At 41.7% G+C, this 138,775-nt stretch overlaps 2 protein-coding genes and 1 long non-coding RNA gene across 8 annotated transcripts; 2 read left to right on the top strand and 1 right to left on the bottom strand.

Annotated features, from left to right (window-relative positions):
• Window positions 1-1,772: 1,772 nt before the first annotated feature.
• Window positions 1,773-4,502, bottom strand: LOC148124895 (uncharacterized). Its single transcript, XR_015744760.1, has 3 exons — window positions 4,356-4,502; window positions 4,143-4,267; window positions 1,773-3,512 (listed from the first exon to the last, which is right to left on the bottom strand). It is a non-coding gene; the product is annotated as an uncharacterized LOC148124895 (long non-coding RNA).
• A 313-nt stretch (window positions 4,503-4,815) lies between these two features.
• SRRM1 (serine and arginine repetitive matrix 1) lies at window positions 4,816-22,314 on the top strand. 5 transcript variants are annotated; one of them, XM_026702597.2, is made up of 18 exons: window positions 4,816-4,880; window positions 7,822-7,911; window positions 8,755-8,877; window positions 10,993-11,163; window positions 11,297-11,409; window positions 12,010-12,210; window positions 12,433-12,639; window positions 13,000-13,119; window positions 14,308-14,579; window positions 14,943-15,023; window positions 15,334-15,420; window positions 16,235-16,379; window positions 16,942-16,983; window positions 18,472-18,576; window positions 19,019-19,477; window positions 20,053-20,248; window positions 20,634-20,816; window positions 21,173-22,314. In XM_026702597.2, exons 1-18 carry the CDS (start codon window positions 4,860-4,862, stop codon window positions 21,176-21,178), a joined length of 2,622 nt encoding a protein of 873 aa, XP_026558382.1. In that variant the 5' UTR covers window positions 4,816-4,859; the 3' UTR covers window positions 21,179-22,314. The 5 variants fall into 5 exon arrangements, with proteins under 5 accessions (XP_026558382.1, XP_026558380.1, XP_087795765.1 ...); XM_026702595.2 differs by having other exon boundaries at window positions 21,203-22,314; XM_087939639.1 differs by lacking the exon at window positions 16,942-16,983.
• Window positions 22,315-29,610: 7,296 nt separating this feature from the next.
• On the top strand, window positions 29,611-85,726 carry CLIC4 (CLIC family member 4). 2 transcript variants are annotated; one of them, XM_026702607.2, is made up of 6 exons: window positions 29,611-29,868; window positions 57,106-57,215; window positions 72,003-72,128; window positions 75,378-75,484; window positions 79,746-79,927; window positions 80,600-85,726. In XM_026702607.2, exons 1-6 carry the CDS (start codon window positions 29,791-29,793, stop codon window positions 80,759-80,761), a joined length of 765 nt encoding a protein of 254 aa, XP_026558392.1. In that variant the 5' UTR covers window positions 29,611-29,790; the 3' UTR covers window positions 80,762-85,726. The 2 variants fall into 2 exon arrangements, with proteins under 2 accessions (XP_026558392.1, XP_026558394.1); XM_026702609.2 differs by lacking the exon at window positions 29,611-29,868 and adding an exon at window positions 50,639-50,658.
• Window positions 85,727-138,775: the final 53,049 nt, after the last annotated feature.

The raw sequence follows: 138,775 nt of genomic DNA on the forward strand, positions 1-138,775 counted from the left end.
CAATTGTAAATATACCTTGGGTGGCCAGAGACTTCCTGATCCCAAAGGTTTTTACCAGCGAGGTGGAAGGAATGACAGAAGGGTAGCTCCCTTCCCCTTTTTATTTTTTATATTTCCCGCTTATTTGTTGGGTAGAGATTCCCTAGATTCTTCCACTGGGGTATGCTGAAGAAATAGGAAGACTTCTGATTTTGGGGGATCAAATTCTTGCTTTAATATATAATGTGATTGGTTTCATTTCCTTCTTTCTAAGAACCTGCCAGGAGAATAACTCAAAAGAAACTGGTTATCCCCTTAGTTAAAAAATATCTCCAAAGTTGCATTGTCAAAACAGAGAATGGAACAGGGAGAACCACTCCAGTCTTTCCGTTTTGTTTTCTCTAACAGAATCTGAAAAATCATTCTGCCAAACAAACCTAACCTTCTTGTTGAGGTTTTTTTGTAGAGGATCTTGGTTTCCAAAATGAATTAATCCAGCAAAAAGCGTTTTGCAGTTTTGCCATGTTTGTGTTCGGCTTTTGCAGGATTTTGCATGTCTTATGCACAGATCTTTGTTGGGTTCAATCATCATTTCAATTGGGAAGCTGTAGATATTTTAATCTAAGAATGCAAGAGTCTTGTTACATTGCCAAATTTAGCCATCAACAGGCATATAGAAATTAACTCTATTAATTTAGTCATCAGCAGGCATATAGAAATTAACTCTATTTATGAAGTATCCAGAAGCAACAAAGACCCCAAATCTTTTAACCAACATCCTGATGAGCAAAAACCACCACTGATTACCACAACCTCCAGACAGTATCCCCAATCCACATATTCTCTCCAAACCTACACAATGCTAGTAGAACAAGCTCCATTCATCTACCCACACACCCATCCATCCCAATCTAGCCAGCCAACAAACCATGTAAGAGTACTGAGATTTTATCTAGTTTGGGAATGAATTGTTTGCAAAAAATGTTTGTGGGGAACACCAAGAATTCCATAAGTCAACTCTCAGTTGCATATGTAGTCCACTGTTGTAACTCCATTTGAGTTTGTATCTGTGAGAGTCTGTGCACAGGGCTGTATGCATTCAAGGCACTAAGCAGTTTTTCAGCTGAACACCTAAGTATTTTGCTCCCTCTAGTGTTAATTTACAAATTTAATTCTGTACAGCTACTATTTTATCGTAGACTCATTCCCACATCCTGCTGGTTACTGCACACAGGCACTTCAACTTTTTTTGATGTGTTTTTTTGATGTGATGGGTGTTTCTCCATCTCATCTTCAATTATCAGGGGCGTGCATAAGTGCACCATGGTGCCTACCATCCCTGTCTTATTGTCCCCATTTATTTGTACCTATTTCCTGTATTCTTACTCATGTTTATACTTATACCTGTTATCTTTTTCAGAGAAAAAAACAAGAAAAGTCCAGTTGCCTTTTGGAAAAACACCTTTGGTACACGCCCACTGCCATATACACAAATGGAAAAAGAAAGAACATAGAATATAGAGAATAATAGGGTTGGGGAAGGGACCTTGGAAGGCTGTATTGACTTTCCCCCCCAAAATGCTTCCTTTTTTCGAGTGTGGCTTTTGAGCTCTACCACATCCACTCATTAAGAGCCCTCTTGTTTACACGGTGCAGCATACCAGATCAATGGCTGTTTTGTTTTAATCTATTTGACCCATAAGTTCCACCTTCATTTTATTGAAAAGGTCTCTAATGATGCAAGAGTGAGATATTAAGCACCCAGGAAAAGAACACTGATGTTTGATTATCTTGTAGGTTAGTAAATTATACTATTTATTTATCATGAAATTTAATTGCCGCACATCCCTTGTCCGATGACTGGGTGGCTTACAGCATAAAAACATTAATACCGTAATCTTCAGCCATTTAGTTGTGTCCGACCCTTGGCCACTCTATGAATCAGTACTCTCCATGCCCCTCTGTCTCACACTGCCTCCTTCATATCGGCCGTAGTCATCTCAGTGTCATCTTTTACAGTGTCCAGCAGACGGGTGTTAGGGGCTGCCCTTCTCTTTTTTTCTCCCGATCTCTCCCAGCATGACTGACCCATGAGCCAGCTCTCGTGATATGACCAAAGTATGAACAGCCTCTTCTTAGTGATATTGGCTACAAGTGACATTGTTGGCGAGATTCGGTCTAAGGACTTCTTTGTTATTTTTGCAGTCCATGGATGCATAATAGTCGCCTCCAAAGTCAACCACCCTTCTCCTGCCTTTTTCAAAGTCAATTTTTGCAGCCATATTAACTAGCAACTGGAAAAATCACTGCATTGACTAATATGTAGTCAGTTGTGAGGCTGATATCTTTACTCTTCCAAGTGTTATTCATGCCAGTTCTTCCAAGTGCTATATTCCTTCTGATCTCAGGGCTGCAAGTCACTACTTTGATCGATTTTAGAATCTAGGAAGATTAACTCCTTTACTGTTTGATGGTCTCATTGTCAATCTGCCTTCTAACCTTGTGTCCTCTGCATTATCTTTGTTTTCTTGATGTTGTTAAGGTGCTAGTCTAACTTTTTTCATTTTCATCTTTGACTCTCAGGACTAACTATTCCAGATCTTCTTTGCTTTCCGCAAGAAATGTTGGAGCATATAGGAGGCTGTTGATATTTCTACCACGGATTTTAACCGCAATGGTAAATTCTTTCAAATGTGCATTTCTTGCAGCTATTTCGATGTACACATTGAATAATATCACAGCCCATAAAATAATTAACAAAAGTGGGCAAAGGAGGAATGGTGGAGGGGAAGTGGGACTAGTTTTTAATTAGACAGCCACCTCTAGCGTGAAGTTTCCCCAGTGATGCCAATGCAAAGCTCAGGTTATTTCGGTCATCAGGACCACTAGATGCAGGCTGGGGAATTCTGGGGATTTCAGTCTTGAAGTTGCTAAGTTTTGAGAAACAGTGCCTTCTTAGAGCAAAGGGATAAATTCAAGAGCCAGGATTACTAATCACAATTCATAGTGTAGGAAGTTACTACTACTACCCCAGTCCTAGAAAAATGAAATACCCTAGGAAATATTAAAAAGGCAGAATATTTCCCCTAAAAAGGGTAGAAACTCAGAAGCAGAAACTCAACCCCCGCCCCTTTGCTAATGGGCTAGGCCAGCCTATTTTACGTAACAAAGATCTCCAGGTAGAGCTATAATAGGAATTGCCCAAAGCCCTTCCATTACATCATCATCCAACAAGGCTCAACCAAGCCTGGGACTCTACAGAGTTGCCCCTGCATAGCCCCATGGGAGTCTGACCACCAATCAGAATACAAGCTCAAATTCAAATCCCAACAGAGGGTATAAAACCCAGACACACTCAGCATCTCACCCCTTCCTTCTTTTCCTTCATCTTGAAGCATGTGATTGTCCTTTTCACTTTGGAGCTCCAAGCCATGATGTGGTCCCGTCTACCTGTAGAAAGTTAGCACCCACCCCTCTCCTAGAAGAATTGAAATATTCTAGGAAATATCAAAAATGCAGAATAGTATATTTCCCTAGATGAAGAAAAGGAGAAAAATGTTTTTCAGGGACAATGAGCAGCTTCCTGCAGCTCCCTGCCCACCCCCCTTCAGCTCCAGGGTGATGGGATTAAGACATGGCCCTCAGGAAATGATAGGATTATCCATCTCACCACAGGGCACCTGGAAAGATTACACCACCCAGCAGGGTTCAACCAAATTTAGCACACATACAACCTACAAAGCTAGCTATGACCCAATCAGGATACTCTTCCTGTACCCCAGGAAGTTCAAAGCTTAGAAAGGGCGTAAAACCCAGGCACTTTCAGCACCTCAGCCTTCTTTCTTTGGAGCTCCAAAGCCATCTTGTCCTGTCCACCATTAAACCATCTTTCCAAACAGCCTCTATGTTTCCAGTGTCTTTTTCCCCACTTGGAACTGAACATAGAAGGATATTATTCTTCGGACATTTGGTTTGCTTGTTTCATTCTGAGAGCTGAATTGCACCTCTGCAGGATGATAAGGACAGATAGTCCTTGCCTTAGGACAACTGCACCCAAAATTTGTTGTTAAGTGAGACATTTGAATTTTGCCCCATTTTAAGACAGTTCTTGCCACAGCTGTTAAACACTTGCCAATGATAAGTTGGTAAACTCTTAAATGAACCTTGGCTTCCTTGCTTGTCAGAAGGGTTGCAAAAGGAGGTCACACTGCAACCGTCATAAATATGAGTCAGTCGCAAAGCCTCTGAGTTTTGATCACCCGATCCTGGGTATGCTGCAAACTCTTAACTGTGAAAAATTGGACAAAAGTCATATTTTTCAGTGCGGTCGTAATTTTCAACGGTCACTAAACGAACTGTTGTAAGTCGATAACTACCTGTCCTCCAAAGCCCATTCCGTAAAGTCTCCTTGTTCAATAGCGCCCGGTCGTTACGGGTAGTCATAGCAACAAGCTACCTTCTGCCCAGCTTCTCACAGCAACCGCGGGCGGTGACGCAATCCCGAGCGAAAGGCTCTTTGGGCTACCCCCCACTGATGCTCGATTGGCTGAGCCACCTGATCCATCCTCCCCCCGCCTTTGCAGGATTGGTCGGGAAACGAAGCACGCGAGCCACCGTTGGCCGGATTTTTCTTCTCTCGTTTTTCCCTCTCGCCTCTTTCGCTTTCTCTTCAGGCCCCGCCTCAATTATTACTGCGCGTCACGCAGCCCCCCACACCGCGCCTGCGCTTCCCGCGCGAAAGGGTCGGCCCCCTTTAAAGCCGAGAGGAGGGAGAAAAGCCGGAGCGTCTGCCGTTTGAGCGCCTGCGCGCGCCTGCCCTTACCGCGGTGCAAGCCGGGATACGGAGCCGCGCTCTGCAAGGCCAGGCTGGAGGAATCAAGATGGATGCAGGCTTTTTTCGCGTAAGTACTGAGGAGGGATGAGGCCGGCTGGGACAGGTGCGACGGGGAAGATAAGGCGGAGAGCAGAAGGCGCTCCAAGCGATCCAAAGCGAGGCCTCAGCCGCCTCAAGGTTGCCGGCGTAGCTGTGTCGCTGCTCTCCTTCCCACCCCCGCGATCCTGCCAGGAGCCGAGAAAAGAAAATGGCGGCGGAGGCGGCGACTCTCTTCAGCGCGCGGTAGAAACTGAGGAGAAAGGATTGGGTTCTCCTCCCGCACGCTTAATGCCGTCCCCTTTTCTTCCGGCCTCTTTCCTCTTTCGGCACGAGTTATTTTGAGGCCTAAACGGAGGGGCTTGTCGGGCTTTCTTCCCTCCGCCAGCGCCAGCCTTCCTCAACCTGGCGCCCTTCTGCCGGGACGGACTACAGTGTCCATTACTCCTGGCCAGGAAACGCATTGGATTGAGTTTCTCTTACTTTAGTGCCTTTCTTTTTTTAACCCCCGCCATGCATCCACCTTTCCGAATTACGTACTTAACGTTGCAATTTATTGTTACAAAACCAGTGCCGTTATTTTATGATTTGAGTGGGAAATTTGGCATGCTCGATAAATCCAGAGTATGCCTTTTTGTATAAAACTATTCTGACTGACTCCAAAGCCAATAATTGGGGAGGGGTTGTGGGGGGAGATTCTAATTTATTTGGTGGAGAAAATTGTGTTACAAAATCTGCAAATTTTCTAATTCGAAGGATTCGAAAACAAGTCAGGTTAAAGTCAGCTTGTTTACAGTGAAAACTTAAAATATAGCTAGTTCTCTTTTGTAAGTACTGCAAGCACTTTTGTAAGTGCTACTAACATTGTTGGGGAAAAGAAATGGTAACTTCCTTCAGGATCCCAAATTTTACAGCCCTGAAATCAAAGTGAGAGATAGAAAATCAGTGTATCAGTTCATTGAAAATCCTCTAAACAAAAAGTGAAAACTTGGCAATGAAAGTCCTCTAAACAGAATGAAAACATTGGGCTTGATCAACTTTTCTGTGACAAGATGTACTCAAAAAGCTTAGAATGTTTCTGTTTGCTGGTGTAAACCCACTTACTAAACAAATAAAGCTGTACTGCAACAGTTAATATTACTGAATTTGGATTGATAACATCTAGTTTGTGAGTAATCTTTTTGGCCACAGACATATACTCAAATTAATCCTACCTCTTGGTTGGCTTTGTAGGCATATTGTTAGGAAGCATGCCTATACAGATTGCCTTAGCACTGTGAGAAAAATGGTTGTGAGTAAATGATAGTTTGGGGTGTTGCTAGTTTATGACTGTGAAACTGGCCCTAAAGTGCCCTGCTGCTTGCTTTCTAGAAGGGTAAACTCACAGACAAAAATAATCCCCAAATGCTGAGATTATAACGTGTCTTTTACAGGCATTGATACTTTGTGGTTGATCCCGTGGCATGCATGCTAAAAGTCAGCAGCTTTTCTTCCATGTATACTGGGGTTGGATATCAAGCAGGCCACTGGTCAGATTTGACCACAGTGGGTTATATAACTATACCTCATGTTATGTAAGTGGCAGTTGGCCTGTGGAACGGCAGGAGTATTGACCCTTAGCACTGCTGGAATCCCTTCATGCTGGACTGCACATTTCCTGCCGTACAAGTCTGCCCAAACCATATTGATGCTTTCATTTTCAAGCAAAATAATTTTAGGAGAAAAAATGAATTAAACATGCCATTTAAACCTAAAAATGTTTGGTTAAATAAATAAAATTTTAAGCAAGGACAGTAACAACTAAAAATAGAATCTGAACTCTGAAATTCATTCTATGAAAAAACAAATGTATTACTTACGTTAACTCACCTAAACTTTATCTAAGGAATAAATTTGTTTCTACAATGCATATTTCCTAATTATTTCATATGCATAAATGTTATTTTTCATAGTTGCAAATTTTTGAAAGTAAATCTCAGTTTAACAGAAAATTGAACCTCTAATTCTTTTTAAGTATTGTTTCTCCCATTTTAACAACATGTAACTCTTCAGTGGAATTGTTTTTGTCTTCATATTTTAATATTTTGCTATTTTGGAGCACCAGTTTGATGTGATTAAAGCATCAGGCTGGAAACCAGGAAACTCTGAATTCTAGTCCTGCCTGAGGCATGAACCACCTAGGTGAATCCCTATCAGTCACTCACTATCAGCCTAGGAAGGAGGCAGTGGCAAATCACCTCCAAAATCTTGCCATGAAAATTGGCTTGAAGGCACCACAAAAAAAAAAACACAATTGTACTTTTAGTGTTTTGATTGTTGAATACAATAAATAAATTAAGGTAATGAAACTACAAGTGAACAATCAATTCATTGTGTGTGTTTGTAGTTTTTTTACTTATTTGTAAGATATATTAATTCAAAATTGTTTGATTTCTGGGAGTTTGTATGATCTGATTTTCTTAAGATATAGTTTATAGTTGACAAGCCAGAAGGTTTATGCAAAGGGTTTTGGGAAACATTAGTGGAGTTGAGAAGATGAGTTTGTCTTGAAAGAATGGTTGTAGAGTAGTCCTCCATCTAGGACCACAATGGAGGTCAAAGTTTCTGTTGCTAAGCAAGACTATTGTTAAGTGAATTATGTTCTATTTTATGACCTTTTTGCCATTGTCAAACGAATCACTGCAGATAAGTGAATCATGCAGTTGTTAAGGTGAATCTGGCTTTCCCTATTGAGATTGCTTGTTGTAAGCCAGCTGGGAAGGTTGCAAATAGTGATCATATCACCCTGAACAGCGCAATTGTCATAAATACGTGTCAGTTGTCAAGCACCTGAATTTTAATTACTTGACCATAGGGGTGCTGTAACAGTTTTAATATAAAAAATGGTCATGTCACATTTTTCAGTGCCCTTATAACTTTGAACGATCACTAAGTTGAGGACTATCTGTAATTGAATTATTTTATTCTTACAGGGTACAAGTGCAGAACAGGATAACCGCTTCAGCAACAAACAGAAGAAGCTGCTAAAGCAACTGAAATTTGCAGAATGCCTTGAAAAGAAAGTATGTTTGTGTTACATTAATGAATTTATTTTATTTTTAATAGACATTTAACTTTAAGAAGAGCCTACAGCTGCTGATGTTCAAGACAGATTTGATTTGGAATTTTGAGAGTCACAATGTAACAGGAAAACTACATACAGAAGACAGGGTTCAAGTTGCAGTGTATACATCCATTTCCTTTGGAACAGTTTTCTATTTTGAAGCTACTCTAATCCAAATTCCCTATAACAAAGCAAATTGATGTTGCTCAGAGACATGTAACTACCAAGAAGCTAAGTATAGAGCAGAAGGGAAGTCCCCTTCCAAACAAAATAGCCTTTTCTCATATGAACTAGGAATGATCAAAGAATTTTTTTAAAAAAATGGAAAGAAAGGAATTGCATTACAATTATATCCATGGGCAGCGTGTAGATTCTCTATACAGAAAGTTGCAGTTAATCTTTGGGGGAATTGCTTCTGTTTAGGAAAATTATAATGATCACTACATATAGTTAGATGACATTAAAAGATAAGTTTTAATAAAATAGCTTCCAGTAATTGGTAAGAAAGCTACTAAGAAGGATCACAAACCCCATTGATTTGTCCATATACACTGTACATATCTATATCTGTGTATTGTTGCAGAGCAATATATTAACATAGTATGTACTGTGTATCAGTAAAAGCCTCCTTAATACCTTCCAAAACTTCAACATGAGTGAGAATTAATGGAGGTGAATATATCTGGACAACATGACAATGGAACCTGCGCTGCTTGTTGCTATATTGTAGGATGGCAAGATTTTACAGTAGTAAGTACAGTATCAAGCAAGGTTTATCTTAAAATTCTTTCTCATTTTATAGGTTGACATGAGCAAGGTAAACCTGGAAGTAATCAAGCCATGGATAACAAAGAGAGTAACAGAAATCCTTGGATTTGAAGATGATGTAGTAATTGAATTTATATTCAATCAGTTGGAAGTGAAGGTAATAATTTTGCTGTGGTTGTTTTTCCGTATACGTAATTGTATTGCATAATTATTCTGTGTAAACTGAAATTTTTCTGTCAAAAAACCAGTTGAAATTAGGAGGGATTTTGTTGCAATGCATATTGTGAATAATTCACTTTGTAAAACGTTAAGGTTTACAGTTTTAGTGAAGGTGCATAGTATGCAAACTGCTCAGGTGAAAAATCAGACTTACTGTGTTGATTTTGCTGTTACATGTTAAGCTACTTTGACAGCAATTTTCTAATGATGATGTGATTTATGATTTAAAAGGCCTGAACCAAAATGGAAGTTATTCCTTGCGTCTGAAGTATAGCACCATCACCTTATTAGGTCACAGCAGAGTGAGTGTCCAATGTCGCTCTGACCAACTCCCTTGATGATGCAGTGTGTGTTTGGAGGTGAGTTGTGTAAAGTGGCCGAACCAAAGACAGAGAAAGCATCCAACAGAAAGAAATTGGGCAAAGCTTTACACTGCTCTTTAAATTGTTTTGAATTAAATCACATTAATTATAAAGAATGAAGTGCAGTTCTAAATTGGTAAGAGACGTTCAGTGGAGACCTACTCTGTTTAGAACTATGTTCAGCTGGGATGGCGGGCTTTATATATGATTATAAAAGTACACTTTAGTTTAATTTAGAAAGCTTAAAGGTTCAAGCTGTTTTTCACTGAAATCAGTGGCATGGCGCCCCTCTGATATCAGCTAATTAATAGTGAGACATACTATACAGCATGAACTGCGTAAATGAACTTGCGTTCATGATAAACAGTCTTCTATTTTGCACAGACTGCGGCTGCATTCCAAGAGATAGTAAAAGTGTTTCTCTAAACCATTGGCAAAATGTTCTTGTTCTAATATTCTCTATGCTCAATCTTTCTTCCAAAGAATTCATCTTTGATTTGACTGAACAGTTGAAATTTCAACTGAGAAAGGTATTGATGTTTTCTTTAAAAAAAGACATGCTGTAATTTGAAAGTAGGTTTTTTTTTTAATGTCCATATTTGTAATCCCTTACTGTATTTTAATAGAAATTCTGTTGGGGGAGCAGGTTTAGGGGAATCAGATGAAGTATGATATTGTGGTAGGAAGTAGTTTACTAATATGTATTAATAAAATAAAACCTTAATGTGCAGTTTTAATTCCCCTTCATAGAAAGCATGATTTGAAGTTTAGAACTTAAAAAAAAAACATTTTTTTTCTTTCTGTGGTTGTGTACTCATTATTGCTTGTTCGTCTTTTGCAATTTAGATAAATGGTATAACATTAAACTCAAGGTGATTGAGTTGCAGTAGGGAGTCGGAAGCAAGCCAAGGGAACATCTTTCTCTACAGGGGACTTGGCGATTCCAAACCCCCCCAAAGTTCCAAGAAGAAAAAGAAGACACCTGGAATCTGTACTTGCTTTGTGCTGTTGAGCTATGCTTGTTACATGGACCCTGTTGCTTTGACCAGCAACTTTAGAACTAAATTGCCCACCTGTACTGTGAACCACACTTGACCTCTTAATCCTTTGTGGTCATCACATAATTGTCGTTAAGAAAATGATGGCAGCTTTCATTCCATTAAATAGTTAGTGGAGGTTTAGTTTAGTTTACTGATGGAAGTAAGAAAATGCATGCATAAATTCTTTTTCAGTTTTCTTAGCAGGATTTCAGTGATATTGTAGATGACTCTGTAATGTTAAGTGTACAGCTTCTGTCCATTGTACAGATAACTTAAAAGGATTTTTCAAGGAGCGGTACCAAAGAATGCTGGGGGAAAATGTTTAGAAAGATAATTAGAAGAATACACCATCTATTATGATGCTGCTATGGCAAATTCATGACCCTCTGTTTCAGTGGCTGTACAGGTCATACCTTATGAAATCCACAAAGGATTAACAGGCCACTCTGAATGTAATGGTAAGGCAAGAGAATGTTGGTTATTTGTTAGGGCAGTTACTGAACAACTTTTAAGCAAAGTTTTGTTTAAAAAAAACTAATAAAATGAGTAATATCTTGTCCATGGTAGAAGATTAAATCAAAATAAAGAATAACTTGCTTGGGTTTGGTTTTTCAAATAACCTGTATTTCTTCCTGTCATATCTCTTTACAGAATCCTGATTCCAAAATGATGCAAATCAACTTGACTGGATTTTTGAATGGGAAAAATGCAAGAGAATTCATGGGGGAACTATGGCCACTGCTGTTAAGTGCTCAAGAAAACATTGCTGGTATTCCATCTGCTTTTCTGGAGCTGAAGAAAGAAGAAATAAAACAAAGACAGGTGGGATTATGTTAAGGGTGGGTTTTACATAAAATAAAAATATTCCTGGCACTATCAGTAATGTAAGTAGAGTAGGATTCAGCTTTTTGGGCGGGCTTTTTAATTAAGAGAATGTTGGGATTTGCTGTTTCAGATTGAACAGGAAAAGTTGGCTTCAATGAAGAAACAAGATGAAGACAAGGATAAACGAGACAAAGAAGATAAAGAGAACAGAGAAAAGCGGGACCGCTCTCGGAGCCCCAGAAGGTGATACTTATTTGCATGTTGACACTGAGCATGTCTTGAAGACAGTGGTAGAGCAATGCATGAAGACTTCTTTTAAATGAATATGCCATCTTAATGCTTGCTGTCTAAATTTTGTGGTTGAAGTGCATTTTTGCCTTTGCTTTGCTTGTTGCAGTTATTTAGCTGAAAACATGAAAGAACCAAGGGTTTGCCCATATATATTGCATCCAGCCACCCAGTTCCTTTAGGCTAACTAGGCATATTGAACACAAATGTACAAACTTCTGTACTGGAACTTCTGATAAAGCAGGGCTCCAGTTCTCTGATGGACTTTCAAGGGCCTTCAGCCCAAGTACTTTCAGGCTTCCCCAGATACAGTGCTCCGCACAGACAGATAGGAAGGAAAGGGCCTGCCTACATGACATCAGCCCATCACATTTTCAGTCCTTACAGTTACAAACTAAATGTCTCCAGAAAGTTACTGAATGCAGTAATTTTACAGTCAGCAGTCAAAATAGAAAGTTAGGGATGTCCGTGTGATAAAGGTTCTTAATCAAAATGCACGTTGGGTTGAGCATATTTTTTTTAGATCTATCCTAAACTAAATTTACATTTGTCTAGACGCAAATCAAGATCTCCTTCCCCTAGAAGACGCTCATCTCCTGTTAGGAAAGAGAGGAAACATAGCCATTCTCGATCACCCCACCACACAGCCAAAAGTCGCAGTGTTACACCTCTGCCAGTAAAGAAAGAAGAGACACCAGAACCAGAACCTTCCATGAAAGTAAAAGAAACATTGATCCAGGAGGCCACATCTACCAGGTAACACCATCGATGATTAATTCTTTTCCTCCTGGTTTTGTAATGATGATGTTAAATCAATGAAATTAGACGTTTATGTGCACTGTTTATTTAGTTATTTTTATCCTTAGGGCTTCTGAAATACTAGTCGCTAAAGATCCTGTTGTATAACATAGTGGGTCCTAAAATAGCGACACAATGTCAGCCTTGCACTAATATAGTCTTTGTAATTTATTTTAACAGTGATATCTTGAAAATCCCTAAAATTGAGCCTATGCCGGATACTAAGGAAATATCTCCAGAAAGAGTTTCCAAAAAGGAAAAGGAAAGGGAAAAAGAAAAGGAGAAGGCTCGTCCAAGATCTCCATCTCGATCTAGATCAAGATCAAAGTCTCGATCACGTTCCCCATCTCATTCAAGACCAAGAAGACGTCATAGATCACGATCCAGGTTAGCTAGTTCAAATTCTTTCTGAAAATAGCTCACCTTATATCTTAACCTTATTAACCATTGTTAATAATGACGGCATAATATTAAATATATGAAGCCTCAATGCTTCCATTTATCCATTATTCTCAAATGATCCTCTCTTGGTTTTTTTAGAATCTATCTTCATACTTATACTAGCCTTGCCTTTCTTGATACATATTATAAAGCAGTTCTCTTTCTATGCTACACGAAGTAAACATCTAGAGTAATTTGTAGCTTTGGCATGTAGGTAGGTGCTATTGTTTTTTTTTCGCTTAGAAACTTTGTAAACATTCAGTTACATAAAATCAGTATCTGATTTTTTATCCTTTGTACAATTAGGTCTTATTCACCAAGGAGGCGGCCTAGCCCAAGAAGGCGCCCATCTCCTCGGAGAAGAACCCCACCGAGACGTATTCCACCTCCACCCAGGCATAGAAGAAGTAGATCTCCTGTGAGGCGGTAAGAATTTTGAAGTTTGCAGGCAACAATCACACTGAAACTTTTGGGACTGTCCTATCCTGGTTCCCTCTGAATCTTTGTTAGATCTTAGCTGCAGTTCTAGCAATTGTACTTCAGAGTACACTCCAAGTAGGAGGCTATGTTACATTTTTGTTGCTTCTTATGCTACCCACAGCTCTCTGGGTTTCATGGAGAAGATAATAGAAAATATTTTTCAGGCTGGCTTGAAAAGATGAGTTTAATTATGCTTAAAATCCTGATAGGAATAGGTCTGCTTTGCAACACAATTCTGTCAGGAAAACAAGGCTATGAAATTTTATTCTTTTTATTTATTATTTAACTTTTATGTCACCTATATTGAAAAATTGTCATCTTACAAATTAAGACCTTGTTTTTCTTCATTGTTTGCGTTTTAGACTGACATACCAGTTTAGTTGGAAATATATTTGTGGCTATGCTTTTGGCAGGAGGGCTTTCAAGGAAGAACACGAGGATTGTTTGCAATGTTGTTTAAAATTCCTTCTCTGACTTTTTTATTGGCCCATTTTCTACTCTTGCTGATACTGACATTTGTAAAGCTGAGATAGACAAAACAGACATTTGTAAAGCTGAGATAGACAAAACAGTAGTTGAATTTGCTTAGTAGAATTATAAGAAGTACAGTTTCATAGTCATATGACCTTTTAATGAGTATTGCTCAAGGGAGGACACCCCAACCCCCACCCCCACCCCCCGGTTGTTGGGAATTCTACAATCAAAGGTGGGTCATCAACAAGATGAGAGCAACAGAACTGACCACAATTGTGGTCAGAATTCTGTAGGCCCTCCTTTAAACGTAATGAATTCAGCTTAGTTGCTGACTCTGTATGTGTTTGCCTGGATGTTTTATGTTTGGAAAAGGTCAGCTATTTTTCAATTCTCTTATTTTGAGTGATTTTGACCAAGAATAAAAACATTGTGTAATATGTTGACTATTCAGACTACCCAGGTCTTAATACAGAAACTTTAACCATTACTAAATGGTATTTAACCTATAAGGTGATGCAATAGTTCTGCATAATGTAGAAAATGAACATTCTGTTATTGGAAATATCGTATTAGGAGTTAGTAAAATCTTTGTGAAACTGCAAGGCAGATCATTCTTCAGACTAAGTTTAGAGCATATTTAATATCAATTTAATGTTTTAGGAGGAGGAGATCATCAGCATCATTATCAGGAAGTAGTTCATCCTCATCATCTTCACGTTCTCGATCACCACCAAAGAAACCGCCTAAGAGAGTTGTCTCTAGTCCTCCTCGGAAAACAAGAAGGCTTTCTCCTTCTACAAGCCCCCCAAGGCGAAGACACCGACCCTCCCCACCTCCCAGTCCTCCCCCCAAACCCCGCAGGTCACCAACACCACAGCAGTCTAGTCGTACAAGAAAAGCCCGTAGTTCTGTTTCTCCCAATAGGACGTCAGGTAAATGGAAATATTTTTGAAAATATTCCAAGCTATTCTGATAATGTTTTTAGCCTCAAATGCTTCTGTATTAAAGTGCTTAACTAGCTATTACTTAACTTTGAAAGAAAACTGCAATATTTCCAGTAAGATCTGCTTTCCAGGCTGCAACTTACTGTGTGAATTGACCAGGAAATTAGTCCGTTTCTGCATTTTAGCTACTTGACTTGTGTGTGTCACATTTTTCTTAATTTGATGAAATATGTAGACTTTCTCTTAAATATTGACAATTTTTAATAAGGTGACTTGCATAAGAATCATAAGTACTTTCACATGATTATGATATAAATGAGTTTTAAATGTTGTTTACTTTTTTCTTCTCAGCACCTAAGCATAAAAGTATTGAAAAGAGAGAATCTCCCTCACCTGCACCAAAAACAAGAAAAGTTGAACTGTCAGAATCAGGTAGGTTTCTGAATTGTCCTGTATTTTCCAATGACTGTGATAATGAAAAGAGTTAACTGGAATTCAATCAGTTAGATCCTAATACCCATTGTAGGTACAGTTTAATTAAAATCAAAGGACAAACAACTCAACAATAACAAAAGTTGCAATTGGATCTCAGTCATCATTTGATTTGCATAGCCAAAAAGCCCAAAGGAACTAAAACTTATTTTTACATGTATACAAAGGAAGATCATAGTCGGTATATATTAGTACTTTATTAAAGTACTTGATTAATATGAACTATAATTTTTTCCTGCCTAATATTTAGAAGAAGACAAAGGTGGTAAAATGGCAGCTGCAGACTCTGTGCAGCAAAGACGACAGTACAGAAGGCAGAACCAGCAGTCTTCATCTGGTATGGTATTTTATCTTTTGTATGTATACTTGAAATAAGTTTATTGTTTACTGCGGTTTTCTTCTCAGGTATAAACTGTAATTTGACATAGACTAGGAATTTTTGTGTCCTGATGCAATGAGACGCTCTTAGATATGAGTAAAAGTTTGCTTTTAGAGATAAGAGACAGGAAAAAATGGAGGAGAAATGCAGCAAAACTTTGTTTGTTGCTCATGAATCCCATATATATATGAATATATTAAAGCGCTTTGTAAAAATTACAATATCTGATTTTCTTGTATACTGGAGAATAAATGTTTTATTTGATGCCTGTCTATGTTGTTTTCTGCCTAAGAGGACATTGTGTTCTTGCTTGTCATTGCTGAGTGTTTGGTTCTTTGAAGAAGCAAAGACTGAAAGTTCCTATTGAAAATTATGTAAATATATAGTTGTGATCCTCTTCTCTCCCACTATAACTAAAGTTCTGTATAACAAAGAACTTTTAACAATCCTGAAAATATTGTTAGGAGTAGTTTCTCAACATTAAGTCTAATTTACAACTCTAGGGTAGACCAAGATTAAGCTTTAAATGAGCAAAAGCATTCCATTTTGCTTTTAAAATGGTTTATCAAAGTGTCTTGTATTTTTCAATACTTCACTAAATTTCTATATGATTTGAACTGCTTAGTTTGGATCCTGTGGGGCAACTGAATAAATAAATGAATAAACGTGCTTCCTTCCTTTTCTGTTTCTACTCTGTAGGACAAAATACACTGAATATTCTGCACTGCACAATTATATCACATTTTAATAACAATTATTTATTGTGGTTTAGATTCTGGTTCATCATCATCTTCTGAAGAGGAACGACCGAAAAAGTCAAATGTGAAAAATGGTGAAGTGGGTAGACGACGACGGCACTCGCATTCTCGCAGCCCATCTCCTTCTCCACGAAAGTGGCAGAAAGAATCTTCTCCTCGGTAACTTCCTGTTGTGTGTTCAGGCTGATCTTTTTTTGTTACTAATGGTTTCTTGACCGTCTGATAAAAAGCTACTGGAATTTCTGAATAGATATCATTGAACATAATTCAGGTCCTGACCCATTCTGAAAGCATGTGGCTAGATTTATTCCTCACTCGCAATCCATGACTTCTCTATTCATGGCTAGTTTTTTTTAAAAAAATAAGCCTGTCTTGATATATCATATTAAGCCATAAAACCATGGTTTATAAACCTTAATGGCTGAGTTCACACCCTAATGAACCATTGCATGAATACAGTATGAACCCAGCTATCATGTCCAGTTTTTGCTTTCATTTTAGCTATGACAATTTTGCAGCTGTTCCAGTCTTTTGGTTTCATCCATTATAATATAGTTTTCATCTCAACCTAAAGGGTAGCTATTTACTGATGAGTAAGGGATTTGTTGTGTGCAGATACGAGCCATTATGCACTGCAGTACAACATACATTGAAATTTGATCAGTTTTTGCCTGCTAATTGATCCTCACAAATGAATTTTTCCTCCCTCCACTGCTGTCAGGATGCAGATGGGAAAGAGGTGGCAGTCACCAATTGTTAAAAGGTTGGTCAGCAGGTTATTCTGTTCGGAGTTAAACTTCAATGTGTTTTGAGAATGGAGCATTTACTGCTGATTTAATCACAACTGCATGTTTCCCCCTTCTAGAAAATACAGTAAAATAAGTAAATCACATAAATGGTGGCATAAAGGTGGCAGTTTTCTATTGCTTCTATAATTTATTAGTTCACTAGGCAGAAGTTTAAAAGTATAATTTTTAAAATAATTTTTAAAAACAAAAATGTGGAAGACAGTTCAGCATTAACAAATGCTGTAGTGAACTATAGTGAGGATCAAAGGATTTATTTATTTTATATTCCACTTTTTTTAATAAAAAAAGCAAAATGAAATTGGCACAGATCAATGACTATAAATTGGTCCTTGGTCATATCCATCTTCTTTCTAAAGACAAAAAATCAAGATATTTTAATGAGAGGTGATATGTATTGAGGTAGAAATGAGTTAAAGAATATTGGATGTATTTGGTTAAAATCTTCATAGTTGTATCGGTTACCCGGATATTTTCTCTTATTGCTCGGTGTCTCTGGAAGAGCTGTTTCGTAGCAGATTTTAGTTCTGCCAGGAATGAAATGTTTAAAGTGGACAGCTGCCGCTTCTGTACACGTCCCAGTAGTATTCTGATGGACCTCATCAGTGCGAGTAGATCAGTTGCCAGTACAGGTAGTTCTTGCTGAACAATGGACTTGGCAATTCCATCGTTAAGTGATGCTCTTGTAAAGTCAGGGATGCTCTTGTAAAGTCAGGGTCACGTTAGCACACCAACCTACGCTAGCAGCTGCCATCGTTAGGTGAATTCTACATGGCTACAGTATCCCATGTTCATTTGATCACTTTTTGCATCCTCTTGCCAGCTTTCCCATTGACTTTGTCAGAAGCTGGCAGTGAAGTTGCAAATGATGATCCATGTAACCATGGGATAGGATTGCAAGCTGGATGCCAAGCATCCAAATCACAATCGTGACTTTAGGGATGTGTGACAAGTCCCCCTCATTCAGTGCTACTGTAACCTTGAATTGTTGCTGAATGAGTGGTCGTTCAAAGAGAACTTCCTGTACTATTAGAACATCGATCAAGGATAGCACAAAATGAATTACGTTCAAATCTCAATCAATTGTAGGTTGTCTATTTTGAAAGAAAGGCCTTGTGCAATAGAAGACATTCTATACCACCTAAATTGCCAAATATATGTCTCCAAGTTGTACACTACTTGCCTACTCAGGCAATCATGCATGAGATAATTTTGCTTTAACCACCCAGGGTACGGTTTTCCTATCATAAAGCCAGGCACTTTGTAAAGTAGATAACAACTGGTGGTTTCCAGATGTCTTTGACTGCAGCTGTGACTCCTGACCAGTGACTGGTGGATTGGGACTTGTGGAACTGTAGTCCTTAAAGCACTGCTTGATACTACTATAACAGTAGCCTCTTAAGCACCCCTTGCTCTTTCAAACTTATTGTCCTCTTTCCTTACAGTAGGAGGAGGCGAAGTCCCTCCCCCCCACCACCCAGAAGACGACGGTCTCCTTCTCCTGCCCCCCCTCCAAGACGTCGCAGGTCACCGTCACCCCCACGACGAAGGTAATGTTGCATGTTTGTAGAAAAATGCTGGTCTCTGAGATGGAAGTCGCGATGTCCAGCTCCATAGCATGCATTGTAGCATTTTCTTTTTGGGAATATTCAATTAGTGGGAAACATTTTATAATGCTAATAATCCCTTCAGGATGACTTACAGAAATATTTTTAAATGCATACAAAAATCTAAAAGCAGAAAAACCTTCACTTTTATAATACAAGATTTAAAAGTGTAGGAACATTTAGAAATTATTTTAGTGAACAGGTTTTAACAGGTGATTCTCAATATGTTTTTGCTGTGATACCTAAGTGCAATTGCAATTAAGGGAAAATGTACCTTCTCTATTTCACTGTATTTTTTGTTCCTTCATTTTGCAATTTGCCTAGGTAACAACCCTTGTAATTTGGCGATTTGATCAATATGTTTATGTGCCTTCTTACTTCTTAGGTCTCCTTCACCACTCCCTCGCCGGCATTCGCCTACACCCAGAAGATACTCTCCTCCCATTCAGAGGAGGTATTCTCCTTCTCCTCCTCCAAAGAGGCGAACAGCATCACCTCCTCCCAAAAGAAGGGCTTCTCCTTCTCCGCAGCCTAAGCTCAGAGTCTCTCGGTCTCCACCACCAAAACAAAGAAGCTCTCCGCCCGCAAAAAGACGTTCGCCATCTACATCTTCCAAGCACAGGAAAAGCTCCCCTCCTAGCAGGTCCAACCGGGAACCCCGCTCTCCACTGCAGAACAAGCGGCATTCGCCTTCCCCACAGCCTAGGCCTTCACGGACCTCTGCCAGCCCCCCATTGTTGCGTAGGGGTCCTTCTTCATCACCTCAGCGAAGGCAGTCTCCATCTCCAACCTCTAGGCCCATCCGAAGAGTCTCAAGGACTCCAGAGCCCAAGAAGTCAAAGAAGTAAGTGAAACACATGGAACAGTTTTAGATTTGTGTTTTTCAAACTTCACCTTTGAGATGCAGCTGGGGAACTTTGTGAACTTGTCCACACATCTTAAAGTTTCCAACATGGATGAAAAACATGGATCTAGATTGTTGGGCTACAGCTGTAAGAGCTGTGGTGGCTCGGTAGTTAGGATGTAGTATTGCAGGCTAACTCTGCATTCCCACTGCCAGGAGTTTGATTCTGACCAGTTCAAGGTTGGCCCAGCTTTCCATCCTTCCGAGGTTGGTAAAATGAGGACCCAAATTTTGGGGGGCAATAGGATGACTCTGTAAACCACTTAGGGCTGTAAAGCACGATGAAGTGGTATGTGAGTCTTAAGTGCTATTGCTGTAATTGCTCTGAGTAGGAACTCTGTTTCCTCAATCAAGATGTGTGGTATTCTAGTATCATAGGTACTTTGAGTAAAAATAAAGTTTTTTTCCACTTGGAATCAATAGGTACTATAAAATTCACAGCTGATTTGAATTTTCAACATTGATTTTGCTGCCTTTTCTAAAAAGTATAATATGTTGTGCCTCTTCTTTCTAAGGGCTTCTCCACCAAGTCCCCATTCTGCAAGAAGGGGTTCTTCATCTAGGTCAGCTTCAGCATCCCCTGAACCACCCCCTAAGAAGCATCCAGCACCTCCTTCTCCTGCTCGATCAGCATCCCCTTCTGCTCACTGGTCACCAGTAGCACCTGCAAAGAAGGCTAAAAGTCCGACTCCAAGCCCATCACCAGTACGAGTGAGTATCTTCTACTGTAAATTTGTGAGGGTTCATTTGATCGACTCTCTTTTTAACTGGTTGGAACAATGGCTTAGATCACACATCACTTGCAAGCCGTAATGCAAGGTTGGTTGAGTGCTGTTCATGGAATGTGCAAACCTATTCCAACGGCTGTATGACTAGCAGTTAAGTGCATAGATATATCCACTGGTGTGACAGACCAAATTCTGTGGACATTGATGAGGAAAGATCTGTAACTGGACCCCTTATGTGCATTTGATGGACAAACTTATTTTCAGGGTGAAAATCAAAGAGATGTCTGTCACAATTCTTACTTGTAATATATGAGGTGGAGATGTGATTTTTAGAATGTATTGTTTAAAATGATGGCTTAATCTTCCAGAATTCTGATCAGGAAGGAGGTGGTAAAAAGAAGAAGAAAAAGAAGGATAAGAAGCATAAAAAGGATAAGAAGCACAAGAAACACAAAAAGCATAAGAAAGAAAAGGCTGCTGTAGCTGCTGCAATGGCTGCTTGTACAGCATCTGCAGAGGAAGATCAAGAAAAAAATGTAGAACCCAAAAAGGTGAATATTTAGCCTCTGTTTAAATAAACTTGAGTGCTTTTCTTCATCTTTAAGATTGAATATCGATATGGCTAAATATTTTAAGAATTCAGGGATTATATTAAAATCTATTACGATAGTGCTCTTGCGGAGTTTTTTCTAGGAACATAGTTTGTGTTTGGTTTTAGAATCTATATAATTTGGGTGTTGATAGGTGACTTAACCTTAAAACCAATGTGCAAATGAGATTATGTACTTCTCTAGTGTATTTGATGTTGAAATCACTAGCAAGACTCCCTGCTTTTTAGGCTGCTTGTTTCATGAAAGTTTCTACTCTCAGGCCAAATCTAACCCAGGCTCATATTCTGTAACTATAGAAGTAATTGCTGACTTTCCATTGCGTTAAGGAGACTGAGAGTGAAGCAGAAGATAACCTGGATGACTTGGAAAAACACCTGCGTGAGAAAGCTCTGAGGTCGATGAGGAAGGCGCAGGCATCTCCACCATCTTAGGATGAAGCAGCATTTGATTTCATGTAAATTTTATTTGGTTTATACTCAAGATTTCAATTTCAAATTGCTAAAATGTGTTTGAGCTTTAGACTTTAACATCGGTTGTAATAATTGCTAGGTTAAAGTTCACCATTATTATTAAAAAAAGGGCATGGATCTTCATTACAAAAAAAAAAAAAACCATTTACAGCGTACTAGTGACCTCCTTTGACATTTGACATGGTTTTGTTAGAATTTTCTTAAGCAGCAAGGATCTCTTCCCCGCAATATCCCTGTTCCTGTTAAATGGTTTTAAAAGGGCCTGGCAAACTTCAGAGTTTTTCTAAAACGGGTGGGCAACCATGGCCCTTTCACGATCTTTGGACTTCAACTCCCAGAATTCCTGAGCCAGCTAAAGTCCACAGGGCATAAAGAGCCACGGTTGCCCATGCCTGCTCTAAAAGGTCATAGTACAAATGCTCACAACATTTCTATTGTAAATTCTTGCTCCAGATCTTTTGTGGTTTGTAGGCATGAGGAAGCCACTCTTGGCAAAGAATTATGTGGGAACACTTGCCAAACAGCCAGGTTTCTCAGTGTTTCCTAATAATTTATGTTTAAAATTGGCACAACATATCTACTTTATAAACTTGCTTGGCAGAAGGCAATGGATTCATTATAATATGATAGATTTATTTGGAACACTGGATTTTTAATTCGTACCTTTTTTCTCTTATCCCCTTCACCTTTTAAAAAATACAGTTCCTGTGATCAACAGTCTCAGCCAAATTTGGCATAAATTTTTGTTTTGTGGAATGTTGTTGCCCATTCATAGTTTTCTTTCATCTTGTTGAAGTCCTTTGGAATAGTATGTAAGTTTCAGAGTTGTGGTTTCTGAAAACCTGAAGGACCTGAACTTTGGATATTGTCATGTTCATATTGGGGTTTTTATTTTGTTTCTGTTTTTTTAAACTAAAGCTATTACAAAGCTTGTGTATTAAACAAAATAAATTTCTAAATTTAAAGGATCTCAGCTTTCTGCATCAATCTTTTCCCCCTTCTCAGTTTTAAGAAAATAATATTCATTATGTAGAGCTATTGAGGGGTCCAGTCCTGTTAATTGAAGTAAATTAATTTGCATGAAGGGAACTTCAAAGAATGTCAGATAATGTTGGTGGTCCGCAGAGGAATGTCACCTCCAAAGCACCCCCAAAGCAATTAATCCAGGCTGTGCAGGAACACAAGGCTTGCGTCGCTTGCATTGCAAACAACACGAGGTAGTGAGGGGAGGAGGGAAAGGGCAGGGGGGGGGGGAACTTGCCCCACGTGCTTCGCCTGGCCACTGGGCTGCTTCTTTTCACTTCTGCTTTTGGCTGCACAAAAGGAAAGCAGCAAAAGTCTTTCTTTTCCCCAAACTCTGCCAGAAATGAGTCTTTGGGACCCTGCAAGGCATCCTGCTCCAAGAGGCTGTGCCAACGTGACAAGTCTCACAAAGAGAAAGAGAGAAAGGAAGACTTCTGCTGCTTCTGCTGCTTTCCTTGCACGAAGCCAAAAGTCAGTCAGTCTGCTTCTGCCTGTCTCTCTCTCAGAACGGAGCTGGAGATGGTATCCTGTGATCCCAAATAAAGAACGGATCTGTAGGAAAATGGGGAGGGGAATTTTCCTGCAGACTTTTGGGGGGATTTTCTCAGGGTCTCTGGTCCGCGGGATTTAAAATTGAGGGTTTGGTGGTTCCTGACGTCCAAAAGGTTGGCGACCCCTGTACTAGAAGGTGGACTGGATCAAGTGAAAGCTGCATTTTCTCACTTGACTACAGATGATCCTTGACTTATGACCACAGTTGGGACAGGATTTCCATTGCTAAGCAAGGCGTTTGTTAAGTGAGTGGCGCCTGATTTTACGACCTTTATTCCCGTGGTTATTAACCGAATCATTGAAGTTGTTAAGTGGATCATATGATGAATCCAGCTTTCCACTTTTGACTGTTGGAAGTTGGCAGGGAAGGTTGGGAACGGCAGTCCCATGACTCCTGTGTGTCTCAACCTTCGTAAATACATGCCGGATTCTCAAGTGCTTGAATTTTGATCACGCGACTGGGGATGCTACAATAGTGGTAAGTGAGAAGACCCAGTTGTAAGTTACATTTTTCAGTGCTGTAACTGAGCAGTTACCTGTGTGTGTGTGTACACTTACATACAGAAACACAACATATTGCGAAATGGGAAGCATAATTGGATTGCACATAATGATACACAGGGAGGAGAAGCTAAGTCCTGATTTATGGAAGCCTGTTTATTGAATAAACCACATTATGTAACAACCAGGGAAGGAAGAGATGATCCAGTCAGAGAGAGAAAAAGCAAATGAAAAGAAGGAAGTGAAAAAGGAAGGGGGGAAAGCATAGATTTTAGCCTGCAGAGAGAAGAAGGGAAGGGAAGCCAGCAGGGAACAGGAAAAAGCAAACTTAACAAAAAAGCAGAATTTAATTCCAGATCATGGCGATCACAATGCAGACCCTGTGGGAAGAATATGCCAAGCCTGCCCTCGATATTATCTGTATTTTGGGGTGACCCGTTTTTGAATCCTTGTATTGTGTGCTCAGGCTTCGCAGGTGAAGTTGCAGCTGGAAATGGCAACTCAGTGAATGTTCAGAGGGAGGAGGTGTCCAAATTCAGATGCTGAACGGCCCCAGAAAGCATCTGTTGTGGGCTGACCTCAGGCCAGCTCACCCTTCGCTCACCCCACATGTTTGGCGCACACATAAGAACATTTCAATGGAACCCTGGTCCATTCAAGTTTGAAAAAAGATCATTGAATACAGGCGCACACAAATTTAGCTGGGAAAGTTACGTTCGCATATATAAGCCTTTGACTTACGACCACAATTGGGACCAGAATTTCTGTTGCTAAGCAAGGTGGCGATGAAGTGAGTTGCACCCAATTTTATAACCCCTTTTGCACAATTGTTAAGCAAATCATTGCAGTTAAGTGAGTCACACGGACATGAATCAGGCTTCTCCCAGGGACTGCTTGTCAGACACTGACTGGGAAGGTGGTAAATGGAGATCACATGATCATGTAACACTACAACTGTTGTCCATACATGCCAGTTGCCAAGCACCGAAATTTTTATCATGTGACTATGGGGACACTCACCGTTGTAAGTACGAGGACCAATTGCAAGTTACTTTTTTTTTTAGTGCAGTTGTCATTTCAAATGGTCACTAAATTCAAGGTTGTAAGTCAAGGACTACCTGTGCAGTCATACATATATTTGATTCTTTCAAGGTAACTCCAAATGTTCAGTCCAAGGAGCTGCTCGCAGCCATTTCAAGCATTTCTGCTATTTGAGGTGAAAAATACCTTGTTTTACTTCACAAAAATAATTTGCTTTCTCATTAAGTGATAAACCTTATCAACGTGTGTGCACACTTTAAAAAAAAGAGAGAAGCTATTGCCAATTTATCACAAAGAGCGACATGGGGTAGTCTACACAATACTTTCACTAGGTTGAAGTATAAAAAATGGGCTCTATTCCTACTCCATAAGGAGCTTCACATTTAGAGGTGTTGTGATGACCCAAAGGGGCATGGCACAAAGACAACACAAGTCACATCAGTAAGAAGAGTCCCTTTAATACCTCCAACTTTGCGCCCAATGTCCAGGTTACCTTCGGCTGGAGAAACAACTCTCAAGAACCAATCTTTAAATGGAGGAAATTCAGTCCGAAAACAAAGTACATATAAACTTTAAATAAAAACCCACACAATCCACACTGTAGCAATTAACTTGACAGGGCAGGAGAAAGAATTCCAGACTTGAAAGGCCAGCAAAACACACACAGTTAGGAAGACGCCAGGAACCCAGATAAGCTTCCAGGATACCAGAAAACTCACGATTTGCTGTGCACAACTTTCCTTTTTAAACACTGTGTTCCCAGCTGCAGCTAATGAAAGGAATCAGGGCCCTTTCCTCCTCATAACCCATGTAACTCACGTTGCTCCTTTCTCCGTTCCTCATGCCTTAGGATGAAGGGGGTGGGCCTGGGTCTTCCTCTGAATTCTCTCTGCCTTGCTCTACTTCTCCCCTGCTTTGCCCAGCTGGACTTTGCCCTTCCCCAGTTCCTTCCACAGCCAACGGGGCCACACTCCCACTCCCTGTCAGCTGCTCGGCCTCTCCCTTGGAATCAGATTTTAACAGGGGCATGACAGGTGTCTCTGAAACACTCAAGAGTCCAGCAAGATGTTGATTGTAATGGGACAACTCTTAATATGAACCATCCTGATTTGTCAGTTGCAGTTTTAATGCAAAGATTTTCCTAGCAGCTTTTTAAAGATTAACATTGGGTCTCCTTTCGGAAGCCTCCCTCAATTCTTCTATGAGTTTCAATCTCTTTAGAGAGCTAGGATGCTAGAGTTCACCTCAAACAAGGAAGAGGTGAGACAATGCCCTCTTTGTGTGTGTCTTTACACTTGCTTTGGGCACCAACGGTTGATGAGCGGATGAATGCATGTTTTAACTTTCTGAAGGTCCATGGAACATCAAAAAGTTTTAGCCTCATGTAAAATGGCAGAACAGTGTAAGCCTACTGCACATCATTGAAAACCTCTAGTAGAGGTTTCTCAACCATGGCGATTTTAAAATGGATGGACTTCAACTCCCAGAATTCCTCAGCCAACATGGCCTTCAACTCCTTTTGCATACTGGCTGGATAATTCTGGGAATTGATCTGCCCGTCTTAAAGTTGCCATGGTTGAGAACCACTGATTAATCCAACCAGTTGGTCAATGTAGGAATCTACTATTACAGTGTCTTTCTGAATAGTTCTTTCTTTTAGAGGAGGGGTGTCAAACTGGATTTCTTTGAGGGCTGGATCAGCATTGTAGTTCTCATCTGCGGGGCAGCAGCAGGGGGCTGTGGCAGGACGGGGCAGGACCGATGCCTCCTGCAGCACCCTGCTGGCCAAACCGGGGTGTGGGGGGGTCTGTGCGTATCCCCCCTGCACCTCGTTTTTTCCCTCCATGGCCTCCTGCAGCACTCTGCCAGGCGAAAACAAGCTGCGTGGCCCATTTTCCAGCTGTTTTGGGCCCATTTGTTGGCCTCTTTTGGGCCCATTTTTCAGCCTGGTTTTAGCTGGCAGAGTGCTGCAGGGTAAAAATGAGGCATGAGGCCCCTGCATGTGGCCTGTTTTAGCTGCCAGAGGCACCATGGACCTATCCCTTGATATTTTCAGGCCGGCCCTGCGGGTTGGATGAGGCCTGCAGGCCTTGAGTTTCACACACCTTGAACACTGCCGCGGCGGCATATAATGTGCCACCGCTTCCGCATTGGAGGCGCCGGCTCTGGAGCAGTGCTACAGTCAATGAGTGAACCTGCAGGGCCGGCGCCTCGAACACCCCCCTGCCACCTCTTAGCGCCCCCCCTGCCAGCCCCCTTGCCTCTTAGCGCCCCCCTACGGCATCCCACCATCCCCCAGGGGCGGTACCACCCACTTTGAGAACCACTGGGTTAGAGGGTCTAAGAGAGAGTTAAAACAATGCTGAGTTTATACTTTTCTTGATATTCTGATGAAATCTATTTCTTTATAATTTAGCCCTATTGTTTCTCATCCAGTTCGCTGGAACAATGAGCCATTCTGTCTTGTCTTGCACATGACAAGCCTTCAGCTACTTAAAAATATGTCTCCCCACAGTCTTCTCTTCTCAGGCTAAATATAGTCAGTTTTTCCATCCATGCCTTTTAAAATCTTGACATCCTTCAGTGTCTTAATGTCTTGCTTAAAAGGAAGTAATAATTTTGGGTGTGGTTGGACCAATACAGAACAGAGCAGAATAGTGATCCCTTTTGATCTGGGTTCTACACTTCTTCAGTTGATGAAGTCTAGGATCATATTTCCACATATACATGTCTTTATTAATTGTATTAATTAAATTGACCAATGTAAATGAATTAAATCAATATTGACTAATATTAATTTATTTAGTTAATATTAATTAAATTAATTATTTAGTACAAGGGTGTTCAACATTTTGGCTTGCCTGAGTTGCACTGAGTGAAGACTAATTGTCTTGGGTCACATATATTCGGTAATGTAGTTAATTTACATAAATAACAAGCTTCCTTTATTAATACTTTTCACTATAACTGTGGGTCTGCATTATGAGCTGTTCCAGGGCCATAGGGCAGCCTGTGGGTCACAGGTTGGACGTGCCTTATTTAATTATTAATTTGACTAATTAAAAATTATAATTAAAATAATTTAAAATTAAAATAAACATGTGTAGAAGGGAGACTAAATTAATTCTCTTTCCAACACCAGAACTCTTTCAATCTGCAGCACACAAACAAGTTTAAGCAAAGGCCTCAAGCAACAGATCACAGACTCATGCCTGGTTTGATTCTGGCATCGGGAAATCGGTGTCTGGGGAATTGGAAGAGGAAGTTGCTGATGTATTTGGCTAGAAATAGCAGTTAGGAATCAGTACCTTGCAGAGAGAAAAAGTAGATTAGTGGTGGAGTGCTGAGTGATTATGATGGGCTACTGTCTGGCTGAGGGCCAAATTTTTTGATGAGAGGCTCAAAATGTCACCAATTATAAGCTTATTTGGAAGTGCCTGGAAACAGTGCCTTGTGTATGTTTTTTAATACAATTTTTATTGATCATACAGGATTAAAAATGACTGAAATATTTAAAAAGTAGCAAAGGGAGAAAGGTATGAAAAGAGACAGAAAAGGTGAGAAATGTAAAAGGCAAAGAAATACACAAAAAATTGAAGGAAATATTTAAAGAAGCAACTTTTGATCTTTGCAGCAATTACAAACATGACTAATACAGTTTCTGCCCTCCCAGATTACATGGTTCCGTCCTTTCAGTGAATCCTGAAATCACTAATTCATTGTTGCCCATTTTCAGCAAATAGTCCAGAAAGCGTTTCCAGTCTGTTATAAAGGTATTTATTGTTTCTTCCCTAATCAAACATCTCAATCTAATCTTTTCAGCAAGTTTCACAGTTCTGCATGTTTACTTTGTAGGAGGAAAATGGTGTTAGTCCATGGTGGCAAAGGATCTGGAATTTGGTACATTTTCCAACTAACACATTTTAGGAAAAAATACAAAATTTGTGATGAAATGTCACATTTAATTAATTGAGCTGTAGCTGGGGAAAATGTATGCCTTTAAAAAAAAACTTTAGTCAGAAAAGGTGCTACCAGATTGCTGATTGTTTTCTTTACTAAGAATTTTGTGTGTGTGTGCACGTTGAGTCTGGTCTCTGGGTGTTATGTGAATTTTGTTGTACGTATACTGTGTATATATATGTACAATGACAATAAAGAATTCAATTCAATAAAGAATTCAACTCAATTGAATTCAAATAAGCCACTTTGACTAAAGAAAAGCACTAACACAATATGTAGCCATAAATAAAATGAGAAGTTAGCACTTTAGTAAGATCATTTATCCGTGTACCGTCTAAGCCAGTGTTTCTCAAACCTGCCAATTATCAATTTCATGTTTCAATCAAATTTATTGATTTGAATTCCCAGGATTCCCCAGAAAAGCTTCCTAAGAGTTTTTGAAATCCAGTTGTAACTGAGCAGAATTTAGCAACTTTAGTACAAATGTCCATAGATTGATCTGTTAGCAGGTAATGTGCATTTCTATGTGTCGAAGGTCCAATATTAATCTCCAAATACAGAGTAAACTTATCCCTGGATCACTAAGAAGTATATCCTATATTTCTCAAAACCTCTGTTCATATCATCAAAATTCACCAGAAAATGTTCATGCTAGATTTTAAAAGCATCTTAATTTTTTTTTAAAAATGCACTTTTTATGGTTTGCAGTGCATTTTTTAATTTAAGATGCTTTTAAAATACCTGACACTGAATAAAGCTGAAGGGTTTAACAGTATCAAACAATCGAAACTCGCCAGGGACTAGCCTCTTGCTCAGACTATACTTCCTCCGCATCACTTAGCCAGCCAAAATCGAGAGACTTGTCTTAGGATCAGCCAATCCGAGCCGCCGCTCCTCTTCTCCTTCATCTGGATGAAGGAGGAAACCCAAAGAGGCGGGAATCGACACCTCAAACCACGCCCCTTCCCTCCTCCAAAACCCCGCCCATTTCAGACCGCGCCCTCTTGCATCGAGAGCGTGAGGTTCCTTTCCTCTCAGCGGAGCCCGCCTGGTTGGTACTGTCGAGCCGCTTAAACCCCGCCCCTCCACGGTGGGCTCTGCTTTGGGCGGCATCTCTCCACTTTTTTTTTTTTTTTGAAACTCTCGCCGTTCCCTCCGAAATCCCGCCCCTTTCTTGGGGGCCACGCCCCTTCGCTATAAATAGTCGGGCGTCTTGAAAGCGTCCCATCAGTCGCACTTGAGGGGTTGGTGAGAGAGTACAGGCGGCTCTGGTTTCCTTCCCCCGCCTGTCATCCCGAGTGACCCGCACGCCCGGAGAGGGAGCCGAACCGTGCCTGTCGAGGGGCATTCCTGTGCGGGTGGTCGGCATGGCGCTCTCGGTGCCGGTCAACGGCATGAAGGAGGTGGGCGGCGGCAAGGAGCCCCTCATAGAACTCTTCGTCAAGGTAAAGAGGCTCCTCATTGAGGGCATCGGCTTGGTCCGCTGTGGTGGTGGTGGTGGTGGTGGGGAGATCGCCCTCCTGCCTCTTCCCCGCGGTGGCCGGTGGGCGCTGAAGTCCTCGGTGGGTGGGATGGACGGCCCCACCCTCGTGCCCTCCTTCCCGCCTCCGATCGCGACCCCCCCACCCGCCCCCCGATCGGGCTCGCTCCAACCCCGCCTGCCCGATCGAGCCCGCGTGGTTCAGCCTCGGAGCTTCCCGCGAAGGGCTTGCAAGAAGTGGGGGGCGCCCCTAGACGGCGCGAGGGAAGGGTCCCGCAGCGCCTCCTCCCCCCTTCCGCCCTCTGGGTCTGGGCTTTCTCCTCGCCCCCCCTCCCCCCCCCAGGGCGGTTCAGGTGGGCTCCGGTTGCTCCTGCGAAGACTGGAATGCGGGTATCGATCGGTCGGTTGATGCATCGGACGTGACCCTGGACGGCTCGGGATTAAAGCCTAAGCAAGCCAGACAAGTGAATGAAAAGCCAGACCGAGTCTCCCTTTGAAAGGGAAGCAAAAGCGCGAGGGAGGCTGGAGATCCCGGGATTTGGGTGGGCAGTGGAGTCTTCCAAGAAAGGCAGTTGGAAGGAGAAGGTGGCATCCGGAAGACCCTGTAGATTTCCTTCTGGGTCTTTTCCATTCTGGGTGGGGCTTTTCTGGTTGGGATGAAGAAGAAATCTATATAGGACAAATTGAGGCTGGGGGAGTCCAACCTGGTGGATTCCAACCTCCGGAATTCCCCAGCCAGCCATGATGAACAACCAGAGTCGGAAGGGACCTTGAAGGTCTTCTAGTCCAGGGGTGGCCAACCTTTTGGACCTCAGGGACCACCAAACGCATCATTTTAGATCCCAGGGACCACTAAGGGGTTCTGTGGGTGTGGCCTAATTTGTGGGTGTGGCTTGGTGGTCATGTGACTTGGCTGGGCACGGCTTGTATGTAAATATTATAAATATATATATAAATATTGAATTTTTTATTTAAAAAAAGAGCAACTCTTACCCAAAATCAAGCAAAGCAGGCAGGCAGATTGAGTTGCTCACAGAATCACAGATTCATTCAGAGATCTATCTGCCATTGGCTAGCTCAGTCTGTCACATAAAATTTGCTTGCAAGCAAACTCACAAAATTAACTCACAACACACCATGCATGTAGATATTGAATTTTTTATTTAAAAAAGAGCAACTTTTACCCAAAATCAGGCAAAGAAGGCAGATTGAGTTGCGCACAGAATCATTCAGTGATCTATCTATCTGCCGTTGGCTACCCGAGTCTGTCAAATTTGCTTGCCGTGAGTGTGCACTGAATTTGCTTGCAAGCAAGCCTTCAGTCCTAAGGGAGGTTCGGCTATGCTTAAAAGCAGAGCCGAAGATCTAAAGACTAGCTAGAAAGCAAGAAATCCAACCATTTCCTGCTTCCTAGATAATCTAAATCTCCCAGATGATGGTCGGAAAAAGGAAAAACAGAAATTTAGCGGACAAGTTTACCGGGTAAGGAGTGAATGAGCGGGCAGGGAGGGTTCCCGTGGGCCATGTGAGCGGCGCAGCCTTGTGTTTCTGTGCAGCCTGGATTAATTGCTTTGGGCGGGGTGCTCGGGGGGGTGAGATTTCTCTGCGGCCCACCAAAATTTTTTCGTGGCCCACCGGTTGGCAACTGCTGTTCTAGTCCAACCCCCTGCTCAAGCAGGAGACCTCATACCATTTCAGACTGGTGGCTGTCTAGTCTCCTCAGAAGCCTCCAGTGATGGAGCGCCAACAACTTCTGAAGGCAAAGCTGTTCCACTGATTGATTGTTCTCACTGTCAGGAAATTCCTTGTTCCTTCTAGGTTGGATCTCTTTGATCAGTTTCCATCTGTTGCTTCTTGTGCCTTCTGGTGCTTAAGAAAATACCCCCCTCTTCTTTGTGGCAACCCTTCAAATATTGGGACACTGCTATCATGTCTCCCCTTGGTCCCGGTTTTAAAGTTGTTAAGGTTGGACACCCCTGTTCTAAAACTTAGCTGGCCTTTTGATATCCCTGAGGCTTCCTGGAGGTTTGAGCTATAATTCTTACAGCTATGATCGAACTGACCGATACTGTATGTCTGCTGTCAAATGGAAATCCGTCTCAGTTTCTCTGCACTTTTTAAAACTTTTTATTTTTATTTTATTTCACCAGTCAATATCCCTAATCCTACATTCTGAGTGACCACAGTGATATCTCAGGAGTATTCTCAGTAGTGGTTTTGGATCCAGTGAGACACCCATGGCAGGTTGATAAAGGGGATAAAACATTTGGGGCTTAGAAAAAGGCAAAGGTGATGGGAGGTTAGACTGGGCAATATCCACTGTTCTGTAAATGGAAATTTATTGTAGTTATGAGAATTTTTCTGCTTTCTTCAGTAATCTATAAATCTTGCTTACCCATGATAGAGTTATAGCCTCTTTTCCAAGCATTTGACTTGTCTCAGTTTTGTCATTAGAAGGGAATGTGAGGGTTTTTTTAAAAAAAACACACCTCATTTCAGAGGTTTTCTTCCCAGTTACATATGCATTAAGGGGGCATTTCTATGAGGTATTTTGATTCACTGAGATTTAGCTCAAACACTTCCTATTTTATTTCCTCCCCTTGTCTCCAATTTTGGAATTATATATAAAGTGCTGATTAATATTGGCATGATTTTTGGTGACATGTAAGTTCTATGAAATATTGAACATGAAATATTTTTATGAAACGTTTATGTTCCTAGTCCTTAGGCAGAGGTTACATCAAGGAATATATAACATAGTTGTTTTGGGAATCATATTTTTTTATTGCTATAGCCTAACCTTTGCCTTGTTTGATCATAACCTATCTTTGGTTTTATATAAATTCAGCACGGCCTTCGCCTTCAGGAACAAGCTCTGTTCTCTAACGCCGTGTTAATAAAATCTTCCTCTATGCATTTTTCCATGCATCCATGGAAGAATTCTTTGCCATAGCACATGTACACACCCATTCCAGCCCCCATCTGCTCTGGTATGAGGCAGGCACAGTTAGAGCCGAAGTCTTGAATTGGAAATAAAGGGTGGGGAACTGATGGAGTCCGGATGAAGTCATGTTCCCCAGAAGTCATTATTTCATGCAGTCTATGAATAGTACATTACTCATTTGCTCTTGGAAGTAGTATCAGAAGACTTGGCTTGAGTTCCACACTTCGGTAAAAAATGGGCTTTGGGGAATTACAAGGAGCCACAATAAAAACAAATCTGTATTACGTATTTTATTAAAAGTATGTGTATATTTATGTCCTGCATGCGGTGTACATAGGCCTGAGTTCCAACCCTGGTCTCATCACTTGCTTGACCAGTTATTATGCAACTTTTTGCTGATGTGAGTTGCATGTATTAAAGATTTCTCCTTTCAAGTGAGGAAGTCACTGTTGAGTGTCTGAGAACAGCCATGTACAGGTAATCCTTGATTTGTTACCACAATTAAAGCCAAAATTTCCCATTGCTAAGCAAGGCGGTGATTAAGTGAGTTTTGCCCCATTTTACGACATTTCTTCTAGCAGAAAAATGATCTTGTTACTTTTTTCAGCACTGTTGTAACTTCGGATGATCTACATACATAGTCCTTGACTTAAAATCGTTTGTTTAATGACCATAAAGTTTAAGTGATTGCATGTTATTTATCGTCATGGATATCCAACCTTTTGGCTTGCCTGGGCAGCGTTGAGTGAAGAGGAATTGTCTTGGGCCGTGTATAAAATATATAGTTAATATACCACATAATATTAAAAGTTTACAATCTTGTGGAGCTGTATTAACTGTCCAGAGTCACGTGCAGCCCGTGGGTTGAACACACTTGTATTAAGTAATCATTTCTAAAGGCTGAAGAAAATGATATGAAGATGTTAGTATTATAAGATATTCAAACTAACATGTTTGAAGTTTTGCCACCCAACCTGGGCTATTTTGTATGGAGAATTTGATTTGGAGTCTTTGAGGAAAATGATTACCGTATTTAGCTGAAAGGCAGATTGGATAGGGAAAAATATTTTCCCTTTATTAATGTGCATCCGTCATTCATAAGATAACTTATTGCCAAGACTGGGGAAGGGGTTATTTGGGGGGAAATTTTGATTTCCATTTTGATACATATGTTCTCAGTCTTAAAAAAAAGTACCGGTAGGTGATATTGTTAAAGACATGAAGTGGTGTGATTTCAGAGTTAAAGTGAGATTATTTCTAGTGTTTTTCCCCTCCCTGTCTGCAGAACATACCTCCTCACAAGGTGATCTTTACAAACTGGCATTTGCAAAAAAACAAGTGAGGGCAAAACAAAAAAGATGGAAATTAAGTGTTAAGTACAATCATTGCAACTTTACTAATTCCCATGGAAGAAAAATATGCTGAACATGGTTGTAACTCGTCTATTCCTGCTCTAGAGGATATTTTCAAAGCAAACCTTGATGCAGGGATAAAATATAACTTGCTTGTAGTACTTTTCCTTATGGTCTGTGGTTATGAGTAACTATACACCTGTGTCTTCCCTGCCATCCAGCATGTTGATCTTCCTACTGTCTAATCTTCAGTGCAAATATTTGCTATCGTAATGCTGATCAAGCAGAACCAGCTATTATCTCATTCGCTAACAGGTTCAGTATAAATAGTTAACAAAGGAAGCTCATTTCCTGCATCTAGTAGAAGAAATGTTAAGAACATTCTATCTTAGTCTCATAGAGATTGGGGTAGAATTAATATAGCATAATTAGCATATTATTCATCATCCTTAATATGCACTGTGTATGTAAAATATCATCTGTTGCAATTATGAGGCGGTAGGTTGCCCAGAAGGCCTGATTCTTCCTAGCTGAAGAGAGATTTAAATGGGGGGGAGTGGGTTATTTGTTAGATGAACTTGAGCTCCAAAATTCATCATATTAAATTTGATAAAAATACATGTGTTGTTGTATAAAATTGCTAAGCTTTAACATTTTAAAATGTCTTACAAAGTTTGGCATATTAAAGAGAAGGAAAGATATGTCAGAGGCAAGCTTGCCTTATACTCTAATATGCATCCAAGGACATTTAGTTTTGAATTGTGAAGAACATTTGCTATTTTTGTGAGATCAAGATACAGTATACAAGCTGTAGATTACCTCAATCCATTTGGCATATTTTGGGTATGACAATGGGTTAGAATGCAGTATTGCAGGCTGACCCTGCCCACTGCCAGCAGTTTGATTCTCACCGGCTCAAGGTTGACTCAGCCTTCCATCCTGAGGTCGATAAAATGAGGATCCAGATTGTTGGAGGCAATATGCTGACTGTAAATCGCTTAGAGACAACTGTAAAGTACTGTGAAGTGGTGTATAATAAGTCTTAATGCTGTTGCTATCGTCTGGTTTGGATATAAGAAGATGGCTTTACCAACACTATTCTTTTACATAGATCTGTGAAATATTGCTTTTTGCAGTTAGAAACTGGCTACTAGTATTAGGTCTGCTGTAAATGGTCTTCTCCAAATCTTTGTTGCATGGATAATTTTTGGCCTTTTCTAGGAGACTGCATGATCAGAGAAGCATATTGTGGTACTGCTGTTTATAAAGTGTAGAAACAGTTGAATATAAGTGGTATAGTGAAACTATATAAATGCTGATATGCAAAAGAATTGAAACTGTCTTGTGCTGCCCACTTCTGGAAAACTGGCCACAAGCCAAAGCATTTGGCATTTCAAAATAACCCTGGTAATGGTGTAACTCCAGACAATACAAAAAGAGTGAAAACTTGAGACCATACATTTTTTTAAAATATGCTTGCTGTGTGTCCGCTTTTAGGTTTTTTTTTAAAAAAAAAAACCCCAAGGAACAAGCTGTATTCTGCTTCAGAAAAGTGATTCTATGAGGGTTTCTATTTAATTAAATCCAGAGTCTACTTTTTTTTTTGCTTGCCCTAAAAGCCAAGCCCATTTGTAGTTGCCAGCGTCATACTGATTCATCCTTGATTTGCATTTTGTTACAAAATGAAGAAAATAATTCTCAGAGAGAGTGCTAACAACCAGGTGATTGCAAGGAATAGAAATCCTTCCATTTTCTACCATCAGAACTCTGAAGAAGCTTCTTGGATGAGAAGTGAAATGTCTGCAAGGAAAAATAAAAAGCACTTTGGGGATAACCAGGACCTGGATGACTGAGAATAGACAAAATGAAGAGAAAGACCCTGCTTTTTTCTTGGCTTAAGAATAGGATTGCAAAGATTTCTAAGATTCATTCAATTTCGATCTGTGTTCCAAGGCACTCAAATACTGTTCCCCCAAAATGACTAATTTGGAGAGAGGGTTAATTGTGATGGGTCGGTACTATTAAATGTAACTATGGGCATGATTCTTCCTCTCCTTCTGTGGGCTTGGAAAAAGTAAATGCAGACTTGCCAACATTTATTATTTATAGTATATTAACCACTGTCTAGTGGCTAATTAGTCCAAAAGCTGGCTGTGGCTGTGGCTAATAAGTGAAAATATGTAACCCTGATATCAGAACTGAGACCTTAATGTACACAGGGGCAAATAACTTGGTAATTTGTTGACTAATTGGAAATAAATCCAGTGTACATAAGCAGCTGCTATGGAAGAAGAGACATATGAAATTGTGCTGCAACAGTAGAGCGTTGTAAGTGATAGTTTAGACATGGTGCAGTTAAGAAAGGTGCTGATCTGAACATCTATGCTTGCTGGTAAGACAACTATTTGTCTTGTTGCTAGAAAAATGTCCTTACTTGAGACTTAAGGATGGAAGAGATAAGAGAGGCAATTACTGGAGTTAGTTGAATTGGGAGGATGAAAGTAAACTCAGTTCAGAAGCCTGTTTCAAACCTTTTTATTGCAATGAATATGGCAGATAGCCTTTAGTTGCCTACAATGCATCCCTATTAACAGAAACTGACTTCTCATCGTCTTTCGGAGTCTTTGTCCAAATGAATTTGCCAAGATACCAACCTTATATCCCCCAGAAGGAAAAAAAAAAGGTAAGAACAAAGGTTGGCTAATCTTGCAATGCAGGTAATCCTCGATTTACTACAACAATTGAGCCCAAAATTTCACGTAAGTCACATAAATGGTCACTCAGGTGCATCTAAGAAGCTCACAAGGATGGGAAAAATCAGAATAACCCTCTGTTTCCTAATAGCTGGAGATTTTAAGGCGGAGTTTCTCTACCTTGGCAATTTTAAGATTTCTGCACTTCCACTCCCAGAAGTTTGCAGTTAGCATACTGGTTGGAGAATTCTGAGAATTGAAGTCCACACGTTAAAGTGATCACGGTTGAGAAACACTCTTTTAAGATATGTGGCCTTGGATTCTGGGGGCAACAGATATCCTGTCCTTGAATCTGCTTTATTTCCCTGAAAAAAATCTTCATGGTCATCTCTAGGTCTGATAGAATAGTGGAAATTTTTAGCTCTGTTGTAGTCGTAAGTTGAAGACGGCCTGTAGTGACTTTGTTGAGTCCTAAATACACTGCTCAAAAAAAATAAAGGAAACACTTAAACAATACAATGTAATTCCAAGTCAATCACACTTCTGTGAAATCAAACTGTCCACTTAGGTAGCAACACTGATTGACAATCAATTTCACATGCAGTTGTGCAAATGGGATAGACAACAGGTGGAAAGCATAGGCAGTTAGCAAGACATCCCCAATAAAGGAGTCCTGCGAAATGACCTCCAGCTGGCCACAAATGTGCTTGTGGCTGCTCAAACAGTCAGAAACAGACGCCATGAGGGTGGTATGAGGGCCCAACATCCACAGGTGGGGGTTGTGCTTACAGCCCAACACCATGCAGGACGTTTGGCATTTTCCAGAGAATACCAAGATTGGCAAATTCACCACTGGCGCCCTGTGCTCTTCACAGATGACAGCAGGTTCACACTGAGCACATGTGACAGACGTGACAGGGTCTGGAGGTGCCGTGGAGAATGTTCTGCTGCCTGCAACATCCTCCAGCATTGACCGGTTTGGCACTGGGTCAGTAATGGTGTGGGGTGTCATTTCTTTAGGGGGCCGCACAGCCCTCCATGTGCTCGCCAGAAGTAGCCTGACTGCCATTAGGTACCGAGATGAGATCCTCAGACCCCTTGTGAGACCATATGCTGGTGCAGTTGGCCCTGGGTGCCTCCTAATGCGAGACAACGCTAGACCTCATGTGGCTGGAGTGTGTCAGCAGTTCCTGCAAGATGAAGGCATTGATGCTATGGACTGACCCACCCGTTCCCCAGACCTGAATCCAATTGAGCACATCTGGGACATCATGTCTCGCTCCATGCACCAATGCCACATTGCACCACAGACTGTCCAGGAGTTGGGGGATGCTTAGTCCAGGTGTGGGAGGAAATCCCTCAGGAGACCATCCTCCACCTCATCAGGAGCATGCCCAGGCATTGTAGGGAGGTCATACAGGCACATGGAGGCCACACACACTACTGAGCCTCATTTTGACTTGTTTTAAGGACATTACATCAAAGTTGGATCAGCCTGTAGTGTTTTTTTCCACTTTAATTTTGAATGTAACTCCGAAGCCAGACCTCCGTGGGTTGCTAAATGTGATTTCCATTGATAATTTTTGTGTGATTTTGTTGTGAGCACATTCAACTATGTAATGAACAAAGTATTTAATAAGAATATTTCATTCATTCAGATCTAGGATGTCTTATTTTTGTGTTCCCTTTATTTTTTTTGAGCAGTGTGTTTTCTTGGTGTCTGCTTCATCTGTAGTTTCTCTATCGATATTAGTCATTCGCAGACGTCGCTTACTTTTTTCTCTTTGAATCTGTATCTGCTTTCTCCAACTTTGAATTTATAAAACTGATTTCTCGCTTACAGTTGTTGATGCATGTTGAACCAGCACAAAGAGAGTGCCTGGAGGCGACATCTGTGCTTTGACGATGTTCTCATTGTCTAATGTTTTGCCCTAATCTCACTCATTGAGAATATTACTAGTGGAAAGAGAAAAGTCATATCGAGTTCAGCTTTAAGCATAACAGTTCAGCTTTAATGCAGAGAGGCGTCCAACCTGAGCAACTTTTAAGACTTGTGGACCACAATTCTCAGAGTTCCCCAGCCAGCCATGGTTTGGATATCTCTGCTTCAATGTTTTCTTGGGAAAATGCACTACCTGACTCTGTTGTTACGTCCTCTAACCCCCCACTCCTTTAACGTCAAACTATCCATTATTGACTTCATCCCATTCCTAAGAGGTCCGTAAGGGGCGTGCGTAAGTGCACTATTGTGCCTACTGCCCCTGTCCTATTGTCCCCATTTATTCGTATTTGTTTCCTGTATTCTTACTCATGTTTATATTTATACCTACTGTCTTGTAAGCAATTGATAAATCAAATAAATAAATAAATAAAATAAACCGGTCTAGCTTCGGAGTTTGATTGTCAAGATCAAACTCTTGTTTTAGAACTAGGCTGCTCTCAAGGCCATCAGGTTTGAATGGAAAGGACGTTACTGCAAGCATACTTTCTCTATTTAATTTCAATTGTACTTGATTTGATTTGCATTAAAATTTATCTTTTATCCTGCCTATTTAGACCTTGAGTTTTATATATAACCTCAGCCTGCCATTCAGGGGCCAACTTCAGCCCTGGGGGAAAAAAAGTTACAAGTTCCTGATATGGAACTTAAATTGCTCTCCAATCAAGTATATCTACCCCCCCTTGCTTACCTGAAGGCCAGTGTACATCACCTTTTTTTGTCTTTGGGGTAACCTTATACCATACAGATGTACAGATGTGGTTTACTTGAGCCATGTTGCGCTTCTGAAAACGTTTGGATTGGGCTGTCAAAAATTTCACAGATTTGATTGTGCTGGGAAGACTTACAGATAGTCCTTGACTTACAACCATTAGTTTAGTGATTGATTGAGCTTACAACGGCCCTTGAAAAAAGTGACTTATGACCATTTTTAACTTACAGTCATTGTAGCAACAATGGTCGTGTGATCAAAATTCAGACACTTGGCAACTGATTCATATTTATGACAGTTACGGATTTCCGGTTTGTTCCTCATCGGAGTCGCAGCAGAATCCATGATCGTGCGCGGTTTCGCCCAAGCTCACTTGCTGGAGGGTCCCAATTGGGACCACAACCACCCTGGTGGGGTGGTGAAGAAGGGGGAAATCGCCTGGAGGGTCACAACTCCCCTCTCTGACAGGAAAATCCCTCCCAAAGGCAAGCCGCAGCGGTGGTCCTAAAATGGCCACCAGAAAGACAAAGAACACTCCGGGAAACTAAGTTTTGTGCTGGAGCAGAGAAGTAGCGAGCAGAGTGTGGACCAGGCAAAGGACATTGCTTTTGAGGTACCCCGGTATTAAAATAAAGGGCTATCTTGTAGGGAAGTGTGTGGAAGCGGTGACCAGAGAAAGTGAGAAAGAAATTGGATCTTATAAAACTTGCATTGGATTAATTTGGAGGAGAAAATTTAAAGGAAAATACTTTAACACAACAAAGTTTTAGAAATTAAACTGGATAACTATTGAATTATGGGCGCTTAAAGGGCATAATTAAATGCTGAAATTGAGTGTGTTTAAAGGAAAAGAAATAATAGCTAATGTTTAAAATTAGTGAACTTAATAAAAGTATTATATTCAGTAAAGAAAGTTAAAGGTAAAAACACTTAAGAGCGACACCTGATGGTACAGGAAAACTTCAGTATGTTTTTAAAAGTGTCTGGTCTTCTCAAGAGTTTGGATTTTGGAACTTAAAAGAAAATAAAAGAAACTTTATTATTGTTATAGAACCATCCAAACAAAGAGTCAAGAGTATGGATTGTTGAAAATAAATTCAGAAATGGTGACTCAGCATACACAAGAATAAAATAAACCAGAGGGGGAGGAGTTCTATAAAGAAGAAGCCAACATTGAAGGACAAAACAGAAAATTATTTAAGCAGGGGGGAAAAGGAATTAGAATTAAAAAGTTGTAATCTGATGGGTTGATAAAAGGGAGAATGGTTCGAAAAATGGATAAAGGGAGAGGGAAAAAGCAGAAAAAGGAAGGGCCAAAGAAAAATCAAAAGAGGGAGAGAGAAAAGTTTAATAACTGGAATGAAAAGTGGAGGGGAATAAGAATGGGAAAAAAGGGAACTAAGAGAAAGGACCAGAAAACAAAGAAAAATAGGAAACAAACAAGGATGAAAAGAAAGTACATTGTCCAAAGAGTGAGAGATAATGGGTGGAAAAAAAAGGATAAGGAAGGAGATTCCGCAAGGTAATATGTCGTGATGTATAAGAATATATTGGAAATAGTATTTTGTAATGTATAGATGATTCATAAGGTGTTTGAGAAAATATAATGCGGAATCTAAGAAAAATATATGTATTTGTGTTATATACTAGATAGGGAGATTGATATTAAGGTAGAATGAAGGTGGTTAGCAGAATTATTAACCAGAGGAGACAATTATATTTACAGATAAGGATTGATAAAATAACAAATGTGACAGAAAAAAAGTAATATGAGAAATGACAACAGAAATGAGATGAGAATTTTAGATAACATTGTAAAATAAGATATGAGAATATATTAATATAACATGAATTGGATAAGATAAGCTTAATATTTAACAATAATAAGGATAATGCAATATGAAAGTAAACAAATATAATGAACAGGTAACTATGGTCATGTTTGTATTGAGATGTAAAACCTGGAACCACACTGCTTGCCAAATGAGAATTTTTTATTTCAAAATGTAAAATAAAAGCAGGGAGAAAATTGAATAATGGAATTACTAGGTATGTTTAACTGATATGGTGGTAGGCATTTGGAGAGAGCTTTGAAAGGATGAAAATAAACATTGAAGGATTATGAATTAATGTGAAATATATGCATTGAGAGATATGATTGATATTATTAATTTTGCCTATACTAAAATGTATGATATATTGATGCCACACTATTACTGTATTGTTGTGCATATGAAGATTGAAACAAATTTTTGGAAAAAAAATATTTATGACAGTTACTGTCTCCTGGGGTCATGTGATCCCCTTTTTGTGACCTGACAAGCAAAGTCCATGGGGAAGCAATATTCATTTAACAACTGTTACTAACTTAACAACTGTTACTAACTTAACAACTGCAGTGATTCATTTAACAACTGTGGCAAGAAAGGTCATAAAATACGGCAAAACTCACTTAGCAAATGTCTTGCTTAGCAACAGAAATTTTGAGTTCAATTGTAGTTGCAAGTTGAGAGCTACTTGTAGTCACTTTTTAACTTTAAATATGGAGTACCACAAGTTAAAAGGACCTCTACCCTCTCATTATCAAACCAGGTTATATTTGTCCTTTTGCAACGATGCAACTGAATTCTTGATCTCCTAATTCTGTCAACAGCGTGGCTAAATGAAGTAATGGAAAGAAGGGGTTTCAGATATTAAGGAAAACCCATTGCTGCCTTGGAGCCGAGGGTAGCATGAAACATTTCAAAGCACTTTAAAAGTTGAACGGAGTCACTTTGCTCTTCATATATCCGCTTTAAGCATTTCTATTTTTAGTAGTGGAAGTCTAGCTGCAGTCTCTGTCATAACTAATTGTTTTTGCACTGCTTTGAAGATGGAGACAATATTTTTACAGAAAGAGTTTGTGCTACGTAGTTTGGTCAAAAGGTTTGTCCCTGGAGTGTCTTGATAATTGTATAATGTACTGAAAAGCAAAGCAAGGCACAATTAAATTGCAAAATTGTGTTAAAATGATCAGAGATTCAACCAAGGCTTTAACATCCCTTCTAATCATCACCTTAAGGATTTCACAGAAGACATTAAAGTCCAAAACATTGGTGACTTTTTAAAAATGTACTTGTTTAGCAGTGCATTTCTTCAAAAATTCAAAAGCAGTTTCCTTCTGCGGCTCTCAAATATTCAGCATTTTAGCCCAGCTATAGGAGCCCAGTAAGAGAGCCAATTTGAGGTAATGGTTAAGTTATCAGGCTAGAAACCAGGAGACCGTGAGTTCTAGTCCACAAAACCAGTTAGATGACCTTGGGCCCATCCCTGCCATTCAGCCCTAGGCAAACCATGTTTGAAAAATCTGCCACAAAAATTGTAGGGATTTGTCCAAATCGGCTACAAGAATCAGACACAATTGAGTGGAATAAAAGAAAAAAGAAAAAAATAGTACCCAATTATTCTGGAATAGAATAGAATAGAATAGAATAGAATAGAATAGAATAGAATAGAATAGAATAGAATAGAATTCTTTATTGGCCAAGAGTGATTGGACACACAAGAAATTTATCTTCAGTGCATAAGCTCTCCATGTATATAAAAGCTATAAGTGATGAATCATGATCATAGTCATCATAAAAATACATTCATCATGAAATATCTACATTATACTTGACCATGTTTACCCATGATTAATTTAAGAAATCAAATATAGTTTCATACCATGCACTAAGTCAAACACATTGGCTTGCTTGTGTAGTGATTGTCTAGTGTTACATTGCTTGATAGATCATGAACAACGCAGGCAGAGGTGCTGGATAGAGCATTTGGTGGTCCCAGTGATCCAGAGGGAAGGACTTCTAAATCTGGGGTCTCCAACCTTGGCAACTTTAAGACTTGTGGACTGCAACTCCCAGAATTCAAAGTTGCCAAGGTTGGAGACCCTTGTACTAAATCCCATTGCCTGTGGTTAGACAGTTAGAGCAAATCTGCTTAGTATCTTTACACTGTATTCCAATTAAAAAAAAACATCTTATGGTTGGTCAAGGACATATTTTCCATTGGAATAAACAGACATAAAAATAGTTACCATTGTCTGCTGTGTGCTAAATTATATTTCTCTTTTAAAATGTTTTTGTGGAACAAGAGTGGTTTTTACATGTTATGTTTTGTGCTGAATTCATGAGTTGAAAACCAATATAGCCTTTGTTTATATTTTTTTTACGGTAATTACTATTACCTTCGCTAATTTTGTTTCTGTCCCACCAGATTAGGTGACTTATCAAAAGAGATCTACCACAAAAAGGAAAAACTGTTGTAAGAGAAGGGAAAAAAAACCCATAATAAGAGCAATAGTTAAAATACTAAACGTTTTGTTACACACGGTAGTCTTTGATAAGTTCATTTTGGGAAGGAGTTATAATACTCTATGAAACAAAGGTGTGCATGGAGAATATTGGCCTCCTGCTTCCCATTATGTTACATTAGTGACAATTTGGATCAATTGAACACACGTATATGGGCCTTGATGTCTGACTACAGTTCAGAGTAGAATTTCCATTATTGAGCAAGGTCATTGTTAAAAGAGTCTTGCCTGACTGTACGACCTTATTTGTCATATCTGTTAGTGAATCATTGCCGTTGAATCACAAAGTCCTCAAGTGAATCCAGTTTTCCCCTATTGACTTTGCTTTTTGGGAGCTGGCTGGAAGACACTGCAATTGTTGTAAATATATGGTGGTTACCAAATGCCCGACTTTTGATCATGTGACCAGGGGATGTTTTCATAGTCATAAGTGTGAGGACTGATTATGTCATGCCCCGGTTGGAATCTGATTCCGAGGGAGAGGTGGAACAGCTGACAGGGAGTGGGATTGTGGCTCCGGTGGCTGTGGAGGAAACTGGGGAAGGGCACAGTCCGGCTGGGCATTCAGAGGAAGACCCAGGGCCACCTCCTCTTCATCCTAGGGCACGTAGGGAGGAACGGATAAGGGAGCAACATGGGTTATGGGGGAGAAAAAGGCCCTGAGTCCCTTCATTAGCTGCAGCTGGGAAAACAGGATAAAGAGGGTGTTTGCGCACAAAGCTTGCTGGAAGCAAAGCATGCATTATCTTTGTCAAGTCTTATCTGGGTTCTGGCGTCCTCCCAAATGTGTTTCCTTATCTTTTGAAGTCTTCAATTCCTTATCCTGCTCTGTTTCGTTAATTGCTGCAGCGTGGTTTGTGTTGGTTTTTATTTATAATTAATATGTACCTTGGGCTCAGATGGAATTTCTTCCCTTTAAAAACTGCTCTTGGGAGAGTTTTTTCTCCAGCCGATGATAACTGGACCCTGGGGGCCAAGTTGGAAGTATTAAAGGGACTTTACCTACTTTTGTGACTTTGTTTCTTTTGTGCCACGCCCCGGGTCATCACAGGTTATCAATCACATTTTTCCTATATTGCTATAACTTTGAACTGTTACAAAACAAATGGTTGTAAGGATTATCTGTAATTACAGTTGTAAGAAAATAATGATTTTTAGTGTCACTTAGTTAATGCCTTAAACATATAACATTTCTGACTCCTCCTTAGAGAAGTGAATAAAATTCACAGTTGTAAAAAAGGCTTCAGCAGCATCTAATTTCACTGCTAAAGCTTGTTTTTGTTAGCCTAAGAATAAATCAGGTTAATTACAAGATTGGTCAATGTTTCTCCCCAAAGCCATCATTTAATCCTTGCATTGTTGGCTAAACAAAGCAAGGAGCTTTTTTTTTCCTCTGAGAGGAAGTTGCTGTGGCCTGCAGTCGAATCCATATTAGGCATAAACTAAATATAGAAATATAATCCAAGAGTGAAGTCACATTTGCTGTTGCTGCTGGATGACTTTCAGATTTTCCCTCTTTTTATTCTTTTCTTTAATGGGTCCCATTTACCATTTTAAGATCCTGAATTTGTTCCATTCTTTATGGCTTAAAATAGTGTGTTTTAGGAAAACAGTTCGTCAGAAATAGAAAGCATGAATTATAAATGTCCCTTTGGTGTGCGGAGCTTTGGAGTTCTTGCCTTATGAGATGATGAACTGATTTATCAGGTTTATCCAATATGTCTTATACAGGTAGTCCTCGACTTACAACTGTTCAGAGTTACAACGGCACTGAAAAAAGTGACTTATGACCATTTCTCACAGTTATGACCTTTGTAGCTTCCCCATGATCATGTGATCAAAATTCAAATGCTTGGCAACTGGTTCATACTTATGACCATTGCTGTGTCCTGGGGTCATGAGTTCATCTTTTGCGACATGACAAGCAAATGGAGAAGCCAGATTTACTTAACAACCAGGTTGCTAACTTATCAACTGCAGTGACTCACTTAACAACTATGGCAAGTAAGGTCATGACATGGGGCAAAACAAATTGTGGTCTTAAGACAAGGATTATCTGTACTTGCCGAAAGGTTAAACATGAGTTTCACAGACTTTCTACTGTCAGTCATTTATCTTATTGCTGTAACGACATAAAGCTTGTTTTTATGATTTTCGTTTAAGCAACTGGTTATCAAGGATATTGAAATTGAAACTATTTAATCTTTTCAGCTTTACTCAAGCAAACCTAAATTTCATAAGCCATAGGAATATAGGGAAACTTCCAGGCTGTTGGCAGTCAAAAATGACAGCAGTTTTATATCTTTGCAATATATTAAGTAGCAAGAATTGTTCACATTTGGATTTTTCTGAGTAGTATACCTTACTAATCTATATATACTACAACTCTCGTGTCTGTAACATTTATCTAGGCGAAACAGTTGCATCATAAAATGAAACCTTTTTCAACCAAGATACTTCGAATGGGCTAATGCATCCAAAATCCAAGATGCATGACTTCTGTGGAATTGAAATTTGGCAAATTTTATAAAAAAATAACAGAATACAAAGTGTCATACAACATTTTCTGTAGTCAACAGCTGCTGATGTTTGATTGTGCTGTACAGTTCAACAAGGGATGCTTGCTTTCGAGGCAGATGCTTCTCTGAATATCTCCCTGAATTTTAAAGGATCTTTTCAAGTAGATTAGAAGCTCTGCCCTTATGGAAGGCTTTGAGGTAATTAAATATTTCTGGTAATTAAATATTTCTAAAACAACGATCCAATCATAAAAACATTCTAAAAGCCTTGTTGTCATTATGCCTGGAAGAATTATCCTATAGGAATACTATTTATAGTGGTCATCCATATGAATATATGTGTGTGTGTGTGTGTGTGTGTGTGTGTGTTTTCTTAAGTTTTCGCGGGTACTTACATGTATGGCATTCAGCTTTGTTCGGGTATTTTCCCACGTCATTGTAGTTGTGCTTTTAAAGTTGTAGCAGCAGAAGCCTGATGATGGCAGATGAGATTCTGCTGAAACGTTGCTACAACTTTAAAAGCACAACTACAATGACGTGGAAAAATACCCGAACAAAGATATATATATGACATTTTTTATGATAAAGCTTCATGGAAGTCCCCAAAAATGTTCAATTATTTCAGCTGGATACCATGATGCAGCTGGAACTTTTATCTAGAGGAAAGAGGAGGGAGGGAGTGATATGTACACCACCCTAAACTCTCCAATCAGAACAAGGATATCAATCAAAATATATACATTTTGCCCTAGGTTTGCTAAAACAGAAATAAATATAACATGCTGACTCAACAGATTAATGTATTTTTCTAGGGGCCCGCAGCCATATGTTTTCTCTGTGAGTTCATCCTGTTTACATTGAGATGCGAAGGGGTGAAAATCTGGCCTTCTTATGCAGTGGCAGACCTTCAACTTCACTTTGTACTCCTTTTTTTATAGAAAGACATTTTCTGACTTGACTGCTGAAAGCGATCAGCTGTAGGAGGTTAGGAAGTGGGGACTTTCAGCCGCTAGCAAGCTCTTCCTGGCCTTGTCTGGGCTCAGAAGCTAAGCAAGATCAGGTCTGGTTAGAGTCTTCAGTGGAAGATCAGGGAATACCAGGCTGCAGGCTAAACAGGTGAACCTGCTTAGAAGTTGGCAGTGATAAGCTGCTTCTCTCTGCTTCTGACAAGAAAACTGCAAGGACATTCATCCCTTCTTGTATACAAGGCCAGCTGTCTTCTTAGAAGTCGTGGTACTTTGCTTGGTGGCAGTTGGATACTTAGCTTTATCTAAACCAGCGATTCTCAACCTTTTCTTCACCATGGACCTCTTTTAAATACTTTTTGTGGTCACAGACCCCCAAAACTTAACTCAAGATTTAATCATAACATTTCTTCAAGCCTTCGTGGACCCCATGTGATGACACTGTGCCCCGCCAGAGGCCCGTGGACCACAGGTTGACACCCATCAAATAAAATCAGATGTTTATTGTCAATGCACAACATGCGTACAATGAAATTGAAAAGCCAACGATCCAGACAATGTGCTCTCCCCCAAGTGTTGTGTATCGTTTTGATTCCATGCAACAGCCTTATTCGGCCCAGTGTGGGTGTGTTATGCATCTGAGTTCCATTAAGAATTTTAAATACTTAAGTATTGAGTGATAAATAGTTTCTCCTAAATACGTTTCAGTCTTTGAATAGCTGTGGTGCTTATGAATAATGGAAGTGCCGGGATGCCAATTAATTCAGTACTTTATTCTTATTATTTTTTTATAAAGGAAGGCAACAGGCTGGGTTAGAATGGGAGAATCACCTTTTAACATCAGTTTGGAAGCTTCTGCTGCCTTTGCGATGAAGCCATATGGAACCTCAAGGTGGAAAGGGCATTTTGTGCCACTGCCAAGGCACATGCTGTACCAGCATAGAAGAACAAAGTTCTTGGACAAGAGCTGTTGAGGGCCCTTGCTAATGTGTAATATTGACTCCAAAGCAAAGCAGTTTTAAAAGTAAACTTGACAGCGGGCAAGCAGTTTTGCAGTTTTGTAATCATTTTACTTCAGCCCTGGAGAGTTTCATTGTGAGCACCAAGGGAGTCTGGCACAATTGTTGCATTGGGCCGTGATGGACTGTGCTGTCCAGCCAGTGTATGGGAATTGGATAGTTAGGTAGCAATTGTGAGCTGTTCCCTTAAGGGAATGCATCATGGTAAATGTAGTTAAGGTATCCTGGGAAATGTAGTCCATGTCACGTGACCACATCTATAATCCTAATTGGTCACTAAATTGACCCTCGATGGGTTGGGGGAGGTTTTCCTTACTCTTGGCTGAACTCATGGACTCGTGGTAACTGTTCTACTTCTTACAAGATGGGAGAAAAAGGATAGGAGATAAGCCATCTTTTTACCTACAAGACAGAAATGCAAAGGATTGGCCATTAAAGAAGAACTTCATCACAAATGTGAGTTATGAGGATACCTGATGAACCAATAAAAGTACTTTGTTATGGATGTTTTGTGGAGTTTATCTATCTGCATCTGTACAGGATACAGAATATGGACTCTGCCACAGTGGAGATTATTGCTTATTTTCCTGACGCAGGGGAGCCTTGAAGTGAATTAGGTTTAAGAGAGAATTTCCTCATGGCCACCCAATGTGGTTTTATAAATACAGGTATTCCTTCACTTAGGACTTACGTTTAGCTACTGTTCGAAGTTACGACCAGTCCTTGGAGTGCTCACTGTCCCAGCCCCGCTCCCCTGGGGGCATGTGATTGCGATCTGGGTGCTTGGCAACCGGTTCATACTAAGGATGGGTTGTTAAACTCCCTGTGATCATCATCTTTCCTGCTGGCTTCCCCAGAAAGTCAGTGGGGAAGCTGGCAGGGAAGGTCACAAGGAGCTGCTATTATTATTTTTTCCTCATGAGCCTCACTGTGCATCTCACACATGCCCACGTTCCAAAGTAATTGCTTGTCCCTCCTTAATGATCCACAGAGCTCTAATCAAAGATTTAAAAAACTGGTTAAAAGGTTATTCTACCCTCATGTCAGTGTTTCAGTTGGTTTCGCAATGAGGTATGCATAAAATGCAGCATCGTACGGGTAAGTCCTCGACTGACGACCAAAATTGAGCTCCACGTGGCCAAGTGTCTGGATTTGGATCACGTGACCCTGGGGATGCTGCAATGATTGTAAGTGTGAAAAAACAATCCTAAGTCACTTTTTTCAATGCCGTTGTAACTTTGAATGGTCAACTAAACAAACTGTGTAAGTCAAGGACCAGCTGTAGTCTAATTTGAGGGCAACCTGAGCACATTTGGCTTTCCCAAAAGCTGATGGAAGATATTAGTGGTCACAGTTTCCAAAGAACTGTAAAAATGCTTTTACAGCAGTACCTCCCAAACTGCAGACAAGTTGTTTTTTAAGGGGGAAGCAGCCTGTATAAAATAACAAAGATCCACAGTCTGGTCATTGAGATTCCACAAGAATATTTCCACCTTGTTTGGATTAAATTTGAGGTGCTTTCTTCTTCTTCTTCTTCTTCCTCCTCCTCTTCCTCCTCCTCCTCGTCCACCTTCTTCTTCCAGAGATGTGATTGGATGTGTGTGAGATCATCCTTTGCCTGATTTTTGTTTTGTTTTGTTTTGTTCCAGATCTCTTCTAGCTTTCCTCTCCCCCAGAATGCCTTTTTGCAATCTTACATTTTTAAATCTCAGTAGTTAAATTTCCCTTTTCCAAACAACTGCCTTTGTGGCATTGTGTCTGCTGGCATGCAAGCTCCATTTCTTTGGACCCTAATATGTGGTTAAACAGTATCTTGAACATTAAAGCTATTTTTCTGACTGCATTAAATATTAACTTCAACTTTGGAAGCTAAAAGGAGTGAACAATAACCCTATGGTAAATTGGATTTTCAGAAAGCTGAAACTTGGCAAGCATTTTTTTTTAAACATTCACAAATCTCCCTATGTCTGGCCAGCTGTTTCTCTCCAAGGACTGACTCACTGTTACTCCACCTTCTTCCATCCTACCGTTTTGCAACAGTTCTTTGTGATTCAGCAGCATTGACCTAATGCATCAAGGATTTTCTACTTTTGTCTTTTAAAAGATCTACTGACTCTTTCTTCGTTGGAAGAAGCAAAGGAAATGGCAGCACTTTTAAAGAACTGGCTATAGAAATAAAAAAAAATGAAAACTGGCAGAGTCAGGTTTGTTTGAATTCCAAGTCTGTAGTCTGAATTGGTGCCTATAATTATATTTCTAAAAGAATCACTGGTTTTGGATTACAATTGATTACAATAAAAGATGCTCTGATCTGATGCAATAAAATTTCACCCCATTGTCTCTTTTTCTGGCTATAGGACCCAGATTGAAAAAAAAAACCCATTAGTTTATAGAATTGGTCCTTTGCGATCAGAAAGTACGTTTGTATGTAGCTGTGGAATTATTTCTGTTAGATTCTGAGGTAGTTGATACTATCCTTAATGATGGTGTTCATTTTTATGTATGGTAAAGCAGCAAGGAAGGTAATTTAGATAAGTACTGAGGACTATTGATGATGGTATTTGGGTCTTAGTTCCTCTTTTTAGTTCCTTCAGGTGAGGAACCTAAAGGCTTAAATAGAATCTGGAGTCAATATGGATTAAGTGGGGACTAAGAATTCATAAGATATATGAGTGATGGCTTTGCTGGCAGAGAAGGAATTTTGACAATACTCTACCAATCCTACTTGGGCGGGGTGGGTGGGGGGTTGGATTAGATGACCTAGAAGGTCCCTTCCAATTCTGTTAATCTGTTAATGTGTTAGAATCAAATGGTCTGCATTGACTAACATGTTATTCAGAATATTGGTGCTCATTCTAGAACATTTTAGGCTCTTTAGAATTGAAAGTAGAAGAGGAGAGAGAAATCATCCTCCCGTTTTTACCCAATTTCTAGAATATCCTTTTAGAATCCAGTTATCTGTAAATGCAATTCTGCAGTTTTCATTGCAATGAGAGTTTGATATAAGTAAACTTCAGCCTTTGAATGTTAGCTGCCTTTAATCTTTTCAAATAGGCTGGATATCTATTTTCACATCTATTCTGATCATGGGACTATCCCAATGGCTCATAAAATGGGGCAAAACTCAATAAATGTCTTGCTTAGCAATAGAAATTTGAGACTCAGTTGTGGCTGTAAGGCAAGAACTATCTGGATTGGTTTAATATTTTGGCGTTTTAACACTGCCTGCTGTCTGCCTGTCTATCTGTCTATCTCCTGTCAGTATTATAATTTAATAACTCATCATAACAAATATTTCTGCAAAGTATGTATTTCAAAAAATGTTCTTAACTGAATCCTACTTCTGACTTAACTTGCTTTAAGGTCAAACCAGTCAGCTATAGAATGACAAGTGTTAATTAAACCTGCAAGAATCTCTCTGCTTCAGCATGGATGATACTCAGCTCTTGAGAAATACCTTCCCAGCCTCTTATCAAATGCCTTGGAACACACCCTGTTTTTATTCATGCTGAATTTAAGCACTGCATTTTTTTTTCTTTAAAAAAACACCCTTTGTTGAGCTGGATTATGCAAAAGAGAGCTTTTCAGAAGTGATTTGAGTTCTCCTATTTAATTGGCAACTGGGAATTTTCCCATATCAACATCTTAGAGTTATCATTCAATCTTGTACTTGTTTCCTAATTTTTGATGTATTTGAATCCAAATATTGCTTTTCTTTTGCAAAACTTAAGTCAATCCTCCTCTTTAAGACCTTTCAAAAACTGCCTTCAGTATTTCTCAGGCTGCCTCAACTGGTGTGGTTTGTTTAATCTGATCGAATCCCACTAAGGAAAAAGATAATTAGCTTTACAAATTGCTTCTTAAAGATGGACGCAAATAAGCCTGATATGGTGGTCACAGTTGTACTTGGCTACGTATATACAGAATTCTGTACAAATTAATTACAAACTCGAGAAGTTGCATGGCTGGGTCCTTTTTGAGCACCGAAGCCAATATTTTGTTGTCATTCTCATAGCCTCTTTTGCACAGGCTCTTAAAAGACAATTTGAAGCAAAGAATACAAATAAGGAAAAAAAAAGTTTTTCAGACAGGGTGTATAGAACTACAGTGGCTTCCTGGAGACACTATATCCGGAATTAGTTTGGGGTTGTATTTTGGATTCAGGGAATTGTTTTGGTAAAAGGGACATTTCCACTTCCTTCTGAAACATTGCCTTGTAAGTTAAATAAAAAGCAGATGCCTGCGTTGATTTATTTTTGTTCTTGAAAACTGTTTTTAGTGCAAGAATATGGAATATAAACAGTGTGGGCCAGTCCAATTACAGCTCTAGACTGTATGCTTTTTTTTCTTCTTGAAAGAATTAATCCTAGATAGTTATTACATCTCTTGAGAGCTTAAGAGTGCATGGGTATCCCACTTCATTTCATCCCCACACAAAACCCCTAGGTTGGGTTAAGAGAGATTTTGAGAGAGCCTATGCGCCGGAGGAAATTCCTTGTGTGTCCAATCACACTTGGCCAATAAAGAAAATATTCTATTTTATATTCTAATTCCACTTAGCCACCCAGTGTGCTTTTGAGTCAAGTTAGGACTAAAATTTGGGTCTCCCCGTTTTTAGCTCTTAGCCATTTGTGCCACATTTATTGCTATACTTGCCCCAATTCTATAAACCACTGTGGGAAGAAATATCCATCTGGTTCAGTTCCAAGCTGGGAGAAAGACACATGGAGGCTGATTGGAAAGATGGTTTAATGATGAAGCAGAGTTCTGGTGCAGCTGACCACACTGAGTTGAGAGTGGGGTGTGTGTTGTACCTTCTCTTGAGCTTTGCACTTGAGCTTCCTGTTCCTGTGCAAGAACATGTATTCTATTGGCTGTTGTTAGACTCCCATGGGGACATGTAGGGGTTATGTAGGGGTCATAGCTGGCTCTATAGGCAAAGTACAAATCTTAGGTGTTTATCTGATAGCAGTGTTGGTTGAAGTTTCCGAGGGTGATACAGTGAAGGAGCTTGTGTTCTGAAAGGGTGTTGAGCAATTCCTATTATGGCTTAATGGTTTTTTTTTCCTGAAGGATAATCCCACCATCTTGGAACTGACAGTCTTTTGTAGATAGGCTGGCCCAGTCTTTCTTAATGGGCACAAAATATCTGCTGCAGGCTATTAAGATGGAGTCTGCTTCCTGCCTCTAAAAAAACATGTTTCTCCATTTCTCGTTTCGGGAAATATCATATTCTGCCTTTTTTTTTTTTAATATTCCTCAAAATATTTCATTCTTCTAGGAGAAGTGGATGCTGACTTTCTACATTTCCTATGCTATCATTGTCTTCCCCTTCTGACCCTCCTCTCTACCCTGTGTGATCAGATACCAGCTGTTGCCAAGTCTTGAACTAGATCACTAAGAAAAGAAATGTCCTTGGTTGTTAATGGGCCCCGGATGACTCATTTCACCATGGAGTTTCAGCCATCCCTGCTTCTTTGAGCTTTCATATTCACCTTAATTCTCAGGGTGGGGTGGAACAGCTTACTTTCTTTCTGAAGCTGCATGGCTGAAATATTGTGCCTCCTACAAACTCCCTTTTGAGGTTCTTCTGGCCGCTTTACTTCAGACTGGAAGACAAGCAGAGGACGTGTTTTTCGATCAGTGGTGCATTGCTTCTAAACTATGTAGAAAATTTGCTACTTAATTTGTTTTTGTTTCACGCACATTTTGGATTCTTCAGAACATTTGACATCCGTAAAACATTGGTGTGAAGGGGAGAGAATCCAGCATGTAGATTTTAAAGTAGTCCATCAGAAATCACCCTGGCTAGTTCAGGAAGAGAGACTGTTGTGTGATGGGTAGATGGTACACTAATATTATCTTTCTTTTATCCCAGCCACATAAATAACAGAAGCAGTCACTAAAATATTGGCAGACTGTTGGATGGAGCTTGTGGTTTCTGAACTGGCAGACAGAACGATTGACTCTCTTATTCAAATCTCTGTGATACGTGCCAGGTCGATGCTTTCATAAAGGATTAACTCTTGGATCATTCTACCAGCAGCTGAGCTAGCATTAAAATTTGTTTATGTGGTTTAATAATTATTTAATAAACAATGTATTATTTCAGGGAAGAGAGGAGTTTACTGTAGGCTTCTGACGAGGTTACCTATAACATTTCCACTTTTTCCCCTTCCTCAGTGGTTTGTGGCTTGACTTCTTTCTTCGGCACTTCTAAACTATTGTACAGAATTTGTCAAGCAAATACATCTGGCTGCTTCGTTTTTTTTCTGAAAACTGACACTTTAGAGCAGGGCTGTCAAACTCAAGGCCCATGGACTGGATCCGGCCCGCAGGGTGCTTAGATCTGGCCTGTGGGGCCACCCTGGAAACAGTGAGGGACCAGCCCATGGTGCCTCTGCCAGCAAAAACGGAGCTCGGGAGGGCCGTGGGTGGCCCTCCTGAACTCTCTTTTCACTGGCAGAGGGTTGCAGGAGGCGTCGCAGCCGGAAACGGAGCGCAGGGGGCTGTGTTTGCAGGCAGAGTGCTCCGGTCACCACAGGCACCCCCGAAACGAGTGTAATAGAGTTGGCCACGCCCACCCTGGCCACACCGCACCCCCTGTGTTGAAACACAACCCTGATGCGGCCCTCAGTGAAATAGAGTTTGACACCCCTGCTTTAGACTTTCTGTATTTTGTACAACAAACTGCTGTGTCCCTGTAAGGAGGAGAGCTGTGCCTGAAGTGTTTGATCATTTCCTATGTGAACATTAGAATCTGGTTTACCTGATTAAAGCATTAACTGTCTCCCATTCAGGTACATAGCCATATATAATTTATTCATTCATTTGATTTGTCAATCGCTTACAAGATAACCGGTATAAGTATAAACCTAGTTTAGGTATAAGTATAAACATAGCCTGATGATGGCAGATGAGATTCTGCCGAAACGTTGCTACAACTTTAAAAGCACAACTATAATGACTTGGGAAAATACCTGAACAAAGCTGAATACCATACATGTAAGTACCCGCGAAAGCTTAAGAAACAAACATAGTTATGAATACATGAGATGGATTCGTATAAGAAAAATAAAAAGAAACAATAGGACAGGGACGGTAGGCATGATTGGTGCACTTAATGCAGGCCGTCTGTTTAAATACTCTGTTTCAGAAACATATGACTGTACCATGGGATGGTGTGACACCGCACCATGTTTGTAAACATTTTTATATGAAATTTGTGGTAGCAGTGGCTGCCTCTGTGCAACAGGGTGACGAATTTCTGAGTGCATATTTGTGGTATTTAATTGTGTAGTGAGTTGCATCAGCATAGCACACGAGCTTATCAAACTCGTGTCTCTGTACTATGTATTTAGAGCTCGTCAGGTACTGTAAAGGATTATGGAACTGGTCTTGGGGAAGGTATGAATGAACAGTTAAGGAACAACTTAAGAGAAAAGATTTATACTGTCCAGAGTAGTGTTTCTCAATCTTAGGAACTTGCCTGTACTTCAGCTCCCAGAATTCCCCAGTCAGCATGCTGGCTGGGGAATTCTGGGAATTGAAGTCCATATGTCTTAAAGTTGCTAAAGTTGATTAACGCTGGACGGAGAATGAAAGAAGAATGAGGAAATAGCCCAGTTTTGATTTCATTTGGTAAATGATGGGTGGAGAGAAACTGACAATTTTTAAAGAATCTGTTCACAACAATAAAGCAGCATTCCTGGAATCAGTTTTGAAAGTCTGGTCAGGTTACTTCTGTCTTTCCATCAAGGTGAGGTTGTGTTTCTTACATCTTCCTCAAGTTCATCTATTTATTCTTTTATGGGTCTTTAGTACAATAACTTAATTCCCATTGGTCCCAAGTTGTTATCTCTCTCAGTTTAACTTATCATGACCAAACATGATGCGTGCTATATCCGGTTCTTGATGGAAAAACTGTACATAAATCAAACTAACATTACGAATGAAGGCAAATATCCCAGGACAAGGTGTCCTCGGATAATGATGCAAGACTGAATTTGGGTCGGTCACCGGTGACCGACTCAAATTCGATCTCATAAACTAATATTGTATCATGGAGGATGTCAGGAATGAACATCAGGACCACATATTAAATTCCAATTAAAATGATTTATTACTAATCAGATTCACTGGAGAAGAAAGATTGAGTGCAATAGAAGAAAAAAGGGGACGACAGAGAATGAGGTGGCTGGATGGAGTCCCTGAAGCAGTTGATGTGAGCTTAAATGGACTCCGAGGGATGGTAGAGGACAGGAAGGCCTGGAGGAACGTTGTCCACAGTGTCGCGATGGGCTGGACAAGACTTTGCAGCTAACAACAACAACTAATCAGGCCATTGCACAAGAATCTACTAATGGTTACCACTGTCTTGGCTAAGGGTCAGGGGAATTCAAGAGGAGTTGGGCCTAGTTCATTTGTGGCTATGTAGAAGTTCTAGGCTGATTCCTGTTTTGACTCCACCCCCGTGCTCCGCCACGTCTCCTACACATGGGGCACGGTCCTTCTCTTGTGATGCTTGAGGCAAGAGTGTGAGGGCTCTGCTGTTTGTTAAGATGGCTTTCTTGTCTGACGAAGGAGGATAGTTTGACACAGCTTGTCTATTTTTTATTAATGTCTTTCCCCCCCCCCTTCTTTTTCCACAGGCTGGCAGCGATGGCGAAAGCATAGGCAATTGCCCCTTCTCTCAGAGGCTCTTCATGATACTGTGGCTCAAAGGAGTGGTATTTAGCGTCACAACAGTTGACTTGAAAAGGTAAGGAACTTGCTGTTCTGTTGTGACCTAGGCTTCTCCAAAAGTACGAAGCCAATTCCTCATCCCAATAAAACCCCTTTTATTTAGTTTACAGTGAATTCCTCTCCAGCAGAGTCTTTCACGAGATTTCACAACTACAGACCTTTATCAGGCTTGGAGAGCTGCCAGGCTGATATCTTCCAAACACCACTCTGTGGCAGACAATACATGGCAAGAAGTCAGGAACAGATCTTCACCCTCACGAATTGAACTAATTGTTTCCTGCGAAACTCCACTCCCCTTTCACTCCTCTTTTATTCCCTATGGGAGGGGCCACTCACTGTCCACCTGTGGCTTTACTCCGGAGTCGACCCTTGTTCCTTAGCTGTTCCCTTATCCTAACAGCTCTGTGCATGCGCACATTGAGAACAGGCTCCAGCTGTTCTTCTCCCTCACTGATGTCTGACTGAAGGCAGCTGATAACTGTCAGGTGGCCCTGACCCCATCTCTGTCTCCGACACAGAGCCCTCGTCCGAGCCTTCCCCAGACTCCAGGTCTGGCCCTTGTTCCTCCCCAACCTCCTCACTGTCCGAATCTGCTACCAGCTTCACTGGCCGCTGGCGGGCCACAACTTGTTCTTAGGAACCTCTTACTACACAGATAGTCCTCGATTACGATGACAATTGAGCCCAACATTTTCTGTTGCTAACAGTTGTTAAGTGAGTTTTGTCCCATTTTAAGACTTCTCTTGGCACGGTTGTCCAGTGAAGTTTAGTAACACAGTTGCTTAGTAGCACGGTTGTTGAGTGAATCTGGCTTCCCCCTCGTCAGAAGGTCGCAAAAGGAGATCACATGACCCTGGACCACTGCAACCATCGTAAATGTGAGCCAGTTGCCAAGCCTCCAAATTTTGATCGCATGATTAATGGTTGCAAGTATTAAAAACGGTCATAAGTCACTTTCTTCGGCGCCGTTGTAACTTCGAACGGTTGTAAGTCAAGGACTACCTGGATCTGGTTGCCTGGGAAAGTTTTAAGTATTTCTTTGAATTGTAAAACATGGACACATAATGGTGGGATGCTGCAAACGGTCTTCAACCGGGCCTGCTTGCAGTTTTCCTTTAGGACAGGGGTTTGCAACCTTGGCAACTTTAAGCCTGGAGGACTTCAACTCCCAGAATTCCCCAGCCAGCAAAGCTGGCTGGGGAATTCTGGGAGTTGAAGTCCTCCAAGCTTTAAAGTTGCCAAGGTTGGATTCCCCTGCTTTAGGAGACTGTGTTTGGATGGCAAACACCGGTGGATCCCACCGGAGACTTACAGGCTAGGATCATTTTAACGACACCTCAATTAACTGCTCCAGGTTAATGTCACTCTCAAACTCTACCTTAATAGTTTCTTAGCAGGGTGCAAATGGTTTCAGTAGAAACCACACTCTCATATTGTTTGCTGTGTTGCTTATTTTGAAGCTTATGGCTTGGCAAGGCTCTCATTTCCTCCCCGAGCCTCCCCGGTCTTTGCAGTGCCAAAGGAATTTGGGGAGCTTTCATCCCGATACCAGCTGCGTTCTGTTCTTCCACCGTGTCACTTTCCAAGCAGATTATCCCAAAGTCCAGCTGGTTCTTCCCTTTCTCCCTTGCTGAACTGATGCTGGGGTGTCTCTTATTCATCTCGCACGTTGAAGCATGAAAGGAGCAGATTAATAACATCGAAATACAGTGTTGGACAATTGTTCCATCAGTGGGGTCATTGCTCTCTTGACAGCAGGCATGGAATTTTCCCAGGAAGTCAAAGGCCTCTTAATTGATGGAGGCAGCCTTTCCAATTACTGCACTGCTGACTCCATGAACTTCAACCAAAAGAATAAAAAACGCCACTCTAACTAAATGGACATGAACCCAGCAAATCCGCAGTGCCGCTTCTCTCCGTTGTTCATGGGATGAGAAAAATGGTGGTCGAGATAAAGACTTTTGGGGGAGCTGTTGATGTTCATGGGAAATTATTTGAGCTGTTCTCCACTATGTGGGCTTCTCTCTTTTGGAAGTTTTGGATTGAAGTGAAATTATCTAAGCCTTTCCAGTTTTGTGACCTTGGAACAGGTCCTCCTGACTTGAAGTGCCTTTATAACTTCAAACAATCACTAAGCAAAAAGTTGTCAGTCAAGGACTACACATGTAATTTCATTTCTCCATTCCCGTCATGGGCATAGAACCTGTAGGCATGAATGCCCAGAGATCAGGTTGGTTGCTTCTAACGGTGATCTGTCATCATGGCCTCTCTTCATTCACAGCCTAAGTGATAGGAACGGTGAATAGGAAAGTGAGGTGTGTGGATATGTAACGCCAAGCCTGAGAAATTGCACTCATTTCTGAGGAAGATGGCGAATATACTTAATATTGTGGCCTATCAGTTGTGGCCAAATCAGATGAGGAGGCAATCTGAGTGCTCCAAGAGGGAAGAAGGAATGGAGCTGTCAGAGATCGACAGAGGTGGAGCCTGGGCCATCCATCAGCCCTCAGATGGAGAGTCAACAGCCCCCAGGTCTGTAGGTGGCTGATGAGGAAGAGAGGAACAGCTGGGTCCAGGGCCTGACGCGCAGATGCACAGAAGGCAGAGGAGAGGAGAGCAGTGGAAATCTATGGGCCGGTCCTTGGGACGGAAGAGCCACTGCTGCTAGTGAAGCCCCACCCTAGCTCTGGAGATGGGGGGCGGGGGGGGCGGAGATGAATAAGTGTGGCAGACAACTATTCATCTCCCTGCCAGACAGACTTTTTAGCCTGCTGTGTGTGAGAGAGAGACTTTTTGCCTGGGCTGCTGGCACTCCTAATAAAGGAAACACTTATTTAACTACAGAGGGTTTGCCGTATTTGGGAGCCTGGTCAGAATGCTTAAGTTCACATTTGTATAACATTGACAATTGTGAATTATCAGAAAAACAAAACTTTATCGCCATATGGAAAACTCAAGCTTTTGACTCGCTGTGGACTTTCTGTTCCTGGGTCTGAGTTTGTGCAATAACTGTTCCCATTTCCTTAAAAGGGAAAACTCATTTCCCCCTCTTCTGTTAGGACATAAAAACGGAGTTCTAACATAGCTGCAGTAGGTCAACAGTGCAACTTTCTCACCCTCGTCGCCGCAGACGATGGCAATAATACTAATACGCAAGTTCCTCTCTCTACATATTTGCAGACTTGGGTGAATTACTGTAGCCTATACAGGGCTCCTACCAGTTGAAAAGTTCACAGCTAAGGAATTGTGAAACTCAGAAAAAAACGCTATCCATTTACTCTTTTGCGACATCCATTTTTCCTTTGCTACTTTCTCTTTTTATATCTAATTCTGCCGCTAACAAGGGGATACTTGCAGCTCTGTTAAGAACACAAGCACAACTGCATGCAGGCTAAACGGGGACATACCAATCCTTTCCTCGTCTGCCAAGTGCTCTTTTTTTTCCTTTTCTTCTGCAACTGCTAAAGACAGAGGTTTCATTCTTTCCCATCTTCAGGAATGCAGCTTGACTCTGCATGCAGGAATTAGACGGTCTTTGTTGGACTGAGTAACGCTGCAGCATCCCAAATTCTAGTTTATTGGGGAGTATAAAACGGTTTTTGGAACTCGTTTTTTGCAGAGCCTCAGAAGGATTCTTGGCTAAAAGACGGAGGGAGGAAGCGAGCCTGCGGTTTTCAGATTTTCTTTTGAGAAGTTCTTAAAAGCTTCAAAGAATGGCTCGGTTTTTTGGGAGAGGGGTGGGAAGCTAATACTAGAGGCTGCTTTCTTCAGGAAGCTGTGCTGGATTCCGGGTTGTGTTTTAGGCTCCCTGCAGTTTATGGAGAGCAGAAATGAAGATCAGTGGGCTGAGCCATGCTTCCATCTTGGCTGTTGTTCCTGTCCTCTGGAACATTTCCCGCCCTCAACCTTCCGATCTTTTCATAAGGCCCTAAAGATCTGGATCTGCCTGTTGGCTTAGGGCCCCAATGGGGGAACAGCACAATAGAGGCGGTTGATCGAGAAAAAGCAGATCCCACCTTCCCGCCATTTCACCCCCCGTCCTTCCCCGCATGTCCTCGAATTCAATCCTTAGCTTTAATTTTATTCATGCTTTCATGTAGATTCATATTTTATGCCTCTAAGCTGCCCAGAATTAACTTATGGTAAGATGGGCAGCTGCTAAATATTATAAATAAACCTTCTTCGCTGAGTCCTATTATTTCTTTCATCAGTGGCAAACCAACTAGGTTTTTCCAGAGGATAAAATGTGTAGATGAGTATTTCTCCACCTTGGCAACTTTAAGATGGGTGGACTTCAACTTCCATAATTCCCCAGCTAGCACAGAGACACACCCAGAATGCCATCCAACCTTCCAGCCAGTTGTTTGTCTTGGCATCTGTTCATACAAACCTTTAATGGGAGAGAAAGATATACAGGTAGCCCTAAACCTATTGCCACAATCGAGTCCAAAAGTTTTATTGTTAAGTGAGCCGTTTGTTAGTTTTGTCCCGTTTTATCACCTAACTTGCCAAAGTTGTTAAGTAAATCACTGCAGTCATTAACTTAATAACACATTTATTAAGTGAATCTGGCTTCCTTGTTGATTTTGCTTGTCAGAAGGTCGCAAAAGGAGACCTTTTGCTGTGACAGTCATAAATATGAATCAGTTGCCAAAGGTCTCAATTTTGATCACGTGACTGATCACGTATTACTGTCGTAATAGTGAAAAATGGTCATAAGTCACTTTTTTCAATGCTGTTGTGACTTTGGTCACTAAATGAGCTGTTGTAAGTTGAGAACTAGCTGTAGTTAAATAGCACGTGCCTAAAATGACCCATATCTTGCGCTGTTAGTTCTTTGTCAGACTGGAAACTGGAAAATATGGTGTGTGTTTTTAATTTAGTATTTATAGCCGGGGTCGCTGCTAAAGTTATTTAGGGCCAAGCAGGCTCTGCCCCAAGCACGTCTTCCTTTGGCTATGTGTACATTTAGAGTTTTCTGAGAGCTGGGGAAAATCCCAGGAGCTTTAGTTACTTGATAGTAAGGTTGAGACGTCTGCTTTGAAAAGCAAATTTGTGTCCGGATTACTTTTGGAGAGAAGAACCAGAGGGACACTGTGGACTCCATGTTTCAAGGTCTCTTTGCTTGTTAAGAGAGTTCCATGGTTGACCACCATGATACCTACTGCCACGATACTAAAAAGATGCTGAGACTGTGTTCTCCAGCCAGTTATAGTTAATGGGAATTGGTATAGTTAGTTAGTAATTGGGAGCTGTCCCCTTAAGGGGATGCATCATGGTAAATGTAGTTAAGGTATCCTGGGAAATGTAGTTCATGTCACGTGGCCACATCTGTAATCCTGATTGGTCACTGAATTGACCCTTTGTTGGGTTGGTGGGAGGTCCCTTCATTCTCACCTGGACCTCAGTTGCACGCTGGCATCTCTACCCTTGCTCATTCGATATGGGAGGAAAGGGAGGGAAGATTACTATCGTTTTACACTATGATTTCAACTATGCAAAGAATTTGGACATTAGATGCATCTTGACATAACTATAAGTTACCTTGAGGATACCTAATATAATCCAATAAAAGAAACTTTGTATGGAAGAATTTGTAGAGTTATCTATCTGCCTTTACATTCCGCAAGCGAATCAAAGGACAGAATAGAGACCTTAGAAGGAGTGTAGAGTAGAGCAACCAAGAGGATAAGGGGTCTGGAGGCCAAACCATAGACGAACGATTTGTGGGGACTAGATATGTGTGGCCTAACAAATTAGGCTTTGGAGAGACATGATAGCAGTCTTCCAATATTGGAGGGGCTGTTACAAAGGAGAGGTGGTTGACGTGCTCTTCACAGCACCTGAAGACGGGACAGAAATAACGGGTGGAAGCTTGGGCAAGGGGTTGGAGTAGAAGACCTACAAGGCCCCTTCCAACTCTGTTTACCTGTTAAATTTGTCAGAGGGAGATCCAACCTGGAAATAAGGAGGAATTTCCTGACAGAACAATTCATCAGTGGAGCAGCAGCCTGCCTCTCCCAGTTATGGGTGCTCCATTGCTGGAGGTTTTCAAGAAGATTGGACAGCCATTTAGCCGGGATGGTATAAGGACTCCGGCCTTGGGCCAGGGGGCTGGACTAGAAGACCTCAAAGGTCCCTTCCAGCCCTAGGATTCTAAGTTGGTCTCCTTTGGTTGAATGTATTGAACCAGGCTCTTGGAATATAAATAGGATTAACAGATGCTGCATTGAGCTACTTGGAGGATATGCCAGTTCGTGTGCCTCTGCCCCCATATGCCATAAATTCTTTCCTATTTCGCACATCAAAATGTTAGGAGTTCAGAAGGCACAAGAGGATACGGAGATATTGTGCTTGTGTGATGTTTCTTGCTTTTTCTTTCAACAAGCAGCACTAGTTGAAAATAACTCTCTGCGCTGATCCACCCTCCTCCCTCGGCCACAGGCCAGTTGCAGCATGGATAGAAACTGCTTTTGGGGTTATTGAGCTCTGTGAGTTTCTGTGGTTTGCAAGTTTTTTTTTTTTAACCAATAGGGTGGTGTTGAAAAGCTCCAAACATCCTGGAAAGAAACACCCCTTTCATTTCAAGTTTGAGACTGAAGAATAGAGGGTGGTGTTTTGTTCTAAGTTTGGAGCATGTGGCACGGCCATTTCCATCGGAGACTTTTGCACACCCCTTACAAAAATGTTTTCTTTTGAAGGAAGACTTGTCCAGAAGACAGACAGAGGGGTTCAGAAATGCCGAATATTTGACCCGAGGATCAGAACTGGAGCGAGCTTCTAGTCCTTCCACATAGGAATCCACTCTGCAGAGGTGGGATTCTACTGGTTCGGCCCAGTTCTACCACACCGACAGCTCCAAAGATCAACTGAGAGGGGACCGGTTCGCTCCCACGATCTTCTGTTCTTCTGTTCGGCCTGCCTGCCCGCCTAGGCTCTAGGCTGTCCTTTACTCCCTGCTGTTTCAACCTCAGCTGCTTTGCGCAGCTCGGCTGATTGCTGCGCGCACCCTGTGTTACACACGGGGCTTGCAGGAGAAGATGATTTTCAAACACTGAGCACGCTCACCGAACTGGTTATTACACCAGTTGAATCCCACCACTGCCACTCTGTATATTTCTGCCGGTGTTTCTTATTTTAGCTGCACCTTTGAGTGGGGGTGTGTGAGTGTGTGTGTGTGGGGGTTTATAGCAATAGCACTTGGACTTATATACCGCTTTATAGTGCTTTCCAGCCCTCTCTAAGAGGTTTACAGAGTCAGCCTATGGCCCCAACAATCTGTGGTCCTCATTTTACCCACCTTGGAAGGATGGAAGGCTGAGTCAACCTGGAGCCTGGTGGGATTTGAACTGCTACGGAGAGGATTCTGTAGCACTTGCCGATGTGAGCAAGAGCCCCTTCCAGGCAGGGAAGGGTGTGCTTTTTTTCTCTTCTTTTTTTTTAAATTGCCTGGTAATTGAGTGGAGCTTAGCTGTCCAAGTCTCTGCCAAAATGACACATTAGCATCGTTAGGCAGGCTGGTACAAATGCCTTTAACTAGTTTGGGCTGGATTCCCAAGCTTAAAGATTACTTCCTGTTTTTTGGAAGGCTCTCTGATCCTTTCTTTGCACCTCTTGAGTGAGGTGGCAACTGTTATCAGCGGGTGTTCCCCCTTTTTCCTTGTACGTATTGAGGGGGTGTCCTTGCCTCGCTTGTACATAGCAATAGCACTTATATACCGCTTTGTCGTGCTCTATAGCCCTCCTCTCCAAGCCATTTGGGTAAAAGTTGGGAGTTATACATAGCCCGAACTTCTTGTATTAAGTTGGAAACCGGTGATGACTTAATACCTTGGAATCTGTAACTGGCCCGTTGGCTGTCTGGGTGAATTCAATTTTAACCCAACAAAACTAAGCCAAGGTTTAGTTGGAAAAGTGATCCTCGCTTTTCTCCTTTTTATTGCTCGATACATTTGGTTCCTTTAAAATAAGGATCTATTGGAAAAGAATCAGTGAACGAGTGCTGTATTTCCTTTAGTTCGGCCTCAATAGGTTTGATTTCTCTAGAGTAGGGAGAGGCAACCAGTGGCAATGCCCATGATGCTGGACTCCAGCTCCCAGCATCCCTCATCACGGGCTCTGCTCCCCAAGGATGCTTTCATTCAGAACAACTGGAACGTGGTTAAGTAGATTTCCGTTACTCTGGTGTAGCTTTCCCAAACTTTGGGTCTTCCATTTGAACTCAACTTCCATAATTAACTTTGCTGGCTGAGAAGTCCCAGTCTGGCATATCTGGAGAACATCAGATTTGAGAAGACACGCTAGAATTTCATTTCCTCTATTTGGACTAAGAGAAATATCTAACTAACATGAGAGCAACTAGGAAGAAGCCAGGAGAAAAAGGAAGTTTACATAGAACCCAATAACCTTTGATGTGGATAAAGGGACACTTCTAGTCACTGGATTTAATTTCCAAGGAAACTGAATTCCTTTTTCTCCCTTTAAAAAGGCAAGGGTTTTCCTGACCGGTCGTGTCTGACTCTAGGTCAGGGGTGGGGAATGATGGCCTTTTTATGATTTGTGGACTTCAACGCCCAGAATTCTGGGAGTTGAGGTTCACAAATCATAAAGGAACCATCGTTCTCCACCTCTGCTCTAGGGGTACTGCTCATCTCTGTTTCCTAGTTGCTTCCGTGGTCATATGGCTGGCATGACTATACACCAAGAGGCTCAGAACAACGTTACCTTCCCACTGATGTGATATCAGAGGTGGCATTCAGCAGGTTCTGACCAGTTCTGGAGAAACAGTAGTGGAAATTTTGAGTAGTTCGGAGAACCAGTAAATCCCACCTCTGACTGGAGATTTTAAAGTATATCCTTCCCCTGCCATGCCCATCAAGCCACGCCCAGAGAACCAGTAGTGAAAAAAAATTGAATCCCAGCACTGTGTGGTACCTATTTATCTACTCATATTTGCATGCTTTTGAACTGCTGGTTGGCAGGAGCTGGGGCAAGAACGGGAGCTCACCCCATCATGTGTTGCTCGGGGTCTCAAAATGCTAATTTTCCAGTCGGCAAGTCCAGCATCTTCTTAACTGCTAGGCCACCACACCCCCTTTTCTCCCTTTACCTGCTTTCAAAATGACTTTTTGGGGCAGCAAGTTAAGAGTTGATTTTGCCTGCTCAAAGAACATAATGCCTTGTTCGCAATCCATTTAAGTACACCTTACCATTTTGGATTAAAATTCTCCACCTCGCCACTCTCTTAAAAGGATCCTCCTTCAACCCAAGGGGGAAATCCACTCCAGGGATTTCCTGTAATTATTGTGGGTGTACACAGCAATGTTGTAATTGAAGCTTCAGCTGTTTCAGGCACGAAAGTGACTCACGCTTCTCAGCATCTTCTGGAAAAAGGACCCAATGGGACATTCAAACCACCTACAGAGCTTGCAACAGGTTTACAAAGCTGGCTATTGTGTTGGGGTTGAAAGTGGGAGCGGGATCTGGAAGCACTAAGGCAGGGAATCTTGGCTTTGGGATAAGGTGGAATATGAGTCACCTGCCTTGGATGACATACACATGAGCAGTCTTTCCACCTCTCCAGGTTGTTCACCTGGCATTCAGCATTTGCGTTTGGTGGAAATCCATGCTGTGCCTTTTCTTCAGAGTGCTTCACAATGAGATGCATTCACAATTTCAACATGACAGATATTGATATTAAAATTGGGATGTTTTAACTCAGATGGCCATTCGTCGGTGAAATTCCCAAGCTCCGGTTAGTTAGGCAATCTGATGATTTCCGGCTGTTTTTCACTCTTACTAGCCAGCCCCAGCTTGTCAGTCCTGTGGATTTTGAGAATTGTATTATTCATTCATTTATTTAAATTTGTTGGCCACCCAACTCCAGTGGATTCCGGGCATAGCCCTGAAATCCAAGTGGGGAGACGGCATCAGGTATTTTATTTTTAATGAGGCAACTTTAAATGAAAGAGGGCTGTGCAGTAGCACCTACCCATAGTATAATTTACACATAGAGTAGACTTTTCAACCTGCTGCCTTTGCATCTTTTCTTAATCTCCTGTTTGTATGGGTCTTGGGCAGAACCTGTGTGTTCCTCCTTTGCTAGTACAGAGAGTCCTTGACTTATGTCCATTGATTTAACATTTTTCAAATGTATGACGGTGCTGAGAAGAGAGACCTATGACCATCCTCACACTTAGTGATTGTTGCATGTCCCTGCGGTTACATGATCAAAATTGAGTGTACCTGGCAACCTGCATGTATTTACAGTGGTCCCCTGATCACCCTTTGAGACTTCCCTAGCTGGCTTACAAGAAGCAAAGTTAGTGGGGGAAGCCAGATTTGCTTAATGAAAAAGTTCGTAAAACCAGGTGTGACTCACCTAAACCTGACTTAGTGATGGAAGTTTCAGTCCTAATTATAGCAATACCACTTAGACTTGTATACCACTTTATAGTGCTTTTCAGCTCTCTCTAAGTGGTTTTTACAGAGTCAGCCTCTTGCTCCCAACACTTTGGATCCTCATTTTACCCACCTCGGAAGGATGGAAGGCTTAGTCAACCTTGATGTTCATAATTTGAGATTGACCTGCACACTTATTTCTTACGCCCAGCATTCTAGATACTAAATAAAACATTTGTTTATTCTTCTTCAGATGCAAGAAACTGAGTTAAGCTAGGCAGGAAAGGTTCTTTGCTCTTGTGAAATGCTGATGGTGAAAGCCTTTTTTAGAGAGTCAGGGAGGTGCTGCTGATTCGCTTCTTTGTGATTCATCGGCTGTACTTTTCAGCCTGTGAATACCAATTCTACAAAAATTCCTAGGGTATAGAAAGAGCAGACTTAGATGTCCATCGTGTGTACTGGACAGAGCAGGGTGTTACTTCTTTGTAACCCATTATCCACTTTATAACCCACTGTCTGCAGAGTTTCATGATGATTTACAATCCCTAAAATAAGGTAAATAAAACAGAATGCAATAACCTAACTCGGCACACTGACAATAGTAATAATACTTGGAATTATATACCGCTTCACAGTGCTTTACAGACCTTTCTAAGTGGTTTTCAGAGTCAGCCTATTTCCCCCAACAATCTGGCTCTTCATTTTACCAACCTCGGAAGGATGGAAGGCTGGGTCAACCTTGAGTCAGTCAGGATCGAACTCTTGACAGTGGGCAGAGTCAGCTTGCAATGCTGCATTCTAACCACTGCGCCCCCACACAGTGTTACTTAAGGGGCAAAGGGTTACAGACATGCAAATACATAGCTTGTCACTCACACAACCTGGACCTTGAGTGATAGCAGAGTCCAAGAAGAGGCTAAGTCTGGAACTTGCATTTTTAAGGGAAGTGCAGCCTCACTTGAAGTGGGGGGCATACCTGCTTCCCAGACTGGTGAGCTGCCAGTCCAGTGGCTCCACTTTGTCAGGATTTCAATTCATTTTGTTGGCCCCCATTCCACCACATGACACTGTCTAGACACTGCCTTATCTGCCTTTGCTGGTTCCTTTCATCAATGTACTGATGTCACCATCTCTACACCCTGATGGCATCACTCGGGTGTCTCTGTCTAAATGCCAAGCAACAAAGCTGGCAGGATAGGCGTGCAGTAATTCAGTTACTGAACCCGAAACCCGAAGGTAAGAGTAGAATCCCTGGAAACCTGTATTCCCTTCCCCTCCCTAGGCCAGCCCCAATGCTCACTGTGCATTTGCAATGTAGAACTGATTGGTGCAAATAAGAATGCAGTGGGTTGAAGTAGTAGCTCTATTTGCGTCTGTAGATTGGTATCTGCAGCCCACGGTAACGTTACCGGAATGAGGAGGCATGCATGGCAGAGTCACTTTGCAAATGAAGTCAGGAGTTGCCCCAAAGAAAGGGGAGTCAAGCTATTCTCCAGAGCACCTGAAGGCAGGACAAGAAACAATGGATGGAAACTAATCAAGGAGAGAAGCAATCGTAGAACTAAGGAGAAATTCCCTGACAGTGAAAACAATTAATCAGTGGAACAACTTGCCTCCAGAATTTGTGAATGCTCCAACTCTGGAAGTTTTAAAGAAGATATCGGAGAACCATTTGTCTGAAATTGTATAGGTTTTCCTGCCTAAGCAGGGGGTTGGACTAGAAGACCTCCAAGGCCCCTTCCAACTCTGCTATTCTATTCTATTCCCACTTCCATTCCACAGAACATTGACTAAAGCTACATAATCTGTCCTATTTCTTGTGGCTCAAAGTAACTTCCTCCATTTCTGCATTGGTCAAATCTGTTCTTTCTTTGCTTAGAGCAACATCTAAAAGGGTATTCGAGCACAATGTTCAAAAATCTGCACCCTTTTTTTTTTTTAAAAAAAAAATCTGCTTTCACTTCCTTACACTTAAGAGAAACCATCTTGTCCTTAGTAATGAGAGCCCATTGTTATCATTCCCATTTTTTTTTTAAAAAAAGCCACTAATGCTTCCCCCCACAATTTCCTGTAAACAGATCCATTCCCTCAAAATAGCTGGTCTGTTTGTCAGCCTCCTTCCAAGAAGTCTGACTGACAGACATGCTCTTGCAGGGTCCCAATACTCTTGACATGCTCTTCTCTGCTAAGAATCTGCGAAACGAGGAGGGTTTGAGAAGCCTGTTTTAGGCAATGTCTTGTGATAGCAGCAGTGACAGTCTCTGATATGAACTTGTGAAGCCAGCCCTGTTCCAAGGGGAAGCAGACTTGAGGACAGGCAAGCATCTGCTTGAGGGGAAATTTGCCTTTTTCCCTGCAGATCTACTGTTGTCACTTTCTGAACAAATTTATAGCCTACACATCCACCCTTGCCTTATTTGGAAATATTATTTGGAGGCAGAAAGGGCTGCACCTATCTATTGAAATGAGAGCAAATGCCAACGCATGCTATTTCCTTTCTTTGATTTTTATCAGAAAAGGTTAAGGGGTACCTCTGATTCCCAGCTTTGACGGGGTAGTGTGTGTGGCTTTTCCCCAGTTTTTTCTTTTAATACTGAATCTGTCCGGAAGTATTTCATCCCTGAGCTTTTCACTCAATGCATGCAAAACGGGTGAGGGAGGAATGGTGAACGAAGAATCCTCAATGCTCTCTAGCTCAGTGGTTGTCTTGCAGACATTTCATTACCCCAACTAGGTAACATCATCAATGCACTCATGATGTTCCCTAGTTTGTGTAATGAAAGGTCTGCAGGAAAACCACTCTGCTCAGAGTGCACCAAGGACCCCTCATTTCAACCCTGAGCTGCAAATATTCTCCTTTATCAAAACGGTGAATGTTTCTACAAGTCAAAAGGGGTCTTCATATCCCCTCGTTTGATGGAGAACTCAGTGTTACTGGAGTTGTATGTTGTGGGTGGCTGGTACAAAGGCCTGGTCAGATGGAGCTACTTCCCCAAAATGAAATAAATGTGGCATGTATACATTCAAACTAGACTGTATTGTTTCTCTATGTCAAATAATATATGTGTGCTGACCCAGGGCGTGGCACAAAGGCAACACAGTCAAATAAGCAAATAAGTCCCTTTAATACCTCCAACTTGGCCCCCAATGTCCACGTTACCTTTGGCTGGAGAAAAAACTTTCCCCAAAACAGTCTTTAAGTGGAAGAAATTCAGTCCGAAAACAAAGTACATACAAACTGTAAATAAAAATCCACACAAACCACGCTGCAGCAATGTACTTGACAGGGCAGGATAAGGAATTGCAGACTTGAAAGGCCAACAAAACACACACAGTTGGGAAGATGCCAGGAATCCAGATAAGCCTTGACAATAACAGATAACTCACAATTTGCTTCCAACAACTTTGTATGGGTAGCTTTGTATGGGTGGCTGTGGGTAGCTTCCCTTTTTAAACACTGTGTTCCCAGCTGCAGCTAATGAAGGAATCAGGGCCCTTTCCTCCCCAGTAAGCCACGCAACTGACATTGCTCCCTTCTCCGTTCCTCCCTGCGTGCCCCTAGGATGAAGAGGGGGTGGGCCTGGGTCTTCCTCTGAATTCCCTCTGCCTTGCTCTACCTCGCCCCTGCTCTGCCCAGCCAGACTTTGCCCTGAAGATATGCTGCTGGGCCGGGAATCCCTTTGCTCCTGTCCCAGTCCTCCAATGTATAATAATTCCCAGGGTCCTTGGGCATGTTATTGTCATGCCCTTGTTGGAATCTGATTCGGAGGGGGATGTCGAGCAGCTGACAGGGAGTGGGAGTGTGGCTCTGATGGCTGTGGAAGAAACTGGGGATGGGCACAGTCTGTCTGGGCATTCAGAACAAGACCCAGGGCCACCCCGTCTTCATCCTAGGGCACGCAGGGAGGAACGGATAAAGGAGCAACGTGGGTTACGAGGGAGGAAAAGGCCCTGATTCCCTTCATTAGCTGCAGCTGAGAAAACGGGATCTTAAAAGGGTGTTTGCCCACAGCACCTTGCTGGAACCAAAGCGTGAACTATTTTGGTTTGTCAAGTCTTATCTGGGTTCTGGCGTCCTCCCAACTGTGAGTGTTTCATTACCTTTTGAAGTCTTCAATTCCTTATCCTGCCCTGGCTCGTTAATTGCTGAAGCGTGGTTTGTGTTGGTTTTTCTTTATAATTTATATGTACTTTAGGTTCAGACTGAATTTCTCCAGCCGGAGATCGCTGGACATTGCGGGCCAAGTTGGAGGTATTAAAGGGACTTTACTTACTTTTGTGACTTTGTTGCTTTTGTGCCATGCCCCGGGTCAGCACAGTTATGTTGATGTCAATGCGAACTATGATTTGGGGAACTCCTTAAACTGTTTTTCATGTCAACCACGTAACCTTTCTGTCTCAGGAAGCCTGCAGATCTTCAGAACTTGGCTCCAGGGACACACCCGCCTTTCATCACCTTTAATAACGAAGTGAAAACTGACGTGAACAAGATTGAAGAGTTCCTTGAAGACGTTCTCTGCCCACCCAAGTAGGTATCACCGAGAGGGTTGGGTAGAAGGGAAGGGTGAGATTCATGCTGCTATTTTCCGTCATGCCTCTCGCTGGCTCTCAAAAATGTGGCTTAACTCACTGAATCTGTAGCTGTTTGCACTGCACCCTCCAGCATAGGTCATCTGCAATTGGTCACTTAGTGATGCTTTTGAAGTTGCGGTGAGGAAGGTGACTCACAACCGGTCTTCGCACTTACAACCATTGCAATATCCCCACAGTCACATGATCAAAATTTTGGCAAGTGGCTCATCTTTATGAAGAGGGACTTATAACCAGTCCTCCTCGTACTTAACAATCATGGCAGTAGCTCTGTTGAATTCTGCTGTATAGTGCAATATTAATGCAATATCAGGGGTTTTCAATTCAATGTACAGAATGTGAAGGATGTGTGTTCGTGTTTATTTTCATAGTCATAATGTACATTGAAGATGGTATTTAATTTCGTTGTACAAGGTGCAGTGACAAATAAGTAAACTGAACTAAACTACATATATACATAAAAGTTGGAAGGGTGCTTTTTAAAACATTTTTGTTTGCATACTTTTTACTTTTTTCCTCTTTTATCACCTATATAGTTCCCTATTTCTCTCTTTTAATCTTGTTTTTTTCTTTCGGGCCACTTGTTTTTTTGTTGTTAGTTTTTATCTTTTATCTTTGTTTTATTTTAAAAAATGAGTGAAATTACACTAAAATACGTTAAAATAAAGACAATACAGAAGATGAGAAATAAAACACATTGCAGCTGGGCACGATCCATAATTTCTCGTCCTCTGAATACTAGTGGGAAGGTGATTAGTAATATAAAGGAGAAATATCCTCTTAACTACACGTTATTGGAAACCCCCAAGCATGATAAGCATAGAAATTTTTGCGGGGTATCGACTTATCTGATAATGCTGAGCTTGTTGATCAGAAAGGTCAGCAGTTCGGTGGTTCGAATCCCTAACGCCGCATAGCAGAGTGAACTCCTGTTACTTTTCCCAGCTTCTGCCAACCTGGCAGTCCGAAAGCATGTAAAAATGCAAGTAAAAAAATAGGGACCACGTTGGTGGGAAGGTAACAGCGTTCCATGCACCTTCGGTGGTTAGTCATGCCGGCCACATGACCACGGAGACGTCTTCAGACAGTGCTGGCTCTTCGGCTTTGTAACGGAGATGAGCACCGCCAGGGATGGGATTCAAATTTTGATGGGTGTGGCCAACTCAATATCACTCACATCGAGGCACGCATCTCCTCCCCTGGCCTCTCATGACTGCGGGGATGTTGAAACAGTCGTAAGTGTGAAAAATGGTCATAAGTCACTTTTTTCAATGCCATTGTAATTTTGAATGGTCACTCCACACAAGCTAAGTACCAGCAAAGGAGCAGAAAAAAACCTCCAGAGAAATTCCTGAGAAAAGGAAGTCTAGTCCTGCCAAGAATGTAATAAGGGTTAACGGAGAGGCAGTTTCTGTAAACAACACCAGAATGTTTCCTTCCTGCCTTCCTTACAGGATTAAGCCAGTAATTTATTCTAACAACCGGTTCTCCAAACTGCTTAGAATGTTAACAACCAGTTCTAGTGAATAGGGGCCAACTGGTAGAATCCCACCCCTGAGCACCGCCCCCTAGAGCCGGAAACGACTAGCATGTATGTGCGAAGGGAACCTTTACCTTTACTTATCTATAAGTAATATAGTCATAACTTTGTTGCTTGTATCCTAATGATTTTCATTGACTGTTTCCTAGTATGATTTGATTGCTTATTGTACCCTAGGACTATCATTAAGAGTTGTACTTTATGATTCTTGACGAATGTATCTTTTCTTTTATGTACACTGAGAGCATTTGCACCAAGACAAATTCCTTGTGTGTCCAATCACACTTGGCCAATAAAAGAATTCTATTCTATTCTATAAGAGAAGAAGACACTGGAAATTTACCACTGAAAATACTGTGCCAGTGCTGTTCTCATACTGCTGGAGCCAGGGATAAAGTCAGAGCTGTTTTTAAACTTCTATTTTGCCAAGACAGTTTTTGTCTCGGCATTTTTAAAACTACTTTGGAATATGTCTGACTTTTGAGTCAAACGCTCTGTCCTACACAACGCTGCTTCCACATGATGGGGTGTGACTTTGCTCTGCTTAGATTTGAAATATTATTCTCGGTTCTGGACATCCCCACTTTGAAAGGGACATAGATACACTAGAACAGATCCAGAAAAGCGACACAAGGGATGCCGCACGCCAAGCCCATCAAATAATCGTTAAAAGATCTGAACATGGTTTTATAAAGGACCAGTTTGGTTTAGTGGTGACGGCACCAGGAGACGGTGAGTTCTGGTCCTATCTTAAGCATGAAAACTGACCGGGTGACTTTGGGCCACTTACTCTTTCTCAGCCCACTTCACCTCACCTCACCAAGTTGTTTCTGGGGGAATAGAGGAGGAGGAGGAAGGAGCAGTGGCTGTGCTTGCCACCTTGAGTTGTTTAAAAATAATAAAAGATGGGATAAAACAGGAAAAAAATAGTGCTCTAGTTGTCCGTTGCCAGAGTCTGCTTTAGGATCTATTCACTGAAATTCAAAATCCGACAAAGACCGGGCGCCTCAAATTAAAAGACAGGAGATTCAGACAATATCAGGAAGAATGTCCTGTTGGTAAGAGCTGTGGAACAAAGCAAGTGGAACAATGATTTTCAGACTAGCGTGACACCTGTGAGCTACTCTTGGGATTTACTGAGTATTTTAGGGCCTCTGGGACCCAAACGTTTGCACGATGAACCTTCTCTTCCTACCATGCTTCCATTTTAATATTGAATAAACTTTATTTCACAATCTTACTGCCTTCCACACTTTTATGAATACATGCCAGTTTATAAATGCATGCCATCATAAATACATGCCAGTTTCCAAGTATTCAAATTTTGATCCTATGACCACGGGGATGCTGCAGCAGTCGTAAGTCTGAAAAATGGTCATAAGTCACTTTTTTCAGTGCTGTTGTAACTTTGAGCAGTCACTAAATGAACTGTTGTAAGTTGAGGACTACCAGTATGCTGGATATTTCAATCCTAAGCATCATTTTATGGACTTCTTAAGTAGATATGGGATCAAAATCAAGATTCAAATGTTGGAGTGTCGCAAATCGGTGTTGAAAAGGATGTTACTTAATAATGAACGTTACAAGGAATAAATTGAGAGCCCTAATCCTGTATTCTAGCTCATGCTGTCACTTAATCTCTTTCAGGTATGTAAAGCTTTCAGCAAAACATCCAGAATCAAATACTGCTGGAATGGACATCTTTGCTAAATTTTCAGCTTTTATCAAGAATTCCAGACCTGAAGCCAATGAAGGTAGGAAATCCATGCTGGGTTTGTTCTTTCACTGTTATGTAGCACGAGTTCTATACCCATGCTTCGCTACGGAACTATGTGACCGGGCTTAGTTTGGGGGGAGGAAAATAAGGGGGGGGGGGGAAATTCTGCTTTTGCCTACTAGCATCCATCAGTATTCATCTGGCTAGCGTTCTGTCAGTGTGTGAGACAGTTGAGGGCTGTTTTAAAACTGAAAGAGTATTTCCTGTGTGAGGAAGAAGGAGACAGCAAGGAGCCTGGGTGTGGCTTAGCTCAACTGTTCTGTACTAAAGCTGCTTGTGAAACCGAAACTCCTCTCCTCGCGTTTTGCATTTAGAACAGATTTCTTTTCAGGTGGGGAGGGGGAATAGAACTCCTTAGCATCAGAGCATGTTAATAGTAATATAGGAAATACTAATGCTCTGATGGTCATTTTGAAAAATCCTTTCTTAGTCAGCCCCTAGAAGCCAAGAGGAACATATGTGCCAAAATTTCAAGTTTGTAGGCTTTACGGTTCTGGAAATTTTGTGATGATGCGTGAGTGGTATTTCACTTTTATATATATAGATTAGGGCTATTTGCTCCAATTAGTCATCGTGATGAAGGAAGCCTTTTCTCTATAAACATGCAGGTAGTCCTTGACTTACAACAGTTCATTAAGTGACCATTCACATTTACAAGGGCACTGAAAAAAGTGACATAGGCATTTTTCACACTTACAACTGTTGAAGCACACACACACACACACACACACACACACACCCCGGTCACATGATAAATTTCATTATTGTTACAGTGCCACGTGATCAACTTTTGCACTCTTCTGACAAGCAAAGTCAATGAGGAAAGCAGATTTACTTAGCAAAGAAGTTACTAACTGAACAACTGCAGTGATTCACTTAACAACCATGACAAGGGAAGTCATAAAATGGGGGCAAACCTCCTTTAACAACTGTCTCACTTAGTAGCAGAAATTTTGGGCTCAATAAGTCATACCTCAAGGATACCAGTTGTCTTAATTTTTCCCAAGAAAGTAGGCTTTTTTTAAAAAAGAGTTTTCCCCAAATGAGTGATATTCAAATATGTTAGACTTCAGTACTCCTAATCAGCACCGGGCAAGCTGCATGTTACACGGAAGCCTGTGATGAACCCCAGTGGCTTCTATGGCAGCTGTGTCAGGAGCAGAAGTGACAAATTATTTCCTCTTCTGACTCACCAGCCTGCTTACTTCACCTCAAGGCCTTCCAGGTGCACCTTTGCAACAGTGCAAGAAGAAAGCAAAGAGTAAGCAGAAACAAGCTAACCTCTACTTTAAATGGGTTTCTTCTAAAATACCAACAACAGTTAAGATGAATTTCAAGATCCTGCCTATATTTTGATGTTGCACAACTTTTTAACATAATTGCACAGTTGGAAGGGACCTTGGAGGTCTTCTAGTCCAACCCCGCCCCCAGCTCAAGGAGGAAATGCTGTACAGTTTCAGACAAATGGCTGTCCAATCTCTCCTTAAACATCTCCAGCGATGGAGCATCCTCAACTTCTGGTGGCAAGTCGTTCCACTGATTAATTCTTCTCACTGACAGGAAATTTCTCTTTAGTTCTAGGTTTCTTCTCTCCTTGATTCGTTTTTAATGAGGGCTTTTCCCCAGGCTCCGTTAGTAAATCCCCAAGAGGCAGCATTTGTGTAGTGCTGAGCAGCCCGTGGCTTGCTATTTCATCCATTCTTCCATCGGCTGTTGAGAGTTCCTTTGCTCTTTGCAGAGATCTCGGCTGACATTCATCCGGAAAAGACGCTCTGCTTCTTGGAGCTGACTTTGATGGCTCTTCTCTCGGTCTCCCTTCATGGACCAGAAATTTGCCAATTCTGTGTAAAAGCACAGGAGGAGTTTAAATATTGTTGCATACAATAAAGAGCGATTCAATTCTGGGAATTGAAGTCCACCAGGTTTAAAGTTGCCAAGGTTGGAGAGTCCTGATTTAGAGGGGAAAAATACTTTTATTTCCTAGAACCACTTTTCTATATAAGTTAAGCCTGGCATTTGTTTATGTTGATTTGTGACAAAGTATATTCTTTTCAGCAGTAGTAAGATTGTTTTTCTGACAGAATTTATTTCTTCCGCCTTAACTCTTTATTATATATAGATATTTATTATTTACATATATAAATATTGAACACAGTTGCAACCATCCTGGCATTTCCTCCACCATACATAGTAAAATAAAAATACACAAATAACAAACATATTATTTATAGATTACTAATTTTGTTTCACAGGAAACAAAAACCCTCAGCTCATACTTTTTTTCTGGGGCTTTTCTGTAGCTGCAATGAGTTGTATGGAATCGCTTGCCCTGGGCTTGGATTTGAGGAACAGAATGAGTAGAGAAACACACAAGTTCATTTCCATAATGGGAGTGAAATAGCTTCTGCAGCATCACTCGTTTCATTTGTCCAGATTGGCACAAATCTGCTTGAAGGCCAATGCAGAAATTATAAAGGGCAGTGTATTTTCTTCCCACCCCCCACACTGTGCTGTAAAACCCAAACACATTTTTTTTTCTGAATTGCCAAGAGCTGGGAAGTGAATACTTTTTCCTGCACACGGGCAAGGTCCTTTATTGAATGTCTCAGAAACCAGCATTCGTGCACAGTGTGTTGGTGGCAAATGCAACCTCTAGCCCTTGGGGAACTACTGAATTGCCATCAGTTCCTTTCGGTGTTGCCTCAAATGGATCAAGGCTACAGGAAGCAAAGCAGAATGCAAATAAGATGGGAGAGGGATTTGAGCGTAGCCGCTCTGCAGAATCACTCGTGCTTCACCTCCAGGAAAAGGAAGATGTTGCCTCACATGGCCTGTAACCGTAGGAGCCATTGTGCATCAGGATTCATTGGAATCCAGCTGTTGAGGTTATTTTCTTGGTGATATCAGGGGGTGGTAGATTAGGGGTCTGAAAGAGGGTACGATGAACGGTTATGGAAACGGGGTATGCCTAGGCAGTCTTAACAAAGAGAAGGGCAAAGGTCATATGATAGCAGTTCTTCCAGTGTTGGAGAGGCTGCCACAAAGAAGAGGGGGGTCAACCTATTCTCCAAGCACCTGAAGGCAGGACAGGAAGTAACAGATGGAAGCTGATCAAGGAGAGCTTGAGCAGGAGGTTAGACTAGATGACCTACAAGGTCCCTTCCAACTCTATTGTTCTGTAGTTAAGAAGAAATTTCCTGATAGTGAGAACAGTTAATTGGTGGAATGGCTTCCCTCCAGAAGTTGTGGGTGCTTCAACACTGGAGCTTTTTCAGAAGAGGTTGGACAACCATTTGTCTGACGTGGCATATATAGGGTCTCCTGCTTAAGCAGGGTGTTGGACGAGAAGACTTCCAAGGTCCCTTCCAACTCTGTTATACTGTATTCTGTATGTGCTGCATGCCATGCAAATAACTCTATGCAGCCTTCTTTTGGACCTCTTGTAAAAAAACTGTAGGCTCCATAGGGACCAAGGACGTACGTTCTTAAAATCAGACCAACATTTGCCCTCCAAAATAAACGAAGCTAATCAAAATAAAAAGTGAAAAACCGAAACCAAGCGTGGCAGTTGGGAATCCTTAGAGACACTTTACTTCTGAGACTGCAGGCTGACATAAATAAGCCTCCAGATCTTTCATCACTATTTGAAAGGAGAGAAGGAACTTCTGTTTTTAGCCCAGCAAGAAGAGGAGTTGGGTTGAACAAGAGCGCCCTCTGGTGGTGCTCTGCAGGAACCAGGCTAGAGCAGCGATGGAGAGTTTGGCAAAACAAAACAAAAACAAAAAATACAACAACCCACAAGTAAAGGGACTAAACAGCCTCACCTTTTATGGCCTTTCTTGCCATGGTTGTTAAGTGAAACCACTGCAGTTATTAATAATGCAATTGTAAAGTGAATCTGGCTTTCCCATTGACCAGTTGGCAGAAGGTTGCCAAGGGCGATGACCTTGCAAAGTCACAAATATGAATCCATGGTTGCCAAGAGTCTGAATTTTGAACACGTGACCATGGGCGTGCTTGCAAGAGTCGTAAGTGAAATACCGTCACAACTGTCAGTTTTTTCAGTGCTGTTGCAACTCCAAAAGGTCACTAAAGGAACTATTGTAAGTCGAGGAATAACTGTATTAGTCTGCTGCCAAGGTTGAAAAAAAAAAAAACCTGCTTTAGAGAGATGTCAGAGGGGTGCCCTAATGCTGCGCTGTTGTTTTCCCCTTCCCCCGTTGCCTTTTTCCCTGCAGCCTTGGAGCGGGGTCTTTTGAAAACTCTGCAGAAGCTGGATGAGTACTTAATTAGTCCCCTCCCTGAAGAGATTGACGAGAACAGCATGGAAGACATCCCTGCCTCTACGCGCAAATTTCTGGATGGGAATGAGATGACACTAGCGGACTGCAACTTGTTACCCAAGCTGCATATTGTCAAAGTAGGTGGAATTCGACACGAGAACTGAAGCAAGCCTACATGCAGATTTAACGCTAGAATAAATGTCTACGGAGATTCTCAATCGTCCAAGCCATGGTTGTCCCAAAAATGCTTTTCAAAAGGCAGCATTTCGCTTCTCATCCAAGACGCTCCTTCAGTTCTGAAATGAAGAAGCTTCTTGGATGAGAAAGCGAAAAGTTCTCAAAGAAAATAACCAAGAAAGTCCAGTTGCCTTTTGAAAAACAGCTTTGGGGTTTTTTTTTTTTAATGCGAGACTTCCAGCTAAAAGCATGAAACTGAAAACCAGTTTGAACCACCATCCTTTCTGAAACCCTTTGTGTTGCCGGCTAATTTAGAATTTGCAGGAAGAATACTGAATCAGGTGGAAGTTAAAAGAGGTTCCTGAAACAGATCGCCTCGTATTTATTTAAATCAGCATTTTTCAAACTTGGTTACTTTACGTTCCTGGGGAATTCTGGGAGTTGAAGTTCGCACACCTTAAAGTTGCCAAGGTGTGGCATCGGTGTGTTATTTGGAGGCTTCCTGCAGGAAATCCAGTGAATTAAATGCTGGGTCGGTGGGTCTCAGAGAAGCTCCATTCAGGCAGTTCATTCTCAGGCCTCACATTTCTCCAAAACACCCTACTGAGACCGATCTCTCTCTTTGCTCCTAGATTGTGGCCAAAAAGTATCGCAACTTTGATATTCCCAAGTCTATGACGGGCATATGGAGATACCTGAAGAACGCCTATAGCCGTGATGAATTCACCAACACTTGTCCTGGAGAGAAAGAGATTGAAATTGCCTACAGCGACGTAGCTAAAAGACTCGCTTAAAAAAAAGCAGCGTTGCACGTGTATAAGCAAAAGCTTTTGTTTAACAAGACTGCTCTTTTTTTTTGTCTTTTAAGATAGCCATTTACTTTGCATGTATCTTGCAGTTAATTCAAGTGCTACACTGGGCAGACCAGGTATTGTCATTTGTCTTTCTCTCTTTTGTGAAATGCAAATTTTATATTACACGGCTTATTTGTTTTGCCTCCTGTAAAAGAGCAGATGCCGCCATTAAGAGGGAAGTCATTGTGAATCTCCCCTTCTCTCCCCTTCCCAAACTTGAGTGGTCCAGGGTTTTCTTTCCTAGTAAGCAGGTTCTGAATCCAGGTTAATCCCAAAGCCGGTTCATATTGACAGAAGAACCTAGTAATGATCAACTTTATCCTGGCATTTCCCCAACAGAGATGTATATATAATTGAATACCATTTCCATGTTAAACCACACACATAGGCACATTCTCTTCATGGGGGAAACTGGTCCTGTCTGCCCTTTCCTAAAGTAGTATTTCATGTGCAAGGAGTTACAACTCCTTACCCATAGCTATGGTGAACCTGTCTAGAGAAGGCTCGATGCCTTTATAGTACTACCTTTATAAACCGTCCTTTGGATCTCAGATTGAACCTGGGCTTCTTAAATTGGCTTAAGGGGATGAGCTTCTTGATGGTGGCCGAAACAACCGTCTTACTGCATTTGGAAGGGAAGCTTAATTTTCTTTTTTTTTTTTTTAAGTTATACCTCTCGGTCTGCCCGCACCAAAAGCTCTGCCAAAGTTGCTTGCAGAACTCATGGGCAAGTTTTGGGAAGTCCATTTATCCATCAGTTCGACATCATTTTGGAACAAGGTCAAACACCAGGACTGATGCCTACTCTCAGATTAGTTATGGTGAGGAGGAAGAAGGTGAACGGGAAATGTATATTCACCATATTTATTCTCACACAAGTCCACTGTTTTGTTTTGATTTTGGATCAGTTGTTTCTCAAACTTGGCAACTTTTAAGTTGCGTGGAGTTCAACTCATAGCATTCTGGGAGTTGAAGTCCACCTATTTTAAAAGTCGCCAAGTTTGAGAAACCCTGCTCTGGATAGTCAGCTTAGAATCTGGTGGTCTTTTTTTAGAAGCTTGCTATCCCTATAAATAATGAGACAAATTCCTAAGCTATAATAGCAAGTGATTTCTTTTTAGGTCAGTAAGGGACTTGTCAGAATGCAGAATTTCTTAAGTAAACAGTCAAAGCTTTGCTGGCTAGAGGTACATTGGGGTGTCATAGGATGATTGATCAGAAAATTCAAGATGGAGGCCACAAGCCTGTGATTCAAACCACAGTGCATTCTGATGCAAATGAACAATTGATTGTGTGATCGTCATGTCCATCTTGACTTCCTTGAGCATCATCCCTGCTGGCCTTCGCAAAAATACAGTAACTTAATGACTGAGGTGCATCCTTTTTGCTTTTTGCTAAGGTCAAGATCTTACTAAATTCTACTGTTTTATTTTTAATTTTCAGACAAGTGTTCTTTAAAAATCAGTTTATTTGCCTTAACAAGACAACCTGCGTGGTTCCCTCACTGTAATTCTTCCTGTGAAGCAAGCCAAGTGCCTTTTCCGCTGTTTTATTAAGGTTTTATATTGGGATTTAACTGTCTCCTACCTCTGTACTTTCCCCCCCCCCCATAAGTGTTATTAAGTTTCACTATAAGATAAAAAAAATAGGAAAATCAAAAGTTAGAAAAATAAGAGAAAGGGAAGAGAGTAGCTCCTTAACTCTTTATCTGATCGATTATTTTTCATGCTGCAATCACGATATATTAAAAGGTCAGTTGTGTTTCCCCCCCACTTATAACAGCATCAAGGAACAGTGCTGTAATTCAATTTCAAAAGTTCAAAAGCCCAATAAATTTGATTTTCTTCCATTTAAAAGGCCAATGCTTGAGGCACGGAATGACTTTTCCATTTGCTTTAAATGCGATGAATAACAAGCTTCAAAACAGACTTGATTATGTGGGATTTGTTTTTTGTTTTTTTTTAAATTAGTAATTTTTACATTAATGGGTAATCCTTTTACCTTGAAATGCAAATCATTTTATTGTTTGCAAGGGAATATCTTGCATTTTTAAGCTTTTGCTGACCAGTTTGCAGAGCACACGTCTCACTGAATTTATTATGCTTTACCTTTGTGTTTCCTCAAAGATAAATCATAGGAAATATAGAAAAGCATTTTAAATTAATTTGTGTAATTTGGGGGCACATAGAAGAGAAACGGAGCAATTCTTGCGTAAGGTACTTGACAATAAGAGATTTTTTCAAATATCCACCCCCCCCCCCACATCAAATCTTATCATATCACCAAGCATTTTTATATTTTTATAAAAAGTTTTAATCACAAATAGCTTTATATACATTATATGTTTTCTATATGGCCGTGTCTCCTGACACGTCCTAAAATGTTCAGTGTTGCCAAAACCTGATTGGGGCTAAAAAGCTCCCAAAATCCCACCCCCCAAATATTTATACAACGTGGCAGAAATCCTAAAGGAAAGATGTTGCCATTTTAAAAATTTTCACTTAAATTTCAGAGACACTGGCTAATACTTCCCCACTGCCTTTGATTCAATTGATTCCCATCGTCTTCTTCACGTGCCAGAAAAAAAGATAATGAAGAGGATATAATGTGGCTTAAAGTGGCAATGATGGCAAATGCAGAAGGAATAAAACTTTCCCTGATTTATCTTCCTTGGCAAATTGAAAATTCAGTGGCATGAAAGGGTCTCTTAGACCGAATGTGTTTCAATGCCCTTGTACGCCAGAAGAGAATCTGGCTGCCCAGTGGGGGCCAGTAACCTCTTTTCCCTCCATTTTCTGCTCTTTATGAACAGGTCAGAAATGTTTTCCTCAGCCTGAAGTGAGGTATCCATGGAACCCTTTCCCAAACTGTTGGCCAGGGCTTGTTCTTGGCCTGATTTGGTAAACCAACGTAGAGCCACTCACACAAACAGTGATGTATCTGCTGTGTGTAGCTAGGTGACCCACAGATCAGGGTGCACACGTGAGGATTGGAGTGAAGGGCCACGTGGATCGAAGCATTTTTCACCCCTCTGAATAAATTGAGAGAGGCACGGGGTCGGGTGGAGTGGAAAATAGACCCGAGAAAGGAGCTCCGTTTAAATATAATAGCAGGCTTGTTTAGTTTTTCAGCTAAGCGGCCTTGTCTGAGTTGAGGTAGGAGGACCCAGGATTGACTGGGCCGCTACTCCCCAGTGATGTTGTGATGAATCTGTTAAAGATGGTTTTGTGTGAGGTGAGTTGGGAGTCCAGCATGAAAACTCTAGGACTGGAGTTCAGAGAATTGTCCAATTGCCATTAATTCTGGAATAGAGGTAGGCCTCGACTTTACGGTCACAATTGAGCACAAAATTTCTGTTGTTAAGTGAGACATTTGTTGAGCTTTGCCTCTTTTTACAACCTTCCTTGTCGCAGTTGCAAGTGAACCATTGCAGTTGATAAGTTAGCAGCCCAGTTATAAAGTAAATCTGACTTCCCCATTGATTTTGCTTGTTAGACGGTTGCAAAAGTTGATCACGTGATCTTGGGACTCAGAGACGGTCCTAAATATGAATCAATTCTCAAGCGCCTGAATTTTGATCACATGATGCTCATCGATGTAGCCGAAGAGGCACAAAGCTTTGGAAATTCTCTCTCTCTCTACACACAATCCTGTGTGCTTCCAACTCATGAAAATACAGTTTACCCAGAAGTCAAATCTAGGGGTTTGCAGCAAAGATTAGTGTGCAAGGAAAGAGGGATACCATAACTCTGCGATGGCCACATTTTTCTTGAAGGTGAACTGCACGTGTCAATAGCTGCCAAATTTCACAAGACTTTGTTGTTCCTGCCTAAAATTTGATGAGATGTTGAGCAATTCACCTTAAGACTTACAGGGTTTTGAGCAAGAAGGCCAATCTTGCAATCTGTTAGCCATTTTTAAGGTGTTCCCCCCACCCCTTTATCTCCACAACAGAATTGTCTATAGGACCCTCCTTAAAACTGTCCCTGAGCTACTAGGTGGGAGTCGTTGTCTTGAACATGACATCAATATTTTGCTGGCTGAGAAAGTATCGCTGATAAACTCAAATGTCACTAAAGTTGCGGTAAAAACTTTCAACATGTGTAATGTGTGCTTTCCAAAAAAATGTTTGTCAGTTCAGCAAATAGAATTTTATATAACAGGAACATGTTGAATTTCCTTGCCAAAGTTGTGAAGCCCGTGCAATATTTCATTTTTTTATTTAGACAGAAACCACTATGTGCTCCGAACACACCCCTTGATCTCACTGTTTCCATGATAGCTTAAATCGGAATGGAATGTGGTTTGTTTATATGTGTTCTGGTTATGTGGTAGACATTGATAAAAATGAATAGGTGGTTTGCTTGGGAAGAAATATGGAATATTGCAAACGGGTCACCCTAGGAATTGAGCTGTTGCTGTGCCTTTTTAAAAATGAATGTTTTATGCCTTGACGCTACATGTATACAGTTATATATGTACTGGGGGCCATGTAAAAGTTAAAATTAGCTTTGTACACAGATTCTGCCTTTCTCTTAAAATCTGACTTAAATTTATATATATATTTTGTTCACAGTGCTAAATCAAATGTTAATGCTGAACATTAATACCTTGTTTCTTTCAACTGTGACTAAAGGAGGAAAAGTTATCTCTTATGAAGCCAGTTTCCTAGTTAAAAAGCCAAATTTTCTATCTTCTGACTGTATCTGAAAATATTATTATCCAGTAACATTTTAAACTTCATAGAGTGGGCAAGATATTTATTTGGCTTTTGAGAAATATCTGGTAATCCGTATGACCTATTGTAAGATGCTTCTTTTCACTTTTCTGGGATATCTTTTAGAGATATACTGGCAGACTGCTGGCAGCTATTGTTTTAAAAAATAAAATATATTTTTCACTTAACGATGCCGTTGGCTGTTTTCTTCGGAGAGGCTTAGATTTGTGAGGATGAATACGGTTTCCAATATGTTGGTTTGTGTATGTACAGTAGCTAATAATCACTTGTGAAACATGGGTATTTTTCTTGTATCTGTTGGCTTAAGGCTATCTATCTGCCTGCTGGGCTAGCCTGTCCAATTTAATTGGAAAGGAAATTTTCTCGATTCCCCAATACCTGTGAAATAATTAATACTCACGAGAACTAGTTGGAAGAATGTAGACCAATGAGTTTTATAGAAATTCAGAATATAGCCACAGCCTCCCAGGAACAGACTCTTAACTGGGATCCATTGCTATGCAGGAATCCCAATTATTTAATGTGGTTTCAAATCACTTGATAATAACTTGTATGAACAGGATCATAAATCAATGGTTGTCGCTACCAGGCATTCAATGGAGCATCTATTTTTTTGAAGTGAATGTTTGAGTCAGATTACATATAAGCAACCCAGAGATACATTCTTGGGGCAAGATAATGGACCAGACAATGCAATGGATGTTAAAGATTTAAAGCTTTTGTCCTGTAGATGTCAGTCTTCACCTTCGCTGCTTCCATTAACATGGATGCTACAATTGTGAAGCGGATGCAGCTCCGTGCTAGAGTCACCTTTATTAAACCTTGGGCATCAATCACCTCATTTTTCTTAGTATTAGTATTTCGGTTATATAGTTGGTATATTTCTGGCATGTGTGTTATTTATGGTAGGGTAATCTGAGCTGATCTAGGTCGATGCTACGAGTGCCTATATAAAACTGTATGCATAAATTAAATAAGGCACAAGTCCATCCTGTTCTTAGCTGGCACAATAATCGCTGCTGCTCAAGTCAGCTTAATATTTCCCAACCCAGGAAATTTCCCAGATGTGTAGACTTCAACTCCCAGAATTCTTAGCAATAGCCTTGCTGGCTAGGTGGTGATGTTTAGGCCAACACGCTTAGGAGAGTGCCCAGGATTAGAAAAGCGGGTGTATTTAAGATTAAGCTAGATTTAGTAGTGGTCTAACTTAGCCAAAGAAGAGGTTGAATCATAGTTTGGGAATAAAACAGATCAGGATCAGTAGCAAAGAATGTTTCTGAGTGGATTGCTGAGGATATTAATCAGGGAAGCAAAAGTTGGTTTTTTTCTCCCAACTTGATGTAGCTGTCCATGTCACCATTTAAGCGATTCTGGGCAGCATATAACAAAGCTAAATAATACTATTATTATTTATGGTAGTTAGTTTATTTCACCTACTGATGACGGATAGCGTGGTGGCTGGAAACCGGCGACCCCGGGTTCAAGACCTGCCACATGGTGGGATGGGATCAGTCCCACCTCCTGCCAACCCAGCAGTTCGAAAGCATGCTTAATGCGAGTAGACAAATAGGTACCACTTCGGTTGGAATGTAACAGCGTTCTGTGACATCATGCTGGCCATATGACCACAGCAATGTCTTTGGACAGTGATGGCTCAATGGCCTTGAAATGGAGATGAGCACAGCCCCTTGTAGTTGGTAACGACTTCTTCTTGTGCCATATCTATCATTGGACGTTGGCGATCCTATTTTTATCAACAGCCGCACGAAAAAGTGCTGTTGAGTTTTGTCCAAACCAGTCCCTTAGATTTTGAAGCCCTGATCTTCTTCTTCTTCTGCCTGGACCTCCTTTGCCATCAATCTTTCCCTGGAGAATTAAGTGAAGTAGGCTGTATTTTTCAGGGTGTTGCATCACATGTCAAAAATATTCTAACTTTCGCTTTTTTATGGTTTTGATGATTTATCACCTCATTTCTTTTTAAGTCAAGCTTATATATAAGTATTTTGATTAGCGTGTAACGTCTGGGCATTTCATTTTACAAAAGGAAAAGGAAAAACAAAGCTATACTTACAGTAAACGATACTACACATAGTAATTATAAACATATTCATAATTCAATTAGCTTATGTATGACCATATTAAGTATACTAGAATACCTAATTATGAACTTATACATAACAATGACCTTTCTTCATCTAATTTCTACCTCCTATCTCTAACCATTGATAAAAACCATTTAAAAAAATCATTTCTGATTTTGTCAACCCGGCTTACATGTAACAGCCGCTTGTAAATCCACATTTCAAATGCTCCTCAAGTGGCTTTCTGTCAGAGACCAACTCTCCACTCCGTAAAGCAGGATAGAAGAGCATCTGACAAGCCTGATTTTCAATCTTAGGCTTATGTCATGCCTGCTTGAAAACCTTTTTTCATTTTGAAAAATGCTGTTCGAGCTTTCTCTGTCGTTGTCTTTCCTTCAGTGGTCATGTTCCAGCAATGACTAGGGGGTTAAAATCCACAGGGACTCCTCTAAATTCTAGGTTTTGTAAGCATTCACTTTTCATCTTTTACTTGCAGAAGACTCTGATTGAAATCTTGGCATCTTCCATCCAACCTGTTATTTATCTGCTCAGATTAATGTTTGCTCCTGGGGCCCTAACCTCATCAGCTGCCTCCTGATCCTTTTAAGAAGTTGCCTATGTTATGAATTCTCTCCCTCTGGGCTGGCCACGTGGCAAAAAATGCCATGATTTATTTATTTTATTTTTTTTATTTTTGCAGGAGAAGATATTATCATTCCTATCGTATTTATTATCAAAGGCGGATCTCTCTTTTCAAAAAGAAGCAGCAGATTTTCCCAGGCAAGAAATAATTAGGTCTCATCATATGCCTGAGTTTTAACATCAACGTGACTTTCCCTTCTACTGTTTTTTATCCCCCTGCCTGCCTGCCTGGCTTGGCTCCATTGGACTGACCCCAGAGGCAAAGGAAGGTTTTCCCTTCGATATTGATTACGCCCTGGATGGGGCTCCAAGCTTCATACAGTAGTGTGTAAAATGGAAGCGCCACTCAGATCTTGTTCAAAGGCTGCCAGTGTTTCCGAGAAACTGAAAAAAAAAAAGTACTATTACACACCCAGCAGAACAGAGACAGGAGCGCCATTCTCAAAGTTAAATGTCTAGGGAGATCCTCAACCAGCCAAGTCCTGGTTGTCCCAAAGGTGCTTTTTTCAAGAGGCAGCTGGACTTTCTGGTTTTTTCTTCGAAGGCGTTTCGCTTCTCATCCAAGAAGCTTCTTCCACTCTGACGGGATGGTCAGATTCATCTCTGACTGGATCTGTTGTGGCCCACCGGTGGCTGGCGGAGGTGACAGCAGAGTCGGACAATGAGGAGGTTGGGGAGGAAACTGGGCCAGTCCTGGAGGCTGAGGAAGGCTCGGACGAGGGCTCTGCGTCAGAGGCAGAGATGGGGCCAGGGCAGCCTGGCAGTTATCAGCTGCCTTCGGAGCAGAGGTGGCATTCAGCAGGTTCTGACCAGTTCTGGAGAACCGGTAGTGGAAATTTTGAGTAGTTCGGAGAACTGGCAAATCCCACCTCTGACTGGCCCCGCCAATCCCATCTCTTCTCTGCCTCCCATTGAGTTCCAGCTGATCGGCTGGGTCATCTTTGGTTGTCCTGCGCAGGAGAACAGAGCTGGAAAGCAGGTTAGTGGGGTGGGGGGTGGGGAATGGGGACTTTGCAGTTACTTTCCCATGGAATGGGGAGGGAATGGAGATTTTACACTATCCTTCCCCTGCCACCAAGCCATGCCCACAGAACCAGTAGTAAAAATTTTTGAATCCCACCACTGCTTCGGAGTCAGACATCAGTAAGGCGGGGGAGCATCTGGAGCCGGTTCCCAGCCCTGCACATGCGCAGAGCTGCCAAAAGAAAAGAACAATTATGAACTAAGGGTCGACGTGGGAGTAAATCCACAGGTGGACGGTGAATGGACCCTCCCGTAGGAGGTTTAAAAGACACCCCTGACACGAGTGATGTCAAGCTTGCCACACCCACCCCAATGCCCGAGGTCAAACACGACCCTGATGCGGGCCTCAGTGAAATTGAGTTTGATACCCCTGCTCTAGAGCAGTGTTTCTCAAGCGTGGCAACTTTATGCTGGTTGGGGGAATTCTGGGAGTTGAAGTCCAGCCCTCTTACATTGGGAAACACTCCTCTACAGAGTTCCAAATGGGGCTTCTTCGAGTGAATTCACAGACAACCACTTAAAATTCATACAAGGGATCAGACCTATTTTTACATTGTTTTTACATTCTCTACTCAGGCAGACTGCAGGGCTCCAGTTTCTATTCTAGAGGAATGATGCAAAACTCATTACCCTATATGGAGATACAATAGAGGCCAACTTTTGGATCAACGCACCGTGACTGGTTTCTTTTTTTTGTCCCGTTTCTCTTCTAAAATATGTATTTTTGTCCTTAGTAACCACACATTCTCAAAATCCCATCTGTGACCCATTGAATCAAAGCCTACTTGGATCTGACTGAACCTATGAAAACCATTGTTCCTTCTGGATAGTGAGAGTAATGAGGTTTATTTTCAACCTTACAGCCTGACAGAAAAGAAGATTTGTAGCTCAGGCTTGAACTGTGAGGTCCTTGGAGTTCTCTGAGTTCGGTTGTTTTATTGCAGACATTTCATTACCCAGCTAAGCAACATCGTCAGTGTTAAACCGTATCATATTTTTGCTCTGATGATTGTTTTGCCTGGCCCTGATGTAGCTTCCTTCTTGCTAAACAGCTTTACAGCTCTCTTCAACCTGACATCCCCTTGTGATACTGGGGACCAGCTCCCGTAATGGCTAATTAGGATGCAGATTCTGGAATGTGGAATTCAATGGGTTTGAATATTCGGGTGGAATTCCGGGGAGTTACAGCTCCAAAACCTGTGAAGGCAGCCAGATATGTAGAGTCTAATTATCCACAGATAGTCCTTGGCTTTTGACCACAATCGACTCCAATGTGCCTCTTCTCCTTGCAAGTCTGGCATGGCCACTCAGGCAGTGGTGAGATTCAAATTTTTTTACTACAGGTTCTGTGGGGGTGGCTTGGTGGGTGAGGCAGGGGAAGGATAGATACTGTAAATTCTCCAGTCAGAGATGGTATTTGCCAGATCTACGAACTCCTCAAAATTTCCACCACCGGTTCTCCAGAACTGGTCAGAACCTGCTGAATGCCACCTCTGCACTCAGGGACACCAAGAGATGACTTTAGCAATAGAAATAGCACTTAAACTTATATACCGCTTTGTAGTGCTTTCCAGCCCTCTCTAAGTGGTTTACAGAGTCAGCCTCTTGCCCCCAACAATCTGGCTCCTCATTTTACCCACCTGGCAAGGATGGAAGGCTGAGTCCACCTTGAGGCTGATGAGAATTGAACTGCCAAATTGCAGGCAGCTGGCAGTCAGCAGAAGAAGCTGTACCACTGCGCCACCACCTCCTATATTAAAGAGAACATTAGGAGCATTGTCAATGTCCTTCTCTCACCCATCTTGCCAGCCATTACTCCCCACCCGCCTGTCTGTGTAGTGTTCTGTGAAAATGTCAGAACATATCTCCATATTTGCCAAACATTTTGAGGGCCTCTGTTGTAGTTCTTCCATGGCCTGGGTGATGAACAGGCAATGGGTTATATTTTTATCATTTGTATCGTTCTCTTACTGGGCAAATAGCAATAGCAGCAGTACATAGACTTATATACCGCTTTACAGTGCTGTACAGCCCTCTCTAAGCGGTTTACAGAGTCAGCCTCTTGCCCCCAGCAATCTGGCTCCTCATTTTACTGACCTCGGAAGGATGGAAGGCTGAGTTTACCTTGAGCCTGGTGAGAATTGAACTGCCAAATTGCAGTCAGCAGAAGTAGCCTGCAGTACTTCACTCTAACCGCTGCACCACCGCGGCTCTTAAAGCAGACTTAAACTGCTTCTCCTGCACTCAGCACCCAGCTTTCTTGCTTCACCAAGCCTTTCCCAGTAGGGGCTCCTCAAAAGGAAACAATATGCCGTTGATGCTCCGTTTGGGCTGTTGCAGTTAAGATCTCCACTGTGGGAATATCTTTCATCCTCCTCCAGGTTACTATGACACCAGAGCACAAAGGCCTCCAGAGAGACAAGTCGAGACCAGTTGCAGGAGAGCAGGCTTGGAGGCACCAGTCAGGTGGAGTGGAAGGCAGAAATTCTCCCTTCTCCCAATGCAAGCATCTTCTCCTTTAAGGACCTAACCCCTGACTGCACACGTATATACAGTAGTCCTCGACTTACGACGACAACTGAGCTCCAAACTTCTATGGTCTTTTTAGAGTTGCCAACAGAAAGGGAGTAGGGAGCAGTGCAGCAGCTTGGAAACTGAAAGTGCATTCCATAAATAGTTTTCAAAGATAGTAACTAGGTGACTGAAATGTCTGCTGCATAAACATCTAACTGGAGAGCATAATTGATGACTCTGGGCTATGGAGGTGTCCCATTGGAGAATATGAATTACGATACACCCAGGGGGTAGGGGAAAACCAGGGTCAAGGGTGACAATGAATTATGTGTCTCAGAGTCGGCTACACCCGGGCAGTGCCAGGTATGTTAACTCCCAATAAATCCTTTTGAAGTTTTGGAAGTTTGGCTCGAGACTCATGATTGAAATAGGGGTAACTGCTGGAATCCTGACACTTACATTGCTAAGCAAGAGATTTGTTAAGTGAGTTTTGCTCCATTTTATGACCTTTTCTTGCCACAGTTGTTAAGTGAATCTTTGCAATTGTTAAGTTGGTGGCATGATTGTTGAGTGAATCAGGTTTCCCCATTGGCTTCACTTGTCAGATGGATGCAAAAGAAGGTCACGTCATCCCAGGATATGGCAACCATCATAAATACGTGTTAATTGCCCCCGTCTGAATTTTGATCATGTGGCTGTGGGGAAGCTGCAAAAATGTCATTGTAACTGTGAAAAATGAGACTCTGGAAAAAGTACAGAGAAGAGCAACCAGGATGATTAGGGGACTGGAGGCTAAAACATACGAAGAACGGTTGCAGGAACTGGGCTTGGCTAGTCTAGTAAAGAGAAGGACCAGGGGAGACATGATAGAGGTCTTCCAATATTTGAGGGGCTGCCACAGGGAGGAGGAAGGGGTCAAGCTATTTTCTAAAGCTCCTGTAGGCCAGACAAGGAACAATGGATGGAAACTGAACAAGGAGAGATTTAACCTGGAAATAAGGAGAAACTTTCTGACAGTGAGAACAATCGGAAGTTGTGGGAGCGCCATCACTTGAGACTTTCAAGAAGAGATTGGACTGCCATTTGTCAGAAATGGTGTAGGGTCTCCCACTTGGGTGGGGGGTTGGACTAGAAGACCTACAAGGTCCCTTCCAACTCTGATTATCTGTTATCTATCTGTTAAATGGTCATATGTCACTTTTTTTCAGTGAGGTGGTAACTTTGAACAGTCACTAAATGAATGGAGTCCTTGACATGTAGAGTTGTAATTGCAGGAATGTTCCAATCTCGGATGGCAAACCTCAGATAAAGAATGTTTCCAAGCAAATACAACTCAGGTAAACAAAGTCACTAATCTAAAGGAGGATTAGAGAGAGGAAGTAAACATGTGTTAGACTTTAACTAGAGATAATTAATTGTATGGATTACTATGCTAAACAGTAACGAAAGTTAAGCAGTAACCAACGTTAACCAATGATGGAGGATAATTAAAAATGTGTATAAATGCAAGACTAGACTCCAATAAAGATCATCATGATTCAGTTGTTCATGATCAAACAACTCGACTGCCTCGTCATTACAACAGACTTATGATCACAATCGGCAACAGAATTTCCAAGGCGGTTGTTAAGTGAATTGAAACTGATTTTACAATATATATTTTTTTTGGTCATGGTTGTTGAGTGAATCACTGCAGTCATTAGGGTGAACCTCGCTTCTTCAGATGACTTTGCTTGTTGGAAGTCAACTGGGAAGATCCCAAATAGCAATAATGTGATCCCCAATTGCTGCAACCATCAGAGAAATGTGGCAAGCCACCCCCCTCCCAGAAGAATGAAATATTTTAGGAAACATTAAAAAGGCAGAATATTATATTTCTCTGGACAATAAAAGAAGAAACGTGTTTGAAAGACAGAGAGCAGCTCCCTGCCCCCAGAAGATATCTGGTGCCCATTGAGAAAGACTGGGGCAGTCTATCTGCAAGTCAAAAGACCTCCAGCTCCTGGGTGGTGGGATTAAGACATGACCCTCCAGGACATAATAGGATTAACCCATCTAGCAGCAGAGCTCACCACATGGCACAACCACTGGGGACACTGCATCACTCAGCAAGCTTCAACCAAACTAGCTCAGACAAACATGAGCCCTACATGGCCCCATGGGAGTCTGACAACAACCAATAGAATACACGTGCTTGCACAGGAACAGGAAGATCAAGTTCAAAACTCAAGAGAAGGTATAAAAAACCCTCCCTCTCAACTCCACGTGGCTCTGTTTCATCATCTTTCCAATCAGCCTCCATGTTTCCAGACAGAGTCTTTCTCTCAGCTTGGAACTGAACCAGACGGACATTTCTTCCAACCGAAATATGCTGGTTGCCAAGCACCTGAACTTTGATCATACAACTGTGGGGGAACTGTAATAGGCATAAATGTGAGGATTTGGTTGTAAGTCACTTTTTTTCAGTGCCGTTGTAACTTCAGTGCGAATGGGAACTATCCTCATTGAACAGAATTTCCCAGTCATTCCATCCCTCAGTCACAACGCTCCTTGGATGAATTTTGCTCTTAGTTGAATCCCTCTACCAGGATTGTTGGGAGAGAAAATTGGAAGGTTAAAAAAAAAAAAAAAGGCAAGAGGTACGATTGAAGCTCCGCCTCTTCTGGATGCCCATCAAAATGGGCGGAGCTTCAAAGGCACGTTTCTGGCTGCTGTATTGAATTTTGTTTTTCTTTTAAACCATATCCTGTGGAGGCATGAAGAACTCTGCACATGGTACAATAAAGATGCAAGAAACCAGCAAAGGGTTTACAAGAAGGCTTGGCCACTCTTTTACCTTGTGAAAGCTCTCCGGAACAGTGTGCGCCGATCCTTAAAGTAACAGCAGCACCAAAGGGGTGAAGAAAAGCATCAAACTTCAAGCATTGTTAGAAGACTGATCAAGGCATTAAAAAAAGCATAGGAAAAGGATTTTAATGTGGGGGAGAGGGTAGCTCCTGTATCAAAGCCCAGGGACAGCGATCCCATTCGGAATGTAGTTGTGCGTATTAAATGATCCGATAGAATATCAGTCAAAGCAGGAAACAATAACAATGCAAATGCACTCCCAAATTTTTTTATTTGTTTTGCTTTTCCTTATTTATTGGTATGTTGTTATCAGCTGACCCAAAACAGCAAAGGCTCCCCCCCCCCCCAAAAAAAAACCTCACCCCAGGTGCTGTATGAAGGAAGGGGTGCAATGGGGTGGGGAGCTCAAATTAATACTCTGTCCCTATGCCACTGAGTGTTGATGCTAAGTTTTTAAGTTTCTGGGTGTTACCCTAAAAGAGGACCTGACCTGGGGTGCTCACATTGCAGTCCTGGTCAAAAGGCCCCAGCAGAGATTGTACTACCTGAGACATCTCAGGAAACAACAACTGAATGGAAAACTGCTGGTGACCTTCCGTTCTGTATCTTGTACAGATGCAGATAGATAAACTCCACAAAACATCCATAACAAAGTACTTTTATTGGCTCATCAGGTATCCTCATAACTCACATTTGTGATGAAGTTCTTCTTTAATGGCCAATCCTTTGCATATCTGTCTTGTAGGCAAAAAGATGATAAAGCTTCAACCCCATGATGATTGAAGTGGCTGCATGATATTAATCTTTCTATCCCGTAGTCGTAGAGGTAGGGGGTAGAGCTGCTACCACGAGGCTGTGTTCAGGCAACAGTGAGGAAAACCTCCCCCAACCCCTCGAGGGTCAATTTAGTGATCAATCAGGATTACAGATGTGGTCACGTGATATGGACTACATTTCCCAGGATACCTTAACTACATTTACTATGATGCATTCCCTTGAGGGGACAGCTCACAATTGCTACCTAACTATCCAATTCCCTTCTACCGCTGCACCATAGAGAGTATCTTAACTTACTGCACCCCTGTATGGTTTGCCAATTGCACTGTGGCAGATAGGAAAGCACTCCAGAGGGTTAACGTCATTGCCCAGAGGATCATGGGTTGCCCTCTCCCCTCTTTGGAAAAGCTTTATAGCTCCCGCTGCCTTAAGAAAGTTCAAAACATTCTCAGAGATCCATCTCATCCTGGGCACCCCCTTTTTTTTGAACTATTACCATCTGGCAGACGGTACAGGATAATAAAAACAAGGCTGAAAAACAGCTTCTATCCCAGGCCAGTAACTCTATTGAATTCTATTGTATAGTGCAATATTAATGCAGTATCAGGGGTTTTCAATTCAATGTATAGAATGTGAAGGATGTTTCTTTGTGTTTATTTCAGTCATAATGTACACTGAAGATGGTATTTAATTTCGTTGTATGAGGTGCAATGACAATAAAGTGAGCTAAACTAAACTAAGCGTTGCAAAACTTGAACTTGGATGAAACTTGCCCAGTGAGATCTATCCATCAGAGCCTCTGACCCAAATAATTCTTGTAGTATTTTGAGGCACACAAGCCTCAAGGGTTTAGGATTGTGTAAACCTGGGGCTGGCTGAGGTCAGCCATGAAACAAGTGTGTTTTCCCAGGAGCCACCACAAGCAGGCTGGCTAGGCCAGGTAGAAAACAAAAGAAAGAGAATGAAAGAAAGAAAGAAAGGAAGGGATGGAGGAAGGAAGGAAGGAAGGAAGGAAGGAAGGAAGGAAAGAAAGAAAGAAAGAAAGAAAGAAAGAAAGAAAGAAAGAAAGAAAGAAAGAAAGAAAGAAAGAAAGAAAGAAAGAAAGAGGGAGGGATGGAGGAAGGAAGGAAAGGAAGGAAAGAAAGGAAAGAAAGAAAGAAAGAAAGAAAGAAAGAAAGAAAGAAAGAAAGAAAGAAAGAAAGAAAGAGGGAGGGATGGAGGAAGGAAGGAAGGAAGAAAGAAAGAAAGAAAGAAAGAAAGAAAGAAAGAAAGAAAGAAAGAAAGAAAGAAAGAAAGAAAGAAAGAAAGAAAGAAAGAAAGAAAGAAAGGAAGGAAGGAAGAAAGGAAGAAAGAAAGATGTTTTTGTGCCAGCTCAGGCAAATTCCGCTCTGATTTTTCATTATGTGTGTTGATTATGAGCACAGATATCTGCAGTCAGAAAAGTCAAGATGGGGGCCACAAATACATAACTGGCCCAACCCTTGCTTTTTTATAGCACCTAAATAAAGGGCAGAGCCTGAATTACATGGTTTCAGCCATCTTGACCCTTTTCAGGTTGATCTTTTATTCTTTCCAGGAGGGGAGATTTTTATGGAGAACTTCTGCTTGACTCAAACTAATTTATTTTTTAGCTCTGTTGCTTTTTCCAATGAATTCTGCCTAAAAACACCATAGCTAAGCATTGCGATCCATTCATCCACGCAAAGCCACCAGTTCTCACCACCACCGTGCAATGAATTGACTAGAGTGAACTGGATCCACTCCGCTTGTTAAGTCACCAACTGTGGCTTGTAAGTAAGCCACGGGGCTTTGTTTCACCCAACGAGCTCCCAGCAAGTCAATGTATTAACACAGAGTAATCATAAAAATATAAAAACACAAACTAAGTAAAAAAGATTTATCCACTCCATTCTTATTTTTATTATTTTGCACTATGGATAGCTTTTTCTTTTTCTAAACTCAAGAAAGCAAAGCAGATTTAAGATTGTCCTGGCACCAAGGGCCTTGGACAAAGACCAAGGAGTTTTTTTTCCTGCTGTTTTGTTGGCTTTGTTAGAACATTCACCCTGTGCTCATTATAACTTGTGGTTTATCTCAATAAACCCATATACCTACTTACTTATTCATTACAAAACATTCAGTAGGGCACTGATTCACCACAGGACTGCTTGTCAACAAACTGCTGAAGAAGCGTGTGGCCATGGCTAGCCGGTTTCAACTAAACTGCAAAATTACATCTCTTCTGACTGATTTGTAGAGCAGCACCTGTCGAACATGACTCTCCATCTTTGCGAAGTGCACAACCACCCAAAACTTGGAGGATGAGTCTCATTTGTTGGTGGGGAGAACTAGTGGCTTGTTCTACTACCATAATGGCAGCCACAGAAAATGCCAATGGCCCACAAAACCAGAAACGGCCTGGTTTGATTTGGGTTAGGCACAATGGCCACCACAAAACAGTCTGAGTGGCAATAAACCCCAAACCAAATTATCCATTTATATCCGCCCCCCCCCCCCTTTACTAGTTCATTTGAGTTGTAGCTGACCCAGCTAAGTAGGCCGTGTGATCTGGGCAATGCCAACAGATGTTATTTTCTTCCATCCACACCCCACCCCACGCCTTTCTTCTCCTGGATATTCAACTATTCAGTTTGTTGAAGAGTTCTTGGAAATTCAAAATGCTTTCTTCATCATTTTGTAAACCTTTCATTCATTTAATTAAAGTGTAGCCTTGTTAATCTTGATTGATTATGAGCCTATATTAGCCAACTGCAGTAATTTGGTTGGGTCGAACCTCTAATTAATACGTCAATCATTCTGTACTATATTTTGTTTTGGGTTTTTTTTTGTCTGTCCAGATGAGAGGGTGGGAACTGAGATGGTATAAAGATAGATGACAGACAGACAGATGCTACAGATAAGATAGATAGATAGATAGATAGATAGATAGATAGATAGATAGATAGATAGATAGATAGATGGATAGATAGATAGATAGATGGATGATAAGAGATAGGAGAGAGAGGGAAGTAGTCCTTGACTTACGACCACAATTGAGCCAACATTTCTGTTGCTAAGTGAGTTAGTGAGCTTTGACCCATTTTGCAACTTTTCCTGCCACAATTATAAAGTGAATCACTGTAGTTGTTAAGTCAGTAACATGGTTGTAAAGTAAATCTGAAAAGAAGAACTGCTCTAGATGTGATTGACTGAGTTCTTACAATCAAGCGATGCTTGTTTCCACAGCAATATATTACTAATCAGAACCAGGCAAAATGGACCGCAGGCCCTAAGGCTGGTCTATGATAGGGATAAAGATGGATTGGATTGGATTGCAGGGCATGAACGAAAGTACAAAACAAAAGGCAGATCCACACAGACACACGTGTTCTCCAACATCTCCGCACCTTGCTGAACATCCTTTCTAAATTATTTCCTTTCTTGCTCCCAACTTATCCAATTGTAAGTGACCAGGAATGTGCCAAATGAATGCCTCCCTGTCCTAGTACTCACTTGTGTGTTTGTGTATGTGTAGGGGTGGGGTTGGGGAAGCCCAATTCTCCATTTTATTGCAACTGAACTAAGAAGGTGAAATGCTCCCCTTGGCATGCTCAGCTCACTCCACTCCCTCCTTACTGTTCTATCCCTCCCTCCCTCCCTCCCTCTCCCTCTCTCCAAGAGCAATAGACCAAGCTCAGACCAGGTAAGAATTGGCCAGGAGGACATGTGGGACCACAAAGCACAGCATCCACGCTGTTGCCAAGGAAAGGCCACAGACCAGGCAAATCAACTCAAAGCGATTCTTCTTAAGCTTTCAGATTCTTCTTAAGCTTTCAGAGGGCACCAGGTTGGGGAAAGTAGCAGAACTGAAGACAATTTGGGGTGTTTTCCTGCCAAAGGGTTCCTCATCTACTTTCATCCTCACATGTTCAGGGGTGTGGCAAGGAGATGTTGATGCCTGGGAAAGTTTGTTGCTTTCAAAAGGAGCTTTGTTGGAAAGGAGTGGGAATGATATTACTGCTCACAAACGCATTATATTCTGGTGTCTCTCTGAAGTTGTTTCACATAAAAGACTGTGTAAAAGATCTCACGGCTGGAAAACATCACTTTTTCCCACCCCTTCTTCCCAGTGTCGACTTCTCCCCATTCCAAAGTGAAAGGAAGAAAAAAAAGCAATTTGCTATTTTTTTCATAGATGGCTGGGATCCTTACAGAGTTTACATTAAACTCTGATTAGTTTTAAGTATGTTCTCTCTGCAGAGTTTCAATTGGTAAGTTGACTCTTTGTGCTAATTCCTTAGATGCAAACTCACACAGCTTGTTAAGCCAAGACCAAGCAAAGTGAAGCATGGCATAGCATGATGTGGGATCCAGAATGCTGGTTTATAAAGCAAACTATAGTTAAAACAAAGAATGGCTTACTGCAATGGGGCCTATGTGTTTCAAATATTTCTCCTACCAGTTGGAGAGCTTGCTTTGCCAGAACTGGTCCAAACCTGCTGCATACCACCTCTGGGCCTATGACAATTTTCCCCAATACACTAATATTGAAGAAAGGGTGGAACAGAATCATTAAAGAAAGGATGCAAAAGGAGGGACAGAATGAAATGTGAAATGTAAATAACAGAATGAAACTTAAAATAATATGATTATTGAATTGTTAAATTGTTCTGTGGCGAGATGGCCACAGTGAGTCACTTGTCCCATTCCAACTACAGTGTGGGGAGAGAACTGCTGTGATTTGTAAATCCTATTTTTGCCTTGGTGTGATGGATGTGGGAAGTAAGGAACGAGCCAAGCTTAAATCAAGGGATGGGTCATGGAGTGTTTTTCAAAGTTGGACACCTGAAGGTGTGTGGACTTCAATTCCCAGAATTCCCCAGCCAGCATGTAGAAAGATAATACCAACAGTAATAGGAGCCTTGGAAGCAATTCTAAAATATCTTGAGCGTTGCAGGTACTGGCAAAATCCCCATCGGTCAACTGCAAAAGGCAGTTTTACTTGGAAGAGATTGCAAACAACGATACCTTTAACACCATCTAACAACACCTGTCTACCCCAGGTTCTTTGGCAGAATTTGATAGGGGGATAAAAGTGCCAGTTCCAGTCTAAACATCTGGCTGGTTTGCAAAAATGGTTGACTTTGGAGAGGTACACATTTCAAAAGCTTCTGCTAACCCTTGAGCCCACTGATCCACGGGGAAGGAATTTTGCCCATGGTAAAAATGGACAAGGACCATCAGTCAGGAAGCAGGAAGCTTTTGATGAGACTTTGGGGATTTAGATAAGTACCCAGACTTTTCTAGATTCTCATTTTCTTACTCTTTCCTCCACTATTTAATAATCTACCAACCTTAATGTATGTATTTTAATATTTTAACTGATTTGTTCATTTTAATTTTTATCCTTCATTATTTTTTTATATATAACTCAAGTCAGCAAATATACCTAATGCTCCTTCCTCCTCCTATTTTCCTCACAACAACAATCCTACGGGGTAGTATTTTAATTAACTATTTATTCCTAACTTTAGCCATACAGAGAGAGAGAGAGATACACACAAGGATTCACACACACGCATGCACACACACACACACACACACACACAGAAATACAACAACAATTCCTTTGCAAGAATTGCAATGTGATCTTGGCATTTTTTGCTAGAAAAATCTCTCTTTTATATTGAATGGAACTTGTTTATCTTCTGTGAATTATGTCTGGATTAGAGATTTTGAGCAGGGCTGGCCATGAAAGGAACTGTGTGGCTTCTTCAATTAGCCCATTAAATAATTTGATTTTGCCTTGGAAAAGACGGAAGAGAATCCTCACGAATTCCAGCTGCCTGTAGAGGTCATCCTACACCAGCAAAGAAACCTGCAGGAGGACTTTTGTGGGTTGCAGCTGCTGAAAGGACCCGTCTTTTGAGGCTGGCAAATATGGCTGTCATACTTCCTTGGTAGAAGAGTGATTTATTCCCTGACAGCTCCTCTCTGCTTAGTCAAGAGTATCAATGTTACTGTTGGCCTTGTGGTGCAAACGGGAAAGAAATCATGACCAGATGAGCTAATCCTTATTTTATTGTAAGGTTACATTGATTAAATCAAGCAAGCAATCAATCAGAACAGAGCTGGAAGGGACCTTGGAGGTCTTCTAGTCCAACCCCCTGCTCAAGCAGGAAACCCCCTTTCAGATAAATGGTTGTCTAGTGTCTTCTTAAAGACCTCCAGTGATGGAGCCCCCACAACTTCTAGTGACAAGCTGTTCCACTGGTTAATTGTTCTCACCGTTAGGAAGTTTCTCCTTAGTTTTAGGTGACTTCTTCCATCGTTTCTTGAATTGACTTCTGGTGCTTTGGAAAATAAGTTGATCCCCCTCTTCTTTGTGTCAGCCCCTCAATAATGGAACACTGCTATCATGTCACCCCTAAATCTGAAAGTTCAATTCTCCCCACCCCGGGCACCCCCCAAATTCTTTTATAGCCTGAGAAACTAGGGAGGGTTTCTTCTGAGTTTCTTGCTTCACTTGTTGCTCATCTGCGGGCTAAGCTGCCTCTTATCTGACAGTTCCTTGAGAGAGCGTCCCTCTCTCAAGGTCTTTCCCACATACCATTACAGTTACTTAGCTTTATTTATTCAACCTGGCTTGATTCCCTCCTAAGACTTCATATATGATGCAAATACATAATCTGCTTTTATGGCCCTTCTACAAAGCATCAAATTTGAGAGTGCTAGAATAATTTCCCCTCCCTGGACACTTTCCAATGTGATGGGATCACCTCTCCCATGATTCCCAACTAGAAGATCACATCTAGAAGAGAACAAGGCTGGAAAAAGCTCAGGGTTTAGATTGGGAGCAGAGATGACTATGAAAGGAGGAACCCTAAAAGCCCATCAAGGAAGTTTTTTGAACTTGTGAATTTAAACACCGTTATTAATTTCCTTTGAGAAATCCAGGCACTCTTCTTCACCATTGGGACTATTTGTGGGTGTTGCAGCAGAAGGCAGCATTTATTTATTTGATTAACTTAGCCAATATCAATTATTTAGATCAAGGTTTCTCAACCTTGGCAATTTTAAGGGGTGGACTTCACGTCACAGTGTAATTGCATGCCAGTTCCAAATGGGTTGAGGATCCCTGCCTTATGATACCAAGATCCCTCTCAGTTACAACTGTTGATCCAGGTATTGCTAGAACAACTAGACACAAGGACAGTTTTTTCCCCCAAATGCGATCACTCTGCTAAACAACTAATTCCCACAACATTGTCAAACTATTAAGTAAGAGTGTGTTACTATTCTTCTTCTCATCCTTCCTATCACCTATCTCTTCCAACTTATAATTATAACCATGTTGCTTGTATCTTTACAATTTATATTGTTTTATTTGTTCCCTAGTATGATTTGATTGCTTATGAGTAACCTATGACTATCACTAAGTGTTGTATCTTGTGAGTCTTGATGAATGTATTTTATTTTTTTCTTATGTCCACCGAGAGCATATGCACCAAAGACAACTCTTCCAAGCTTGGTGCTATCTCCAAATTCGATAAATTCCCCTTCTATCCCCTTCTCTTAGATCATCTATGAAGATGTTGAAGAGCATTGGGCCCAAGAAAGATCTTCATGGTGCCAAGGCTGGGAACACTGAATATGACACTAAGCTTAAGGGAATTGCTAACAACTTGGAAGATAGACTCACCATTCAGATTCCATTCAGTTACATCAAATTTTTGCTCTAATGTAATAATGAGTCTTTTCTTTTTAAAACTTCTGTTTCCCGTAATGGAATCTTCCTTTACTCTATTTTTGTACAAAGTTTAGCAGCATCAAAAACTGGAATTAACCGAATTCTCACTCACATAAAATGCAACCTGGTATCAATTTGCAATTCACACTAATTTGAATATCACATGATCTTAACTCATACTGATTGTGACTTACCTGTAAATCCAGGTGGTTTATTGAACAAAGTTTTCTTAAATTCCAGTTCTCTGGAGGTGAGGCTTATGGTTAAACCACAGAGTTTTAGTCCTATGATATTGAGATGAGCCACTTGTTTTTTGGCCTATTAATGTTAATCTTTGTGTCCTGTCCGAAACTAACCTCAAACTAATGAAACTAATTACATGTGTTTTTGTGTTTCTGGGTATACACAACACAGGAAACCTGATCAGTTACAAATACAGTGGCAAATTTGCACTTGCATAGCAAATTAAATTAGGTTAGGGTTAATTTTGATCAGCTATTTTTAGTGGGGAAAAAGCTTATTACCTTGTGTGTTCTTAGTTCATTTGTTTATGAACCTAAAAAAACCCAGTTAATTCAGTTGCTCTGATTGACATGTTTGGTAAATCCAGGGTTTTTGTGTTTGTGTAGCTGTGTCTGCAGAGGTAACCTGAGTCTAGCATCAAAAAAGTCAAAATGGCAGTTACCACAATGAAATCAAAGCTCAAAAAAACTGTTGATGTGTGTCACACATTAAAAAAAAGACAAAAGCTTTAATTGGACCATTGTGTTGACAATGTTGACAAAATCCTGCAAGCCATCCTATGTGTCTGTAAATATATATAATTACATTTTCTCCTCCATTTGAATGGAGATGTCCAGAGTGTCTGGCAAGGGTCCTTAAAGAAACACCCTGCAGACTGGCAGTACTTAAGAAATATATCACAGGAAAGAAGTGGAAACAGAAAAGCAGAGGGAGCAGACAGGCTGACAAAGACTGAATTTCCCTAACTGGGATCTTCTGTTAAGGATTGCAAACCCCATCACCTCCCCTAGGTAGCCTGGTTGAAGAGAATGGGTGATGTAGTTCAGCACATTTCAAAATTTGGCAAGTTTAAGATGTGTGGACTTCAACTTGCAGAATTCCACAATCAGCCTGGGGAAGTATGGAATTTGAAGTCCACACATCTTAAACTTGCCAAATTTGAAAAACACTGATGTATTTTTTTTATACTTGGAAGGAATCTGGTGAAAGAAAACTCTTCTCTTGGATGCATTTGTTTATTTGTTAATAGCCCAGCTGTATTTTGGTTGTTGGATTGACTTGATTTGACACATTAATAACAATGGAAATGTGATGACTAAGAAATAGTTCATTCAACGGTTTACTTGTTGATCTGGTTTGACCTGGAGTGAATTCTTTTCAAGGATTGCTATTTTACCTACACCTATATAGACAATGTGATACACGGGTAGCCCTCAACTTACAATCATTTGTTTAGCAACCAAAGTTACAATGACACTGAAAGAAGCGGCTTATGATTGGTCTTTACACTTACAACTGTCATAGCATCTCCATGGTCACATGGCAAAAATTTGGACACTTGGCCACTGACATGTATTTATGATGGTTACAGTGTCTTTGCAAGCTTTCTGACAAACCAAGTTAATGGGGGAAAACTAGATTTTCACTTAAAAACCATGGCAAAAAAGATGTAAAATCAGGCGCAACTCACTTAACTTCTTTGCTCAGCAACGGAAACTCTGGTTCCGATTGTAGTCATACATTGAGGACTACTCATATTTGTGGGTAGAGCAATAGAGTTGAAACTGACATCAGCCCAACACAAGGGCTTTGGCCAGCTGCCTTAATTCTTGCATCAGTCTGCCAAGTCCAACTGTTGCTAATCTAAAACAAACCATGGTCTCCCTGCAACTTTTTCTCAAGTTAGCAGGAGCAGAAGAAACTCAGCTTAGGCTGGGCAGTGTCCTGGTGATCAGATATAATTTGGGTCAGTCCATCAGCCCTGTATGGAATGGGCAGTGATGCTAAATGGGTAGGGTTGCATCTTGCATAGTTCTCTCCTCCAAGGAAAGATGCCTGGGGCTGGGCCATTTGCTGTTGAATGGCTTCAGCACAGCGGTCTCCATCAGAGGTGGTATTCAGCCAGTTTGGACCGGTTCTGGCATACCGGTAGCGGAAATTTTGAGTAGTTCGGAGAACTGGCAAATACCACTGCCAGTTGCCCCAGCCCCCTTGCCCCCCCATCGTTTCCTGTCCTATATTCCCTTGTTTTTTTAGCTCAGCTGATTCACATGGCAGAGTGGATTGCCGTGCCTCAGCTGAGCTAAAAAAAACAGCTCAGCTCACCAGCGCTGACACAGAGGGTGGTCTTTGAGCACCTGCGAAGTGCACTCTCATAGAACCGGTAGGAAAAAAATTGGAATCCCACCACTGGTCTCCATGATAGGGGAGGGCTCCAAAAACAAATCAAGATTGGTAGCCAAGACCATCCCACTGAATCCCCATCCTCCTTCTTATGGGCGTTGAGCAGTGGTGGTATTCTACTGGTTCAGCCCAGTTCTGCAGAGCCGGTAGTGGCACTGAACAGCAGAGACCAAATCGGTTCTCTCTGTCACTCTGCTGTTGGGCCCACCCGCCTGCCTGGGCTCCCATACTCACCTTTATCCAGGGGTGGGATTCTACCAGTTTGCACCTATTTGCTAGAACCGGTTGTTAACATTCTAAGCAGTTTGGAGAACCGGTTGTTAGAAGAAATTCCTGGCCTAATCCTGTAAGGAAGGCAGGAAGGAAACATTCTGGTGTTGCTTACAGAAACTGCCTCTCCGTTAACCCTTATTACATTCTTGGCAGGACTAGACTTCCTGTCTCAGGAACCTCTCTGGAGTTTTTTCCCCCCTCCTTTGCTGGTACTTTGCTTGTGTGGAGTGACCATTCAAAGTTACAATGGCACTGAAAAAAGTGACTTATGACCGTTTTTCACACTTACGACTGTTGCAGCATCCCCACAGTCATGACAGGCCAGGCGAGGAGATGTGTGCCTCAATGTGAGTGATGTTGAGTTGGCCATGCCCAGCCAGTCACATGACTACCAAGCCATGCCCACCAACTAAGCCACGCCCACAGAACCGGTTGTTAAAAAGTTTGAATCCCACCCCTGCCTTTATCCACTGTTTTTGAAGCGCAGCTGGTTTGCGTGGCACAGAAGAGTGCCACGCGGCAGCTGCTGAAGTGACTGGGAGAGCGCAGGATTGCAGGTGGTGAATTGGAATGCCCCTGCGCCTTCGCAAAGTGCGCAATTGGTGCATACATTTTATTTTATTTATTTATTTGATTTGTCAATCGCTTACAAGATAATAGGTATAAGTATAAACACAGTTATGAATACATGAAACAGATACATATAAGAAAAATAAAAAGAAACAATAGGACAGGGACGGTAGGCCCGTTGGTGCGCTTATGCACGCCCTCTACAGACCTCTTAGGAAAGGGGTGAGGTCAATAGTAGACAGTCTAAGGTTAAAGTTTTTGGGGTTCAGGGAAGGAACCACAGAGTCAGGCAGAGTATTCCAGACACTCTGTTGCTGAAGTCGTATTTCTTGCAATCAAGTTTAGTGCAATTAACCTTGAGTTTGTATCTATTGTTTGCTCTTGTGTTGTTATGGTTGAAGCTGAAGTATTCATTGACAGGTAGGACATTGCAATGTATAATTTTATATACTATGCTTAGATCGGATGCATCTAAGATTAGATTAGATGCATGCAAAGTGTGTGCATGCAAGCAAAGCATGCCCACCAAGCCACGCCCTCCAAACCGATGGTAAAAACCTTTGAATCCCCCCACTGGCGTTGAGCGTGCGAGGGCCTTCAACCAAAGCAGACTTTTTCTGCCACCCCCTCAAGGATGCTTCCGCTTCCGTTCTGCCCTACAGAGCTCACAAAGCACCTTCACTCTATGTTCCAGTTGAGCAACAGGAGGCTGTTTGCAGAGGACGGGCCTGCGTGTGTCCTTTCGGCTGCCAATTGGCCACCCCTTGGCTAAGCATGGGAGATGCCTACCCTGAAGACCCAGCCAGCCTGGTTGGGCACCTTAACATAATGCTGGCTGCCCTGTCCAAATGGGCCGGTTCCGTGAAATGGGGACTTTAGCAATCTGCAGGCAGCTACACCCAGGATCGCGTCGTTCCCCCGTCTATCCCACTGATCTCTCCTCAGGGCAGGGCTGATGTAATCAGGAGCACTCACTCGCTCACTCGCCTTTGATCTCCAGCTCGGGGCCAGATGTGCAATGTCGACACACACACACACACACACTCGTTCTCTGCCATGGGGAGATGGCTGATCTCAGGCTGCTCAGCCGTGAAGGGAGCGCTCTCTTTGGGAAACAAGACGGATGTGGGGTGTTTTGCATTGGACAAACCCAAGATCGGTTTGGTCCTCGCAGTGGCGGTGACCATGGTTTAGTACTCCCTCAGCTACGCAGGCTTCTGGGTGATTTTGGGCAGATTTTCTCACTCAGTAAAACCTACCTTACAGGGCTGTTGTTTGGAGTGGGGGGCAAGAGGACAGGGAGTGTTTATGGATGCTGTCTTGAGGTTTTGGAGTCATGAGAACGAAATCTAGAAAGAAAGAAATCTAGTACGATTTTGAGAGCCAGTATAATTTAGTGGTGAAGGAATTAAGCAAAGTGGAGTCCTAGATGCAAATCACCTTCAGTTCATTGGGGAGAGTCTCTCTGTCTCTCTCTCTCTGTCTCCCTCCCTCCCTCCCTCTCCCTCTCGTCCCTCCCTCTCCCTCTCTCCCCCTCTCCCCCTCTCTCTCCCTCTTCCTCTCTCCCTCCCTTTCTCTCTCCCCCTCTCCCTCCCTCCCCCCTCTCCCCCTCTCCCCCATCTCTCTCCCTCTTCTTTTCTCCTTCCCTCTCTCTCTCCCCACCTCTCCCTCCCTCCCTCTCCTTCCCCCCTCCCTCCCTCAGCTTCCATCCTGTGATGATGCCTCTAACACTATAAACATCCACATTTGTCTATCTCAGATCCTTGAGAAGGACTCAGTAGATGGATTAAAATCCCAAGAAAATGAATAATTATTATCATGATTATTATTAGCCTGAATGAAGAATAATGCATTATTAATTAATTAATGATGATGAGGTGTCATCAGAACCAACATATCTGCTGTTTCTACGTTTTGGGGTCCCTTTCCCCCATTTCTCTTTGGGGGGAGCTTTTTTGCTAGCATTTCCTTGTTTCCTTACCTGAGGTCCCCCTCAACTTCTCTGCGACTTATGCAAAAATGGAGAAAAAGTCTGCCCCTCATATTCACAATGCCCCAACTTGGAAACAGATGTGACAATTTCTGAAACACTTGAACTAAAGGAACCCTCAGACATATAATCGAAAGTTGAATAACTTCTCTCCTGAAATTTCTGCACAACAGAGCAAAAAAATAAAAAAAATAAAGAACATAGTTGAGTTCACACCATGTACTAAATAAACCCTGTCCTTCTTTGCCTTAATGCAGCACGTTTTAAATGTGCAGTTTGAAGATGGATGGACTTCAATTCCCAGAATTCCCCGGCCAGCTTGCTGAATTGAAGTCCACCTGTCATCAAGTTATTGAGTTTGAGAAGTGCTGCTTTAAGCCATGGAAACCCTTTGGGCACCCCATTATCCCCCCGTGTGGCCTGGTTTGCTCTTCTGTAAGACCCAAACCCTTGACCTGATGCGCATGCTTGCCTCAGTGTAGGTAGCTCAACACTTTAGCGTATCCCAACCGCACAGTCAAAGCCTCGCCCCGCTTTTACGATGCAAATGAAAATAGGTGGGGCTTCACTCACACGGCCAGAGCCCCCACCTTTTGGGAAAGCCACCTAGGGACATTGTTCAAATGCTGGAAAAAAAGTCGCCTTGTTTTCTTTGAAACTTCTTAGCTCCAAGATAAATATCCTAAACTCTGTATCGGTAGTTCTCGACTTATAACAGTTTGTTTAGTGGCTGTTCAACCCAGAGGTGGCATTCAGCAGGTTCTGACAGGTTCTGGAAAACCGGTGGCAGAAAATTGGGGTAGTTTGGAGAACTGGCAAACACCACCTTTGACTGGCCCCGCCCCCATCTATTCTCTGCCCCCCATTGAGTCCCAGCTGATTGGCTGGGTCTTCTTTGGTTGCCCTGCACAGGAGAACGGAGCTGGAAAGCAGGTGAGTGGGGTGGGGAGGGAAGGGGAATTTTGCAGTAACCTTCCCCTGCCATGCCCACCAAGCCAAGCCACGCCCACCAAGCCAAGCCACGCCCACCAAGCCACACCCACAGAACCGAGAATATTTTTTTTTTTAATCCTATCACTGGTTCAACCATACAACAGCACTGAAAAAAAGTGACTGTTCTGTCCTTTATAATTACTGATTGAATGTATAAAGGCAGACAGATAACTCTACAAAGGCGTCCATACCAAGTTTCTTTATTGGTTCATCAGGTAGCCTCATATATAACTCACGGTTACGTCGAGATTCATCTCAATGTCCAAATCTTTGCACAGCTGAATTCATGGTGTAAAAGGATAGTGATCTTTTCATCCCCATAATGAAGGAGCAAGGGGATGAGGCACCAGCACGCTGCTGGGGTCCAGGCAAGAGTGAAGGAACCTCCTCCAACCCACCAAGGGTCAATTCGGTGACCAATCAGGATTATAGATGTGACCACATGACACGGACTACATTTCCCAGGATGCCTTAACTACATTTACTATGATAAGTTCCCTTAAGGGAAGAGTTCCCAATTCCTAACTAACTATCTCAGTTCCCATTACCTATAAACAGTCTGGACAGCACAGTGACCAACGAGCATTTCTCACACTTTGGCAGCAAGCCCATGGCCGTGTGATCAAAATTCAGATGCTGACTCATATTTATGACGGTGGCAATGTCCTGGTGTCATGTGATCGCCTTTTGTGACATTCTGACAAGCAACGTCAATGGAGGAAGCCAGATTAACAACTGGGATATTAATTTAACAACTGTGGCAAAAAAGGGTCATAAAAATGGGGGGAAAACTCACTTCACAACTGTCTCACTTAGCAACAGAAATTTTGGGGCTCAACTGTTGTCGAGAACCACCTGTGTATGAAATAGAGAAACAAGAAACAAGGAAATGGAAAATAAAGGATTTGGAAAATAAATAGAGGGTATGTTCTCATCCCTAGTGCCCTATTAAGAATTCTTCTGGCACAAAGTGTCTCAAAGCCATGGAAACAGAGTAGACTTCAAGGAGGGAGCCCTTCTTTCCAATTTTGCAAACTTTCATCAAGGATTAAATAAAAACCATTGCTTCCCAAAGGAAGTGTGTAAAAGCCACCTCCCTCTACCCCATCACTTTGAAGAATCCCAGTTGGAGAATATTTATTTTCTGTTGCATGGCCCATATCTTTTTATAAATTAATATTAGAAAAAAAAGCAGGAAGGGGCCAAAGAAAAGACCGAAAAGGAAGAAGAAAAATAAATTACAAACTGGAATATTTTATCCGCTATATTCCCTCTCTTGGGAGAAATGAGTCAGGGCAACTCTCTATCTAGGAAGACTCCAGGAAGTCTAGGGAGAAAGGGAGAATGTTTGAAGACTCTGTGAAATATGGCCAAAGTTGAACCACAGTGTGTGTGTGTGTTTGTGCATTTGTGTATGGCACATGAAAATGTCACACTGTGATCCTACTGCAGCAGATATAAAAATAGTGTTGGGGGTTTAATGAAATGTGAGACGTTCTGCAAAGAATATCCACTGCAGAATCTATGAAATTCTAGAAATTCAAGAGCAGAGACGTCCGTTGTGTGTGTTTCAAAAATATCAAGATGGCAGCTATGACTGTAAAATGAATACCTCACCCCAGGAGCCCATCTTGACTGTTTCACTCCAGTTTTGACTCTGGGAAGAGTGCAGAGAAGAGCCAGATTAGGAGTCTGGAGGCTAAAACGTATGAAGAGCAGTTTCAGGAATTGGACAGGAACTCCTGCTTGAGGAGCGGGTTGGACTAGATGACCTCCAACATCCTTTCAACTTTGTTATTCTGTTATTCTGCCCCTTCTCACACCCTGCACGAAACCTGTCAGCTACTGTATATTCAGCCCATCTTTATAAGGCAATGCTTAGTTTGCATAAGAATTCAGCTGAGAATTTCCCATCCCTCCAGCACAGTTTCCAAGCCCTTTGAAGCTGGTGATGGTAGGAAGAGAATATTAACAGTAATTTTATTCTTTTGATACATTTCTATTCCGCCTGTCTTCTGGAAAGTTAAGGCACTGCACTGTTCGTAGGACGATCACCCTGAGAGCTGTGCTGTTCTGAGGGATATTGAACCAAAGTAGATTCCAAGGGTGAGGACAACTGTGTTTTCAGGAGAGGCAAAGACAGGTGTACCCAACGTTACGGTCTCACAGTATAATCTCTTTCTCTTTTCTACCTTCACGTATGTGGGAATAACCTTGGCAGACAGAAGTTGCAGACTAGGCACAGGCAGATAAGACACAGTGGAGCCTACAGAAGGAATATGCTGTCAATTCATAAAATATTTCTATGGTCTTTTTAGAGTTGCCCACAGAAAGGGAGGGGGAGCAGCTTGCAAAACTGAAACTGCATTCCATAAATGTTTTCATAGATAGTTTCTAGGGGACCGAAGTTTCTGCCATGCAAAATTCTAACCGGAGAGCATGATTGAAGACTCTTGGCTATGGAGGTGTCCCATTGGAGAATATGGATTATGATATACCCAGGGGGTGGGGGGAAAACCAGGGTCAAGGGTGACAATGAATGATGTGTCTCAGAGTCGGCAACACCCAGGCAGTGCCGGACTCCCAATAAATCCTTTTTAAGTTTTGGAAGTTTGTCTCGAGACTCATGATTTAAATGGGGGTAACTGCTGGCATCTTGACATATGGACGTAGCAAATACCTCAAAAGGCACCCTCCGTTATTGCTTCAGCTGTAAAAGCCATGGGGCAAAAATGTTCTTTTGGAGTTGCAAGATTCTGCTAATGTAACCTTACAATAAAGTAGAATGCATTAATCCAGGCAGGTAATTTGGGTTGTGAGGCTGCTGCCCTGTTTGCTTGTTATGATGAAAGCTGAGTGGAGGTTTGTAGAATGTAAGGGAGACAGAAGGAGGGAAGGATGGTTACCTGGTCAAAGAGGGTGAAATATTTTTAAAAGCCCTGGGAAACAAGAGGGTGTGCAAAAGAGGCTGAAGCAGACACCTGCCTGATTCCCGAGAGCAGCAGCCCGTTTGAATGCCAGGGACCAGTTTTGTGGAGGGAAGCTTTTCTGTGGATCTGGGGGAAGAGGGTTCATGGTTTCGTGTGCTGTGTGGATTCTGTGGACAGGGCTTTGCTTGCTTGTTTGGCCTGGTTCCTGGTGGGCTGGGGACCGGTGCCCATCTGCAGACCAGGGATTGGGGACCCTTACTCTACACCAGTTTTGCTGGTTGAGGAATTCTGGGAGTTGAAGTCCACAAGTCTTAAAGTTGCCAAGGTTGGAGACCCCTGCTCTACACATGATAAGAAAGTGCAGAGGTACAGCTCAAGCAGTCTTGCAAGATTCTGGAGAGGCCTACCAGCTGGGAAATCCTGGGCTTTGAAGTCCACATATCTTAAAGTTACCAAGGTTGAAAAACTTTGATCTAAACCTCAAAAATAAAAGTGGAGGTGAACCAGAAGGTTTGCTTAATGTTAGAAAGACAACTTAGCTCTTGGAAGCAATGCAGGACCAAACAATACTAGTTAATACATTGTTCCAATCAATGAATCAATCCGTTTAAAAAAACCACAACCATGCTATTTAACACTGGAGCTGATAGCAGACGTGCCCAGGGAAGTCCCCACAGCTTTAAACCAAATTGTGACATTTAATACATAAAAAGAAAGGTAAATACTTAAATATCTAACCAGGGAGCAATTACATTCATTAAATTTAACTAACCCTAACTTTAATTAACTCAAATATTATTGCATTTCAGCACGATTGGATTTTCATCCTGACCTCATCTACTACCTTTTGAAGAATTGCCCCTGACCGTGCTTAAAGCCAGGGGTGGGATTCAAATATTTTTACTACTGGTTCTGTGGACATGGCTTGGTGGGCATAGTGTGGCTTGGTGGGTGTGGCAGGGGAAGGTTACTGCAAAACCTCCATTCCCTCCCCACCCCACTAACCTGCTTTCCAGCTCCATTCTCCTGTGCAGGGCAACCAAAGGAGACCCAGCCAATCAGCTGGGGCTCAATGGGAGGCGGGGAATAGATGGGGGCGGGGAATAGATGGGGCGGGGCCAGTCAGAGGTGGCATTTGCTGGTTCTTCAAACAACTCAGAATTTCTGCTACCGGTTTTCCAGAACTGGTCAGAACCCGCTGAATACCACCTCTGCTTAAAGCCCTGGACAAATGTGTGTCCTTGCCTTGTAGGGTCACTCCCAGTGAGGGGATATCGCTCGTCATCCATCCATGGAAACAGAATATCCTGGGAGCAGATGCTTTTAAAATAAAAGCAATCCACATGGGCCACACAGAGACAGCCAAAGCTCCAGATGTGGCCTGGGGGCCATTACAACGCCCAGGTCTGTTCTAGAACATTGTTTCTCCACCTTGGCAAGTTGGGTGGAAGTCTAGAATAGACTTAAATTTGCCAAAGTGGAGATTGACAGGGGACTTCTGGGAATTGAAGTCCACCCGTCTTAAAGTTGCCAAAGTGAAGTCACACTGCTCTCAGACCTGATCTGGAGAACTTCTCGCAGCATCCCTTTGTGGTCTTTTAAATTTCCCCTGAACCTGGGGGAATTATTCACTCCTGAAGTAAGACTAAATCTGGTTTGCTTATTTTTTGGCTTAATAAATTTTTGGATCTTGGGCACAGGCCTTGGTCAATCCTAGCCTATGATGTAGGTCAACCCATCCCATCTGACGGAGGCCATCCAACTCCAGCTTCAAACGTTGTGAAGAAGAGGGTGTTTTCCAGGACAGATGTTTCTACAGTTGAGCGGCTTTTGCTATCTGGAAGCTCTTTCTATCACTTCACCACGTTGTTTTTCATTTCAAGCCACCAGTTTAGGAACTCATTATCTATGTCAGAAACCACCAATGCGGCAACCACAGGGACAGTGATGTAGCATAAATGGAGCTGTGTCATCTTGGGGAGGTTGGTGGCTTTCTTGATTTCTTTTTTCCTCGACCTTGGTTAGCCACCATCCTAAGCAGAACTGCAGGAGCAGAAGATTTTCTCAACCCCTTAATTGGAGAGGAACAGAATAACAGAGTTGGAAGGGACCTCAAAGATCTTCTAGTCCAACCCCCTTCCCAAGCAGAAAACCCAATTTCATTTCAGACAAATGGTTGTCCAATCTCTTCATAAAAACCTTTAAAAAGGAGAAGCGGGAGGCTGATCCCCACAAAATTCACTTCTCGGGACCTCCTTGCCTGCCTTCGGTAGCCCAAGAGGGAAGAGCAAAATCTCAGGCCCTCTCAGTTCCACAGAAACTTCACCCACACAAAACTCCACTGAGAATTTTATTTCACTGAAACTGGCTTTCACCCACACAACCTCAGAATCCGCTGGTGGTGCCTCAAAGGCAGCAGGCTTTGCTCAACAGCTTCCGGAAGCTGTTGGCCAGATTGATTAATTTCCACCGGGTGGGTCTTTTTGGCGCAGCTCGGCAAGGCGCGTGGCAGCTGCAGGGAAGCTCTGGGAAGGGCGGGGAGGCGGGGGGTGGAGATGCTTGGTGTGCCTGATGAATGGGCTCCCCATTGAGAAGAAAAGAGCAGCCCAGAAAAGACAGAATGAGTTCCTTTAGTGGTTGTTTCCCTGCCAATATCCTTTCATACCGTATTGTAAATAAACAAGGCCGTATTTGTCACGGAGGGGGTATCGAACAGAGAAACTCTGCCTGAAAGTTGTACTTTCCATTGATAGGATATGTGAAAACAGGATCTCCATTGTCCAGAACAGTGGTTTTCAAATTTGGCCACTTTAAGATATGTGGACTTCAACTCCCAGAATTCCCCCTGCCAGCATGGGATTCTGGGAGTTGAAGTCCACATCTTTTAAAGTGGCTGAGGTTGAGGAACGTTGATCTGAAAGTTGGAGGAGACAGTTCTCCAAAATGTGGGAAGGGTTTGAGAAGAACTGAAAGAAAATTCTGGAAGGACCACCAGTGTGTGTGTGTGTGTGTGTGTGAGAGAGAGAGAGAGAGAGAGAGTGATCCAAAAGTGACCCATGCCCCCTCCTCAATATATTCTCCACATTCCAATACTCTTCTGACAACCCAGATGAATTGAAGTAGAACAACAACCAACCGTGAGCAATGTGACTTCCTGTTAATCTGAAACAAGAATGTCCCAGAAGAGCTTTTTCAATAGGCAACTGGACTTTCTTGTTATTCTTTAAAGATGTTTCATTTCTCATTCAACAAGGTTCTTCAGCTCCAAAGAATGTTTCTTCACCAGAAACACAAGAACATCCTTGCCTTGCCAGTGTGGATGACGCAATCACAACCCCCTTGCACAATGACCTCATCCTTTGAAGTCCTTATCTTTCCGGCGTCTGATGCGTGGCCTTTACCTGATGGGATTCTTCAAGAAAATCCAAAATAGACTGGCTTGGGAAGTGTTTTGGGGATATTATCTCAATGCATTCGTTCCCTTTTTAGCGTCTTACAGCTAGGGCAGGGTTTCTCAATCTTGCAATTAGAAGATGTGTGGACTTCAATTCCCAGAATTCATGGCTTGACTGGGGAATTCTGGAAGTTGAAGTCCACCCGTCTTAAAGTTGTTGTGGTTGAGAAACACTGAGTTAGCAGGGGTGTCAAACTTGATTTCATTGAGGGCCGCATCAGGGTTGTGTTTGACCTTGGATGGCCAGGTGGATGTGGCCAGGATGGGAGTGGCCATCTCGATGTCCTTCATGTCGGGGGCGCCTGTGGTGACCCAAGTGCTCAGCAGCAAAAACGGGCTCCTGAGCATTGTTTTCAGCTGCAACGGCTTCCTGCAACCATGTAAGCAGCAAAAATGGAGCTCCGTTTTGGCTGGCAGAGACACTATGGGTTGGTACTTTCACTGTTTCCGCAGGCCAGATCTAAGCACCCCACAAGCCAATTTCAGCCTGTTGGCCTTGAATTTGACACCCCTGTTCCACAATGTCTTTGGTCAGCCACCCTGGCTGATTGAGGATGAGATGATGGTCCAACTCCTGGGAGACACTGAGGTGGAGAGAAGGCTATTCCAATTCATTTTAAAAGCAATATTTCCACACTGAATGCTTCTGGTGCTTTAAATAAAAACCAACTTAAGTCAAACTTTAATTAAACATGAATATTGCTAAATATTCATTTATTTAGTGGATACATTTAATAAATGAATAGTTTAGTAAGCCACTGAGCGGTGGCTCAGTGGCTAAGATGCTGAGCTTGTTGATCGGCAGTTCAGCGGTTCAAATCCCTAGCGCTACGTAATGGAGTGAGCTCCCATTACTTGTCCCAGCTTCTGCCAACCTGGCAGTTCAAAAGCATGTAAAAAAAAAAACAAGTAGAAAAATAAGGACCAGCATTCCGTGCACCTTCAGCATTTAGTCATCCTGGCCACATGACCATGGAGACGTCTTCGGACAGCGCTGGCTTTGTAACAGAGATGAGTACCGCCCCGTAGAGCCGGAAACGACTAGCACGTATGTGCGAGGGGAACCTTGACCTTTACCTTATTGCTAAAGCCTGTTAGTAAAGTCTCACCCAGTTATAGTTAAGCCAGAGGAGAAGACTATTCATGCCCCCATAACCACAAATAAACATTGGTTATTTCTGTTCTTCATAGAGATTAATCCAAAGCTGTGCTAAAAACACAGGGTGTTATTCTGTCGGCTGGAGCGAGAGATCTGGATGTGAATGGCCTGCCTTTTTTAATGGGAAAAGCTTAAAAATGCCGTTGTTTTCATTGTACGCCATCCAATGAAAGTATGAATTGCAGTTCCTTTCGCCCTGAAATCGAGAACCCTGGAAAGGCAGCCCTCTGGATCAGCATGGGGCTGACGTTTATTGATTGCCAAGTATTCTTTTATTTTTCTTCCACCCCTTAATATTTTTGAGACACTTAGGAGGATGGTAAGTGTTAAACAACCAGGAAAAGGAATTAACTGGGGATGAATACAGATAGCCCTGTATGCCATTGCTAAGCAAGGCAGTGGTGCCTGATTTGAACAATCTTTTCACCATGGTTGTTAAGGGAATAACTGCATTTATTAGGGGGGTCCTTAAGTGAATCCAGCTTTCCCCATTGATTTTGCTTGCCAGAGGCTATCTGGGAAAGTTGCAGATGGTGGTCACATGACCTCAGGCTACTGCAACCATTATATATACATACTTTTTTTCCTATGCTGTGGTAAATTCAGTCACTAAATGAATGGCTGTAAGTCAAGGACTACCTATACTTTATTTGAATGTTGAACTCTCAAGAGACAATTTGATCTCTCTCTCTCTCTCATATCCCTCTCTCTCATCTCTATTATCTCTCTCTCTCTCATCTATCTACTCTCTCTCATCTATCTGTCTATCTATCCTCTACCTACCTTCCGACCTACCTACCTATCTCTCATCTATCTGCCTATCTATCTATAATCTCTCTATCTATCATATCCCACTCTCTCATCTCTAATGAGACAAATCCGAACCCAAAGCCAAACTCTGGTTTAGATATGTAGATGACACTTTCGTAATTTGGCCACACACTGGAAAGAAAAACTGGACAACTTCCTCACACACCTCAACAGCCTACACCCCAAAATACAATTCACCATGGAAACAGAAGCCAACAACCAACTTCCCTTCCTGGATGTCCTAATTTACAAAAAGCCCAATGGCTCCCTAGGACACACCATCCACCGGAAGAAAACACACACCAACCGCTACTTAAACATACAATCCCATCACCACCCTCCACAGATCAACTCCATAGCCAAGACCCTCATCTCCAGAACCAAACACCTAGCCGACAAAAACACCTGAGAACAGAATTACACACCCTCACAAACGTATTAATTTCCAACGGATCCCAAAGAAGCACAATTACCAATCTAATCCTAAGAGAGACACCCCCCCAGAAACTGAGACACAGAACAGGACAATGGTATTGCCCTCCTCCCCTACATCAAAGGCACCAGTTAAAATCAGCAAAATTCTCCACAAACACAATATCAGGACAGCCTTCGGCACTGACCAAAAAATAGCCAACATCCTAAGAAACCCCAAAGACAAGATCCAGCTAGAAAACTAAGGAGTTTTTGAAATACCATGCAACAATTGCCCAGCCACATACATTGGACAAACCAACAGGAGAATAAATGCACACATCGCAGAACACAAGAATGCAGTCAGAAAAGAAGAAAATACTTCCTCCCTTTTCCAGCACCTTAAAGCCACAGAACATGAAATTAATTTTGAGGGAACCAAATTAATCTCCAATACTGAACACTTCAACAAGAGAATAATCAGGAAAGCCATCGAAATAGAGAAACATCCCCATAACATGAATAAACGGGATGATGCCTCCCACCTACCAGACATCTGCAACTAGCCCTCACCAACAAACGAGTCCCAGCCATGAAAACCAACACTGGACCCAAAACAACACATGACACCACCACCATTCTCCCTCACCAGACTCAAACCCAAACCTATCCCATAGACGAAAGACAACCACCATCCAGAAACCAGACCACGGCTGCATCACCAGCTGCCACACACCCTGACCCCTAAACCAAGCAAACAGACACATGCCATGAATACATAACCAGGCCTCAAACTCAGAGCCAAACAAAAACCCGGAATATCACATCACAGCAACCCACTCAGGATATCACAACACAGAACTCAGGAGGTTACACCACAAAACCTCAGCATGTTGCAACACAGCCAATGACCCAGGAGATTACAGCACAAGACCCAGGATGTCAAAACAATAGAACTCAGAAGGTCATCACACAGCCCATTACCTAGGTCGTTACAACACAGGAGGCTGATAGACACACAGCCAACACCTCAGCCGCAGATGTTCTTATGAAAAAGCCAGCCAATCTGCAAACATCAACTCCATCAACCAATCAAGAAATGACAACATAGCCAACCTCCCCACCAGTATATATAGGGAGACGGCAGCTCCGATCACGCTTTGCTCGCACACAATCTCCTGAATACTCATTTTGTGTCAAGAGGTGAAATCAATCCAGAAAGGAAGTCCATACAGTAAATACAGGTAGTCCTCAACTTTCAACCACAACTGAGTCCCAATATTCTGTTGCTAAGTGAAACATTTGTTACATGAGTTTTGCCCCATTTTACGATTTTTCTTGCCACAATTGTTAAGTGAATCACTGCAGTTGTTAATTAGTAACACGGTTGTTAAATGAATCTGGCTTCCCCATTGCCTTTGCTTCTCAGAAGCAAAATGGGATCCCATGATCCCTGGGACACTGTAACTGTCATAAATAGGAGTCAGTTGCCAAGCATCTGAATTTTTATCATATGACCGTGGGGATGCTGCAATGGTTGTAAGTGTGAAAAATGGTGATAAAGCACTTTTTTCAGTTCTGTGTAGCTTTGAACGGTCATTAAATTCAAGAACTAACCTGTATTGGAATTCAAGAACTAACCTGTATTACAATATTTACAGGCTTACATTTCCCCTATTGCTGTGATGGCGAACCTATGGCAACAGGTGGCACATGAGTCCCAGCCGAACTTACCTGCACTGTGCATGTGCGCGTCTCCCAACTGATTTTTGGCCCATTTGAGGCCTTTTTCGGCCTCCCAAAGGCTTGAGGGAAACCTCTGCTGCCTTTGGAGGCCGAAAAATATACACACTTCATCACCGGAAGTGACCCATTTTTCAGCCTCCCAAGGGTGCAAAGGCTTCCCTCGAGCCTCTGGGAGGCCGAAAAAGGCCTCAAACAGGCTGAATATCAGCTGGGAGTCACACTCATGCACAGTGGAGGTGAGGGAGCGGCGTGGGGGGATCATGTGCATGCACAGGGGGCTTGGCCTCCCGCGTACAATACATTCTGGGTTAGCCACCACTGCCCTATTGCTTCTTGGGTAGCCATTGTTAAGAAAAAGTTGGCACACCAATAGTTCAATTAAAGTAAATAAAAGAGGCACCCAGGTTTAGAACAGGCTACACACAACACCTACTTATAACACAGCATCCAATGGCCAAATTAACTTAATTAAGTTAATGCCAGGAAAATACTTTGAAATCTTCGTGTGACGAGGGCTTTAGCTGAATGAAATGAAGTTATTTGAAACGCATTAACATGCTTTGTTATTATTGCCAGGGTTGTTGTTCCTTCCTTGGGCATTCAGCTGGAATTGTTCTCAGCAAAGGGAGATGTTTGCATTCTTATTTTTCCAAAAGCAATCAGCCTTAATGAATGCCCCATTAATGCTATTTTTCTTAATTTCTTGAAGTGGAGTCAGGCTAAGGGCAATGTTGAGTAGCAAGCAAGTCAGTGGGCATTGAAGTTCCTGGCAAGAAACTCATCTTGGAAAATGATGAAACAGACTTTAAATAATTCAAAATTCAATATAAATCAAGGGCACTGGCCGACAGGAAGAGGAGATTGTGTGTTACAACTGCTGTTGTGCAAGATGGTAGGTGGTGTAGTTTTAAAAAGTTCAAATAGAAAGAAAAATAATCTCTACCAAGTAAGATAAGTAGGATCGTATCAAAAAAAAAGAATGGTGGTCTTGCTTTTCTTGATATCCATGTAGACTGGGAGGCCCCAAACTCTTCAATTTATCAACCCCTTCGTGAAATTTCAGATTGTTCATTGACTTTCAGGAACAAACAAACTGAACAACTTGGTGAACAGGCCAAAGTCGTTTATTGTTGACCCCCTATTTACAAGAATCTTGCCGGACTGTCTGTTTCCCTTTGGGAAATGGCAGATATAAACTTAAATGTTTGATCTAAGACGATAGGATTCTGCTGAATGGACTCTAAAACCATTATCTTTTTACTCTGCTTATAGAGCCTCCTCCCCTTCAGCCTGGGACTCTACCACATCAACCACCCGCCCCAAATTTATTGTATGAAAATAATCTAATAACTATTACTTTAATAGTACAAGAACAACATTGACCCCTTGGATTATCCCATCAACTCTTGAGGATTGTTTTTGAACATTTTGGGGAATCCTGATCTAAACCAATGATGGACAATTGGCAGTTGTTAAATTGAGTGTTGTTGGTTACTAGTTGTTCTAGTCCCAGATTTGTTACTGCATTGCAGAAAGTTGCATGTGTGTGTTCAGTTGTACATTCGTTAAGGGTCCAGTTAATATGAGGTTGATATGAGTCACCAAGAAAGATAAAACCGTGTGGGCAGGATGCTGTCCATGTTAGTAGTGTATTTAGCTTGTTTACATGTTCAATGTTATAATCAGGGGCTCTGTAACATAGTAAGAACCGAAATGTGATATTTAAGGTCAGTTCACAGATAATGGTCTCAGGAAGAGCAAGCTCCTGGGTAACTTGGATGTTTTTTTAGATGTAGGGACTTTTTATAGAAGATAGCAACACGACCTCCTCTATGGATTTCACGATCTGATTGGTAAACATGATAGTCTCTTACTGTGGTAATGGAGTCAGGGAGAGATGCGTTGAGCCATGTTTCACAGACAAATATAACGTTGAATTTAGCCGTAATTAGTAAGAGAAGAAATTCAGGTATTTTATTTACAAGGCTTCTTGCATTGAGTAGCTTGCATTTAAGGCCAGTTGTGGTTGGGATAGAGGTAGTTAGGGGCATGCAGGCCTAATTTTGAGTGATGTTGGATTGGATGGGGTGGGGTTGGATGCTGAGTTGTGGGTTGTGTGATTTTCTTTTGATGCAATCAGCTCTGTAGTCAATGTATAGATCCTTTTCTCCATTGTCTAGACTGTTTTTGAATTCTGCGTGGAGTTCACGGGAGCAGATTCTTTGCAGTATGGATGAGACTGGTCTTGAGCAAAGTTTTTTGTGATTGGGATTGGTTTTTGCAATGGAATTTATTGTATGGATGAATATGCGTTTGCTGGACTCATTTTTGCATACAACTCTACAAAATCTTGGGGCCACAGAGCCGTCATTGTATTTGTACCCATGGCCATCCCTGGTTATTTCAATGATAACTTCAGGAGAGATGTTTGTTGTATATGAGTTGCTTATGATATTACGAACTTTGGTGATGTCATCTGATTCGTTGGTGTCTTCGAGTGTTGTCTGAAGACATTTTCTGTGGTCATGTGGCCAAAGGTTCACGGAACTCTGCTACCTCCCAACTGAAATGGTAGCTATTTATCTACTCGCATTTGTATGCTTTTGAACGGCAGGAGCTGGAGCAAGTAACAGAAGCTCACCCCATTGTATGGTGCTTGGGTCTCAAACCCAGGCTGTCGGCTTATGTCTTTAACTCCTGAGCCATCATGCCCCCTATCTTATAAAGAAATGCAAATCTCCAACAATCAATCACATTGATTTTTCCCCTCTCATTTTCTGCTTTTCTAAATAAGTAAGAAAAGCAGGCTCCCCTCTTTTGTTCAAAATGTTCTGAAAACATCCTTCTGTCCTCTGAAGGAACCAGCAACTCAGAGAATGTGACAAACTCCCTTCCATTCGAGGTTTAAAATGAAAGCCCTACTTCTCACTCATCCTTGTTAGGATTTCCAAGGGAGCACAAAACTGAATTGTGCCTCTAATTTAATAAACTTGGCTAAAAAGTACAAATTGGACTCCCCCCCACCCGCCCCATTTGTGTAACCTCCCAGCCCTATTTTCATCATTTTATATTTTATATTAACCATTTCTGCTATGAATGATGGCACATTTGTAAACTGGAGAAATAAAGGACTGTAATAAAGGCTGTTTTATTTCAGTGTGGCTATTCTGTGCATGGTGTTTCTTTTTCGTTAGATTCTTGTCTTTCCTTGGGGTTTCAATTGCACGCCTGCTTAACCATGGTTTACTCAATTAACCCAATGTCTTTGGTTTGTATAGCCACACTCCACCATTAAATAACCACATGGGCTCTTGGCACATAAAAATGTGGTTTGCTAGTTTGTGGGTTGTGGGCTATTCAAGCATAACCAATCTTTGATAATGTTAGAATTGCAAAATCTAACGAACCAATTGATTCTCAGATAATTAGTTTTAAAATAATCTCTGGTTTTCTTTCTCCAGTCTTAGTTGAGAATGTGGAAGAAGCAAGTTTTGAATGTTAAAGTTACTTACTCATAAATTTTAAAACTAATATATTAATTTTCTCAATTTTGTTTCTAATGATATGTTTATCTTCAGGGGTGGGATTCAAAAATCCCAGCAACTGGTTCGCTGCCCAGTTGCTGGGTGGGCGTGGCCATAGTAGGAGTGGCTTACTGGAACTCCTGGGAGGGCCGTTTTTCACCTTTCCCAGGGTCCAGAGGCTTCCTTTGAGCCTCTGAGAGGGTGAAAATGGCCTCCCCCATCTGGAGGCCCTCCGGAAGCCAGAAATAGGGCCATTTCCGGACTCCTGGAGGCCTATTTTTCGCTCTCCCAGAGCCTCTGTGTGGACCCTGTACTTACCTGCACCCAAAACAGGCCTCATGGGGACTCCTGGAAGGGGAGGGGAGGCGGTGGCCTGGGATGGGCAGGACCAGACGATTGGTTCAACTACTGGTTCGGCAAACCAGATGTAAATTTAACATCCGATTCGCCCAAACCGGCTGAATCCCACCCCTGTTTAGCTTACAATATAATTTACAAAATTTTTTAAAAAACAATCAAACCCGTCTCTTTCCTGAGTCTTTGAGTTCTCAGGCTTATGAAATGTATATCTTAGGAAAATTGAATATGAAATGTGTATCTTAGGAAAATTGAAACAAAAATCTATGAGTAGAAAAGTATGCCAAAATGCTTACCAATTATAATGTGGCTCCTACAAACCTCAAATGTGATGAACTGAGTTTGAAAAATGGTGAAAATAAAAAAGTGAAGGACAAGAACACTGAAAGACGCACCCACTCCTGATGCATTATCTTCTGTCAAGGGAGCAAAGTAGTATTAGAACAGAAGAATTGTTTTAGTCAGCACAATGAGGAATAAATTGGTGAAGCTGAAATTCTGGAAAGTTTTTCAGATGTTCAAGAATTCAACTACAACATCCAGCTACACAAAAATTGCCAGTCCTGTTCTGGGTATCCTGTAATTTTCCTCATCTGATCCATCAAAAATTACTATTAGTCACAACATTTTGAGAGGATCTGCACCAAAAGGGTTTCAGTGGTTGCATTAATACGGCCTTGGAATTATAAATGTGCACGTCTTTTACATGATTTCGGTCATTGCAGGCATATGATTTTTGTGATTTATCACAGTTTCAGCTTATTATTGGGAGTGTGGAAACTATGAACATCTGATGAATGAATGATCTCTGTCTTTGTGTCTTTTGCTTTGAGAACTGGGTCAGCATGTTCAATGTTCCTTGTTTTGTTCTGCTAGTAGCTCTTCAACTCTCAAGTGGAGTTATCCCCAAAGTGCTTTTTCACAAGGCAACTGGCCTTTTTCTGGTATCTACCAGAAAGTCCAGTTGCCTTGTGAAAAAGCACCTTTGGGACAACCATGACTGAGAATCTCCATAGACATCAAGTGGTGTTAGATCAGATAACTCTTCAAAGATCCCTTCAACTTTAAACACCATCATAGTTATTCTTTTTTATTAAGTTTTTTATTATATTTACAATAAATCCATCTTTCATTTAAAGTAGGGGTCACTAACCTTTTGTACCTCAGGGACCACCAAACTCATAATTTTAAATCCCGTGGACCAGAGACTTTGGGAAAAAATACCCAAAAGTCTGCAGGAAAATTCCTCATCCCGTTTTCCTACCAATCGATCATTCTTTATTTGGGATCGCAGGATACCATCTCCAGCTCCGTTCTCAGGAAGAGAGAGAGAGAAAGAGAAAGACTTTTGGCTTCATGCAAAGAAAGCAGCAGAAGCAGCAGAAGTCTTTCTTTCTTTCCCCAAACTCCACCAGAAATGAATCTTTGTGAGACTTGTCACTCTTGGGGCAGGATGCCTTGCAGGGTCCCAAAGACTCATTTCTGGCAGAGTTTGGGGGGAGAGAAAGAAAGACTTTTGCTGCTCTCCTTGTGTACAGCCAAAAGCAGAAGAAGAAAGAAGCGGAAAGAGGCAGCCTGGTGGCCAGGCCAGGCATGTGGGGCATGTGGGGCAAGTCCTCCCCTCCGCCCTTCCCCCCCTCCCCTCACTACCTTGTGTTTGCAATGCAAGCAATGCAAGCCTTGTGTTCCCATGAGCCATGTGGGCGGCAGTCTTGTGTTCCCACACAGCCTGGATTAATTGCTTTGGGGGGGGTGCTCCGGGGTTGACATTTCTCTTCAGACATTTCTCTATAGACCACCAAAATTTTCTCACAGACCACCAGTTGCCCACTGGTTGGCAGCCACTGATTTAAAGTGTGTGTCAACTGGGTACATATATCTTGTGCTAGCAATTAGAATTAACAAACTTTCCTTGCCAAAATATCAGTAATCACATTTTCTTTATAAATCATTGTTGCTTACCTATTTTATCTTTATAGAAATCTTATTTCTCTATATATTCATCTACTCAATTTTAACTTATTTCTTTATTTCCCAACTTTTGATAAAATAGATCCCATACCATATAGTATTCAGTTTCTTCTTTTTCTTTAATTGTCAATGTTAATCTATTCATCTGTGCACATTCTAATATTTTCTTAATCACCTTTTCCTCTACCGGAATTTTTTCACTTTTCCAGTTCTGAGCAAATACAGTTCTAGCTGCAGTTAATACGTGAATAATTAAATATACTTTTTCTTTGCTATAGCTTTTAGGTACCATCCCTAAAAGGAATATTTCAAGTTTTAAATCTATATGCTGCTTTATCATTTTTTCCAACCATGTGTGTCTAACCATAGTTATTCTTAAGTGGTGGACCTGACTCTTAGTAAGACAAGATAAGTTACTCTGGAAGAGTATTATGGGAGGTGATTTTTAGATTAGGAATGATATGATAGCAGTGTTCCAATATCTCAGGGGCTGCCACAATGAAGAGCGGCTCAACATATTCCCCCAAACACCTGTAAGGTAGGACAAGAAGCAGTGGATGGAAACTAATCAAGGACAGAGCCAACCAACAATTAATCAGTGGAACAACTTGCCTCCAGAAGTTGTAAATGCTCCAACCCTGGAAGTTTTTAAGAAGAGATTGGACAAGGATTTGTCGGAAGAGGTGTAGGGTTTCCTGCCTAGGCAGAGGGTTGGACTAGAAGACCTCCAAGGACCCTTCCAACTCTGTCATGGCATTAATGTATAGTATTGGCAAAGTAATCAGTGCTCTGGTTTCAAAAAATAAGTTAATTTCCTGGAAACATAGCAGAAGTGTTTTTGTAATGCTTTATCTCTGGATTAGGCAGGATAAAGTTTTAATTTGAGATTGACTGTAGATGGAACTCATTAATCAGTGGTTGCTTTATTAATTAAATTAATTTAATTTAATTGTATGCTTTATGCTAGTGAGGGAGAAGCCTGGGATCTCCAGATGTTGATGAACTACAACATCTGGCGGGATACCACTTCTGCTCTACATGAAGGAAGGAAGAACGGATGAATGAGTGGTGGCCTGAACTTCACCATGAGAATGGTTCAGTTCCAAAAAGCAGGCTGCAGGGGAAATGAGCAGCCGAGTTGTGAAATTCTTGTCTCACTGCCACACATGTTGTCAACCAGAAATCAGTTCAGGGATGTAGCTCCTGCTGGCTTTCTTCGAATGTTGTGATTTTTTGCAGAAGTCAAGAGAGAGGTGTAGGGATTTAATTTAATTGTTGAGCACGCTGATCTTTGAGGAAGAAAAAAACCACAAGAGGTTTTTCTATATGGACTTCCTGAACATTTCAAGGTCTCATTAAGCCCTTTGGAACAATTCTTCCTTTGAGCACAATGACACCCAATGCTGCTTTACAGTCCATTGCATTTATGAACCAGGAATAAAATTACTATATCCATTTCATTATATACATGAAAGCCTGGGTGTTCCACGTTCTGTTTTCTTTCTTTCTTTTGCCTTCTCGTTCTCTCGCGCTCTCTTTCCCCAACTTGCCACCCCCTCATTTCTTTCTAAAGAAAAAGAAACACCAAAAGACAAACAATAATTATGGCTGAAGAAACCCATTCCATTTAACACAGGATGGTGGAGATCATTACAAATGACCCCAGTTCTGTAATATGAACAGCATAGAAAGCATTCAAATTAGAATTACATCTAGCAGAGGAATCTGCAGGAGATATTTTAAAAAAGCAAAATAGTCACCATTCGCTCATGATCAAAACCACTATTTTTTTCCCCTGTGGTTGACCCACTTCCTTCCTTCATGTAGAGAACTAAGGTTCTCACTGGAATATAACTAATTTCTTATTTTTGACTTCCCAAGTATCAGCTTTTCTAAATGATAGGATATGGCAAGAACTGCATAGCATTTTTATGATGGGAATCTAACTGATGCTGGACACTGTAGAATTATAAGTTTTTGTGATTTGGTAACAGAATTTACTATCAATGCAGAAGTATAAAAATGTGCTCATTTTTTTTTTTAAAAAGTATTAGCTCTGGGCTGCAAGAATTTCATTGACCACTAGATGGCAACAAATATAGCTTTCCTCCATTTCTGTGCTGACATCCTCTGGCTGTCTGGAATCTTGCAGCCCAGATTTAATAGTCTTACCATTTTGGCAATCATATTATACTTTTATTTAGCCAATGACCAACAATCCTGAGATACTTTACATAAGTATGATGATCTAGCAAGATAGTACCTATTCTACAGCTTTGCATCTAATTCTTTCCCTTTTAAGAAAGATGGGTGGGTTTCAGAGGTGGTCTTCAGCAGGTTCTGACCAGTTCTGGAGAATCGGTGGTGGAAATTTTGAGTAGTTCAGAGAACCGGCAAATCCCACCTCTGCCTGGAGGTTTTACAGTATCCTTCCTCTGCTACACCCACCAAGCCAGGCCCACAGAACCAGTAGTAAAAAATTTTTTGAATCCACCACTGGTGGACTTCAAGTGCTGCATGCTGGCTAGGGGATTCTGGGAACTGATATCCACGTACAGCATCTTAAAGTTGTTGAGGTGGAGAAACATTGAGCTGGAAGTCGGAGGAGATACTCTGTTTGATGGTCTCCAAAACGTGGGGTGGACTTGAGAAGAGCTGAAAGAAAATTCTGGAAGGACTGGTGGAGCATGTGTGGGGGTATGCATGAGTGTGACCCAAAGATGACCCATGCCCCCTTCTCAATCTTTTCTCTGCATCCCTAGTTCCCCATCCAGATGACTTGAAGCAGTAGAACAGAGGTCTTCAAACATGGCAACTTTAAGACTTGTGGACTTCTGGGAGTTGAAGTCCACAAGTCTTAAAGTTGCCAAGTTTGGGGACCCCTGTAGTAGAACAAGAGCATGGTTGGCTGGAGAATGGTGGATTGAAGTCCATCCATCTTAAAGTTTCAAGGTTGAGAAACACTGCCTGCCATTCTCATCCTGCATTGCAAGTTTGTCAAATACAGCTAGTCCTCGACTTACAACAATTCATTTAGTGACCGTTCAAAGTTGCACAAGCACTGAAAAAAGGGACTTATGACCATTTTACACTTACAACCTTTGTTACAGGCCCACGATCATGTGATCAAAATTCAGATGCTTTTCAGCTGGTTCAAACTTACGACCACTGCTGTGTCCCAAGCTCATGTGATTGTTGGACAAGCAAAGTCCATGGGGAAGTCAGCTTTACTTAACAACCCTGTTACTAACTTATCAGCTGCAGTGATTCATTTAACAATGGTGGCAAGAAAAGTCATAAAATGGGCCCAAACCCACTTAACAAAAGTCCCTCTTAACAACAGGCTCAATTGTGGTCATAAGCCAAGGAATGCTTATAATTTGGATGGCCACTTCCCCATTTGAGGGACCTGTTTCTCTAGAGATGTGGCTGTACTAAAGCATGTCTTTTTAAAAAAAAAAGATTATTGAGGATAATGAAGGATGAATCTTGATTGTAAATTTTAATTTAGACATCTCAACTAATCTCTGAATCTCAGGGTTGTTGTTCTTTTTAAGCGTTGGTTTTACCAAGCTCATTCATCTACCCCACGCCTTTAGGGCTGGGCAGATGAGACATTTAAATAAATAAACACTTAAATTAAAATGCCGCCTCCTCCTCCTCCTTTTCCTACTCCTCTCTCTTTGTAGTGTAGTTTGAGGCCACAGGGTTTTATAACTGACAGCATTTATTTATTTACTGATTTATTTGTGCTTTTATACAGTATTATTTCAATCCCCAGACTATTTTTCTACTGCTAAATATTTTGCAAGCTGTCAAATTTTGCTGCTCACTTGAACGAGATGAATTTTCCAGGTTGAGTCAAGTTTGCGGACAACAAATGAAAAATGTTGCCGGATTAGAAAAATTTCAAAGAAAATCTCACTTAATCCACTTTTTCCTACAAATAACCAATCAGATGCTTGCAGGCAGCCCACAATAAACAGAGGAAAAACCCAAACATTTTCTTAAGTCTTTCATGGTTAGGTATGAAGCAGAGATGGGAGAGAAATTTGCTTAATTAACATTTCAAAGTGAGCTCATTCATTTTCAAACCAAATTGCAAACCAAACTCAGCAAGGCTTGGAAAATGTGGTCTCCCATGAATTTTGCAGCCTTGTTGGCTATTCAGATAAGTATATCCTATAAAGAAGCCCGCACAGATTTGAATCTGTGCAAACTTGGCTCTGGCACACATTTCTCCTAAAAAATAAAGTCAACATACAGTATACGAGGCAAAAAGATTTACAAAAAGTGCAAAAGACAAAGTGTGTCATGCACACTATGTGACACCCAATTACATATTTTATTGCTAATCTGCTTTGAATCAACCAAACTTCGGAGAGAAATTGACTAGAAACTAGAAACACAAGTGGACTATAACTGAAATTGACTGATTTTCTGTGGCACTCCTTTGTTGTTGATTAAGCGTTTGTGGTGGAGGATCTCAAATATTCTCAGAACTTCCAAGACAGAATGTGGACCTAAGCTTCTCTGGAGGCTCTCAAGGCTATGCCAGAAAATGAAGCTGCACTTGGCTTTGTGAGAAGCTGGAATGAGGTGCCTCCAAAAATTGTCTCCAGAGATTGTAGGTGCTCCAACACTGGAGGTTTTTAAAAAGAGATTGGACAACCATTTGTCTGAAATGGTATAGGGTTTCCTGATTGAGCAAGGGGTTGGACTAGAAGACCTCCAAGGTCCCTTCCAATTCTGTTACTCTCTTATTCTGTCTCTTCACAAGGACTTCTGCCAAGCTGAGTGATTGTCCCATGTCTAAACCAAGGGGCGGAGAAGCCACAACAGCAGCTTCAGCACCCACTGTACTGCCCTAAAGCAGAGCAATTGTATCTCCGCTGTTGGTCAAGCACAAGCAATCTGCCTTGGTCTGGCAAAGGGATTCATTAAGGAAGCTCACCTAGGCTCCACACATGTTCCTCTTTATGTGACTTTTCCCAGCAATCTTTCCCCAAGGAAGTTTGGATTTTGTGGAATTGCTTAGAGAGAAGAACAAAATAGCAACTATTAGTGGGGAACAATTAGTGGTTCCCAAGTGGCTGAACTTCAACTACCAGCAACCCTTATCGGTAGCTCTGGTGGTGGCAGCTGCTGAGAGTTATGGTTGAGGTTCATGCAGCCTTCCTCCCATCCTTAATCCACCATTCAGGTTCCTTCTCTACATGGCCAGGGGTTTTATGGGCCTGGCTTTTACACCTGGGCTGCAGATATCTGGACCACTTCCAGGTGTCAACAAAATTTTAGTGCTTCCAATAATGTATCTCTCCGCTGGAGTCAGGAAGTCCTCTGGAGTTTGTAGACCAGGTCAGGGGCATTAGTCATGTAACTTTATAGCAGAAATGGCCACAACCACAATCACATTGGTTTTCCACTGACCATTGTCTTTGGTTCCTCCAGGAAGTCTGCCCACAACATATTAACAAGACTTACAAATGTAACATTCAATTGATGGCAGAACTCAACTGACCTTAGTGGAAACTAGCAAAAGAAGCAGGAAGCACTCTGGTCCCACATGCAACCATTAAACATTCCTCAGTGGTTTTCAAAGTTGGAAACTCTAAGATGAGTGGACTTCAACTTCCAAATAGATGCACAATTCTTCAATCTTTTTTTTTTTTTTGCCATGGGTGTCAAGCAAATCCTTAAGTGAATCTGCCTCCCACCTTGAATTTGCTTGTTGGAAACCAGCTGGCAAGGTTGCAAATGGTGATCCCATGACTCTGGGATGCTGAAACCATAGTAAATATATGCTGGTTGCCAAGTGCCTGAATTTTGATTGCACGACCATGGGGATACTGATGGCTACAAGTATGAGGACTGGTTTAAGTTGAGGACTACATATACATTGACCTTAAAAAAAAAAAGATGGTTGCATGTGGGAACAGAGTGCTTCTTGCTTCTTTTGCTGGTTTTCACTAAGGTCAGTTCTGCCATCAATTGAATTTTGTGGCTGTTATTCCATATGTTGCAGGTATAGGATTGGTTATATAGGTGTAGGAGTGTAACTTTGTCGCTTGTATCCTTACGATTTATATTGACTGTTTCCTAGTATGATTTGATTGTTGATTGTACCCTATGATTATCATTAAGTGTTGTACGTTATGATTCTTGACTCTTAACGATTGTATCTTTTCTTTATGTATACTGAGAGTATTTACACCAAGACAAATTCCTTGTGTGTCCAATCACACTTGGCCAATAAAGTATTCTATTCTATTCTATTCTATTCTATTCTATTCTATTCTATTCTATTCTATTCTATTCTATTCTATTCTATTCTATATCTGAAACGCTCAGGAGGACCTTCAGCCAACACAACATATGTGTGTACTTTAAATCCCAGAATACACTAAGGCAGAAGCCTGTCCACCACAAGGATAAAACACCCAGGCACAAACTGAGCAACATGGAATATGCCGTACAGTGCAGTAAGACAGTGAAGATCTGTACATTAGAGAAACAAAACAACCACTTCATAAATGTATGGCACAACATAGGAGAACAAATCCATCAGGGCAAGATTCAGCAGTCCACCTGCATTTAAAAGACAAAGGTCACTCCTGAAGACAGCAAAGGCCACATTTTGGACAGAGAGAAATGCTGGTCAAAGAGTCTATTATCTATGTTAAAACTGAACAGCCCTCCCTCAACAGAGGGGGAGGGATATGACACCATCTATCTCCAGTCTACAACACAGTCCTTTCAGCAATTCCAAGAAGGCTTCACACCCGTTTGCCCCACTCAGGTGACCCTGAGGACACAGATAAACCTCCAAGTAGACTCAACGACCCTCTAAAAGGATGCAAATGACCAGCTGTCTGCAAGGAATATAAATCCTTCCATTCCCCACCATCCAGTCAGAGCTAAAGAAGCTTCTTGGATGAGAAACAAAACGTCTTCAAAGAAAAACAAGAAAGTCCAGTTGCCTCCTGAAAAAGCACCTTTGGGTCAACCATGACCTGGATGCCTGAGAATTTCCATAGATGTTGTGGTTGTAGGTCTTGTTGATACGTTGTGATTTAATTTTCTGGGAGGAAAGAATGGTCAGTGGAGAAGCAAGGTCATGCCGCCCTCATGATTGTGGTCATTCTGCTGTATTAATATATTACACAATTAATTCCACTGACCTGGTCTACAAACTCCAAAGGACTATTTGTGTCAGCCTCCAAGAATCCTTCTGCTTGTTCTCTTTCCCGCTGCCATAGAAACTGGGGGGGGGGAGGAGAATAATTGGGCTTCGTGGGGGGAAGGGTGCTGGAGGATAAAGTTGGTGAAATGTAAAACTTGGGATGTTTTCTTGACTATGCTCACTTGCTTACTGCACCGATGGAGCCTCTTATCTCTCTAGGCCAAGGCCAACCGTCTTGGCCTGCCAGATGTGTGAAACACCACCTGAAGATGTCCCACGTGACATGCACACCTCAGATTGGATGGCCAGTTTGAACTATTGGGGGTGGGAACATGGGATACCTTTCCACCTTTCATTTTCGCACCTTTTGCTTCAGATCTTGTATTTCTTCTGATGCTATCACTTCTATTTTCAGTAAAAGTTCTTTCTCTATAGCAATGGAGTCTAAGGTTTTCTTTCTTGGATTTTGAACGGAACTTCACCTGACATTTTGACTAGAGCAGGGGTCCCCAAACTTGGCAACTTTAAGACTTATGGACTTCAACTCCCAGAATTCTCCAGCCAGCATAGCACTACATGCACTCATACCTTTGCACTACAGCAAAGAGATACAGCGCTAACTCTTGGTTGACATCAGGAATTTTTACCCTAACCCTGCCAGTAGCGGTATTGAAATTGAAGCATGGCTATCAGGGAAGGATGCAAGAATCTCTGCTCATTGACAGAACTTTTTCCTTCCAAAACTTTCTGAGTTTTCCCCATGCAGAGAGGCAAGATCAGGGCCTTCAAAAATGTTGATGCTTTGCCAGTCATTTCTCTGAATGAGGAATTGGATTTCAAGGCAGTGACTTTCTCTGACATTGACAAAATTTTTAAAAAGGCAGGGAAGTCTTGCAAATGTGAGGGAGGTCAAAAAAGTCAAGATGGTAGCTGAGACTACACCATTATATTCAGAGGTGGTATTCAGCCGGTTCTGACCAGTTCTGGAGAACTGTTAGCGGAAATTTTGAGTAGTTCAGAGAACCAGCAAATACGACCTCTGACTGGCCCCGCCCCCATCTATTCTCTGCCTCCTGAGTCCCAGCTGATTGGCTGGGTCTTCTTTGGTTGCCCTGAACAGGAGAACGGAGCTGGAAAGCAGGCTAGTGGGGTGGGGAGGGAATGGGGGTTTTGCAGTATCCTTCCTCTGCCACGCCCACCAAGCCAGGCCTTTCCCACCAAGCCATGCCCATAGAACCGGTAGTAAAAAAAAATTAATCCCACCACTGATTAATATTCTTATATTCTTGTAAGTCGCCTTGAGTTGCCTTGGACAAATAGGCAGCAGTATGCATTCAATAAATAAGTAAATAAATTGAAGCCTGGTCTTTTTTTTTTTTTTACATGATCAGTTAAAAAAATGCTGAGGTTTTGCACCGTAGAGGCCACCATCTTAAGTTTTTTGACTCTCTCCTGCCAAAGCTGCCTGAATACAGAAAATCCTCGACTTAAAAACCATTCATTCAGTGACTGTTCAAAGGTGCAATGGCACTGAAAAAAAATGGCTTATGACCTTTTTTTTTCACACTTATGACCATTGCAGCATCCCCAAGGTCACTTGATCAAAATTTGGATGTTTTACAACTGGCATGTACTGTATTTATGACCATTGCTGTGGTCCCAGGTATGTTATCACCTTTTGACTAGCAAAATCAATGCAGAAGCCGGATTCACTTAAAGACCATGTTACTAACTTAACAACTGCAGTGATTTCCTTAACAACGATGGCCAGAAAGGTCGTAAAATGGGGCCAAACTCCTTTAAATGTCTCGTTCAGCAACAGAAATGTTGGACTCAATTGAGGGCATGAGTCAAGGACATAGCTATAAATGTCCAAATTGCTCTGGAAATCTTGGTTAAAATCCCAAAATGAAGTACGTATTTCTTTCCCCCACCCCCCACCCCCAGTTCCTTCTGCAAAGTCCAGGCTGTGTAAGCCAGGCTCTGCCGTGTGATTAATTCTTCTACTTAATACAAGAGTAATCAGCTTTGTTTTGGTTGTTGGCAAGTAAAAGCCATGAGGCTTGTAATTAAGAGGCATTTAATTGCCTGCATGGTTAGCGAGGTGAAGTCTTTCTGGATTTTTGTACCATTTAGATCAGAATCTGTCCTTTTTTCTCATCACTTGTGTGTTTTGTGTCTGATGTGTTGCGGGGGGAGGAGTGAAATATAATGAGAAGTTAGCATCTTTCAGGCGGAGATATTAGCTGGTCTTAAGGCAATTGCTTTTGTGTGAGAACTGACAAGTCCATTTTGAGGATGGTAGAAAGGACTCTAAATTTTTTCTTTAATATTAAGGATCTGAGAAGGTTTATCTTTTCCCTTTCATCTTTGAAATCACAAGAGTTCTCAGAAACCTTCTCCTACTTCCCTCTCCTCTCCTCTCCTCCCCTCTCCTCTGCTTCTCCTCTCCTCTCCTCTCCTCCCCTCTCCTCCTCCTCTCCTGTCTCCTTCTCTTCCTCTCCTCTTTTCCTCCTCTCTCCTCTCCTCTTCCTCTTTTCTCTCCTCCCCCTTCCCCTCCCCTTCTGCTCCTCCCCTCCTTCTCTTCCTCTCCTCTTTTCCTCCTCTCTCCTCTCCTCCTCCCCTCTCTTCTCCTCCCCTCCAACTCCTTCTCCTTCCCCTGCTCCTTCCTTCCTTCCTTCCTTCCTTCCTTCCTTCCTTCCTTCCTTCCTTCCTTCCTTCCTTCCTTCCTTCCTTCCTCCTCCTCCTCCTCTTCCTAAAACAATATGCCTCAAATGAGCTAACTCACAGAATGTGTCTAAATGTCAGGAGGCGTGATCTCCACGGGGTTAAAATCTAACAAATTTTGTAAGACATTTTATGACATGAAAATTGCCCTAAAGCATTTAATGTCACCATTCATTAAACATTTCCTGCTGATATTTAACGGTGCTGCACAGTTTAACAGGGGTTAATTTCAAAGCTGATGCGTCTCCCCAAACTTGTCCAGGACATTCCAAGCTCTTTTCTAGATGAGGAAATATTTCCGAAGCGATGACCCAACGGGGCATGGGTTGTCTAGTAAATTAAATCCATTCCAAACCTGTGTGTGGCTGGGCCTTGTGTACAATATGCTTAACCTAGTTCATTTATTTATTAAGTCAATTTACATGGCTGCCATGCTTAATCAAATAATTCTGGGTGGCTAGCAAAAACAATAAGCATAGCATGAAAAGATCTTTAAAACCATTCATTAAAAGCATAGTTGTGGCACCACGAAAACTCTCTAAAACATGAGGACAAAAAGCACATTCTGGATTCCAAAAAGCACATTCCTCCTCCAACACTTGGTGAAGTCTTCACAGGGTCTTCTGAAAAGTAAGGTTGAGATTATGCAGATGTTTCTTTATTAAATTTACCCATATTTTGCCTTGGCACAACACAATGGGTCATAAACCAGCCAAATGGTCTACGTTAACCCAACACACCAACTCACAAAAGCCTAACCAAGGTTTAAACTAACCAAGCTTAGATTTGGTCACATGGTATGAATGCAACAGTTCTCAAGTTTGTAGCAGACTGGATTGGGCCTGTTGTGTGAACCCACCATCTTTTAATATCTTTTTTTGACATGCAACCAAACAGTCACAACGTTAAAAATGATGTTTTGAGTTCTACTGAATATCAAGTCTGAGACATATGAAAACATGGCCGGGTTATGGTAAGTCTTGCAAAAAGTATTAAGGTTGTGAATGATGGGGAACAGTCTGTTGTTCAAAATAAGTTAAGAACTAGCTGGATTGATTAGAGAAGAATCAGTCCTTGTCTTGCTGGACATTATTTTCTGAAAGTGATTTGGAACGACAAATTCAAAAGATTGGGACCAGAATTTCCATTGTTAAGGAATAGAATAGAATAGAATAGAATAGAATAGAATAGAATAGAAGCTGGAAGGGACCTTGGAGGTCTTCTAGTCCAGCCCCCTGCTTAGGCAGGAAACCCTATACCATTTCAAACAAGTGGCTGTCTAATTTCTTCTTAAAATCCTCCACTGACGGAGACCCCATGATTTCTGGAGGCAATTGGTTCCAGTGATTAATTGTTCTAACTGTCAGGGAATTTCTCCTTAGTTCTAAGTTGCTTCTCTCCTTGATTAGTTTCCATCCATTGTTTCTTGTCCTGCCCTGAGGTGCTTTGGAGAGTAATTTGATCCCCACTACTTTGTGGCAGCCCCTCAAATACTGGAATATTGCTATCATGTCGCCTCTAATTCTTCTTTTCTTTAGCCAAACCCAAATCCTGAGTTGGATCCCATTTTATTTTATTTTTTCCTCCCCCAATTATTAATTGAACCACACAGTCATTAAGCAAATTCAGCTTCCCCCATTGACTTTTCTTGCTGGAAGCCTGTCACAGAGATACAGATTAACAGAGTTGGAAGGGGCCTTGTAGGTCATCTAGTGCAACCCCCTGCCCAAGCAGACCCTACACCATTTGTGTTTATTTTTCTGGCACTGAATTAATGCTGCAAAACTGAATAATCTTGGAGTTCAGCACAGGGGTGGTATTCATCAGGTTCTGACCAGCTCTGGAGAACCGGTAGCGAAACTTTTGAGTAGTTCGGAGAACCGGCAAATCCCACCTCTGACTGGCCCCACCCGCATTTATTCTCTGCCTCCTGAGTCCCAGCTGATTGGCCGGGTCTCCTTTTGTTGCCCTGCACAGGAGAACGGAGCTGGAAAGCAGGTTAGTGGGGTGGGGAGCCACGCCCGCAGAACCAGTACTAAAAAAATAATTGAATCCCACCACTGGTTCATCTGGCGGCTGGAAGGGTTTGATTCACCCCAACCAAGAAGCGTGGCAAAGCATTCAGGGCAAGTCACAAAGTGGCTCTGTTTGAGTTGCGTCAGCGGCAGTTCCGTGACAAATACGGCAAAAGCATTTATGGTTTCACACTCAGCATTTTAATGCATCATGAAATCATCATCCTTCGCTGATTTTAAGCCTGCAATTCTGGTGGTCCCACCTCAAAAAGGATATTGTGGAGGGAGGGAAGCTTCAGAGAGGTCAGTCAAGGTGATCAGGGGGGCAGGAGTACTTTCCGTGTAAGGAAACGTATAGGTCACCTTTCCTGAAGTTGAAGGGCAGTTGCATGCTACAGGTAGTTCTCGACTTATGACAATAATTGAGCCCATTACTGTTCCTATGTGAGACTGCTGTTAAGTGAATTTGCCCCATTTTACGACCTTTCTTGACACCGCCATTAAGTGAATCAGTGCAGTGGTTAAGTTAGTAACATGGTTGTTAAGTGAATCTGATTTTCCCCATAGACTTTGCTTATCAGAAGGTCACAGGAGCTCAGGACGCTACAGATAGTCCTCAATTTACGACCACAATTGAGCCCAAAATTTATGTTGTTAAACGAGAAATTTGTTTTGCCCCGTTTTACGACTTTTCGTGGCACATTTGTTAAGTGAACCACTACGGTCGTTAAATTAGTCACATAGTTGTTAAGTGAATCTGGCTTTGCTTAGCAGACGGTCGCAAAAGGGGATCATTGACCCTGGGACACTGCAACTGTCATAAATGTGTCAGTCATCCAAATTTAAATCACACAATCGGAGGATGTTAAAACAATCATAAGGGTGAAAAATGGTCATGTCACTCTTTTCAGTGCCATTGTAACTTTGGACGGTCACTAAATGGACTGTTGTAAGTCAAGGCCCACCTGTACAACTGCCATAAATCTGAATCAGTTGCTAAGCATCTCAACTTTGACCAGGTGACCATGGGATGTTGCAACAG

The sequence above is a fragment of the Pseudonaja textilis genome, chromosome 10, assembly GCF_049901715.1.
Source record: "Pseudonaja textilis isolate UNSWEBS1 chromosome 10, rPseTex1.2, whole genome shotgun sequence".
Lineage (NCBI taxonomy): Eukaryota > Metazoa > Chordata > Lepidosauria > Squamata > Elapidae > Pseudonaja > Pseudonaja textilis.

Excerpts from the sequence above, each read along its gene's own strand:
- SRRM1 (XM_026702595.2), top strand. The coding sequence starts at position 4,860 with ATGGATGCAGGCTTTTTTCGC. Across the intron at positions 15,024-15,333 it reads AGTTGAACTGTCAGAATCAG|AAGAAGACAAAGGTGGTAAA; the intron begins GTAGGTTTCTGA and ends CCTAATATTTAG. Across the intron at positions 15,421-16,234 it reads GAACCAGCAGTCTTCATCTG|ATTCTGGTTCATCATCATCT; the intron begins GTATGGTATTTT and ends ATTGTGGTTTAG.
- CLIC4 (XM_026702607.2), top strand. The coding sequence starts at position 29,791 with ATGGCGCTCTCGGTGCCGGTCAACGGCATGAAGGAGGTGGGCGGCGGC. Across the intron at positions 72,129-75,377 it reads GACGTTCTCTGCCCACCCAA|GTATGTAAAGCTTTCAGCAA; the intron begins GTAGGTATCACC and ends AATCTCTTTCAG. Across the intron at positions 75,485-79,745 it reads CAGACCTGAAGCCAATGAAG|CCTTGGAGCGGGGTCTTTTG; the intron begins GTAGGAAATCCA and ends TTTTCCCTGCAG.